Below are 144,179 nucleotides of genomic sequence, written 5' to 3'. Positions count from 1 at the left end.
ATTTTTTGTTCAGATAGATTTTGTATCTCCAAAAAAATTTAATTTCTACACTTCAGAAATATGTTTTTGTTTATATATATATAAAAAGAAATCACTTGCATATCATTGCTTGAAAGTATTTTATTTTCAAAATCCAACCTAGTAATATTTATATGGTTACTAGACCACAAGTCAAAATTTTTTGTTTGTCTATCATAAGTTTTCCTATTATGTCACCAGGGAGTATTTGAACAGCTTGTGACACATTACCTACATCTGGTTATGTGTTATCTTCATTTCTTCAAGTTTATTAATTCATGAGCCTGATCTAGACTCATATAGAGGACTGCTCTGAACCTTTCAAATCTAATTAAATTCTTTTCTGGATTTCTTAATCTAATTTTGTAATTAATGTGTTCATACTTATCAGATTCAACACTACCAAACAGGGTATATATAAGATTTTCTTTCCTTATAGGATTATAATCCATTTTTTTACTGCCATACTTTTTATAATATATGCTTTTTGGGATCTTGAATCTAGGACTGCTCTGTCAAGGGCTTCTTTACTACTTGATATTAGCTTTATTATCAAAGTCTGATGAAAAATCTTTGGGGTGTAAATGTTTTTGAGCATACTGATTTTAGAACTTGGAGCTTTCCATCATTCTTTGCTAATTCCTAATTTTAAGCATCTAGTATCCCACACAGTAATGGTACATGTTTCTTACTGTATAGTTACTACATAATTCATAAAGCTTGCATTTATGAGCTGTATGTTGTGGTGTAAGGCAGGCAAAACAGCAGTTTTTGTCTATTAAAATATTCTACCTTTCAGCCAACCTAATCTTTTAAGCAGAAAAACAGTTTGAGGACTCATTCTATCCTATTTTTTTTTCTTTATGTCCTTTGAAGTTGCAGTCAGTAAATTGGCAGCTGTAAAATTTTGACAATATGATGCCACAAGTGTTAAATTATTTTGAGACCGAACTTTGGCAAAATCTATTGATGGCGAGAAAGAAGATGAATTAAACTCATTTGTACTTTTAATTGTACCTTTATGTTTATTTTTTAAATATTCTATTTTTAATTTAATAGCAATTTCTATATTGTTATTTAATGCTTCTATAATATTTATTTTCTCTCAGTTTTTCTTAGAATATACTTTTTAACTAATAAAGTATGCATTATTTCATTTTTTTTAAAATGGTTCTATATAACTCAGCCTATCTTGCATTTCATATTATATGCAAAGAGAGCAATAGAGATCTGGTAAAATTTTGCAATTTTAGATAAGGTGTTATACAACAGTCGGTATTAAATAAAAATTCAGATTGCATTATTTTTTTGAAAAAAGACTCTTTGGGAAAGTTCTACAAATACTTCTTCAATTTTTGAAAGAAATTATATACTAAAAGTATTTTACAATTTTAAATAATGTTTATATGTTAAATATTGAAAAAAGAAGTTACTTTTATGACAATTTACAGTTGTGTTTCGAAAAGTGTTAAAAAGCTATTTTTTTTTTATGTAATGGTTTAAAATATCAAAAAATATCAATCATTATGTATCAAATATCAATCAATATCAAAAGTATGATCATTCAATAAGTATTTAAAATCGTAAAGCTGCATGACTCAATTATGATTTTTTGGTATGAAAATTCAGATAGAAAAGTATTTATAGTCATTTTACATTTTTCTTCCACATTAATTGAATTGTTCAAAAAATAAATGCAGAAATTGATATCAAATTTTTCTATGATATTCCCTTTTGCATAAAGCATACTTTAGTAAAAGTGGAAAAATTTCATTGAAATAATAATAATAAAAAAAAATTCTCATAAGATTGTATAGCAAATTTCAAGAATTTATTAATTTGTAGCTTTTCTTTCATGTCCATATGTTGGTAGATAAACAGATAATGTTTGACAATTGAAGTACTTTACTTTCAATACAAGAAGGTAAAAATTCTCAATGCAGGGCATCTTTGAAATGTTTTGTTGATCAATAGATTAAAATAGAAAAAAGTGCTGGAAGAGAATAATTTTCTGTAATTTATTTTCTTGAAATTCTAGACACAGAACAAGGATTGAGTATGCTTTGTGGTCAAATACTGGCTTTATTTGAAGGAGAGCTCTTAATGAATATTGAACTATAGATTAAATTGCCATTTTTTAAAATGGAATTATCTCCATTATTTTTTAATTATAGTAGATTGAAGTAGTTGCGGCCCAACCCGGAATCTATCATATGATCTTCCTTTGAATAAATTGTCTAATTTAATTATATGCTTAAACATATTTTTAACTTGTTCAACACATTATGATTCATTTCAAGTTAGTTTTTTTTTAAAAATTAATAACTATTTGTGAAAATGCATATGTTTTTATTTATTATGAGGCTGCAGGGCATCCACATTTATTCATAGTTACATTTCAGTAGATTCTCAATGCACTATAAATACTGTAATACCAAAGTGAACACATTGAAACTGATAGGAATTATACTTGACAAAATGCTAATATTTTCTAATTTTTATTTTTTATTAATTTATTTAGTTGCCAACAAGATTAATAGTATTTGTTAATAATCCTTCCCCTATAGATCAGTGACCTTTAGTAGTTGTCTAATTGGAAGTCTGCCACTGTTTTGAATCACAGGAATTTTTTACAAAATTTTTTATTATAAAATAAGTAATGGCTAAGACTTCAGATTTCAGCTTATCCAAATCTCAAATATCCTTTTTTAAGATGGATATCTGTTCCAAGAATGTCAGGCCATTTACCTCCTGTTTTAAGTCATTCCTCCTTTTTTGAGCCTTTCTTATGATCACTCATAAGATGACTTTCCCCTTTCCCCCTCATTAATCTAATATTAATTTTATCTAATATAAATTGTAAAATAAAAGCAATGAGATCCAATATAATAAATTTAAATATTAATAAACCTTTAAACATATTGATATTCTAAATCCAGTCTTTTAATATACTTTTTGATAAAGAAAGGCAAAATTCAATAATAATAAACCATAATAATAGAAATAATAAAACTAAATAATTAAAAAGATAAATTACATTTTAGGGAAGGAGTGCAAAAGTACAGATTAAATAACATTGATGCTTTTGAAATGACAGTAAAAGGAATAGGGGAGGGGGGAAAAAAAAAAAAAAGGAGGAGGGCAGTGAAATTTTATAAGCACAGAAACATCAAATTTCCTCAATGCTGGTAATGCTAATTCTAAATTTACAAAAAAAAAAAAAAAAAAAAAAAAAACTAAGAAAGAAAGAAAACCTTTTATAATCACCAAAACTGAGGATTGCTGTAAATGATTCTTTTCAAAATTGATCACTTTCAGTGATTAAATAACATAATTGATGGCGGTTCTTTTTATGGTTTTAGCTCAATAGATATGGATAATTTAATAATATCACATTTTTATTTATCATTTTTATATAATTTAGCTGAGAGACTTTCTGAATATCATTGCTTTTGTAATTACTGATTATGTATGTATGTTTTGCCATGTCTTTGTTAGTTATAATTTATTCTTATGTTTTGTTTGGTTCTTTATAATCATTCATTTTTATTCTTTTTGAAAATGAAGTAAAGGAAGGCATCTTTTTGTGAACAAGGCTGCAATGTAGGAAATTTATCATTGGCTTAAGATTGTGTTAAGATATACACTGAACAGACTTTGAAACTCCTTACATCTTGAGACATGAGGGCACCACCTCCAATGTCTATGTGGAAAACTGTCATTGCTTACTATGTTTTTTTAACTGCATTAATGAATCTGTGCTGTTATAGAAATATTATTCAGAAGAAAGAAAAAGTTATTGGGAAAATTCATTGTATATCTGCTGAAAAAAGTTCATAAGTGTTTTTTTCAGTATGTTTTGTTGTTTATCTGATTTTTTTACAAAAATTGAATGCTAATCCAGAGTTATGTTTGCTACATATCATTATTGAAAATATTGTATTATTATTTAAAATATTGTTTTTTTTTAATTAAAATTTTTTTCGTTGTCTGTATAAATGCAAGTTATCATGTAAAACATATTGCATTTCTAAAGTTTCCAATACTTAGGCACGATTGTTTTTCAATACAATTCACATTATCCAAATTAATGTTGCTTTGTGTATTGTACTTTTTGCCTTTGATTCATAATTATATGATTTTGCAGATCATCATCTAATTCCGCTCCAAACAATTATCCATGGCCTTCATCTCCAGTAAATCAAGCCTGGCGGTATCCACAAAATACATATCCACCTGCACCTCCTGGACCTATTACTTGGAATGGAAATACAAATTGTAATGGACCTTGGCCATATATGAATGCACCAGTTTTACTTGGAAATGGACAATCAACCAATAGTTTGAATATCTGTTCGCTTCCAACGTCTGCTGTCAATCTCGGCGTACTTCCACCTATATTTCCTAATCCTTTGACTTCATCTGTAATACCGCCAAGACTTACATATACATCAAATGTTGTAGTTCCACCTTCTTCATTTTCTGTGCCTCCACCTATTCTTCGATTACCTCCTCCAAGTGTGCTTCCCCCTACTGTTTTACCAGGTAAATATAAATAATGAAATTCTTCAATACATCAGAAAGCTCAAGTTTGAATTGAGTTAGAATCAGTCATTCTCTTTGATTCCATTAAAAATAAAAAATTAAACATTATAGCAAATCTTATTAATATGTGTTTTTCTCTTACAAACAAAATACAACATTATGTAATAAAATCTTACTATGTGTAAAATGTTGTAACCTAGGTTACACTTTTTTTTTAAAAAAAATTTAACTATCTCATCCATTATAAGTGCTTATAATTATGTCTTTCTGATTATGAAATTTAGTTAACTAGTTAGTTAATTCATTAGTTTTTTTTTTAAGAGAGATAAAACTCTTGCGTAGGGGCTGTTTATATACAATTTTTACCAAAAGTATTAAAAGTTCCATATTGTTATTTTCTCATACTTTTTAATCAACCAAAGATAATAAAAAAGATAAATGATAACTTTAAAAATGAGATTTGTATTTTTGAAAAGAGTCTCAAATTAATAGCTGTTTTTTTAATGACTTTAAAACAAGAATTATCCTGAACTATAAATATAATAAATATAAAATTACTGATTTATCATTTTTAAATGGCTTGCAAAGCTTATTGGGAACAGTAGATAACCCAGGCTGAAATAGTGGCAGTTAAAGAAATTTTATTCTGAGAGGTACAATGACATCAATTCATTAATATTTTTATTGTAAAATGTTGAAAAAAATATGATTTAAAAAGTTAGTAACAATTTTATGAATAAAAAAACCCATTTAGAAACTACTCGAGATTGTAGAAAACACTTTTTAAATATGATTTTTTCCCTCTAATGAATGAAATAACAAAACATAATTCTATGAATTCTGGCAGATGGAGAAATTAGGTATTTTTTATTTTATTTTGAAAAATAATTTTTCAGTGGGTCTTTTTATTAAATAAAAAAACAAGGTAAATGTTTATCCAAATTTTTTATTTGATATTTACTTCTGCATATCTCTTTTAAAATTTTTTTTAATAAGTGAAAATTTCAATGGCAATTATTTTGTTTGTAATGTTCATTTTTTAAAAATTTATTCTTGACCAATTAATGTGTCTTTATGTGATATAGTCTATATATATCTTTATGTCTATATAGTGATAATAAGAAAATGATTCCCAGATGTTTCCTGAGAAATGGAACAAAAAATTCCATAATTGTTAATACCGCTTGAAAATGTAGGATCATTCAAATTACTACTTCAAAATTGATAAAATTAAATAATGTGATGGTTATTCTGAACTAATTTTTTTGCATACATTTGAATGTCGGTTTAGGATCTGAGATTTTTTTAAAAATAAAGCAAATGATAATGTTAACTACAATCACATTAAGCAGTCTCCATTGTACTTCATAATTTCATATAATGTTCTGATAAATGTTGTAATTTTCTTTTATGATAAATGAGCTGTTGAAAGAAAACTTACAATGGCAACTGGTAATAAACTTAATAAATCTTTAGCTCAAAATCATTGTTGTCTATAAGTATCTTGATGCAGTGTACATATCCATATTCTTTAAGAATTTTTTTAAATGGATATTTTTGTTAAAGTAGTGGAGCTTTATAAAAGTGCTTGTTTATATACAATGAATAAGGTGCTTTATATGATCTTAGTTTGAACTGCATTGAGCCTGTTCTATATTTTTTGTTTGTTTGGTATGTTCTGTATAAATATGAAATTAAAAAAAAAATGTGATTGAACTTAGTTGTATCAACAGCATTTCTTTATTAATATTGCTATATTGAGAGATATATCATTTGAAAGGTTTGTAAAAAAAGAGCCTATGTTGAAGAATTATTTTAAAAACGCCATTAGTAGATTTGAAGAGACTGGAAAATTATGTGTCTTGCCAGAAAGAAATTCAAAATAGATTTCAAACGAGTGTTTAGAAGAATTTCTTTTACTGTATTTGACAGATTATCTATATTACTAATACACTTTGACAAGAGAAATATCTATATTACTAATACACTTTGACAAGAGAAATATCTATATTACTAATACACTTTGACAAGAGAAATATCTATACTTTGATGATTCAAATAGTGTTGCTTGAATTATCTAGATAGTCTACAAGATGATAATTTCTCTGATCAGTTTTTAAATGGTATCCATATGTGAAGCTGAATTTTGGAGACCCACATCAACAAATTAATTTTTTTTGTAAGGAAACAGTTTATAATGTGTGCCTTGGAAATTTTTATGAGAAAATGAAAAGTATTTTACACTAGATGGAACAGAAAATGCTAAAAATTGTTGCATATGGAATAATACACATTTCAGTATTGTCTAATTGTTTTGATGTATGCTTATTTTAGTTTCTTTGTGCATTATTATGCCCTTATATTTTTCTTGTGCTGGATTCTACATTTGTTTTCAGTATGGTTGAATTATTTAATTTGTTATTGATTTTTCTCAACTTTAGGAAGTAAATAGTAAATTGTATAGAAAGAACCTATTGTAAATAAGAATTTATTGAATTCTTAGTCTTTTTCTCACAAAGTTTTGGAGGAGAATGAATTTTGATTGTTTAATAAACACTACTGTAAATGGAATAAGAGATGTGTCTATTTTTTGGGGTGTTCCTCTTGGAGAATCACATTATGCTGCAAAACTCTTTTGATTGAGCTCACTCTTTCTTGGACATTAAAAAAAGTGTAAATATTTTGCATTCTGATTATAATGCTGCATGGTGTGAGCTTACTATTTGCCTCATTTTTTCTTTCTTTCTTTTTTTTTTTTTTTTTTTTTTTTTTTTGAGAGGGAGGATCATTTATGATGATGCAAAAGATATCTATCATGAGTACCTGTTACTGCTTTTATCTACTGGCTTGCAAGTTTGTTCAACACTCCATTTTAGCCAATAAATGAAATATTTTTCTGGTTATTTTGGAGATAAATTACTTTTGAAAAGATTTCTCATTACTTGAATTCCACATTTTTTGAACTTTAATTCCTGTGACTTCTGAATATAAGAAATAAGAGTTCTTTACATATCTATGGACGAAGCTGAGGAAATTTGTTTGAAATGAACTTTGAGCATAACATGCCATGATATTAATTGGCGGAAACCTCTGAAGACGCTTTTATAATTGTTGTTGAACATGCTTTAATGCTCTTTGAACTTTTGATTAATGGGAATGGGATATATATTAATTAATACAAAGGCTTTGCTACAATTTACATTTCTCCTAGCTTATAATGCTATTACTCTGGTCCCTGAGAAGTGTGTAGAAAGAATAATTTTTTATTTCAGATTTTTTTTTATTCAGATTTTTTTTTCACATGATCTTCACATCTTTATATTAAATATGTTTCAATAAAATGCATTAACTACAACATGCTCTACTTCTGTTTGAGTAAGATTATTTTAGTTATAACCATTTTGTACATTTTCTTATTGAATGCATTATATATACATATTTCATGCTGTTACTTTTATTTTTGTTCAGATAATTTTGAACTATTTATATTTTTATTAATTATCAATTTTTTTTTTTACTTTTTTAGAAAATAGTCTACATTCTAAAGCAGCACTAAGTGCAGATTCAAATGCTTCTTCATCTACTAGTCTAAGGAAAGATGTTAATTTGCTTTCCTCTGGGTATTGTTATTATTGTTGATACATATATATTTTAATCATTTATTTTGCTTCTTTTTTATTTAATTTTCTGCATGTAATTTTTATGTATGTAACATCTTTTAATTAATTTATTTTGCCAGTTAGATGATATTAAAAAACTATAAATATTGTTAAAACTATATTATATCTACATTAATACATTGCTAATATTTTTGCTTAAAATATTAGTGAATTTCTTTTAGTTTATTTGGAATAATATATATTTAAAATTTCATTTTTTAAAAAAGAATTTATTCTAACATTGTGCATCTAGGTAATAGGACAAATTTAAGTTAACCACTCAATAATTATTTTAGAAATTCTAGATAAATCACTACTGAGTGAAAATTGCATGATTTTTATTAATTGCTTTCTTTATAATTCGTGCTTCTCCTCTGTGTTTTAAAAAAATAAAAAGTTATTTATTTCTTATGGTTGAAGGAATGAATAAAAATATAAATTGTAAATCTGTATCTTCAAAGGAATAGATTTTTAATTAACTCAGATGTCACTTTTCTTATGCCTTCATACACTTTTTATATCTGGAAATAACCAATACATCGAATCTAAAAATTACTTCACTGGAAATTGGTTATATATTAGTGCACTAATTAATGGCTTTATAAAATTATCTATGAGTGTTGATGTTATATTTCTTCAATCCAGTAATCTAACAAAATAAGCAAATGTCATAAAGCACCTTTTTCCAATCTAATACTTCTTTAACCAATTTGCTACAATTGGATTAATTATAAAGGAATTGAATGAATATTTCAAATAATGGAGTAACTTTTTTGTAAATATAATCCTTCAACTGAGACAATAATGCATAACTAATTTCATTGAAGTTAGGTGCTTATAAAAATGATTATCCTGATTACTACTTGCATCCCAAAAGACTGATTTATTACTCTACTTTGATACAAAGATAATTTCTTTCTCACAATTTATGTGTATCATAGTTTTTAAAAATGACAATGAATGTGCAATAACTCTTTTTAGAGTTTAACAAAAAGTTTTTAAATGGAAATACAACTTTTCTTTCTAAATCATTTGTTGTCAGCTATTAGATGTAATGGCTTTATAATATGATATTATAAAATATGCTCTCTTCTATTCTTTAATTTTTATTACAGGTGCCTAGTTTATCTGATTATTTATTAATAATCTACATTTCACTATTTTGTTATTCTACCAATTATTCATATTTGTTTAAAAAATACATATGTGGTTACATAATCAATATATTTAATTGAGCATTTTTTGTTGTTATTTAAAACTTTTGAGAAAATTTTAAGCTATTGTAGCTTTGTAGTTGAACTGCATATTTTATATTGACCATATTACATCAGATATATTCATATTAAACTTTTCAACTGAAAGCTATTGAGTTTATTTTGAAATATTTTTTATCTGATGCATAATGAGTGTTCATTATGTATCAAATGGATAAATTATTTTTTTTAAAAAAAAAGCCATGTTATTACTTCATGCTATTTGAAATACGCAATTTGTACAAAGCTTCTCTCTCTAAAATTTGCAACAATATATAATATCTCATTTTAAATTTCTTACTAGACTTCTGAATAAGTATTTCCCCAAACAAATATAAATATTTTATATGACACAAAAATAATGCAAGATTTCATTATTCTAAATCATTTTCTGTTTTATTAAACAGAATTAAAGCTTTGCCTTTGGAAGTGTTGAGATGTAGTTTAATAATGCTTGTGTAAATTCATAATTTATATGAAATAATATTTTAAAATTATTTCTAATCATAGTATTTATATGAATAAAATAAGGACACTTGTAATTTTGAATTTCTTCAGTAAAATGTTGAGAGCCGTATTTGTATTAATTAAAATATCTTGTTTTTAGCATTTTTGTATAAAGGAAGTATAATAAATTTGCCATCTTTTGGCAATTAGTTGGCTTAATGGAAATATTAACATGTTTAATTTCGTAAAAAAGTTCATTTTTAAGCATCAAATTGTGATAGTCATGAAAGTCATGTTTTTGAATGGCTATACACTTGTTATGCTTATTGTGTACATGAACTTTCCTAATGATGTTGAGTCTCTGACATCATAATGCCATTAATAAAAATATCTGGGTAATCTATTTTAAATTACAATCTGCCTTAGGCTGTGATGTAATTTCTTTCTCTGATTTCTCATGTATACCACACAGATAGTTAGCAAACTCTTTTCCTTAGCTTTCATTAATAGAAGGAATCACTTTATTATATGTTTGATGAAACAATGAAAACAATTTGAATTTCATGCAGCAAGGAAATCTGTTGTCAAAAATTATTGCAAAAAAATGTCAAAATTCAGGGAAAAAATTATGTGGTGTTTAAATTTTTGTAATTTAAAAGGTAGGTGTTTTTTTAAAAAAATTTTTTAAATGATGGAATGATCAGTTTGATGCAAAAATATTTTTTGAATTATATCAGAAAAACACCAAAATTTCACTAATTTGTTTAGTGAATTTAAACATATTTTAAAAATTTGTTTTAAAAAATCATTTCAAAATAGATCTGTGCTGAATTTGGTAGCTCTGTTTCAAATGGTCTGTCTTGTGGGGTGTCAACTCACATACACACCTATTTTTCTTTATTATTAGAGAAGATAAAGGAATTAAAAAAACAAACAAATGTGATTTCTTTTTTATGAAAGTAAAAATTAAATAGAGATTATATCCAATTTATCCAAAAAATAGAAATATTGCATAATACAATGTTGCAGTAATTAATTTAATGTGTCTAATTTTTTCCTATCATACATTTTGTAGTGCTACTTCCCGATATCATTTAAAAAATCAAACTTATGGAGATCTTGATTTCAAAAGATGTAAGCCAGTATCAGCTACTGGTGAACTCTCTAGTAGTCATATAAAGCACAAAGAAAAAAGTTGCGCTGATTTGAAGCACAAAAATGCAAGATATAGTGATTCAGATATAACATCTTCTGAGGAAGATTCCAAAGAGGATAATATTTCAGAGAATCATAAGTATAATTCCAAAGATTTGAAGAGAAGGAAAATAGATAATATATTATCTAGAAACTTAGACTCCAAACGATTGTTCCAAACATCATCAGATAACAAAAAAGCCTCAAAATATTGTGAAAAACCCAGAGAGAGGTCAAAATCTCATTACTCGCGATCACCTTCTCCAGTTCGAAAGCATCGTTCTGAATCCAGAGCTTGTAGCAAAGAAAGAAGATATTCACGTAAACTTTCCTCTGACAGAAAAAAGAGTGAAAGTTGGGACATATCAAAGAGGCACTCATCTCGTGATAGAAGTTATTCACACAGTAGAAAAGCAAGATCTCCATCTACATGTTATTCAGTATCGGATAGGAAAAGAAGATCTTATTCAAGAGACAGTAGAAGTCATTCACGTAGACTGTCTAAAGAAAGACCAAGGGAATTTTATGAAATATCAAGTTCAAAGCATTGTTCATCAAGTTCTTCTTCAAAAACACCAGTAGCTTATAAAAAAACTGAAGTTGAGATTTCTAAATCTGAATTTCAGAAAACTGTTTCAAAAATAAAAGATGCGATTAAAGATATTGCTGTCCATTCCACTTCTATTTTAGGTGAAAAGAAGGCCATATATGGCGATAAAAAAGAAATAAAAAAAGTTATTTCTGTGGAAGAAACTAGATTCCATTCTTCTCCGAAAGTTGAAAAATGCCAAATTTCTTATGAAGTGTTGAATGCAGAGTCTAATATTTCAGGAAATCATATTCATGATCTCGATAGGAATGTGCTAAATGATGACATTGCTAATGATAAAACAGATGAATTTCATAAAGGAGATTTTGCTCAATTATCTTGTGCTACTTCTGATGTGAAAATTAATGAAAGCTTTACTTTAAAAAATGAATCAGGAATTTCATCCACAGATTCTTCTACAATCAGAAAATTAATAAATAGTGAATATAAAACGAGTACAATTTCTGCTAATGATAATGAATTAAAGCTTCAACAAGGAACTTTTATGGATTCCCCTTCAAAGCATGAGAAAAATTCACCATCTAGAGCTATTTTTGTTCCAGAAGATATGAAAGAAGAAAAAGGTGAAAAACACACGAAAAGCAGTTTCAAATCTCCTGTAAAAAAGCATGTAGCAACAGACAAAAATAGCCACCAAATAAGGCATTCTCATGCCAAATTATCAAATAGTGAAGATAAAACAATCAGGCAGTCAGTTACTAGAAAACCATCTGTTTGTCCCAAATCTCCTGATTTGTCACCATATCATTCAAGTAGCAGGCATAGTTCAGTTTCTCGATCTAGAGAGTGGAACTGCCATAGATCTGAGAGTCGAGAGAGGGAAGATTATAAAACATTTAAGGCAAAATATGCGTCAAGCTCTCCAAGATTCAGAAGAGAAAGTTCTGAGATAAATAATAGGTAAATAACATTTATTGTGGTATGTGTTTTGCATAATTCTTAATTTCTTTTTACATTTAAATTTGAGTTTTGAACAAAATTTGTTTTTTATTTAATTGCTGAAATACTTCCTCTAATTTCTTAATTTTTTTTTCATAATTGAATAACTTTTCCTGTCATTGAAGCTTCATAATATCCACCATTTTTAAATTAGTAAAGATTATTAATGCTCTTATATATGGCATAATTTTTTTCTCTGAAATTAGAAATTGAAAAATTGACGCCTGTGAGAAATTGAAAAAAAATTATTAAAATCAGTTTAAAATATAAATATTATTGATTATGATTTTCTTTTGTCTTCTCCAGTTTATTTTTTTCCCTTGTAATTTTTCTGGTAATTTGTATGTATATTAGTCTGTTGGAAAATTATTTAAATGAATGAAATTAACATAATGGCCTACTCTTGTTTTACTAAAATAAGTATTAAATATATATTGAAAGGATTATTTTCAGAATATAAGTTATTTGGATTTCAGTGAGTATCTTTAATTTATTTTTAATTTATATAATTAGCAATGCATTATGTTATGAGATATAAAATCACATTTTTTACTCATCATTTCCCATTTTGTTCTCTAACATTTCTTTATTTATATTTATTATAATTAAATAAAAATTGCATGAAATAAATGATTAATGTTTTTTGAAGACATGGATCAAGAGATCGATTCCTATCCCACAGGCGTCCACGATCTCGGGAAAGAGAAATAACTCCTGATAATCAGCCGTCTCTCAGTACAGAAGCCAGCAAATGGGTCAGGTCTAATGACTCTCAGCTTTACTATCATAGAATTGAGAAAGTAAGTATTTTATCTAAATGTAATGCAATTGGTTTATTAGAGAAAATTGTATGTGAATTATGTGCATGTAAAATTTTACTATGATTTTTATATGGACACTAATACCTTTGTTGACCAGTTGGTTTACCACAAATATTGGCTATGTTTAATTTTAGTTAAATTTCTTAGATGTAATTTCATGTCTATGATTCTGTCAAATTGCCAAATATTAAGGCTGTGCTATTTTAATTGTTTTATATATATTCTATTTATATATACATGTACCTCTTTAATGGAGACTAGTTTTATAACATAGTATTGTTAGAAAAAAATGTAAATGTATGGTTCATCTTTTAAATATTGTGGTATTATAGCTTCATTTTTCTGTTTATCTTGTAAACTACACAGATTTTCAAATATTTGATGAAACAATGAAAATGGTTTTAATTTTTATGATTTGGTTTATTTAGAAAAAAAGAATTGAGTTTCATTTCCCTATCTTAAGAAAAAGATAACTCCATACTTTTTATCTTCATTTATGGGATATATATATATATATATATATATATATATATATATATATATATATATATATATATATATATATATATGCAAAAAATTATTAAGTGTAATATCACATGATTTCAGGATATTAATTTTCAACCATTGGTGCTTTTTTGCTTTAAAAAATTTATTATGTTAGAATTTTCTAAATTTTTGATAGGTTATGATTTCTTCTTCCCTATTGATTAATAAAGATAAAAGTTTAAGAAATAAAATTGATCAAAATCAAAAGTTTATAAAAGATTAATCCTTTTTATGTTCTTAAGAAGCAGTAGAAAGAAATTCTTTTTAATTTAATAAGTCATCAGTTTAATAAGTTTTTATTTAGTTTATTTAAAAGTGCTTTTTAATTGGATTTGTTATCTTATATAGTTCTTAATTTTTAAATAATTAATTAATCTTACTGATCTAACCATTTATGTACCTTATTCATTTATTTTTATTTTTAAAAGTTTATATTTTGGTAAAAGTATTTGAGGGGAGACAGCTCTGATTCTTTTTAAAAATGGGCTTGAACTTAATTAAAAATTAATGAATAAAAAGAAAAGCAAATTTTACTAGTTTAAATTATATACTGTTTGAAGAAACTTGTATTTAAATCCATCATGCATAATCTTATTGGTATTTATTCTTTGCTAGCTAATTAGTTTGTTTTTAAATTGGAAGTAAGATATATCCCCCTCCCTTAATATTATCAAAAATTAAGCATCATTATATATCATTTAGCTTAAGTTATTAATTTAAGTTATCATTTTTTGTAAGTTAAAACTTATCTGTATATATTTCATATTAAAAATGAAATTCAAAGATTTTTGTTAAAAAAAAAAAGAAATTAAGTCTAATGAAAATAATTAGTGAGTTCTTCATAACTTGACTATCAACAATGGTTAGAAAAACCAGAATAAAATATTTATAGTAATAGTGAAAACAACTTGAATCCTGTGTTAACAATGAAATGTTTCATTATAAAATATACTTAAAAATGATTTCAAAAATGTTACTAAAATTAGAAAAAAAATATATATAGTACTTAAACTGATATTACAGCAAAATTTTTTTAATAATTTTGATAATTCATTTTTTTTAAAAAATTCAAATGCCTTGAAAATGATTTTCCTCCAATATTATCAGATGTTATCAATAAAAAAACATGAAAATTTTGCTAATTTTTTAATTAATTAAAATTTTAAGGGTGTAGTTCTGAAGTGGTCACTTCTATCATCTAAAGTATATTTCTGTCAAATTTCATAGCTTTAGGACCTTTAATCTGTTCCATAGAATGCTAACTCATGGAAACAGACCTGCATTCAATTTTATTTCTTGTAGAAATTATTAAAAAATATATATTTGCTCCTGGAAGAAATTCACATGAGTTAAAATTTTTTAGAGGTATCTTATAACAATCAAAAATAAATTTTACTTTAAAAACTACATATTATCATAAATTTGTTTTATTGAAAACAGCGATGTCTTTAGACTATTTAAAATTGAAAATAGGTGGGTAAAATTTTCTTAAAATGTTGATTGTAATTTTCAAAACTTTCATTAATTCCTGCTGTAACTTTAACATATTTTTATTTCCATCCATTCTGTTTTCTGTATTTTTTCATTTTTCATGTTCAAATATTTTTAGGATTCCAAGGAAGTTGTTGCCACTGATGCCTTAAAAGAACTGCATAATAAGTTCAAGTATGAATTGGTGGAAAGAGCTGCAAGAGTTCGTGCCAGCAAACCTAAATATGATCCACCAATACGAAAAACAAAATTGAGAAACCATAAGCCTAAAGGTATTTAATCAATTCAAATATATGGATTTTGTATTTCAAGCTATTTAGTTTACCATGTATTCATTGTTACTATAAATACCTACTACCACTGGAAATTGCTACTATTTCCATTGGAATTAGTGCTGTATATGTTTTGCCTCCTGGATTTTGAACGTCTTTTTAAAAAAAATCTTACTTATTTAGTTGCTTTTTGACAACACTAATTCTATTGAATGCTCTAAGAAGCTTAATTGATCTTATTCATTATATATATATATATATATATATATATATATATATATATATATATATATATATATATATATATATATATATATATATATATATTAAATGTGAAAATGGGAGAAAGTTTTGAAGTATTTTTATCAGAATGAAATTAATTATTATTTACTATTTAAAATGTCAATTAATGTTTTGTTTCTGCTTTTATGTATAAAAAGAAATTTTTTTATTGGAAAAGAATATTAAGATAAGAAGATTCATTTTTAATGATTATGTAATTGCATTCATTCATTCGAGTGATTAGCGCTATTTGAATAATGCACTCATCAATTATCTAGAATAGCATTACTTAAATAATTTCCTCTTGTAATCCCATTTCTAGCAAAAACAATCATAGCCAATTCTAAAACTGATAATTAAAATGATAATTAAAAATTAAATCAAGATGATCAATTTTCTGAATTATTTTTGCTTGCAAGTATTAAAGAATCAGAAAGCAGAAGAGCATTAGAATTGTTTCCCAGAGTTTTGAGAAACCTTTTTGTAAAAAACTTTAATTAGGTAGATTCCTATAAGAAGATTATCTATTGCGATAGTTCTCATGACAATACTTTGGGAAAATTATGCAGTTCTAAATGTAAAATCTTTGGATGAGATTGTGAATGGGTCATCTAGTCCAAAAAGGGTGGAAATTGTGGGAGATTGAAATTTTTATTTTACTGTAACTTTTCTAATATTGAAGATAGAAAAATAAATCGAATTAGGGCCTTTAAAGAACTTTTGTATTTCAAGTTTTTCAATAGCTGCAATTGCTTTGAAGTTAGGGGCTAAAAAGTTATTTTCTAATCCTAATTTTGACTGTTCCTAACATCAGTAAATTATTTTGCAAGTTTTGAAGGGGGAAAAAAATGAAACAATGAATATTTTCATAGTTTTAAATTATTTAAATGTGCCTGGAGTAAAGATTAAAAACACGAATAAAATTAAATAAATTAAAATAAAGGAGAAGAAAGATTTAATGGCAGCATTATAAAAAACGATTAGTATAAAAATATCCAAAAGCTGCTTGTTTTATAGCTCTTTATATATTTTTTAAAGATGTACCTCGTTATTCCGGAGTTTTAGTTAATTTGATGATTCTTTAGTTTGATGTTTACCGCATTACTAAGAGTATATTGCATTAAAAAAATATTGTAATAATAAAAGATAACCATTATGGTTTTAATTCTAAATATAGACACTTTTATTAATCAACTAATAGTGATTAATTGCACCCCCCCCCCAAAAAAAAAAAGATCGGCAAAAATATTGTGTTAGTCCATCAACTATCTTCATCAACAGGGTTACTACACCACCAAGTGAACTAGGAAAATACAGGGAATTTAATCTTAAAACATGGAAAATGCTGAAAAATGTGAAAATTTTCATGGAAAATTGGAAAGTGATTTTTTTTCCCCATCTAAAAAGTGCTGATTTCTGAAAATTACAAGAATAAAAGATCTTAGCCACAGCACCAGAAATGAAACTTTATAATCGCTGAAATTTACCTCTTTTCTATTCACTCCCCTTTTTTTCTGTGTGTATCAGTCTAATTTCGATTTCAGAGACAATTGTTCTTGATTCAGAGATTCTTGGATTGCAGCTAATTTGAAACTGCTGTAGCTGCGTGAGAAAATAGAATAAATTTCTCTGACGGGAAGAGTGAGAATAACATTCAGTCAGTGGAACATTGTTGTAGTATTTAATTTTAATAATTAATTTCAAACACATGTATTTATTGAATTGTTTCTTTATTATTTGAAAAATAGCGAATTTATTCAAAGTAGATTTTAAAAAAAATAGCCGCTAAAAATCTGTATTTATTACTTATTGGATGGATAAAAATATGAATCCTGATTTGCTAAATGGATTAGAGAAGTTTTGCAAAATCTGTTTCCTGCATACTTCTCATATTGTAAGAAGATAAAAGCTTAAACAATATGGGAAAACAAGCACTTATTAGTCATGCCAAAAGATGAAAACATACAAAATTACATGCCAGTTTAAAAAAAGTCATAATTGATTTTAGACTATGTATTAAAAAAAAATACAAGAGAAGATGATATGCAAAGTCTGAAAAGTAAAGTTTGATGTCCGAAAATAAGCTGATTTTGAATTTTTTAGCTCTAGGACTTTCATTTAAAGTTGAACTCATATGATAATTAAAATTTGTTGTATAACATTCATCCTTTAATACATTCAATGATGGAAATATTTTCACATATATTCACTGATTGAGAAATAGCCAAAAAATGTATTTTAGGTCGTATATTATTTGTTACAGATTAGCTCCATTTTTGCAACAATCTCTTAAGAAATCTTTAAACAATGAAATAATTGTAATATGCTTTGATGAAGCTTTGAACCATATTTCACAAAAATATCAAATGGATGTGATATTGGTGTGAATCAACCAATAGGGTTTCAGAAGGATATTGAAATTCAATATTTTTAAAGCATATATTGCTCAAGAAGTATTTAAGAGGTTATATCAAGTTTTTTACAAATTTATATTTATGAATCAAATCTGAATTTAAAATTTTTATAACACATCCAAAAAGAACTTTCATGTCAAAATGACTATAAAATTTTAAATCGAGGTTCTTTTGAACTACAAATAATTCATAGAGTATGGACTACAGTGATCCATTCAATATGGACATTTTATATGTATAGAATATTTAAAAATTCGTTCAACTGGACATGCTGTTTTCCTGAAAGTTATTTGTTCTTCTGAATTTCCTTTGAAATTTTGTTCTATTCATTAGGTGGGAAATATGAATATTCTCTAAATCCTTTTGACAATATAAAGAAATAGATTGATTTCATTAAAAAAAAATATTGCCTGAATCTGCCACAAATGATGATATGTTAAATACTTGTCACTATAGATTAATTCTGGCTAAAATTAGTTTCTCTTATATTGATAAAATTCCTCAGCCATTTCTTAAAAAATGTTTGATATCTGAACCAATAGTACCTTTCTTATATGAAAATCTTTCCATGCTTATTAAAAAGTTAATGAAAATATTGTCGAAAGAAGCGTAATTGAAGAAGCAAAAACATTAGACCATTTATTTTTGATAGAGTTTGATGATACTAAAACTTTGAGACTTTGAAAATACCAATATTGGAATAGTGATTACATGTTAATTGATTACTTGTGGAGCTATTGAAACTGAAAAAGTGGCCTTTTATTAGCATGTTTTATATCTCTCACAAATACTATTAAAAATATTTGAATGCATGTCCAAAAATTTCACAATTTTAAAAGCTGCATTTTATTTCAATCTGAAGAACAATGCATTATTTTCAGATAAATGAATGGTTGATTTTTCTTCAACTTCTTTATTCCAGAGCACAATTTTCCCTGACACCTTCATAAAACATGTAAATATCAAATTTGAAATTTTGCTGAAAAAACTAAAAAATTAATATAAAGAAGGATTTGATTCATTTAATGAAAAAATTAGTTTACATGATTTCTATTCTAATTTTTTGAAGTCCAAAGAATTTCCTGATTTTTGGGAAGCTGTAAAAATAATTCTTGTGTTTGTCACATAGCAATGTGGCCATAGAAAATGGATTTAGTATCAATATCTTGTTGAAAGTCTGAAAGAAGATTTTTTAATTAGTTTAAGAACTTTGTATGATGTTATAAACTTTTATAGAGATGTTTTAAATGTTTGATTTCAAAAAATTTGCCTCAGTATGTTAAATGAACATGTGCAAGGTATTATGAAGCTTTAGAAGAGCAGGAAACAGTTAAGGGAAAAGAAAAGGAGTTCAAAAAACGCAAAACAACATTACAAATAAAGTTGTTGCAAAAGAAAAAAAAAATTAAATTGATGCCTGAAAAATCTACAGAAATTGTAAAAATTGATGCCCAAGTATATGAATTGGTAAAAATGAATAAAAAGATAATTTTGCATCATAATGTTTTTTGTTAAGTAATTAATCATGAGATTTGATTAGTATTTTGCCTCCCCCTTTATATGTAAATTTTGTCTTGCTAAATTCTATGCAATAAACCAGTGGGAATGGTCTCTAAAAAACTTTCTCACAAACTCTTTAATAATTTTGTCATGCCAAAGAATGTCTTATAAGGGCAATTGGCATACAGTAATTATGAAATATTAGCTTTTGGTGTGAATTTAGCATTTTTACTGATTCTATTGTAAGATTTTTTGACCATTAATCCCTGTCATGTCCAGATAATAAGAGAATTTGTGTTGTAAATGTGTTTTTCCTAACTAATTGAAATAAAAATTTGCTACAAAACTACACTTTTAGTCACAAAATCCCATACCAAATTTTATATATTTAAGTCATTATGTTTTTTAATTATCCTGTTTACATGTTTTTGAAAGTACAGACTTACAGATGGGCAACACTGTTGGATTTGACTTATAATTTAACAGGTTTCTACTCTATAAATGTTAAATCTGTGTACCAAATTTTTATCTATTTAGCTTTTCTAATTTTGTAATTATTGTGTTAACTTCTATTCGAACAGCCAGACTTCCTTTGAACAGATTTTACATGAACTTTGATAGAAATTTGCAAAAGTGGTATCAAGACTGTATACCAAATTTCAACCATCTAGCTCAGACTGTGTTTGAGTAATCTGTGTTTCAGGCAGACAGACAGAGATTTTCCAAAAGTGTGTTTTTTGAACTCGGGGAGATCTAAAATGTGGAAATTCCTCAATACCTCAAGTATGAATATTTTGACAATTACAATATTTTCTCCATACTACGTATATGAGAAAGTAATAAAGAGAATTTTTTTTTCTCTTTAAAAATATAAACATTCTTTTAATGTACTATTAATTTAATATTAAATTGTTACTTACTTTACTTGTTTTTTTTCACTCATTAAAATTATGGAATATTATTATCTTATTATAACTAGCACATGAGTGCTGTTCTCACATTTCCTTTTTTATTGCATATATATACAAGGAAAATACTGGGAATTTTTATCCAGATTGAACTGGCAACTCTGATCAGTGATATGCAGTTAATCCTTATGTTTGCCAATGATGTACAGTTAATACACAAATGCTAAAGAATAATAAAAAAATAAAAATCTGATGATAAATTTCCTTTTACTCCAATTAATAGTTATATTTGAAATATTTAAACACAGAACTGATAATATCTTAATTCCAATATTAATTAAGTAAAGCATTTTTTTTTTTTTTTTTTTGCTCTAATATAAATGAAAAATCAAGGATAAATTTGAACTTCCTATTGTAAAATGTTATTGTTTGTATTTAATTGAAAGAAGAATATTTGCAGATGACAGTTAATTACTTCAATTGTATTTAAAATGCAGTGCTAAACTTAAGTTTTTGCCAACTAATACAAACTTTGGGCACTTGCTAAAAACTTCAAAATTTTTCAATAATATAAATTTTGTGACAAGCCTAGATTTGTTTATTATTTTTATAACATTTGCACTTTTATATTATTTATTTGGCAGTAAATTCTGAATTGTTAGATAGCAACATAAACATTACCTATCATTACTTATATAATATATAATATATCATTTTTACTTTATCATGTACTAAATTTCGAAAAGATATTGTAGTCGTCAAAAGACTGAAATTCCATTTTAGACCTCTCTGAGTCCAAAAAACATATTTTTGATATTATGGCTGTCTGTCTGTAACAAAGATGACAAAAATGGTTTGAGGTAGACAAATGAAATTTCATGTACAGTCTCTTCACCAAATTTATAGATTTTTTATCTAGTGTTGAGGAAAATCTGTTCATCAGTATGTATGCCCAGCTGTTTGAGTACAAATGAACTCAATAATTACAAAACGAGAAGAGCTATGTAAGTAAAATTAAGTGCACAAGTTTAGCATCTGAAATAAAGATTCATATCGAGCTTTGAATAAAATCTGTTATGCGGCTGACCATCTATCTGTCTGTGCTTTCTCATGTATCTAAACGCAATAATTCATAAAGGCAATGATTTAAATTAATGAAATACTTTCTGTTGTCTTGTGACTATAATTATAGTTCCATGTCTTGTTTTGGTGTGAATCAATATGCAAAAAGCTTGCTTCCTTATTTTTAAAAATTGAAAAACGATGAGTGAATAATTATATATTAACTGTGGGTTACACTGACACACATGAAACAATGTGATGACATTAGTAAATATGACATATTCCTATTCAAATAAGTTGTGTAAGATCTCATTTTGTGTTCTAAAAATAGCAAAATATAAAATGGTAATTAATGTAAGTTAAGGTATCTGTCTACCTTCAGAGACAAGTTTTTAAAAAATCACTCTAATGAGCTGTTTCAGTTCATTTTCTGGATCAGTGTCATTGCAGATAGGGAAAAATATTGATCAGGAAATTATGTGTCAATTGAGATTCTGTAAATTGTGTCAGTTTGGGTAAAAAATAGTGAAAATTGCAACAAAAAGCAAAGCACTCTACAAAAATTCTATTGCACATATTCCAGTTATTTTTATACATAACATATTTACAGCTATGGTGAAGGGAATGAACTAGAATCTAAGAAATATGTGTATTTTCAAAAAAGTTATAGATAATCAAGTATTTCTGTGTTGAAAATTTCTCAAAGCTTGTTGTTGAAAATTATATTAAGCAGCTCTAAAACAAAAACTACTCAGTTCAAAGTTATGTCCCTAGTTCATTGACTTTGGAACACTTAAGGTAACATGTATGCAAAATTTCAAGGTAATATATTAAGTTTTTAAGATACCATGTTTTGCATATGAACATTTTTATAAAATCCAAGTTTTTCAAAAAATTTACTTAAAAGTTTCATTTGTCTAGTACTAAAAAATCTTTGCAAACATGAACAATGTTCAAAAACAGATGCAACTGCCTATCTTTTTGGCATAAAAACTACTCACATATTCTAATATGCATGGTTTGTTGATAGAACATATAAAATAAATTATAATTCAGAGAGACATGTATTTGATAAAATGCTGGAAAATATTCAGCTTCTGGTTGGTACTTCCAAAGTGAGCTTCCAATTTTTATCTACAGTGGTTTATAAAAAATCACGTATCTTGGTTTCTATTTACCATACAATTAAAACAAACATAAATTTGGAAACCCAAATAAATGGGTTGTAAAATAAAACAGTATTAAAAAAAAAAAAAGTCAATTTTGTCCGAAAACTGCCAAATACCTTAAAACATGCTAATGAAATAATAGTACTACAAACTGATTTTTTTTGTTGTTGCTGTTGTTACTTCTAGAGAGTTTATGTCAGATGATTACAATAAGATTTTTTTCTATCAACTCTTTTCAGAGCTTCTATGCGAAGAAGACAGTTCCAGCAGCAGTGAGAGATCATCTTCAAGTGAAGAAGAAGATACGTCCTTAGAAGAGTTGGAAAAGAAAAGACGGCATCCTGATAGATTGCACCCAGAATTGTGGTTTAATGATCCTAAAGAGGTGTTTTTTTTTTTTTTTTATTTTTTTATTTTCTCCTTTCTTTAAAGCTTCTTCACAGAATGAATGATATTGCTTTTTTTTTCTTCTTCCATTTAAAATGGCATTGCAAAAACAAACAAGTGATTATTTTTAATGTTTAATATGTTTATAGAATTATTTTTGTTTAGTGTAGCAATACAGATTAAAAGAAAAATTATATATATTTTTTAAAACATTGTATTTGTTATTTTATAATTGATATTCTTGTAGTCTACACTTTAACTTAAAAACCACAACATGTCACTTTAAACTAAAAAAAAGGTTGAAAATAATTATAATATTTTAACTATATTACAGAATTAGTTCATTTAATCATTTAGCCTCTTTTTTTATTCTAATGATCCTATATAACATTGATTGCAATATTTCTTACCTTAATATCTGTATTTGGAGTAAATAAAATTTTCTTTTTGTAATACAGATTTATGTAATAGATAAAATATCATTCATGCAATTCTTTCATCATAAGGATGAATTTTTTTTTTTATTTAGACATTAGAGGCATTGGTTACACTCTCATGCATGTTGGAAGGGAAATAAGGTAGAAATCTGATATACAAAATTGCAACATTTGAAAGATTTTGGGCAAATTTTGCATTATTCCATTTATATAAAAAACTTCTATTCAGATAAAATTTCTGTTTAATTTCTACAAACTAATATTAAACAGAAATATTGACTCCAACGGGTTTCAAGTATTAACTTGCTACATTTAACAAAAGATTTAAAAACGTTATAAGATTTAAAACATCATTTGAAAATGTCTGTAATAACATAAGTGATATTTAATGTCCAGCAAGTAACATTAAAAAAAGGTCATATTAATTATTTTATGAAAGTAAAAGAATAAAAGGAAAAGTATATAAAAAGATTTTTAAATAGATATGTGTACAATTTGAATAATGAAATGAGTTCTTTTGTTTCCTTTTATTTTCTATATAAATGTTGCCATTTGTTCTTTTGAGAAATTGTTCTCAGTTACTATAGTTAGTCTTTTAGAATATATATCTTTATGTATATATCAAAATGAATAATCTTGAAAATATTAGTTATTTTATTAAAGATTGAATCTTCCTTATAATGAAGGTTAAATTAGTCAAAATGGGTATTAACTTTTGATGTTATTTTTTATTCCAGATGAATGATGGTCCATTGTGCCGATGTAGTATGAAAGCTAGTCGTTCTGGTATTCGTCATGGGATTTATGTGGGGGAAGAACTTTTATCTCAATGTGATCCATACAGCAATAATGCTGAAAGGCTGTATCATTATAAAATTGCAATGACACCAGTAACTAATTTTTTGGTGAGTTAATATTATATAAACCAAATTAGATTTTAAAAATATCTGATGAGCATTTAATTATCAAAATAGGTTTGCTAATTTAAAAATGTTTTTGATTGTGTATTATTTTATCATGAATATGGTACATTTTTGTATGGATATTTAAAATTCAATAAATTATTATAGCAAATATTAGTTTGTAAATTTTTAATATTGTTGCACAAAATTGAAATTATTTAATGTGAATTAAATTTGTTTATTTGTTGCTTGAGATTTATTTAAGATTCATATTGGATTTTTAGAATTAGTTGTAATTTCTCATGAAGTAAATACAAAACTCCTGTTCATTATTCATTATTATTTTTTTAAATAATTCATTAAAATTATTTTAATTCTTTTAGACGAAATCTCCAACTATTATTATGCATAATGAAGAGAAATATGTCTTTGAAGGATTTTCCATGTTTTCTCATAAGCCATTACCGAAACTTCCTAACTGCAAAGTAATTCGATTCAACTATGAGTATACCATTCTGTATGTGGAAGAAGAGATGCCAACCAATTTTACTGTAGCTGGTCTTGAACTTTTTAGCAATTTTTTGTTGCAAGAGATTCTGGAATTGGTGGATTTGGAATGGAAAGCCTACAATGATCTAAATGGCTGTCCTCAGTTTCATTTTATGCCACGCTTTGCCAAAATATCTCAAGGTTTCCTCTTTTATTTTCATTATATTCTTACTTGTTTGGTAAAAATAAAATAATTAATTGTTTTAGGATTGATGTTAGCCATTTCATGCATGTGTTATATTACTTTAATTTTCATTAATTATTTTTTATCATATGGAATTTCATGAAATAAATATCTGAATTCAATAAAGATAAATGTTAACTTTTTTTTTAATAACAAAGAAATTTTGAGTTGCACTTTAGAATTAGTTGACATTTCTATTATTTGCCAATATATCTCTTCATGGTGATCCTCTTTTGCTAAACCTATACACCATCTTTCTGAATGTATAATTTTTGGAATGCTCTAAAACTACTAAACTATTACATTCAATCAATTTTTTTTCTATATTTCTTTTTTGGCAAAACTGGGAAATTTAGTTATTTTTCTGTTAGGAAAGGATATTTTCTTATTATTTCTGTGTATGAAAATCACTTTGTTTTATTTATAGTTTTAATGTTAAAAATTGATATTAATTCAAAATAATTAAAAGAAGATAATGCAAGTGAACTCATTTAAAGACTGTGTTCTGTTATAATAAAATTTTTTTAGTTGCAATTATAGTTTTTCCCTCACTTAAAAGTTTAAAAATTTATAAATATTGTATATATAATATATCTATTTTTAATGCATATGTTTGTAAAAATATTGTCTTTATTTAAATTTGCAAATTTTGTAAGATTTTTCTTAACTTTTAGTATTTTATTTTACTTTTATAATATCAATACATATTAGTAAAATTCCTTTGCATTTTTTTTTCTTTAAAAAATATTTTTTTCAAGTGTGTTTCTGAATTATTTATTTTAAACAATTATATTTCAGAAGAAGGAAAAGAATTGCTTTCCTTGGATGTTATTTTGCAGTATCTTTTGAATTCTAACAAAATTCTCATTGATGAGGGAAAATTGTCTGAAATCTTAACATATTCAAATAAAAAATGGCAAGATTTAGCTGATGAAGTAAAAGGCATGATTGTGACATGCCCAGGCATGAAACCTTCCTCCATACGTGTTGATCAACTAGATAGGGAACATATTGATTTACATTCAGAAAGCACATTTCCTGTTATTGTTCATTTTGGTGTCAGACCCCCTCAACTCAGCTATGCTGGAAATCCACAGTAAGTTTATAAAACTGTCCTATTACTTTTTGACGTTTTAACTTTTTTCTTTCAGACTGAAGTATCAATAACCTGTGTAATTGGGTTAATTTTTGTCTAGAGAAAATTTGCCAAATTGTGTTTCATATTCAGACTGCTGACACATTTTAGACTAACTAATTGCAGAACAAATTCTCATATTGTTATTTTTTTGATATTAGATTGTTATAAATAAATATTTAGTATTTTATATTTACTGTTTAATCTTTTAATATGAGTATTATTCCTGAAAAAACAAAAATGTATATCTACGTATTATCTTCGAATGAAAATTTTTTTATTAAAAATATGGACTTACTTATACTTAGAGAAGTTTCATTTAGAATAAAACATTTCTTGACTTGAAATAATATAACAAATCTTATGTAAGGGCTGTGCATATTTAATATTTAAAAATATAAATAAATAATGAATAATTTATGATTTTCAAGTAAATTATTGAGAATGTATTGCACCTTAACTTATAAAAGAATTTATCTGTATTTTATTGCTTCCCTAGTTTGTAATTTTAATCTGAAAAATACATTATAACAGACATATGTATAATCAGATTGTTTCAATAAACAATTTTTCTCAACAATAATTTCGAATGTTTTTCTAAATGACATTGACAATAAATTGTGCTTTCAAGTAACTTTCCTATAAGCAAATGAAAAAGAAGCATTAGAGAACAAAGAAATGGAAATATCAAATTTTAATTTAATTATAATGGAAAACTAGTTTGCTTTATATTAAATTCATTTGTCTTAAGAATGAAATAAATTTTATTGTTGAATATCCATTATAATATATTATTCTGCAAAGGGGTGTTTACAAATATATAGTAAATAGATTTTATTCAAACTTTAATATGTAATAATTATTGTTGAATTATTATCACAAGTAAAATAAATATACTGATACTTAATGCTTGAATATATATATATATATATATATATATATATATATATATATATATATATATATATATAATATACTTTTAGTTCTAAATTTAAGTTAAAAAACCATTTTTTTAAAATCAGTGTTTGGGGATATTTCACTTTTTTCATTAATATTATTGTATCAATTAAATTAAATAGAAATTTTTTGATACTAAGTATTTTTTATTTGATGTTTAGAATTAATCACACAATTTTTTAGGTATCAAAAAGCTTGGCGAGATTATGTGAAGTACCGCCATTTATTAGCCAATAAACCAAAAGTCCGTTATGCAGATAGACATAGATTAATGCAGAAAGAAACCAGATTACAAGAGATGAGGATGGAAAAGTAAATTTCTCTTCATTATGTTTTTATTTAAAATTTTATCACACTGTAACTTCTAGGAAAATGTTTACTTTAGCTAATATTATTATATCTGCAAAATAAAATTATAATTATGATCGATTTTTAATTTTACATATCAAATATATTATTTATTTACATTCTCTAGTATAAGTAAATTAGATTTTTAAAGCATGAAACAGTTTTTTTCTCCATATATACTGGGAAAAAAGTTGCAGTATTGTGTGTATGAATGATAATTCAAGTATTAATGTTTAAGATAATGCCTAAAACTTTTATTTAAATAATAAGAAGTATAAAATGAAATTAATTTTTTTCTGAATAAAATACATTATATTATGTACATGTTATATTATTTGATTTTAGACTATTATTTATTTGGTTTATAGACTATTGAGGAAATGAATGTAGATGGGTAATTAGATGCACTTAATTAATCATTTTGCTATAATGGTTCAGCCCATTGTCATGCCACCTCTGAAATGGATCCCATGTGAAAAGTTGCACATGGACAGTTTATCGTGGTAAAAAAGAAAGATACCTTTCTTTAAAATAATATGCTCACAATTTCTTCCTATAAGATATAAACTTATTCAATGAATATAAAAGAAATGAGAAAGTCAAAATTTGAAATGAAAAGCAAATTAGGATACTTGTTAAAAAAATGGAATTATTTTTTAGACAACTGGCAAATGTGCAAGGATTGGCAATGCCAATCTTTCAAAAAAAAGTTTTTTTTCTAAAGTTTTCACTATTTTTGTTAATTGTCTATTGCTTTATAAGAGTGAATATTGATGAAAAAATGGACAGATGTTTTTATTCCTTTTGTTAAACAATTTGCATGGCAATTATAAGAGATACTGTTATCCATAAACTAATTCTTAAAAGCTGCCATCTGTAACTGAAATTCATCTCTTAAGAATACTCATCTTTTTGAAGTGAAATGCTTTATTAAGTTGTTTATACTTGAAATCAATTTGAGTTATACGACATTATTTACATCATGTATTTATTGTTTTATTTTCAGTGATTTGAAACGAGATGTTACTGTTGTCATCAGTAGTAAAGGATTCTACAAAACTGGCATCAAGAGTGATATAGTTCAGGTAAAATTACATGCAACTCTTCCAAACAAGCAAAATATTTTGTTTTTATAAAAATTCGTTTGAATTTTTGTTAATCTGGGTATTACATTCAGTTTATTTCATTTCCTGTGACAATATTAATTAGTTATACTTAAAATAAATCTGCATGAAAATTTAATTACTTCTCATGCCTCTTATTAAGTCATTAATTATGACAAATATTAAGAGATGGATTCAATATTTTTCTTTGTCATACATTCATAAATGTTAGATAGGCAAATTAAGAGAGAGATTATTTATGTGTATTAAGAGAGAGAGAGAGAAAGAGCCGGATGCCTTGATTCTTTAGTGGCATGATTGATTCTCTTTTTTTCTTCAAAAATAAATTATGTAAATCATAAATTTTGAGCCTGAAAAAAATGATTATCTTTGTTACTACTATTTATTCTTTTTTTAAGCAAAATCTATTGATTATTTTAAGCAGCAGATTAAAGAATTACTTTAATCATTTCAATGTGATTGAATAAGAAATAATTTCAATACTGATTTAATTCACTGAACTAAAATTATGATTGGAAGCTTATTACTTGCATTATATGCTTGGAAGAATTTCTACATTCATTTTTTTAAATATTTATTTATCTTATACACAGAAATTTGATGCATTTATTAAAAATGAAAGTTATTTTAAAGGCAAAATTTTATTGGTTTGTATACAATTGCGATCTCGCCTATTGAAAACTTTAAAAAAGAATTGAGATTTTCTAAAAAACTTACATAATAGATAGTGGGAATATTTGCCCATGAAATTAAAAAATGTATTTATATAATAATAGAATTTAAGTTCATGGAAAATTTGTATATTAAACTAAAAGACTTAATAGCATACATTCTTTAAGAATCTGAATTTCCTAAATTACATATCATTCAAAGGTTTTTGTTTTAAATACGTATCTCTAGAATTTTATTTAGAAATTTATTATAAGTACCTCTAGAGTTTGGTAGTTCATCTATATATTTAAACAAATGAGGAAAAAAGCGTATATGCTATTTTCTAGAACCTCCATTCCATTGTCAAGAATTTTAATTTGTTGCAATGGTTCTTTATAGAATTGATACTTTTTGAAAGAAAAAAAAAGCATTATTCCTGAATTTTCAAAATAATTTAATAATTTGTTGAAATTTCTCTCTCTCTCTCTCTCTCTCTCTCTCTCTCTCTTTCTATATATATATATATTTGTACTTATGCAGTACAAATTTCTCTTTTATTATTCTATGTTTTTTCATTTATTTAAAGTGTTTTCCATATTGGAATTTTATTTTAAAGTTATTGATATTTTTCTTTTCTGTATGAATGTATAATTTCCATTTTCATTTAATGTATGGTTTAGACTACTAATGCATATTACTTTTAGTGGGAGTTGTATAACTTGAAAACTGAAATTCAATGTCTATTTCAGTTTGACCTGTTGAGAACATATTTTTAGAAGTAATAAAGATATATAAGTAATAATAAAAGTAGAAAACTCTTTGTGGTGTTGAAACTCCAACTATTAAAAAAAATATCTTTTTTTGAAGAGACACAAACAATGATTTTGGATCTCTTTTGATTTGAAGTCAGGTTATTGTAATTTTTCTCTGATTACTGATTTCATAAGTGATATCTTGTAAGTATCTATGTAATTTTTTTCATATTCATTATTATTATTATTTTGCATAGCATGCAATGTTGCTGCCAGTATTAGTTTGCCACTTGCGATTCCATTCCTCACTGAATAGACTGGAAGAAAACATTGGATATAAATTTAGAGATCGGTACCTCCTCCAGGTAATTGTTGTAATTGAAAGAAAATGTTCTTATTTAATTTTATATTTATTAATTTTGTAAAAAAATTAAGAGGGTAAATTTTCCTTTTTAAAATTAATTTCTAAAATTAGAATATTTAAATGACTTTTCTACAGCCAAAGTTATAATTAACAATTTATTGCAGTTTCTATTTTAAATACTGATATATTTTACATAAATTCTTACTAGTAAAACTATCTATTGTAATGATTCAATAGGTAGATAGTTTGAATTATTACAATATGTAGTCTTTTCAATACAATAGTTAGAATTTTCATGGTTAACTTTAGAAAAATTTCAGCCTATTTTCACTGATTAAGATATCTAGAATCTGAAACCACCCTGCATTCAAAGCATTATATATATAATATGTTAATAAAACAAATTGGACAAATTCATCATAACAAGCAATGTTGTGCTGGAAGGTTTTCCAATACCTACATTTTCTTTGAATTTAAGAGTTGAAAAGTGATTTTCAACACCTAACTCTGACTAATTTAATAGAAAATTAATCTGCTAAGTATATGGTGAAAAGTGCAACAAACTCATCAACGAATAATAATGCTGTATTCTTTTGGAAACATGAACAACAAAATAGAACTGAAGTGTACACAAAGGTAGCATTTATAGTGATAAAAAATAATCAAGGGGAAAAGTAACAATTCAAAAAGGGAATACCTCTCAAAGAACACTTTCCATGATCTACATGCCACTAAGAAATTTAGTTAACTCACCATTTCTGTGCCTTCTCTTTTATAGTTCTGTGATAGATTATGTAGGAAGGTCTTGTATCTTAAATTCTTCCAGAAATATTGTCCAAATTCCAGAAGTTGTTAGAATCTTCATTTTTATGGCCAAGTTTTGTCAAGGCCAGTTGTCTGACATAGCATCTGTTAGAGATATTTGCGACATTCTCCGTAAGTGTTATATTGCAGATTTGTAACAATATATAACAGCGAAATATACTCACTTATCATTAAATCTATGTAACCACCAAACATAGACTCTTGAAATTTGGTAGATATTTGTTCTTGTATGATAAATGTTCTCTAAGAAATGTTTTTTAAAACTTTTAATCAGAATGGTATTAATTGAAATTATTTTAAATTTTAATAATTTTCTACATTAACTTTGGGGAATGTTATTGTACCAAAATCATTTTTATGCAATTCGATTTAAAAAGTTACACTTTTTATTTCCTTATAGTTTGTTCGATTTATTTTAATAAATTCTTCAAAATTAGTTTTTTTTATCAAGTGTAACAAAACAGCAAGAATATGTCAATAGCCCTTGCACTACAAAGCAAATGTTTTTTAGTTTGTTCTGACTAACGTTTTGACATTTGCAACAGGTTGCTTAGCTTTTTAATTAATTTTTCAGCTGTCTGCGAGCATAATTTGCATCTTTTCTTTTTTTTGTAATGAACTCATATATTTTCTTTTAAAATTTCATTACAAATAGATTCATTGCATAATTACATTAATTCAAAAATTTATTGCATATCCTTTATTCACATGCTTTTTCCTTTATTAAAATTATGATAAGATGATTTTTTTTTTTTTTTTTTTTTTTGCCAAATATATCACTAAACCAATTTTAAGTTTCAATATATTAGGTTGGCAACTAAGTAATTGCAGATTTCACTCATGGATGGCTTCAGTTGAATTTTTAGGTTTGCAGACGTAGTACATATGTAAAACACATTTTGTTATTTGATAGTTGGCAATTCAACTGTCAATCAGTAAAAAAAGTTTTTTGATCGGTTGCGTAGTTTTCGTTTGGCGTTCATTGAAAAATGGAAAATCAAAAGGAACATTTTCGTCATATTTTGCTTTTTTATTTCCGCAAAGGGAAAAACGCATCGCAAGCTCATAAAAAGTTATGTGCTGTTTATGGTGACGAAGCCTTAAAAGAACGGCAGTGTCAAAATGGGTTTGCCAAATTTCATTCTGGTGATTTTTCACTCAAAGATGAAAAACGCTCTGGTCGTCCAGTTGAAGTTGATGACGACCTAATCAAAGCAATAATCGATTCGGATCGTCACAGTACAACACGTGAGATTGCAAAGAAACTTCATGTATCACATACATGCATTCAAAATCACTTAAAACAACTTGGCTATGTTCAAAAACTCGATACATGGGTTCCTCACGAACTGAAAGAAACGCATTTAACGCAACGCATTAACAGCTGCGATTTGCTAAAGAAACGTAATGAAATGATCCATTTTTAAAACGACTGATAACTGGCGATGAAAAATGGGTTGTTTACAACAATATCAAGCGGAAAAGATCGTGGAGCAGGCCAGGTGAACCAACTCAAACAACATCAAAAGCTGATATTCATCAAAAGAAGGTTTTGTTATCAGTTTGGTGGGATTACAAAGAAATTGTCTACTTTGAACTTTTACCACCCAACCGAACAATCAATTCTGATGTCTACATTGAACAACTAACGAAATTAAACAATGCCGTTGAAGAAAAGCAGCCCGAATTGACAAATCGAAAAGGTGTTGTATTTCATCATGACAATGCAAGGCCACACGCATCTTTGGTCACTCGGCAAAAATTATTGGAGCTTGGTTGAGATGTTTTGCCACATCCACCATATAGTCCTGACCTTGCACCATCTGATTACTTTTTGTTTCGATCGCAAAACTCCTTGAATGGTAAAAATTTCAATAATGATGATGATGTCAAATCGTACCTGATTCAGTTTTTTGCTAATAAAAACCAGAAGTTTTATGAACGTGGGATTATGATGCTGCCTGAAAGATGGCAAAAGGTCATTGATCAAAATGGGCAATACATTACAGAATAAAGTTATTTAGTTCCATGAAAAAATTGTCTTTGATTTTCTAAAAAAAATCCGCAATTACTTAGTTGCCAACCCAATATAATAACCATCTTAAGTGTTGCAAATTTGGCTATGGGGTAGTACTATTTTCTAACAAGTAATCATATTTATTACTTTTACTTTTGAAAAATCTGGTTTGAAGATTTAAGTTCAAAAATTAAAAATGTCATTAAATTATTAAGCCTCCCCTTTTCCTTTTTATCATTGCATTGGTGATTTGATTTCCTTGGTAAAATGAGTGTGCTAGCTTCGAGATTTTAAATGAAGCAAGTTTTTGTTATTTTTGTATGTCCAAAATTTTTTTTTTCGTGTTTTATAAGCTGATGTATAAAAATTTTCATAGCTTTGATCCTATCACATTTTACTTTTTTATTATATTTAATTGATTCATTATTTTATTAATGAAAAATTCCTTTAATAATGTTTTGTTTATAAAATATGTATGATTTAAGTATTGCCCTATTGTTTTCATTGGCATGTTTCAATGCAGAAATAGCATCATTTTTGTCTTTGCCTTAAATTTCAAATTTGAGCCAAGATCAAGATAATTAGACTAATACAAAGAAAAGTACTATGAAACAGATAGTTATAACAAAATTTGAAAATCTAAATTCCTTGCTGCGGATTCTTTCTTAAGACACTAGAGCAAACCTACCACCAAAGTAATCAAATGTAAATAAAAAGCAAACTCTGAAGATAGATTTTTATTTTGCAGTTCCTCCAGCAATGCTGAATGTTATTATTCCTATCTACTATTGCATATATAAATGTTAAATGCAACTCCTGACTGATTCGCTATGACATCTTCTAATCTTGATAATCAAGAGTGAAACTTATGAGGATATCTTTTTTTTAAATTTATGAAGCAGAAATTATTATTTTAAATTTTTATCAGCAGAAAAAAAAAATCAGACCCTGTGTATTCACATATTCAAATGTTTGAGCTTGATTTAATTACTCTAATAAATATGTTTTCTAGGTGAAAACTCAATTCTAATATGGCAGAAATTTTTGATTTTGAATTTTTGCACTTTTAATATTAAGTGAATTGTAGGTGTTGACCATATTCCTCTACCTTTGTCTTAAAAATTTGTTTAATTCCATTAGATTACTAGTTTAATCCTAGCTACTGCAGTTACCAATTTAAAAAAAAATGACAATAAATAAAGAAAGTAAGGAGCAGTCTTTAAAAGTGATTTTGGATGGAATGCTTCTTTTGCAGTCATAATATTGCCTATTCTTCTTTCATTTACACCAACAACCTTGTCATTTTCCAAACTAAAGAAAAAACTTCAAATAACATGAAACCTTTTAAAATTTCATACATTCTATAAAATCCTTTTTTATTTGTTGGTTAAACAATAACATAAATATAAAAAAAAAATTACCTCCCCCCCCCCTGGATTACATGTTGCAAGTGAAACTGTATGGAAATGCTAGTTTCAAATAAGAATATAGATCATCAGGGACTTCTTAGATGCTGGATTCTAGATATGTTATCTTGCAACATGCACTAATCATTCAAAATTTTCTACAAGACAGATTGCTGCACCCGAAGTTGTCAAATTTGCTATATAAAAACTTTGGTGCGGATTAAGGGGAAAAAAAATTCTGAATAGAATTTTAATCAAATAGTTAATTGAACATTCAAAAATAAATTTAAGTGTTAAAGCTTTTTTTCAATAGCTCCAGAGCATATTATTATATGTAGATTATATGTCACTTATAAATTTGATAGATTTTAACTTTATTTAGATAATTTTTTGTGTAGTTTCTAATTTTAATCAATTACTAAATTAAATGTTTTTAATTGTAATAAAATTTAAGGCATTTCTTTTCAATGCATTTTTTATCTTAAGATTTTTTTTATTTTCACTTTATCATTGCTATCATTAATAATTAAATTTTAAAAAATAATATAAGAACAAAGGTAGCATTATCATGCAACAATGTTTTGGACTAGAGGTTTGAATGCTTCTTTAAATTTTCTTACATAGGTTTTTGCTAGCTTGTTGGAATGCACTCATTAATTACATTCCCTTAATCCTTTTTCATCTTCGCAGCTCAACTTCTTTCCAAAGAGAAAATGACTGTGAGGGTAAAATTTTCTTAAAATTCATCATGAGTAATATCAAAACATTAATCAATGTAATGTTGTGTTTTTCTTTTCCAAATAAATTTAATAGTTTGCAAAATTTGTATTTTACTGCTGTTTCCCTTTTGAAACTCATTTGAGCAAAATAAAATTTACATAGTAAGGAAATGATTATATATAACTGAAAGGATCAAAATCAGTTTCTAAAAATGTAAATGCCTTGCTTTTCTTATGAATATCCACACATGCATAGCTTAATTTCATTGTCTAAATTTAGTTGTTAATCATAAATTATAATTGCCAGTGTTAAGAGGATTTTTTTTCTGTTTACTTTTTTTTTTTTTACATTGTCTTTTAAGCTGAGACATTCTTTTGATTTCCCTAGCCAAATCAGAACAACTAATCAATTTTTGATTATCTATTACACTTAAAAATCACATATATTAAAAACTATCTTATATTATAAAATGAGAGCAATTCACCATTAGCTGTTTATATATATTAATAGTATTTTTAAATTTACATTTTGTTTCTTCTGTCTTCTTAAAGTATTATTGTTTGTAAAAGTATATTTTTTTTCAGCTTGCTCTTACACATCCATCATACAGAGAAAATTTTGGTACCAATCCAGATCATGCACGGAACTCCTTAACCAACTGTGGACTGCGACAACCTCAGTATGGAGACAGAAGAATTCATTATATGAACACTCGCAAAAGGGGCATGTATTTTTTTTACCCTTAATGATGAAATTAAAATTCTCTTATACTAGTGTCCATGGTTTTCTGAATCATATGCCTTGGAAATAATTAGAAAATTAATTCTCCTTACTTTCTTCATTTGAATATCACATTAATTTTTAAATTCTTGGTAGCTTTAAAGTACTGTTCAATTTAAAAAAAAAAAAAAACTAGCATTACTCTTTTATGCATAAGATACTACTTTTCAACTATAAAAAAGTTATTAAAAAATGCCCATCAATTATTTTTTTTTAGTTTTACAAAATATAAAAACAATTTTTAAATTATTTTAATTAATTGCATTTTAACTTTATGCATGTTAATATAGTTGTACATGCTTCATCTTATACTGCATTATACTCACTGATTTGCTTCTTACAAAGTCTTTCACCTGACATTAACATAACTCACCTGGGTATAATGTTTCAAATTAAATGAATATTCAGTTAGCAATCCATGACAATGCTCTGAAGTTATATCCTTTTTATGGTTTTTTTCTATTGACAGGTCACATCTTTGCATTATAATAATATATTAATTTCACACATTTTATTTATAAAATGTTATGATTCTAAAAACTCAGATGATTCAGCCATACATTTTTAAATGAATTAACCGTAACTTTTTCATGAAATTGCTTTTCAAATTGATCATGCAGTTACATTTCTTTTTTATGAACATATATTAATAATAAATATTTATTGCAAAACTAATACTTGCATTTAGTAAACCTGGCATTAATAATTATAAAAATAATCAGATTAATTTAAATCAACATTGAAAATATTTCTCTTACTTGCCTAAAATATTAGTAATTGTGAATTTTTTTTCAAAAAAAAAAAAAAAAAAAAGTTTTTTTTTTTTTAAATTTAATTTTAATGAAATGTGTTTAAAAATCCAGTTTCATCTAAATTGATCTTTATGGGGAAATTTTCAAATTAATAGGTATCAATACTCTTATCAATATCATGTCAAGATTTGGAAGCCAACAGGAAGCAACATCTAGCATCAACCACAATGAAAGACTTGAGTTTTTGGGTGATGCAGTAGTTGAATTTCTGTCAAGTATACATCTCTTTTATATGTTCCCTGACCTTGAAGAAGGTGGTTTGGCAACTTACAGAGCAGCTATTGTTCAAAATCAGCATTTAGCTGTATTGTCCAAAGTGAGCTATAACTTTTTCAACATCTAAAAAGAAATATAATTTGAAGGAATGTCTAATTACACATCATATATTTTTCTTTCAATAGAAACTTCATTTGGAAAAGTTTATGCTGTATGCTCATGGCTCAGATTTATGTCATGATTTGGAATTAAGACATGCAATGGCAAATTGCTTTGAAGCATTGATGGGTAAAATAAGAATATTTTTATGCATCTGGAATATTTTCCAGATGTTTCAATTTATTTTTCATTGTTTTGCATAAAATGAATTGCTTGAAATAGTAGATTTGTTTAAAAATTGCATACAATTCTAAATTTTGTCTGTGTTATGTTGAATTGTCCATTTGATTTATTTTATTAGAAAAAGAGTATATTTTTTTATTAATATAATGTATATAATCTAATGATATTCTAAACAACAAATTTTGGTGATATGTTTTTCATTTTTACTGTTGAATACAGTATAATTAGACTACATGGGAGAGGTGGGAAATAAATAAGAAAGCGCTAGTGTATTTTAAACTATACTGCAAACTTTTAAAATTTTCCTCAGTAGTTAATAATTTTATATAAATGAGTGTAAGGAAAGTAAGAAAAATAATTTTAAAAATAAATCTAACTGAAATGTTAAATTACAATTAATTATTGAAAAACCTTATTAATTTTTAAAACATTTCCAAAGTAAAGCAATTTTATATAATGTCTTGTTATAGGAAAATGTTTCATTATATAGAAATAATTTTTTTTTATTAAATAACTTATTTTCAAAAGTAGTTGCAAATCAAATTTTAGGGATACTAATTTAAAATTGTGCAATGTAAGATTCAATCGATATTTCGATAAGATTCAATCGTAAGATTTTTATTATTATTTTTAGCAAATTTAATGAAATTTGTATTCTAAAGTAATTAATGAATGTATCTGTATATTTCATGATGAGCTTCAAAATTTTATCGTTCAACATTAATAATAGTCTCTGGCAAATGATTTCCTTTAACCATGATGACAATCTTTTTAAAGAGTTAGCATTTAATTATTCTGATTATTGTTTGTGTAATTCTTATGACATTGCTGAGGTATAAAAGAATTTATATTCTTCAAAAGTTTCCAAATAGTGTCAGAAGATACTAATTCAATCTTTTGTATGGAATAGATGTGGGGAGGTACAGAAGTAATCCAGTTTATTGTAGTAAAAATTATAAAATTCTAAGAATGTATTTTTGTTTTTTTATCGATGAGGTAACTTAAATTTCCTTAGAAAGTGGTGAAATTACAAAAAAAAAAAAAAAAAAATTAGGGAACATTCAGAAGCATACCTTTTTCTGTTTATTTCAGGTGCATTGTTCCTAGATGGTGGAATAGAAGTTGCTGATAAAGTCTTTTCTAAAACTTTGTTTCCTGAGCCAGAACTACAGGAAGTCTGGAAGAATTATCCATTGCATCCCCTTCAGGTAGATATGTTTGTTGTGACAATTCTTTTGAAAATTATTGGTAAAAAAGGCGAGCATTCAGAATATGCCTGTGCTAAATTTAATAACTCCTAGTTCACCAGTTTACTCTGGATAGTGCCAACAAACGTTCTAAGTTTCATTTTTACTCTTATTAGAGAATACAAACTTCTCCATTGTTAATTTATTTATAGAGAAAGGACACCAAGTCATACATTTCTCAACAAAGAAATATATTTTATATTATCTTTGCTATATCTTTAGTAACATACCTTTTTGAAAGGCACATGTTTAATAATTTAAGAAATCTAGCAATCATTAGTCAGATAAATTAAAAGGCATAGTTGATAAGAAAAATTAATGATAATGTTTAAAGTTTGTTTCTCTCTTTAATGGCAGACATCTCTAAAAGGTAAGTATTTAATAATTTTAGTCATTAAGCCACCATTAGATGTAGACTTTCTATATTTATAGTCTACTTAAAATAGTTTGTTTCTACTAGAGATAGTTTTATTTTTTAAATAAAATATATGAATTTAATACCTTGACTTTTGCTCTTTATAAAAATTATGTATTAACTTATAGCAGTATTTATATATTTTATCTAAATAATTCATTTTATTATATTATTTCTTTCATGACTATGCATTTTGATTTTTAGGAACAAGAACCTGATGGAGATCGAAAATGGATTGAATCTGTTCCTTTGCTCCAAGTAAATACATACAAGTCTATGATTGTTATTCAAGGATATTGGTAGAAATACCTTTTATCTTTTGATTTTTAGAATATGCTTCCTCGTTTTTTCTTTGTATAACCTAAGAACTTCTAAAATGTCAGTCAAAATGTTCTTGAATCAAGAATGTATTTTCTTTTACATTCATGAAAAGTTACAAGTTGCATTTTCTCAAAACATTGAAGAATTTAATTAAATCTATTTTCATAATCATTAATACTTCAAATACATAGTTGAAGGTTCAAAATGAAATTTTAGTTATAATAAAATGAAAAACATTTAACATTTAAATTCTTCCATATTGTTTGTTTAAAATTCTTTATATATATATATAAATTAGATGTTAAGTAGAGTAACTTTTTGTAATTTATTATTTTAGTGTTAAATTAATCCTATTTTTCAATTATTTTTAGAAACTACACAAATTTGAAGAACAAATTGGTATAGAATTTACACACATTCGCCTTCTAGCCAGAGCTTTGACACATCGCAGCTTGGGTTACAATAACCTTACCCTGTAAGTAGAATTTAATTTAACATTAATTCATTTTATCGTTTATGAAGCTTCTCTTGTTTGAAGAGTAATTCTTGAAAAAAATCTCTTGTTTCATGAGTAATTCTTTAAAAATTTGTATTATTATAAAGATAATTTTGAACAATTTAATATAAAAGATATTTTAAATTCTTTATCAATTGATATGTTCCCATCGATTCTAGTTTTTATGTTTCTAAATTCTCTTCATACATCATAGTGATTGTATCTGTTATATTTGTAATATCTCTTAATTCTCAATTTAGCATATCATAAAAGTATAATGCTTTTATATATATATATATATATATATATATATATATATATATATATATATATTTGTAAGCTTCATGCAGTGCATACTGTTTTCATATTTGTTGTAAATCGTTGGGAGTTACTGTCCCTTTATGATTTAATTAACAGTAACTTGTTTGTTTACATAATTATATTTTCTGTTAATTTTCTGATTATTAGATTGAGCTTAATCAGATAGATTAAGCTTGCTGGAGAGTGGCCGGTGTTAAAATTTTTAGAGGTTGTGTTTTGAATGAATGCTTCTGCAATTCAATTAGTTAGGCAGCAAATTGTAATTTTGCATTTTTTAAATTTTAACATTTAAATTGTATGATTATTTTAATTAATCTAAGTTAATAATTAAATTTTTTGAATGAATTAATTCGAATATTCACAAATATTTAAATATCATCAAAAGAAAAATAATACTTTGCATTAAGAAAATGTATAAATTACTTTTTTTTTAGCAGATTTACTTCCTTTCTTTTCTCAGAAACTTTTCAGTTTTTTTCTTTCTTTTTTATTTACTTTATTCCTGTTTGTAAATTGACTTATTTGATGAATTTTTTTTCCAGAGGTTCAAATCAGCGTCTTGAATTCTTAGGTGATACAGTACTTCAGTTAGTAGCTTCAGAATATCTGTACAAATTCTTTCCACAGCATCATGAGGGACATCTTTCCGTAAGCATTTACATTATTGAGACTTGTGTAACAGTTTGGAGAAGTGAATAACTATTCAGCATTTCATAAGTATAACACCAAAAGATAAATATAGTTTTTAAAGAAACATTTTTATTTGTTTTAAAAAGGAGGAATTATCTTCATTTTAATTATTTTTTATTGTTTATGCTTTTAATTTACATTTCCTTATTTAAATAAAAAACTGATTACTTCACAATAAAATTCTAAAAAATATTGAAATAATGTATTGTCATAGAGAACACACAAGTATAAAAAATTTCAAAATTTTTTTAAGACGCAAGAAAAAAAATGAAAAATTGATTACAAATTTCCATCTTTATAAACATGGAAAAAGTTAAGATGAATAAAAGATAAAACTTAATGAAATGAAAAAAAAATTAAAATTGTTTTTAAATATATATATATATACTACCATAATACAATGTTGTAAAATTCTACTATATATTCAGTGAAATATTACGCCGATTACTTTTCATTAGAAAGGTACTATTTGAATATTGAATATTTTTATTTCAATTCTTTTGGTAAATATTGTATTAAAAAATAATATTTTGTGATACTGTTTTAATTTGGTATCTTAATCTGGTCTTTTTTTCCCCCACCGATTATATTCTCTAATTGTATTTTTTATAAAATCAAAATACTGTCATTTAGTTTAAAATGCTTTAAATACTGAATGTATTGGAGGGTATAGTTAAAGGATCTATTAAATATTTAATTATTGAACAAAATAAGATATACAATGATTTTTTGGTTTCTAAGGATGGGCACAAGTAATATCTCTAGTAATGCTTTTTATCTAACATCTGATGTCTAGATAGATAAAAAAAAGAATTATTTGGAGCTTGTGTTCCTCTAAATAGTCTAAGCATCTTTCAAAGAGTGATCTCTCCTCCCATATGGAAAGAAAAGATATAGGGCACTTCTTTAATTAAGGATAGATGTTTATGTAATGGTCGTACATATAATTGTTTATTTGTATAAAAGAAAGAAGTATTACTTAATTACTTAGATTTTTAATTTCATTATAAAGATTTAATATATTCTAATCTTTCAAATATTAAGTAAAGATATATATATTACTGACTTTATAACCAATGTTAAAAAGAAAATCACAGTCATATTTTTTTTCTCTCAAACTTTATTTTACCTACATTAGTAATGCTATATATTAAAATTTTCATAATTGAAATATAATCTGAATATATAATTCCGGCATTGAATCAAAACCAAGTTATCTATTTATATTTCAAATATTTTCAGTTGCTCAGAAGTTCTCTTGTGAACAATCGTACTCAAGCTGTTGTGTGTGGAGATTTAGGTATGGTGCAATATGCTATTTATCCTTACTTCAAAGTTGAACTAAAGCCCAAAGATAAAGCTGATTTGCTAGAAGGTACATTATAGTTTTAGTTTTTGTGGTTTTTATTAATTATCAAGCATTCGAAAGAAAGGAAACTTAAAAATTATTCCCCCCCCCATCTCATTAAATATAATTCTTTGTTGCTTTGCCCTATTTATAGCTTTCCTTGGAGCTCTTTATGTTGATAAAGATTTGGGCTATTGCAGAAAGTTTTGTGAAGTTTGTTTCTTTCCTCGATTACAGGTATGCAACTTTATTGAATAAGTTTGCTTTACTTAAAATATTAGAATTAAATATTGAAGGATTTTATTTTGCTTATAACTTGGTATTACCATTTTATATAAAAAAATATTTCATTTTTAGAGAGTATTTGAGGACAACTTTATGTCAAATATTTCAAAATGGCCATAGACTGGAATCAACTAAATTTTGTTCTCGAAAATTGAATACAATAACATTCATCCTAAATAATATGCAATGGTGCAGTAAAAGTTTTTTAATGCTTATTGGAACGATTCTTCAAAGATTAATTTTAACAATATTATTTACCAGGCTTAAACTCAAGTATTGCATAAGAAGCTGTAATTTAAATAGCATTGCAGTTTTATTGATATAAATTTTTTTTTTGTATGAAATTCATATGTACTATCGAAATGGATTATAATTATGGTATACTTGTAGACCATACATTTCCCTGTTATATGTTGCATTATTTGAAAAGAGGCAAAATAGAGAACAAATATAAATATAAGTAATGTAATCGTAATGAGCATTCATATTATAAATATTCCTGTGACAAGATGTTTTGTTCTTAAAAATGACTCTGTCGAGAACTGAATTATATATTAATTGTGAACTTTTGATGGCTTTCTAGATTAAGTCAGTGAGATTGGTCTCCACGAAACTTTTTTGGATATTCACCAATAAAGATGTTACTCCTCCCTTCACTCGTGTCACTCAAATCTTTGCAAGGCCCATAAATACTCTGATTTTTATTTTGAACATGCGAGATGGGTGCTTTATAGTATAGTAAAGAAAGCTGGTACTTATGTATTAATTGCGTGACATTGGTGAACATTGGTTATGAAACCACTCTATAATGTGTATCTTATATTTTTACTGCATCTACAGCCTAGTTATTAGTGATTTCCTACCATTTCTTTTTTTAATCGTATAGTCATTGATATGCAGTTAATACTTAAGTACCAAAATATCAAATATGTATTTAGGATACCTTTTTCCCAGCAAATTTGATAGAAATCTAAAAATGTGTTGTAAAGACTTTATATTAAAATTTATTGAGCTAGCTCAGAGAGTTTTCAAATTATCGTGTTCTGAGCAGCGTACAGACATAATTCCAAAAATGTTTTTTCGAACTTGGGAAAGCTGAAACATGGGAATGCATCTAAATCTTGAATTAAAATTTTTTGAATGTTATAATTCTTTATCCTTGTACATAAAAAAGTAAAAAATATTGAAGCTTTATAAAATAAATTTAATAAGATTGTTATAAGTTATGAACTTATGCATATTCATATGTGCCAGTCTTTTAAAAAGTTATCCATTTTTTTTTCAAGAGAAACAGAGAACTTTTAGGAAAATTACTATATATTTTGTGTATTCCTTTTTAGTCTTTGCATAATATGTTGTAATGAATACGATTAGATTTATGTAATAGCTGATTTGATGATTAGCTGATTCACTGGGAATATTAGAATCTCTTATGCGTTAGTTGATATTCATGACAACAAACTTACAGATGTGGTTGAAACAGCATTGTAGTTCCACCATGTGAAAGAGGCCACATTGGAACATACAGAAATAAAAACACCTTATTCTTGCATAAAATTTAAAATCACCAAAGACCTTGTTTAAGTTTGGCAATGTAGATGGGACAAATATGATTCAGAATCGGCAAGAAGAATCAGGACATATCTGTCTTGTGTAAACACTAAACATATTTTAATAATTGGATTCAACTTTTATATCTATGCAGTTAAGTGGGTGATGATAATTATTACATGTTTAAAGGCACTGCAGTTCAACACTGTACTGGCTGGTTTAAAAACTTATAGGAAACCAGTGTGTATCTTAAATGCCTGGAAAGAAACTATAGAATCTGTGAGGGGCTGTGTAAACTGGTTGAGTCAGAGTTGCGATGGTACCAGGAAAACACGAGGAATTTAAAAATTATCTATAAAACAGGGAAAATGCAGAGAATTTTATAATTTTTCTTAAAAACCAGGAAAGTACAGGGAATTTTAAATTTCTTGGTTTTTTTTTTTCATTTAAAAAAATGCCCATATTTTTAAACATTCCAAGTATAAAAGATCATCTCCATAACTCTAAAAATTAAACACCATCATTCACAGATCTCATCCTTTTGTATTGTGCATAAATCAGTCCACTTTCCAGGACTGAATGTATATATATAATGTATATATATAAATACTGGTGGAGTTACCCAAACTGAACAAAGAAACTTTTAAGCTGAGTGTTTTATATTTGTGCAGATTATATATATATGCATTGTGAATGTATGCCAAAAAACTTAACTATTTCAGATACTGTATCTTGTTTAAACCCATGCTTATTGAAAATCAGTGCAATATTATGCAAAAAGTAAACAGCTAATTTGCTCCTTTATTCCAAAACGCAAATTTTCACAGCCTGTTCAGAATGTGCAAAAATGCAATTTGAAATTTTTCTGAAAAATAAAAAGTGAATACAAAGAATAAATTGAAATAAAAAGAAATAGTTTGATCATGTTTAATTTGTTGCCTAATATTTATGAAGTTTGTGATTCTAGGCAATGCTTTGGTATTTACAATACAAATTTGTTGTAGAAATTTAACATGCTGGCACAATATATATATAAGCATGACAGGAATTAGGATGGTATAGGAGATATTACACATTGCTGTTAACAAGTAAAATAAATCATACAGACATCATTTTAAGTGCCTCACTGACCTTCCAAAATGGTATTCTCTTCTCCAGTTAAAATATTTTAATCTTTTTCATCAAATTGCCTCCATGCAATTAATGCCCGTTCTATTAGCTTTCGCAGGTACTCTTTCAGTCCTTTTACTCTCTACAATTAACTAATTTCCTACCAATCAGAGATTGCAGGGCCAACTCTTAAAATGTGGGAAATTGATCAGAATACTATACACCCCACCTGGAATTGGAATATCATCAAATTTCAAATCCAACATTGAGGATGCATACCTAATCTGGTATATATAATACCAGATTAACAATTATTCATCAGAATATGAAATAAAAGAACACATTAATTTTCAGCATGTAAGCAGACAATAAGGCAAATAAAACAAAATATGAGTAAGATAAACTTCTGTTACCTTCTACTTCTCACATAAAACATTAGAAAACAAGTATTCTTTGAGTTATCCAAATATTGTCATTATATTTGAAAGAATTATCTTGAAATATTATATTGATGTCAAAGATAATATATATTATTACTCAAATTATGTACTAAAACTCATAGCTCATACATTTATAATGTTTTATAAATGGTTATGTTACTGAACATCATAAATGTAACCATTTTCCTTAAATATATAAATCACATGAATATACAGCAAATATATTTGGAAAACCAAAAAATATATACAAACAAAAAGAATTCACTAAAGTTATAATTCACTGATATTATAAATACTTATACATTCTCTAATATCATAGAAGTTCATTAGTGAAATAACATTACAACAGTCCATTAAATAAATCATGTTAAATGTGAGACTGCATCTATATAAGGCATTTTGATTTCTAGCAGTGTTTAATTGCATTTTTATCATCAACACTGAATTCCACTTTCCATCAAGTCCAGTCTGGATGGCCAGAACAAGTTAATTTGGAACTTCACCCAATTCTCCAAACAAATTTTTGGGTCAGAGAGGATTTTAAATTGGTTCTTTGGTCAGTAGATGCTTGGAATATTAGTTCGAGAAAATATATGCAAAATTTTACCACATGTTCATTTGTGGTAAGTGACAGATGATATATTACTTCAGGCCACTTCAACATTTGGTAAATTAGGTTCAGAATATACATATGTCCATGACCAATTGAAGGTCAATTGGGCCATCAAATTTATATTTATAATTTGAAAAGGAAGTTCAATGCAAACAACTGGAGTGATGGAAGCCCTATCACTTATTTTAATTTTTCTTTTCAACTGGCAACTCATGCACACCAGGACTCAGGAAAATTAACCAACAACAGTCACACACCCTAATTACCTAGTGTTATGAAATATACTTTATGACCTATTCTCATACCTACCAAATACACATAAAAAATTTCTTGGAAATCGGTCGAGCCGTTTCGGAGGAGTTCGAACACAAACACCGTGACATGAGATTTTTATATATTAGATAGATTAGCTGGACTTTTTCAGCATTACGCCACAGTGGCGATGATTTCAAGCAAGCATTGATCTCTTCATCGTATGGTGAACCTGGATAGGAACACCCTAATTACCTAGTGTTGTGAAATATACTTTACGACCTATTTTCATACGTACCAAATGCACATAAAAAATTTCATGAAAATCGGTCGAGCCGTTTCGGAGGAATTCGAACACAAACACCGTGACACTAGATTTTTATATATTAGATGATATTTCAAACTAGAGGTTCCAATCTCGTCAAAATTTTCTGTCTTGCTTATGACAGTTTATCAGAAAACTGTCTTTAGCTGCATTCACTTGCACCCTTTTCTGGTTTCTTGACTATAAAATTAGATGAAAAATGATGAAAAGGATAAAATTTTGTCTTCTTGTTGCCTCAGGACAAACGGAATTTACTTTCGCTTCCCAGGAAATGATGGAAGGGATAAAATTCTCTTTTTTATTACCTCATGACAAATGGAATATACTACGTATAACTTTGCCTTCTGGATTTCCAATAGTAATTTTTTGTATTTTTACCAATTTATCCTGCTGGTTTTTTATTATTTCATCAAGGCAGCTGTTGGCACTCACTCTTTACTTGATTTATAATCAAGCAAATATTTGAAATTTTTTTTCTTTTTTTAAATTTAAATTTTATTTCTGAATTTTGTATTGAACTCTTCAGGATTTTATCATGAACCAAGACTGGAACGATCCCAAATCTAAACTTCAGCAATGCTGCCTTACTCTCAGATCTATGGATGGAGGAGAACCGGACATTCCAACATATAAGTATGTGTATTATTTTAAACTGAACTGGTATTTTACATTTAAAATAATTATTCTAAGTCATTTTTAAGTATTTACTTAGAAGTTACAATATATATTATTTGATCATTCAATATATATATATATATAAATTATTTGTTTTTAAGAGTTATTGAATGCAAAGGACCAACTAATACCCGTGTTTATACTGTTGCTGTTTATTTCCAAGGCAATCGTTTAGCTGTAGGATCTGGTCACAGGTAACAATTTTTTTGTTTTAAATAAATAAATTAACCATTAAAATTATTTATTAATGATTAAATGACTTTTAAATACTTTTGCATATCATTAAAATATTTTATAAATGTAACATTTTATTTATAAAAAAGCCATTTGCATGTTTTTGCAATTTCCTGATTTGTAAAATGTTTTTCCTATTCTGGTGCCAAGTAATAATTTTTTTAAGTTGAAAGGAAAGAAGAAATTTTAAGATAAACTTTCTTGTGAGCTTCAAAACAAACTTCAAATTAAAATTAATTTTAGATATTATCTATCTTTTAGAAAACTTGATATTTTTTAATCATTTATTATAGAATTGCAATTATACTCAACAATTATATAATATAAATTTGTTTCAGTGTTTGCTTTAAATTTCATTATAGAAATGTAAACAAGTTTACTTATATAATATTGGAAGAACGAGTTGTTTTCATAGTAATAATAATGTCTTTTGAGGAAAGGTTGAAAGGTCTTGTATAATTTGGTTGAACCCAAAATTTGATTTTTTTTTATTTGTTCTCTAAATCTAATACAACAAATTAAAAAGTTTTTTCTCTTACCTTAGTATTCAGCAAGCTGAAATGGACGCTGCAAGCAATGCCCTGCAAAAATCTAAAGGTACTGGATAATCACTATTTATAATAAAAATGAATATGTGTGTGTGTTGTCACTCTACAGGTTACTCTGGTTGACCTCTACAGCTACCAAACTTAGTATTTGTATATTTGAAGGATGAAAATGTTATAAAATTTTAATTAATAAAAAGCTAAAATAAATAGTACTACTATTTCGCAATTATTCCCGAAAATATTGCTACACATAAATGAATTTTTACGTAAATTTAAAATTCAAATTTTTTTTTCCAGTTTTTAATTAAAAAAAATTATTATAAATATATTTTTTAACAGTAATTTTGCACAAAATAAAAAATATATATTTAATTTGCACAAGCACATTACATATCCATGAAAAAAAATTAGCTTTTGTCACTGTCACACTGACAATAGCTCATATTAAAAGATTAAGCTGACTCGCTGCAAACTAAATTTATAAAAGTGCAATTTTTAGTATGTATTCCCTGAAATAAAATAAATATAGAACATGATATTTTTAATAAATAAATAAATTCAAAATAAAAGCTACTGCAACCTTTTAAAATATCTATATCATTAATTGAATAATTCTGTGATGTTTAAGGCAAGCTTGCTTTGACATATACTGGATATCTACTGAGGGGCCAATAGTTAATTTCTGAACCATTAATAATAAGCATACAAATCTAATAAGGAAAATGATCTAAAAGAAGTAAAAAGTTAATTAATATTCACATAGTTTGAATCAATGAATGTTCTGATGAATCACAGAATTTTAACTTTTTATGCAGATTCTGGGTCCTATGAGTCATATTTAATAAAATATTCTTGAGACTAATTATAAAGAAAAAGGTTCTACTGTTTTGTGACAAAAAAATTATGAAAATCTGAATGTCACTAATTTATAAAAATGCACCATTTTAGATCACTCTGTTAATTGTCTTGAAGAAAATATGCCAATTAGTACTTGGAATTTTCTCTACTGCTAATTGGTGTAAAATATTGAAATCAGATTGGCGAACCGGCCTGGAATCGCCAGGGGAATTAATTTTAAAACTGGAAATTTTTTATATATCGGTAATTCTTATCGAGTTTAACAATTCACTGGTATTTTTTCATTAGTAGAATGAAACACCATTGGCAACCAAGGAAAATCACTAATTTACTGATAATCAATACTAGATAGTGGGCGATTTGCACTTAAATTTCTGAAAAACTGAAATTTCAATTATGTTATATCGTCAGTGCTTATTTGAGAAGTTCCTTCAAACATTTACTCCTCCATTTCGTTTTCTTGCATTATTTATAGTATTGCAATAATAATTTGATGGTATAATTCTTTAATTCATCGTTTTCAGAGCGAGTCAAGATTGAGGCTAGATTTAAGCATTAGCCAAAATAATTTATGTACTGTAAAGTTGGTTAAATTCACCATCATATCTAATTTATTGTGTGTATATAAATATAATATAAAATTTCTCCAAAATTTTTCGTTTCCTTAATTTTTTTTAGGATCTTAGGTTATCGACATATTTAGCTAAAATGAATTTGCTTTTGCTTTCTATGGGAAAATGCATCCTAACTAAGACCTAACTACCATTACTGTTTTCAATTTAAATTTTAATTGCTCTGTTTAATTTAAAAGGAAGCTATATGTATTAACTTTCCTCCCCTTTTTCTTTCTTTGAACATCAAGTCCATTGTACCACATGTCATGAAAGTGAAAGTATAAATTTTGTGTATTAATATTCAAAGCTGTTTTAAACTGGATGTAAAATGTTGGCCCATTATTATAATTCTCAAACAATTTGTTGTAACTAAATAAACATTTTGCCAAAATTAATATTTTTTCTACTTCTCGATATCTTTTTGGTGAATTATGAAATACCTGGATGTTATTGCTAATATTTTTTGAAAACATTTTTTTTCTTATTTTTAAACACCAGGAAAAAAACACACACATTATTTTTAAATGTTATGGATCTTTTATTAAATTTTTCTAATGGACAGACATTACAGATGATGTGGATAGCTAGTATTTTCTTTTAACATTTTTTATTTATTTTGCTTTTGTTTAATATTTCCCAAATGTTCAATAAAATGCTCCATAATTTAAAAATAACATTAAGCCCAAGAAATGAATTTGTTTTATATATTATAGGTATACATTTCTTCTATATTTTTCTGAAAAAAATTAAAAAGAAGGATAGGATAAACAACATTTTTCTTATACATTTTTTAAAAAGTATATGAAACCGATTTGCAAAATTCATTCATGCTATCTTTTTTATACCTCTAAACTTTTTTTCTTTTTATGTAATAAAGGAAAAATATTGATAATAAGAATCAACTTTCCACTTTTTTCTGTATGATACAGGTTAAACATTTTGCCAGTATGCAAATGATTTTTTCGCTGTAGATGGTTGTCTAAAAGTTAATGCAGTTTTCCTATCATTGAATAATCTCACTTATTTTGATACAGTGTTTTCATTTTGTGCTTAAATGAATTGTTTTTTTCTGTTAGTAGAATTACGGTTCAATTCTGGCTCTTGTGCTGGTAAACAGTATGGATTAGGGGAGACCTCACAGGAAGTAAACAAATAATTTTATTCTTAAGCACTCTGCCAATGTGCATGTGTTTTTGTACTGCATCTTTCGTGAGTAAATCTGACAAACAGTTCTGAGATATGACTGGCTGGTTAAATATCCACCTAGATGGACATGCGTCTTTTAATGTTGATTAATATATTTGCAAAAAAAGGGAGTGTTTATATAATTGAAGCTTATCTGGGATCCAATAAGTAAAAGTGGTTTTTCATTTTAATTTTGTTTTCTTAGTATTTTATTTTATTTTACATTGATTTTAGTTAAATGAGTAGAAGAGATTTTCATATACAGCTATAAAGTTATACAATATTATGTTTTTAACTGTATATGAAAATTTCACAATGAAATCATAAAGAAAATAAATCTACTCATTCTGAAAATATTAGATATATCCTAAAAAAGGTAGGGAAATTTATTATAAAACCTGGAAATACCAGAGAAAGCCACACAATAGAAATGATGGCCATCCTGGAAGTTTCTTGTCATAAAATAATAATATTCAAAACATCATAACTCGGTCAGATTTGGTCGCAGAAGATTGAAACATTTTCTTTGTTTAAAAGTTGGAATGTTTAGAATATTTTGCTGAATATGAATCATAGGATTGAAGTACTGTATGAAATTTAGACTTCATATTTTCTTTTCAGAAGTGTATTTATTGACTGAAACCAAATAAAGTGTTATTATTTATGTCATTTAAATCCTTTTGAAATTAAATTTGAGATCTGAACTTTATGATAAATCAGAGTAATTTATTTATGTAGAATAATAATTTGTGATATTATATAAATTATAAAAAATACTTTGTAGTACACACAAGATTTTAATGGTAAACAATTCTCTTATGTGTACTCATATTTAAAAAAAAAAAAAAAAAAAAAAAGATGTTTGGTTTCAGCTAAAAAGTTTTTGTATTACTTGAAGTTTTATCACCTTTATTTTAAATTAAAGTTTGAATTTTAGGGGAGTTAACTGAAAATTAGTGTGCAGAACATTGTAAGACTTCTATAACAGTATGAGTTATATCTCTATTAAAATGTGGAGCTAAAAAATATTTTACTGTGGAAAATATTAAGGCCAAGTTACACAAAATATTTAATGGAAAAATTTAGTGACTATTAAACCCAGAGAACTGGTGTAAAACATTATGGCCAATTTATACAAAATATTTAATTGAAAATTTTTGTGATTGTTAAACCTATTGAACTGGCTAGTTGCCAGAGATGAGCCATCATTAATTATCATTATGAAATTTCTTAATTTATTATATTAAAGATCAAAATAATGATTTATGTTTGTTTACACACATAACTTATTAAGACTTCTCTTTACATCTTTTTAATTAAATTTCATTTTTTTAATCTTATTTATTTATAAAGATGGAATAGAAATTCATTTCACACTTACCTCCTGAGGTGATAAAGTTTTGAAATTTTATTTACCTCTATGATTTTTATGATAATATTTTCTGATCTTAATTATCAATTAATTAATAAAAATGCAATTATATTTCATGTGTGTAGTTCTATTTGATATTAAGAAAATTTGTTTCAAAATTCATATTGATAAAAATGGATGGAACTAAAAAAATAGAAAATACTTAAAATAAATAATTCTACTTTTTATTACTTATATAAATTCTTTTTAATAATATTAATTTATTTCTTCCTTTTGTTTTAGACCTCTTCCCACAACTGAAACATCAAAAAAGAGCCATAGAAAGGAGTTTAAAACAAGGAAACACACGCAAACACAAGCGACATAGGCATTCAGAATCAAGAAATTAAATATTTTCCTAGAGAAATGTTTATTGCTCTTGACGTATGTCATTTTTGAATATTTTACAAAAAATAAATGATATGATTATTTCATCTGAAATTTGTACTATCAATGATGGATATTCTCATTTCTTTAATTATTTTTGTATTTTCTTTCTAGTACATTTTTAATAGTTTTAATGGCAGTATGAAATCATGCTAATTATTTGTTGAAGACCTGTTATTTAAAGTAATGTTTGCCATATTAATGAAGATTTGTAAAAATTATTATATTGATTCTTTGACAAAAAATCATTTCTTTTTATAATTTTTGGATTTGTAAGAAGATTTTAAAAGTTTTTTTTAACTAAAAACATTTATATAATATATGTTTGGATATATCAAAAGTATTTTCTTTTTCTGTAATCAAATATTATTATGGTATTTATTAGTACTAAACAATGAAATATTAGAATACAAAGTTAAGTCTATAATGAGTTTTGCCATTTGAACAATCCCTTTGGAGGGGGGGGGGGAGGAATCCCCTTTTAGTTTTCTAAATTTTTGCTTGATGATTTGCTTTTCAGTTTATCAGAAACTTCTCTAGACTTCATATGCACTTTTTTATAGTTTATATAATGATCAGTGTGTAATATGTCTATGTCACCCATTATCCAATCTTAAAATGAAAGGAGCTAAGTAAGTCGATTATAAAACATGGAACCTTTTATGAAAATACTTTTGATCTACTCTAATATATGATGTAATGTTATGTTCTTAACATAATTTTGTCCATATTTTTGTTTTGAAAAACAAAAGGTACTAATAATATTCATAATTATCACTGAAAATTAAGATTTCATGACAGGTAACCAAGTACATTTGTATTTAACTTACAGCGTGTTATTGATTATTATTATGTTTCATTTGCTTTTCAGAATAAAAACAGTTTTGCGTGATAATTCAATAGCCAATTTAATGCGATATGATTGGAAAATAACTTTCAAGTGCAGCTGATTGTTTTTTTTGTTTTTTTTTCTAAAGTTGCATTTAAGAAATACAAACTTCTGAATTGCTTGATGCAATTAAGGGAATGGACTTAACTATATGACTATGAATTTATAATGGGAATGAATTTAAATTAGAGACATAATTATAAGTGCAACAATTTTTTATTGTGAATTTAAATAAATATCCTATGATTTTAGCTATTAAAATGATCAAATTGTTGATGAGTGAAACATATTACATGCAATTCCCTTTAATTAGCTACTTAAATGTCAAGTATTGTTTTGGTATATTATTAAATTGTTGGTAAATTTTGATTTTATTTATTGTTTTGCATTACTTATGTAAATACTATTTCATAGGAGTAGTACAGATATCAGTATATTATTAATATCTGGTTTGGAATTCTGCCTCAATACAGCTGCTATCTCAAATAAAAATTTGTGCTTTATTTGGAACTAGCTTGTAAACCTAAAATTTATTATTTGACATTCATTAATTTTTCCAAGGGTTTTGACACTTAAGAAGTTTGTGAACTGACTAAACATCTGTGATAATTTTTCTGCCGCAATCAAGACTTGTTGCTGAAAAAGCTGCATAAAGAGTATTTTAAGACTTTTGTACATTTCTGATTGGTGGTGATTGTGCATGTCATGTCAGATTTCATGTGATAAAACAATTTATTGTGCATTGTAAATAATGTATGCAGTGTCCAATTATATATATCCATTGTTATATGTGTAATGTTACTTGATGACAATCTCACTGAATTGTATCAATAGCAGTCATCTATCTGTCATAGCGAGTTTCAATATTTATTTATGCATGTAAATATGAATTTTATTTATAAAAGTTAACTTTTCTTAGATATCCATTTTTAGTATGTAGAATTTGATCAGCTGTGTAACTATTATTAGTAAAATATAATCCATGTGTATTTCAGAAAGAAAAATCTTTCAAAAGTAATTGAATGGTTATCTTCAAAATCTATTTGATTTTTTGGAAATATTTAATGAAAGAATTTTGTAAGTTGTGCACAATGGATTACAAAGACTTATACAAAATGAATGTATGGTCTAATTTGAACAAAATATCAACTTTTCTTATTATCAATGTAAGAAATTAGAAATAAATATTGTTTTATTTCATGGCAAATTATTGAATCTGAAATAAATCATATTAAAATAAGTTTGTGGTTCATTGAATAAATGATATTATGATTTCCCATATATAGGGTGGTTACAATTAAAGTGCAAGTATTTGAAAGACCATAGAAGAAAAAGTATTTGAAGCATGTAGAAAAAACTTTCTATTTGTTATATTTAGAGTATACAGAAATGAGTAACAGAGTTAAAAAAAAAGTGGATTTTTTTTCTTCTTCTATAGGTAGTGTTGTAAGTTATTAAAACTTTTTTTTCTTTTCTTTTTTATGCCAAAATGCCTACCACTTCAGTTTTAAAAACATTTTGTTGATAAAAGTAACGAGTCTTTAAAACAATAGTTATGACTTTGCTGAAGATAGAGCATGCTCTGTTAGTAAAATATCTTTACCAAAAGAAGAGCAGTTATTCTACTGCATTGAAAGAATATCGTCGTCTTAAAGATTTGAGAAAAGGAACCAATGTCTATGAATGGATTGAAGAAAATGATTAGAAAATTGAAATTACATGAGATTTCAGGCTGCTCCCTGGAACTAGAGGAAAAAGCACCGTGAATCAGTAAATGTGGAAGAAATTAAAAAAGCAACTGATTCAGGATTAATGGATCAACAACATGTAAGCGCTGGAAGTGTAGCAAGGACTTTATTAATACTACGACCAAATGCAAAAAGTCTTGCGTTACATTTTACACTATTCGCATAAAATTAAAATTTTGAAGCGCAAACAGGAGATCCACAACAAAGAATTGATTTTTCCATCTTCATTCTTTCCAAAATTGTAGACGATAAATCATGGATTCGAAAGATTTTGAGGACTGAGGAAGCACATTTCGTTTAATCAGGACAAGTCAATATCCAGAACTGTAGGAAATGAAGCCCATCCAACCCGCATACTGTTTCTGAAAAACCCTTGCATATTTGTTACAGTTTTGGTGTGATATGACTGCTGACTTTATTAGTCTTTTTCTTCTTCTTTTTTTGTAAATCTTACACCAACAGGGTTTGTTTACTGCTCTGTAATAGGTACTAATTGCAGTAAAATTCTAGAAAATTATGTGATCCTTTTTTTGAAAGAATCTGCCTAAATTCAACAATATTTACGCAAGATGCAGCCCTACCTCATATTGCTCAGTCTATTAAACAATTGCTTCTTTTAGTGAGGATGATATAATTAGCAGATGTTTCTGAAATGCTTGGTTATCCTGTTCACTCAATTTTAATCCTCGCAACTTCTGGCTGTGGGGGAATATTTAAAAAAATCTTGTTGATTTAAAAAGCAGCATTACTAAACATTTCCTAGAAATCCACCAGAAAACATTAAGTGCTAGTGTGATCACATTGTCTTGCATCTGCAGCATTTGATTGAACTTGGAAGCTCACATATTGAGCAAATGTTGTAATAATTCATTTCATATCTTTTAACAAGGAAAATATGTTATAGTTTCAATTTATAAAGTAATATCGATAAAAAACGACACCTATAAAGAAAAAAAAAATGAGCTTTCTTTATTGTATAATTCTTTTCCCCATGTTGTAAATAAAATAAGTATCAAGTTTCTTCAATATAATCCAATTTTTTTTTTTTTTAATTCTTTTCTTCTGAAGTCTTTCAAACATTTGTATTTTAATTATAGCCATCCTGTTCATCAGTTACCTGACTTTCAGATGTCTGTACTGGATTTTAGATATAGTTTTTACAAACTTCTATTTAAACTGATTTACAACATAGAATTTTGTAAATGGTTATTACTTTACTTTTAAATGAGATCATTGTGAAACTTTATACATTTGTGTGATGACATTTAATTCATACTACTTTATATATTTTCTTAACTTGTCAGGTTATTTTTATTCCATAGGAGTGATGTTACCTGGTAATGAATTTCAGAATCCTTATTTATAATTATAATAAATCCTCTTTAATTTATAATATATAAAATTAAAGAGTAGAAAATAATAAGTAACTAAAACATGTCTTTAAAAACTTTTTATTAAAAAATAATTTATCTATTTAATAGAATTCCAATAGCTATATAAAACAGGGCTGCCACTGAAATCCGAAAAGGGGGGGGGGGAACAACCGTATTTTCCCTGTACATACTAGGTGCAAAATAAGAGGAAATGCACAAACAGCATTCATGTGTTTGTTATAATGGTGATAATACAAGAATTGTTTTTACAGCTTCCCAAAAATCAGGAAATTCTGTGGATTTCAAAATATTAGAATAGAAATCATCTAAACGAATTTTTCATTAGATGAAACAAGCTGTTTTTTGTTTACACTAGTTTTTCAGGAAAAATTCAAATTGGACATTTTCACATTCTGAACTTGGCATTGAAATTTGTGCTTTGGAATAAAGAAATTGAAGCAAATCAATCATTTGTTTTTCACATAATACATTGTTCATCAATAAATGTAGATTTAAACAAGATGCAGCTTTTAAAATAGCTAAATTTGTGAGCATGCATTCAGATTTCAGATTTTTAGGATCATTCAGCTCTATCAAAAATAAGTAATATTTTTGCTTCTTCAATTATACTTTTGTCAATATTTTTCAATAACTGTTTAACAATAAAAAGATTTTCATATAAAAAATGGCACCATTGACCCTAATGTCTGGAGTTTTTAATGAAATGGCTGAATAATATTAGCAATACAAAGAAAATAATTTTAGTCAATCAATTTCTCTTGATGGACATTAATAATATCATTCATAGCAGATTGAGTTTTTTTTTAAATTGAAATTTATGTATTTCTTTTAGAGTACTTTCCCAAATACTGATATTTTCTACCCAGCAGAAAAAACAGAACTAATAACTTCCAGGAAATCAGCACAGCCAGTTGGACTATCTTTAAATATTCTATATATTCTCTTGTAACATCTACTTTCCATTTAATATATTTATGTTCATACTAAAACACTTCATGGATTATAAAGTCCACAAGTACCTAGATCTAAAATTTTAGTCAATTTCGCACAAAATTTTTTCTTTGGCATGTTTTAAAATTTTTTAATTTAAATTAGCCTATCTATATTAATTTGTAAAAGTAACTGCATGCCCAAACTTGATATAATTTCATTAAAATTCTCAAACAGTGATGTGCCTTAAAAATACTGAATTCTAATATCTTGTGGAGATTCTATTTTTTTAATTCACATCAACATCTTACAATCAGTTCCATTTGGCATTTTTGTGAAATGCAGTTCAAAGCTTCATCAAAGAATATTATAATTTTTTTTATTGTTCACTACTCAAGATTTCTTAAAAGATTGTTAAAAAACGGAGTTAACCCTAACAAATAATGTATGACATTTTTGTACGACCTAACATACATGTTTTGGCTATTTCAATATCAGTGAACATATGTGAAAATATTTCCAATATATCATTGAATGCTTTAAAGGACGAATATAACACAAGTTTTAATGCCCATAAAAATTCAGCTTGTTCTTTAAGTAAAAAGTCCGAAGTTGGGTTATTTTCGGCCTTTACATATCATCTTCTCTTGTATTCTTTTTAAATACAAAGTCCAACATCAATTATGATTTTTTGAACTAGCACACAATTTTGTGTGTTTTCCTCTTTTGGTATGACTAATAAGTGCCTGTTTTCCATTATTGTTCAAGCTTACAAAGCGAGTAGTACACAGGAAACGGATTTTGCAGAACTTCTCTAATGCATTCAACTTAATGTATATAGTATTGATTATATTTTGCTATCAATTCAGACATATATTTTTTCAAGCAGTATTCAAATAATGGCAACATCTTATATAAATGCATTTAAATATATATATTATATCTATTTATAGGATGCTGTTATGAAGTAACATCCTTTACTATTCTATATTTCAGATCAATATTAACTAACCAAAACCAGATCCATAAAAATTCCTGCTTGAAAAATTATAAACTTTAATGCCGTTTTATATAAAGAATCTTCCAATTTTCAAATAACTATACACTAATTCAAGACTAATTAGATAGTACATATCTAATGAAAATTTTGTGAAAACAGGTGATCCTTTATATATATAACAATGCATTTTAAATCCATAATGTAGTCAAATATGTAAAAATAACGTCCTTTTGCTTCAAAATAAAGTATGTAAAAATAATTTGTGATAAACTTCTTGATAGTAATTATTCAATAAATGATTATTAATTAAAAATTATCATATAATATTTTTTGTATACCATCTTAAAAACATATTGCTTTGATACACAAATATGTATTATCTACAGATTGAATACATTAATAACTTTAACATAAACAAATGACATAGCTTGAGCCTTTTATATGTTAAATTAACTTATTACATATTTTTAATTTTTTTTTTATTTAAGACAATTTTTGGACTCATTCCCATATTATTTACATAAATACAAACTTTGTGGTTTATGATAAAATCAAATATTCATCATTTTTCATAAATCTTTGTAATCTTCTTATGCATTGCACATGCCATCATTGTATCAAAAAGGCCTTTTTCAGGTCTTAAATTTTATTTTGTATTGATAAAATATATTAAAACGAAAACAATTAAGCAATTATATTAATTCATGAATTGTCCTTTTTGAATAATTATTATGTTAAATTGGCATAACACAAATTCTTTTATTAATAAATCTAAATTTGTTTTCAGGATTCTTTGTAAATGCCAAAACTCTAATAATTTTTTTCTTTTTATTGTTAGTTCCATTGATATTAGTAATATACAGCACTATCTATCAGCAAGAATAAGGATAAAAAAACAGATGAATTCAAAAGAGAAAATATTAAAAACGGGGGGGGGGGGGAACCTATTAATAAAATCAAAGATAAAATAAGTTTCAAAAACAATAAATAAATTTTATTCTTTATTAATTTAAGTTAAAGCATCAAAAACAAATCAATTAATCTCAGTCATAATTTTTTTTATAACTGTTAGAATGCAATACTTTTAAATTAGCAAGTAAAATGAGCTTAGCTTGCAGAGCAAGCTTGGAAGGATTGATCAGTAATCCTTCTGGAGATTTGAAATAGGCAAGAGATTGCTCCAGTTTTTTTTTAAATTTCTGTGTCATTATGGACAAGCTCTAATTAATACACATTAAGACTATTTAACACAGAAGCAAATAAAATAATCTCAAGAATTAAATTTTAAGACTGATTTCTTGAAGCTTATTCATAATTATAAATTAATTTTTATAAAGTTTACACAAAAACTTTTAGAAACAGAACCATATATCAACATATTTTGAATAATTTTAGTTAAAATACAAGAATATAAAAGCACAATAATTTTAAAGATTACAAGGCATATTTATTTTCATTCATTAATAAATAAAAATGTTAAAACAATGTTGGCATGCAGTTCAGTATTTTCTCACAATAAAAATTTGCACATCACAAATGATTAAAAAAACAGAATATATGAAAATAAAATTTAAATGGCTTTATTAAAAAATTATTGAAAACAAAGCCATAGAGCACTTAAAGATATATACAAAAAAAATTCCAATTCAGACCAATTTATTAAGAAATAGGAAAATACACATACACAGAGAACTAGATCTATTTAAGTTTTTGCACTATCACAGAGTTTAATAAGTTTTCTGCTTCTAAAGTAGCTTCATCATCAATTAGCTCTTTGGTAGGGAAGGCAGTCATCAGAGAAAATACAGATGCACTATATTGTGGACGAGCTCTAATTAATAATATTAAGGAAAAAACAGATTACATTCAGTATTAAAAACTCCTTTCACTCTTTCAATGTTACAGTTACTTCAAGACATTAATAATTGCTTCAACATATTTATAGCAATGAGTCAAATCTATACTATAAATAAAAGAAAATGTGTGTGTCTGCATATGTATGTTTGTAACCCACAGATCATACTATTTGACCTACACCTACCAAACTAAGATCATATACTTTGGAGAGTGGAAATATACACCCCAGAGTGATTTTTTAAGATTCCACCATAATTTTTCAAAATATTAGAAATCAAAAATGATTTTAAGATCTTAAAATTTAAAAAATCTTTTTAATGATATCACTTTAATCTTCATACATCGCCCCCCCCCCAAATTTTAGCAATCTCTTAAAATCATTATTTGTCTAATTTTCAACAATAGTTTACATTGTTGCCATGAGATTCAAATCATTTCCTTGTTTCACCAAAAGTTAAATCACCTAATTTCCTTTCATTGTCTAAAAATAATGAAAAATTCTACTTCATATATGTGTAATTTACATGACAAATAAGAAAGTGAAGCAATACTATGAAAATTAGAAGAAAAATGAATTAGATTTCTTATTAATAGCATTACGATATTGGTTTCTATTAGAAAGATCCATGCACATAATGAACAGAGCATATATAAGGCAATTTGATATTTAAAAATAGCCTGTTAACAGAATCATGGACAAGAAATTATGCATAAGACTTAATTGAAATTAAATGCAATAATTTTCATAAGGCAATATCTCTGGCAAACCATCTGGTTACCAAAGTTGGCTGATAGTAAATAATTAACCATTTCTAAAGAATTAATTTGTGAGTTAAACTTTTCTGATAAATTTGAATATTTTGTGTTGTTTATACTTTGTATCACCTGTAATAAGTTACAAATGCCAATCTAAATCATTTAATTACTGGATTAAAAATTATGAAAAGTATTTTGACCGTATAGCATTAAGGTCTAAAAAATTATCTTTTAAATTGAATACATTGGTTTATATTATATATATAAAATAAAAACTCTGAAATTTTAAAAATATTTTAACCACACAGACTGTATTTAGTAAGATTTTTTTTTAATTCTTACTAAATGCAATGATTTATTTTGATATTTGTGCATTAATACCCTTTTTATCCAATCTTATCTCATAAGTTAGAAAAAGAAAAGTGTTCCCAAACAAATGTCAGAAATCCCTATATTTCAAATAACACTTTCTTTTGCACTTTTCATATAAAATAAGGGGGGAACAACAGATATTACCACATGGAAGAAAAATATACAATCCTTTTCAAAGGTTCTCACATTTTCAAGCAACACTTTACCATCCAGAATATGATGGAGGAGAGCAAAATTTTTAACAATCGACAGAATAGACCGTTTAGAGAAGGTAGTTTAAACAGATTCTTTGAAGCAAATATTGAAACAAAACTATACAAATATTTATTAAAATTATGCTTAGACCAATGATTCACAGTATGGCAGATTAATATAATACATAATCCTTTTTAATCTTTCAATACAAATCAGCATCAGTGGTCTCCCAAAAACATTAACGTATACTCTCTAATAAATTTATCTAGCCAGAGAACACCTTAAATGTCACTGGCTTAAATAGTTATGAAATATTAACCTTTGGCATGAATTTAGCCTTTTCTTGAATCTGTGATGTCATCCTTGTCGAGTTATTTAGCAATTACTCCCTGGCACGTGTAGATAGTATCCAAAAATTGAATATGTATTTTAGAGGCATTCTCCCCCAATGTTTGAGACAAAAACTTGAAACAAAAATGAACTTGTAGTCATGAAATCTCATACCAAATTTGATATATTTAAATCATTGCGTTCTTGAGTTATCGCATTTACATGTTTCTGAAAGTACCAGACAGACAGTCAACCTGTATTTAGATTTGGTTCAAAATTTAATTTGTGCCAATATTACAGTTGTTACATCTGGGTACCAAATTTTACCTATTTAGCTCTCTTTATTTTGTTAGATGGATAGATGGACTTATTCTGAACAGATTTTATTTAAAATTTGGTACAAAGAACATATACTAAGTTTCAATCATATAGCTAGCTCAAAGTGTTGTTTTTTAGTTTTTTTTTTTTTTTTTTTGCCACAGACAGACATTTTCCAAAAATGTGTTTTTGGAACTCAGGGAGGCCTAAAACATGGAGATTTACCAAAATCTTGAATCTATAGTTTTTGACAGTTACTACACTTTCTCTGTACTACATATACAAGAAAGTTAAAAAGTTACATCCTAATACTTGGTCTTTTTCTAAATGTACCTCTGCAATAATTTTTTTACATAATTTCATAAAAGATCTATAGCACTAAAAAGATTATACAAATGAAAATAAAATAAGGGATAGAGGAGGTGTTACCATTATTAGCTATAAATCTATTTCAAATAAATACTGAACTATGTAATAAGGTTAAATTAGAAAAAATCATTATATAGTGGCATGCAAAAATTAAGAATGAGGTATTTTCCAATGTAATGTCATGTTAATGCATTCCAAGTTGACATAAAATAAACTATAAGATTCTCAAAAGACAAAAGCACATGGTGAAAGCAAACAACTTCCCAAAAAAGAAATGGGTAATAGATCAAAGTGATTGCACGATCACAAATTCCACAAACACAATAGTCACATATTTACATTCTTCCAATTTATAAATCCAAGAAAAGTTATCCAGCTATTGTCTATAGAACTATCTGTTGGACATGCAGATCATGTAAACTGACACAGCAACTAAATATCATTTAAATTGAAGTGCATAATGCAATTTCACAGAAATTTTGAATGCACACTGCCAGTGTGCTTTATACCTTTATAACATTCACCATTTAGTCAACCTACATAGATCAAACATGCTCTAACATACCTAACCCTAGGTGATTTCCTGATTGATCTATGTATCCACCTGTCTGCTTTTTTCCACTCATATGTTAAAATTTCATCTTTGTCGTTAATTTTAATACAACAGTGTATAAAAATTATTACTAAGAAAAAGGATACAGGACAATAAACCTTCTTACATCGCCTACAGTATGATTGTGATTTGCCTTCATCATCAACCTGAAAGAAAAAGGCACCTTTTTAATGAGAAAGTAAGGGAAACACACACACACAAAAAATACTTATTTCAAGATTTATTACAAAGTACTTATTCGGTTGATATCGAATTCAAAGTTTTTAGACAGCTTAAAATCTGTATTTCTCAATAGCATAAATAGATTTCTTTTCAAACTTAACAGAAATAAAAAATGCTCACTTCTCACCAATTGTATATTAAAAGATTAAATAAGATATAAATAATATTTCAAACTCATTTCATCCGATTATTTGCAACAGTGAAAAATTTTGTCCTAAGTTATAGAATTATACATTTTATGGCACAAACTAAATTTTGGGTTGTTTTGTTTGTTTTCAAATACTACATAACTATACACAGAGTGTCCATCAATTCCCTCCAAAACTGGTTACCCAGTCATCACTAGCACTTCTTGCAAAAATATTACATTTCCTGCAGTGCAAACTAATTATTGAAAAATTGATATATCCAAGAAATTTTAGTTAAAACAAATATTTTTAAATATTATTCAAAATTACTTAATAAACCTTTATTATTGACAAAATATATATGTGAAATATTTTTTTAAATGACATTACATGATTTTGTTTATTAAATAATTTTTTTAGACAGGGTTGCCACTCAAATCTGAGGAAAAAAATTCCTGTGTTTTCTCTGCATGTATATTCAAGATGCAAGAAAATGCGCGGATAGCATTCATATGCTAGCTATAATGCAATATGATTTTAAGGAGTGGAAAAAGCAAGGAAAGGAAGCAATAATTTAACATTATTCAAAATAATAGCATGCATATCAGGTTAAATAAAATACAAAACTTTTTTTGTTATTATATAAATTGTTTAATGATTAACAGTAATAAGAAAATTACAAAGCAAGATTAAATTTTTTTATTTATTCATTTTTGCCAATTCAGGTATATGGGCATCAATTTAAGCAAATTCTTCAGTCATCAGTTCCATGGAACTAATTCTTAAATAAGGTACAATACTTTTGTACAGCCTAATGTACATTTAAAAACTATTTCACTTTCAGTGAACATATGTGAAGATATTTCCACTATATCATTAAATTCATTAAAGAACAAATGTCACACAATAAGTTTTAATACCCATATAATTTTTACTTTAAATTATTGTTCTTTTCTTTAAAAGTTCAAAACCGGCTTTTTTTTTTCGGACATGAAATTTGATGTTTTCGGATTTGAAAAGTCGTCTTTCCCTGTATTCTATTTAGATACTAAGTACAACATCAATGATGACTCTTTTGAACAGCCAGGCATTCTTGTATGTTTTCCTGTTTTGACATGATTAATAAGTGCCTGTTTACCCATTTTACTTTTGCATATTATCTTTTTACAATGCAAGCAGTACGCAGCAAATGGATTTTTCCAATTCGTATTTAATACAGATTTTGAACAGTTCATTGTTCTAAATAATTCTTTAATCTATTTTGAAAAAACTGACAGTTTCTCAAATAATTAGTAAACAAATCAATAAGCTCAAGTACTGTAGACTAAACACCACCTTATTTCTTCTGCAGATTGTATCCTATTCTTTCACGCAGTTACAAAATCTTACACATTTTCATTAGCAGCAATTTGGGAATCTCATGGGGGAAAAAAAACTGTCTCACAAATTGAAACTGGAATGATCTATACAAATTAGTGGGTGGTCCCCCATTACACAATCACGAATGGCATTGTTTCATTTTTAGAAATTACGATCTTTTATTCTTGCAATCTTTAGAGATTGGTATGTTTTAGATAGGGGGGAAAATAACTAAAGTTACTTGTATTTTCCCGTTTTTTTATGAACATTTTCAAATTTTCCTGCATTTTCTCAGTCTTTTTCCATGGATTTTTAAATTTCCTGCATTTCCTGGTGGCGTGACAACCCTGTTAGATAGATACAATTTTTTTCTTCTTTAGTAAATAGCAAGCACTTTTGCTTTTCTTTAATGTCATCAATGCTCAATTCAACATCATAATAAACTCCTGATACATTTTTTGTAATGAGGAGGGACTCCAATATCTTTGTACTGGTGTTGGAATCAGATTTCAATTTTTTTTCTCCTAACCATGCTAAAATTTCTTTCACTGTCAAGCATTGCTGAGCAAGGTTTTGGAAAGGTTCTTCGGTAGTTTTTGGTATATATCTGCTTTTTGTCATTTTCTAAAATTTTCATTATATATTTGCAACATAGTATTCACCTAATTTCCGTAGCAACTGCAGAAATTCCATAGTTGTTGGAAGGTATACAAAGCATTATATACTTTTTTTGCTAATTTTTAAAGATACTGGAATATAATTCTAAAAAGAAAAATGTTTTATATCGCAAATAATCATATTTTATGTTGTTTTAGTTAATAAAGGTAATGCTGAAAAATTATAAACTATAAATTTTTATACAGTCTCTCTAATTCTGCAAAATTAATTAAATGCAACAAATTTCATATAAATTTCCACACACTACCATTTGAAACAAAAATTTATTTTGCAGCAGTCAAAACTGACCAAAATATGAAGTTATGTATTTCATAATTTTATACTAATTAATAACTGCTTCTAGAAACAGAATCTTGATTGGATGGCCTTTATTTGTGGCAATCACTGAAATGGATTAAAATCATCTAAAATGTTGATAATCATAGTGTCATAATTCAGTAACTTTGCTTGCAGAAGAATGGAAATTTTTTGTTTAAAATTTTAGAGGGTTGAATATTTAAATATAATTAACAAAACTAGGAAATAATATAAAAATTTAATTTTATAATTCTTATTTATGTTATTTAAAGTATTTTTCTTACTGGAAGTATGTGTTTTATCTCTAACTGTTAAGAAAGTAATCACAATTAGAGTAGACACTGTATATAATTGGTTTAAAAGGCAATGAAATTTATGATACAACTGTATCTTGTAAAACAAACAAAAAATATTAATCTTGCAATGAATTTTAAAGAGAATTTGCTTGCTAAATGATTCAAATGTTTAACTGCTTTAAATAATAGAAAAAAAAACTTATGAAAAAAAGTAATAAATAAATGGACTAGCAAAACAGCCCTGCTTTTAATAGATCTGCCAATTTCTGATCTTTTCAACGTAAAGATAATAAAATAATGAACAACAGCTAAAAAGTAAATCAACATTTAATATTTTAAATATGTACAATATACTGTTACTCTTTTTATACAAAATTTATGAACTCTTGGTTTTACAATAAAAAAATTGATGTTTAAATACCTATATATTTTGTAATTTATGGCAGTCAATACAAATTGTTAAAAACATCATTCAAGTCCTTTTGAATATTTTTGGGCAATAACAAGCAATAAAAATATGAATTTACCAACAATTAACATACCTAGATCCATCTGCAAGTCTAATTTGAACACTTGTGATGGGTTTGGACTCATCTAAATTCAAATTTTCTTGAGCCCCATCATCATTTTTGTCACCTGGTTGTGCTTCTGTCCGCATAACAGGTGTTGGGCTGCAAAATTGGCGAAATGTAAAATTTACATAGGATTACAAGAATGAAAAGTAACGATAACAGTGGTAGACTAGTTTAAAAGAAATTAGCATTTTTTAAAAATAAACTTTAAAAAATTACACAAATTATTTAAGAAAATATTTATTAAAACTGAGCAAGTAAATTAAAATAACTTACATTTTTTTATTGCCATGAACTTCAAAAAATGGTAGTTAATTGTTTTGTACATAAAATAGATTTGAGCTAAATGAGCAATTAATGTAAGACTTCATCCTTTCCTTTAAAAGTTAGACAATATTGTATAGATTTTTACATGTAAACAACTACAACTGCAAATAAAATGATTCCAGATTTTTTTTTTTTTTTTTTTTTTGCTATTGTAAAATTTTTATTTTATTTTATCTTTATTCAAATTCTGAATTGAAGCGGATACTTGAAATCTTATACAGTCCTTATTTAATTGTTTATGCATTTTAAAACTTATTTTTATTTGAATAATTATTGGCATTAACAAAATTCAGAAATTATACATTGAAGCATAACTACATTTCAAAACTGCTAATTTTAGCTCAGGCACAATTTTTCCAAGTTATATTTTTAAAAATGCTTTATTGACATCTTTCAAGTGTCTAAATTCAAAGCTTCTTAAAAATAAAACTATCTGAAATATAGTAGACTTTGATGCTTACTTTCCTAGTCTGAAACCTGTTCCAGAAAATGCCTTAACACTTGGTTTTTTTGGGACATATTCCTCATGAGAATGATCTTCAATATTGAGATGCACTTCAGTATCTCTTCCTCTTATCAGCTCAATGGGCATTTCTCTACAAATTTTTAAAAATCAGCATCAGAAGAATTAAAATTAATAGCATGCAATTATTTCAATAAAGAAGAAACTCTCTATAGAAGATAAACCAAGCATCCTTAATTATTTTCTGACATGCAAAGCAGCATCAGCATGCTGTTTTAAAACATAAAAGAAAGAACTTGCATCAAATATTTTATCAGCACAAAGGCAACAAAAATAAACATCTATAATCAAAAAGAATTAAATCATTCATAAAGGCATTCAAATGATTTTGTTAAACAATATATCAATAATAAATAAAATTTTTTAAATTCACAAAGAAGTTAAAATAATTATGCTATTCATCCTAATAATGTCAAATTATTGATGCCTATACTAATACAATATTCTCCATTCAAAAGAACAGCAAAAAGTATTGTCACACATCTTATGACATCCCACCCCCCAAATAGATGCTTCATTTTAACTTTTGTTGTCACTATGCTTGAATATATATCTTTTTAAAATAGTAATTGAAAATATTAAATTTCTTACATTAATTCAACATGTAAATCAAAATGTATAAAAGCACTTGAAATCTTGCTGTTTGGGAGTACTCAAATTCATAGAGTTGAAATAGATTTTCCAAGTGGTGGAGGTTTCCAAACATGAGGCACATTACCTCAAAATTCCTTCAAGATCAATTTATTTCAGATTTATATAGTTAGCAACAAATTTCAGAGGAAGGACTTTTGTGAAATCATATGCATATGAATATTCCCTTTAAAAATATATAAAATAATTTTTAGCTGTGTTATACAATGATATTTCAAATAAACATGCATATTCGAAAAAGATATATAATTAAGGAAAGGAAAAAAAAAAAAAATCACTTGTATAGGAAGGATGCATTATATAAAATCAATCAAAACACACACCCTTTTCGAATGCACTCAAGGAATTCTTTACTTCTAGGATCGTTATAATCTCTCAATGGTCCATCATCCACAGTGAATCCTGTTTGCCACAGCCGCAAAACTACCTCAACCTCTCGTGGAGCATTTTCATCAGATGGGCCAGCAACTGTATCACTTGCACCTTCTGTTGTTCCAAGCACATGACCTGCTCCTTTAAAGGCCTTTAATTTGGTGGAGCTGCAACGCTTAGCTGAATGATCCACAACATCTCCTCCAAATCTAAATAAATCATAAAATAACTGCATTGAAAGTTTTTTAAAATATATTTTGCTCATGTGTTAATAAGTTTATTTTAATTAATTTCTAATTTTAAGTTAAATTATAATCATAAAAATTATGGAATATCAAAAACTAATGTTTTCTCAAATTCACAATCTGGAAAAAAAAAAAAAAAAGCGTTTTGTTATCAACAATATAGAAATATGGAAAATTTCAAAACTCTAAAACACCATATTGAGAAAGAAAAACTGATTGAAAAAATTGCATTTTTACAGACATAAAACAAGTCAAATAGAATAAAAGTGTATAAAAAAAGTTTAGAACAAAATATAAAAAAATGAAAAGAAAATCTATTAGTTCGTGAGCTATAAACAATGCATGCCACTCCTCATTAAAATGCAAATTTTGGGTTGCTGATAAGGGTCTATGGTTTAACTAAGGATCTAATTGTTGCTTAAAATATAATGAGATGACAATTACATTTGGGATCTAGTGATCAAATATTGATCAAACGAAAGAAAAAATATCTGTTTGCTACTATGTAAATAGTTTAAGTGAATTTTTAAATAACAATTTTAACTAAAAATATATGCATCAAAGTATGAATGATATAGATGGTTCCTTTGCATGATAATGATTTCAATGTAGCTTTCAAAGGCAACTCTAAATAAGCATTTAAATGGAACCTTTTGTAAAAGATTACAGTGATGAAACATTAGATGACACTATTTCTAAAGAGTTTGAATAAGTTCTAGATAAAAAGAAAACAACTGACTGAGATTTTTCTATACTACCAGAAAAGTGGGAAAAATAGCATGAATACATCACACATAAACTGATAATTGTAATAGACATACATAAACTTTTACATGTCCTGTGAATCAAATTCAGCAAAATATTTTTGTGACACTAATATTTTAAATAAAAGGAGTTGCATTATATTAAACTAAACCAGTTACTAAAGCTGATTTACAAAAATTTGAATATCACTCACTGTTCTAGAAAAAAGAGGCAATTTTATACTACTTCATCAACTCCTACTAATATGCCAATCAATTTCAAGATTGATTAGTGGATTACTAGGATTGGTGGACAAGAGTCTCTCAAAACTGATCAACTTAAGATTATAAAAATGTTGGTAGTTCTATAACTGCAATATTCAAAAGTTAACGAAGCAATCAGATTTAATAGCATAAGATAGAAACATTTATTTATTAATTTAAAAGTTGGAGTGTCAAGAATATTAGCAAAATGATTCCTTAGGACCAAAGGACTATATGACTTCATAATATTTTGAAGTATATTTATAGACCAAAACAAAATAAAATATTGTTATTTATGTTATTTAAATCTTTTTGAAAAAGAAAACTGAATTTTATAATGAATTAGAGAAATTTTTGTTGAATAATTCTTTGAAATATTACATAAATAATAATTATTCTGTAATGAACATAAGATTTCAATGACGAATGACTCAGTTTTCAGTATAAAATATTTTTATTATTATTAAAAGCAGTTTATCATTTCAGTTTTAATTAAAAATTGAAATTTTAAGAGAGCTAATAGAAAATTAGAGAATGATACATACAATAATGAACAGAATTTAAGACTTCAATAGTATGAGTGAATTATACACATACTAAATTTGAAGCTTAAAAATATTTTGCTGATAAAATGATTAAGAAAGCAGTTACATAAAATTTTTCATTGAAAATTTTAGTGAGCATTGATACTGGTGAACTCGCTGGTTGTCAAATGCGGTTAGCAATTTTATAAAATTAAAACATTCTTCGAATATTTAAATGAAGATGTATACATATATACGTTCAAGCTAGAAAAAAACAGGACAACATTACAAAATATCCAGCATTAAAAAAAAACAAACACGTATTCTGCAAGGCAATGGGACATATCAATGCTTCAGTATATAAAGAAGTAAAAAGAAAATTACTGTCTAACAGCTTTAAACATTGCTTCAACAACTTCATTTCCAACTGCTTTTCTTTTTCCTGGTCCTAAAACCTGTTGTCCACTAAATAGAGGGGAAGAAACATAACTTTTAATATGAAGTAGTGACAATTTTTTAAATTATGGAACAGGATGCCTTTATTACTAACAATATTAATCTTTGCAAATAATAATAAAACTAAAAATTTTCAAACAAGGATAATGCTGTAATCATTGTTAAAGAAATGAAGGCACTGTGGTAAAAATTAAACAGAAGAAATAGATAAATTTGAAACTGAGAAACTAAAATTAACCAATAAATCTAAAATTTAATTTTTTTTAAAATGAAAAATATCTTTTTAAACAATGCAAGTATTAAAAAATTTTTAATAATAAATCATTAAATTTACTATCTCAATTAACTAATATTTAATTTCAAGTAAATATGTCAGTTATATTAGTAATTACAGTATAAAAATTTTCAAAAAATAATGTATTTTTACAATTATGATTGAAAAATATAAAAGTGTCAATAGATATATATAAACTTTGCATAACCTTTTTTGCTTTCCCTACCATAGAATAAAGAAAGCATTACAGCATTTATAGAAATACTTGATTTCATAAAATAACTGTATAATCCAATGAAAACAATAAAATGTATATATATTAACTTAAAAAAGAATCCAGAAATTACAATTATTTCAGTAAATTAAATATAGCAGCCCTATATTTAGTCAATTCAAAATTTATGATAACGGAAAATTTCTTTCATTATTTAGAGCACTTAAAACGAAGTCATCAATAAATACAGAAAAAAAATCTATATAGAACAAGAAATAAAAGATTCACTAGGAATTATATAATATACGAAGACAATTTCACAGTTTAAAATATTTCATTCACAAAAAAAAAAAAAAAAAAAAAATCTAGTATTGCATGAAATTTACAGAAATGATTCTAATTTATAGTAATTTCTTTTCAAAGAAGAATTCCAATTAGTTTATTGTATCAAAAACATCTTATAAATATGCATTTTAACAGAAACTTACAGAATAAAAGAATTTCAAATGCAAAAAGGAAAGAAATAAAGGAAAGCATGATTTATCTGCCAAATGCAACAAAGAAAGAAAAATGTGAGAATAATACTAGAAATAGTAGGGATATTTTAATTATTACTCAAAAACTTTATTCATATGCTTATTTACCTTCTTTCAGAGCCTCCAGCGTAAAATGCTTGACCTTCTTCTTCATCCGCATTCTGAGAATTGTTCATGAGGCTAGCGAATGTTGCAATTCGGCTATAAAGGAATAAAAATGTCATTTATCACAAAATATTAAAAAGAATGTACAAAATAACTCTTAAACCTTTTCTTCATATTAAAACTAATTATCTTACTAACCATTATTATTTTTAAAAAACATTATTCATACAAAAAAATTTCCTGAAAAACAGAATTTTATAAACTTTTTTTCAATTGCAATTCATTTTAGCATGGACAAAAAAAAAAAAAAAAAAAAAAAATATCGCAACTCATTTTTAGTAAGAAAAATTTAGAAGAAACTTATAAGTTGGAAAATAAACTAGAGGGAGAGTTCCCCTTCTTCCTGATAATCATTTATTCACAATACATGTGAAATTTTGTAGCATGGGGGAAAAAAATAAATGAATAAAATAAAATGAGTATGTATTCCACAGTTTTGATAGATGATCTGAATTTTGAATTTGCTCAATAATTTTCGACAGTCAATAAGTCCGGATGTTATACCCAAAATCAAAAACAGGCTACAATATTACAGATAAAGTTATATGACAAATTTTATATACAAAACATGCAGTATTTTTTTAATTATTGCACTCATATATGTTGCACAGAAATCTGACTTGTCAGTGCATTGATGGAAAGACCACAAATTAAATTTTAGTTTAGCAATTTGCTGAATATTTGAGTTTTCATATTCAAAAGCTGACATAATGCCTCCCCCCCCACAAAAAAAAATCTTGAACAAGTGTAAAATATAAAAGAATCACACAAAATTTTTTTATGGACAATTATAAATTTTTTTATTTTTACTTGGATTTAGAATCCACAATTTAAGAGGCTTTCATTATTCTTTAATTAAAAAATTAATAAAGAATTAATCAATAGCAATTATATAAATTCTTAATTATTGGTAAGTTTGTATGCATTTTTTCCGACAAATTTCAAAATGCTTTAAACAACACATTTTTCTACATATGTATGATCATTCAGAAAATAATCAAAATTTAGGCTTTTAATAAACAGCATATTTCTTAATTAAAAATTAATCAATGTGCATTCAACAGTACTATTATATATACATTGCTATTTACTGTTAATTTTTGCCATTGTTTATTTCATTCTTTAAAGTTTTCATAGGTATTAAGCATTTATGTCCATAACATATTTTTCAATCATATATGTGACAAAAAAAATTACAAAAATAAATAAATAAAAAATAAAAGAAATTACAAATCCATATTATTTTTTAAAAATAATTACATGCTAGTTTTTAAAAAAATAATTATATGCTAGTTTAAGTATAGAAGAAAGTTTTAAACATAGTAGGTAATGAATTCTTTTCAACTATTCTGAAATTTTAAAATTTATTAAGAATAATTTCTAAAATGATGAACCTTGGATTTGTTGGTGGGAATGTCGGTTTAGGACTTCCTGGACGTGGAAATGCAGAGTGCATGTTCTCTGCTTCTGGCTCTTCATCAGCTTCTTCAAAATAACTTGACATGGCTAACTATTTAAAAGGAAAAAAATATTTTATATCTCATCAAAATAATATTTATCTTTAAAAAATTGTGCATGGGAATTAATCAAAGAAGAATTAATAATACAGAAGGCAATACATACAGGAAAACATACATTAAAAACTAATATTTCAATCAACAACTTATATTGAAAGAGTCTTTCCATGAAGAAAGATATGAGGAATCCACATAATCAATATTAAAATATTTACTATAACTTAAAATTCCCTCTCTCTCGCCTTTAAAAAGAATACATTTAACTTTTTAAAAGCAAATTAAAAATTCATTTTCAATAATTAGCATTAAAATTAAATGTATTATACTGACTGTGACAAAAGACTGAATTTTCTTGATAACATCCATACACAGATTTTGTAATAAACAAATTCTGCTACTCATTTTTAAAAAAAAATGGTCTTTTTGGAAACTATTTTATTCTTAAATAAATTTAAACCTTGGCAACAATGGCAGATAATTCTATGTATAAAAAATAACCTGCTTTAAATTACAGAACATATTCTTTCTCTTTAATAAACAAGATTTTTCCTTATAAAAGTTAATGCAATAACTTTTCTAATCTTAATGCATTTAGTTATAACCTTTACTTATAAAGAAGTGATGAATTGATTTCTTGAAAGCACTTTAAATAAAACAGTAGTAGTAGTATTTTAGGTATAACATATCAATTAACTTTATAATTAAAAAAAATATACAAAATAATTATAAGATGAAATAAAGAGAAGATATTATTCAGAATATTTAGTTCAGAGGCAAAGACATAAAAAAAAAGTAAGATATTATTTATGATTATTTTATTTCACAAATAAAGCCTCAAAAATAGATTTCAGCTTGTGGTATATTAAAAACCACAATTTTCTTTCTTAGGTTTCTTTTCCTTCATTTATTAATTGAATTTTTCTAGCAGGAATAAAAATTCTCAAAATGTGTAAAATTATTGACCATCTCATGTAAAATAAAAGATGACTGAAAATTTATTATTTATAGCTGAAGTATATGCGATTCAATAACTAAAAAGTAATTGAAAATATAACATGTGAAATTTACATAATGTAGCCAATATTCAAATGGTCTGAGTAAAACGTTTGATTTGTGAAAGTATAAGTTAAATACAACTATTGAATCAACATAACAAAAATTAATACTTTTTTTTTCAAGACAGTTTTTTAATTATTAATATACATTTATAAAAATAACTAAAAAACACCAAAATTTTCAATGTACTAGCATATCTCATTAATATAAAATTTTATAGGCATTTTATTAAATATAGAATTAGGATATAGAAATGGTTTTGTTTCCCCCTTTTAAACTTAAGAGAATGTTAAGAAAAATTTTAAAGTAATAAAACCTATAAGCTTTAACTAAAGTAATTATTGAAAAAAATCTTTTACTAAATTTTAGTAAAAACGCAAAGTTTAAAAATTAATCACATAAAGCACTAAATTAGTCATGCAATTTCAAAAAGTAAGCGTTGTTGTTTACTACCATCAGAGGGAAGCGGCCTCGAGTTAAAAATATCAATAACTTCATTTTTTATAACGAATAATGATTATAAAATGAGTGATAAAATATAACAGAAATTCGTAAAATTTGTCTTTTATTTCTGTATGTAATAACAAATTATTTGTTATGTGAGAGTTACTTGCAATAAGTGAGCACTTAAAATTTCTGAGCATTAATAAAATTTCAACTTACATTGCTATCCCATCCATTAGCTTCTAGATACATTCGGGCTCTTGATGCATCAGTTCCAGTGACTTTGCAAAACTCATCAATTAATTGTGATTGCTCAGAATCTGCCATTGTGTCAAACTGCGAAGTTTCAAAACAACTCAAAATCCGATCCGAACAGAACAGTCTAGTTATGGCTGCAGTTAATAAATATAGTACATTCGCTGAATCATTGTCCTGGAACTTGAAGTGGTCTGGTACCAGAAATTTTGTTTCATGATCACCTTGGAAAAAGACTTGGAAGATTTCATCAAGTCATCACATGCAGAAAATGTAAAATAAATTTAAATATCGATAAAACGTACTCATACCAGAAAGAAATCCAATGAATGGATTATTAATTTCTCACCTTTGTGGTTCAAATTTCATCTGCAGTACCCATGCATCAAGTAGGGATGAAGAATATTTTACAAACGGTTATTATGCAAGCAATATCAAAAAGTCGCAAATAGGAGTGATCAATACTTTTCAAAGAGAGGTGTGATTCAAATCCTTGATAAGATTTTACTGGTGATATTTCGATTACAAGTCGTAGATTACGATAGAAAGTAAAAATCAATACGATCTGCCCAATTAAAGCTAAAGAAAAAAGTCTTTTACACAATGACGCACGTTCCAGGAAAAGATTTCCCATTGTTGTTACTGGACTTACTGGTCACAAGCAGAGAGTTTCTCATTTTACAATGATCCCCGTAGGCGTCTACAGTCTGGAGCATTTCATCTTTTCCCTCACATGCGCTTTTTCGGAGTTCTGTGATATCTGTTCATTTTACCGATAATTTGCTTAAAGCTCCCGATCTACGTCTCTAGATGAACGTGGTTCTATAATGGATCAAATGGAGATTCACGACGATATCCGTAAAGGAACGGAAATTCTCTTGAACCCCGAAGGGTAATGACTATTGCTGGAAGTAATGAGATGCTTATCTCATTGCGCATGAATCAGATTTCTTTCGCGCTCAAACTCCACAGTAAAATATTTTTTTTTCTTAAAGAGGTTTCTGCAGATATTCAATGTTGCAAATAAATTCCATATGTGATAAGGGATGACGAATATCTTACGAGTGCTTATTACGTAACCAATATCAAAAAGTCACAAATACCAGTGATCATTACTTTACAAAGAGGAGTGTGATCAAATCCTTGATCCTTCTTACTGGTATTATTTATTAATCCTTCTTACTGGTGATATTTCGATTACAGGTCTTGAATCACGATATTAAGTAACAATCGATAGGATCTGTGAACGGGTTGAAAAGTGAACGAACCGGTTATTCTTGGAATTATCGTATCATTGAATTGCATATCACTGAATTTATCGGAGCGGTGAATTCACTGGAAAGTGTGAGACTTCATTGGAAAGTCACCGCTCCACTTCATGGGAGTGACCTTGACTTACCGATTTCGCAGTTGATGATGCACTATTTCATTAAGATCCTTTTTAATTGCTTGTGCCATGACTGCATATATTCTGTTTACTGATGGCGTCATCTATTAGTAGAATATCGAACTAAAGTAAACATTTTAAAGAAATGACATACCGGGTGCGGCATACATTCATGCAAACTTTAAAAAATCATAATAAAAAACGTAATGCTCAAAAAAAAATTGCAGTTTGCGGGAATATGTTCAGAGAGGATTTTGTTATTTCCATAAAAAAAGTGTATTTAAAAATGACCGATAGACGGCGCTCACACGGTCATACTGAGACGGTTTATGCAAATCAGTATAACTATAAAACACAAGGCTGGAAATGGGTCTCTCATTCGATGCCAGTAGCATGCTACTGCTACCGGATCGAATATTAGTCGTTAAACTGTTCTATAAGAACGGTGAATCCACGACTAAAGCATTGCGACAGTTACGAACGGTGAAAGGAATTAAGGCGAAGAAAAACCCAGTTTCATTAAATGGAATATTGAATTTAGTTCACCGTTTTGAGGAAACGGGAAGATTAGAGGATCGTCCACGAAGTGGTAGACCATCCGTCATCACAGACCGCGTCCCTATTATCCAAAGAGTCATGAGAAATGTGGTAGCCGAGACTTCAACGGGGAGTTCCAGTGTACGTGAAGCAGGTAAAATAACAGGAATTCCGAAAAAGTCGATCCGACGCATTCTGCACGAAATCTTGAAACTGCATCCGTACAAGATAGAGGCATTTCACCAGTTGTTGCCAGTAGATTGCGAGAACAGACAAGCCTTTGCAACATGGGTGCTCTCACAAATGGAAGTGACCAATAATGGTTATTGAACATCATTTGGACAGATGAAGCCCACTTTTCATTGCATGGTGACGTCAATACGCAAAACACGCGTATCTGGGCAGCATCAAACCCTCGTGCGAACACGACCAACCACTACATTCTCCACATGTGACTGTTTGGTGCTGTTTCACTGCGTCCTTCATTCTTGGCCCTTTCTTTTTTGAAGAACGTTGTCTTGTATCCGATTGAAAAACCTGTTCCGTCACTGCAGAACGCTATCTTAGGCTTTTGCGAGACCACGTTATGCCTGCTTTGCAGCAAAGACGTGCGTTATCTTCCGTCATCTTCATGTAGGATTGTGCTCCGCCCCACGTTAATAGTTCCGTTAAGACGTTCCTCCTAGACACATTCACTGAGGATAGAGTGATAAGCAGAGGATATAAGAATGATGGGCCCTCACGATCGCCAGATCTTTCTTCAGCGGACTTTTGGTTGTGGGGATACCTGAAGTCTCTACAGGGGCTCTCCTGCCACTTTGATGGAACTGAGTGATGCCATTCAATTGGTCGTTAGTGGCATTGATGCCGACATGTTACACGCAGCTGTAAGAGGCGTAGTTACGAGCCTCACTTGCTTAATACCTTGTGGTGGCGGTCATGTTGAGCATCTTTTGCTTTAAAATAAAATGTACTATAATGTTATTGTGCTGTGTTTTCTTGATTTGCATAAACCGTCTTGGTATGACCATGTGAGCGCCATCTATCGGTCAATTTTAAATACATTTTTTAAGGAAAATAACGAAATCGAAAGGCTCTCTGAACATATTGCCGCAAACCACAATTTTTTTCGAGCATTCCTTTTTTTATTATGATTTTTTGAAATTTGCCCGAATTTATGCCGCACCCGGTATATTTTTAATTCAAATTTTTCAGAAAATGGTTTACTCCAATAAAAAAATTAAATAAATTTGATTTTTTTTCGAAATTATTTAAGAAGTAAGCTGAAATAGATAAATTAATTCAATCACACATTACTTAAATTAGTAAATTAATTATTAATTACAAGTAATAAATTTTATATTTAATACTAATTAATAATTTTTAATTAATAATATGATTGAAATAACAGATGTTTCTAACAAATATTTAAAAATAACAATAGCAAAATTATTTGTTATTCAAAAAATCGGGGATAATGCATCTCTATATGTGATATCCCTTTAATGGATATAAAGCCATAATTACTGTCATATATTTAATATTTTTCTATGACTGACATGATTTGATATTCACATGATTAAATTGTCTGTACCGGATTAATATGAAAATTCTCTGCCGCCAAAGAATGTCCAGTTTTTTTAAACAGATGTATGACTTGTTTTTAAGTCCTTTTAAAAAAAACATGTTTTAAATAAAATGCCACTGATAAATTTCCCATCATTGATATTTAAATACATCTTGGACAATGCATAGAAACTCATCCTAATGTGAATTTTTTAAAAAAATGTGTAACAGAAAATCTAAATGTTGGCATAAGGTATCTATCAATGATTTTTATACATAATCAGTAATATAGTTGGCAGTGTGATAAAGAAAATAGTTTCGTATTTTAAAATTTCTAAGTTTTTATCATAGTATTTATTTCATTTTCAATGTAACATGGATTTTTCCTTAGCCAGAAAAATTATAATGTTCGCTTTAATGTATTTTAACTAATGTTTTTTTTTAAATAAACTATTTTTTTCTTTAAAATATTTTTAATTGTAATGCAAATAAATAAATGGCCACCTTAACATAAAGTTTATTATGTTTTTTTTTTTGCTAGAAACTGTTTCAGAAGTGTATAAAAGAGAAATGAAATCATTGATTTTGTAGACCCGAAAATATAATGACACATAAATTTGTTATAAAATTGTTTTAAGAAAATGCCGATAATACTTGATGAGTATCGGTACGTAAAAAAATAAATAAATAAAAACCGAATAAGAATGAAATAAAGGAATTCTGAAAATAAAGGAATCGATGAAAAAGGATTGCAACCCACCTTTTGACTGTCAGTCAACTAGTGTCCAGTGTCTAATGTCTATATATTATTTTTACTAGAACTTTGTTTTATTTTTTCAGTGAAAGTTTTAATAAGAGAAACAAACATAGCGTATATTAAAATATCATAAAATTTCATTAATTTCAAAATATTTATTAGCAAAACAAAAGCATCTTCAAATTACCAGTTTTAAATGTTAAAATAAATACAATAGAAATTTTTTTTTAAAATGTGGCAAATTTCTTAGCAATGCTTCATAGAAAATTTTTAAAAAATTATTATTGTGTATAAGTTAGGTACAGCAAAATGCGATGTTTGTGTCTCTCAAAACTATATAGTTTTAGAAGTTAAAGCAACTTAACATTAAAGTTAATATATTATTTTGCTAATACAAATAATAATTATATATAATAACATTAATAATTTCATATTTAAAAAACCCCTTTAATTTCAAAATACTGTTCAACAAAATCATAAAAGTTTTAAAGATCAAAACTTGTAAAGATCTCTTCCTCCCTTTGTGTATTTTACTCTTGAACAAGGTAATTCAATAAAGGTCCGCATAAATCTTATTCTATTTACATAATTTTCTGAAAAATCTGTTGCTTAACGGTTCAAATACACAATTTATAAATAAAAACACATTATAGCGGTATTACTATCTATGGTTTGCTTATTCATTAAGCGGGTAAAAATCAAGCAGAGTCTATAAGATACTCTTATACAATTTCCATAGCACATAAAATTAGTTTAAACAACTTTAATATATAAATAAAATAATTACCAGGTTTGGTTTTTGAAGAGTATTAAGAATTCTTTAATAAATCCGATGAGTTAAGCACTGTATTATTTATATTTGCTATTCCCATACAGGTTACTGAAAACTGAAAACTATTCAAACCAAAATGATAAATCAGTTAATAATTTGATTCAGTCGAACTTAATAACAGAATACCATTTAAGAGATTCCTATCCCTCAAATATTCGATTTTATCAATATCAATAAACGATAAATTGAAAGTTTTGTCAATTACTCACTAAAAAAGATAAAAGGTTTTCTTTTATATTATATATATATATATATATATATCTTATGCACAAAATGAGTAAAAGGTTCCAGATGTCAATCGTAACAAAACGCATTAAAATATCGTGTTATTTAACTGTATTTTTTTCTAGCGAATTAGTTGACGAAAGCACATATCAATCGCTGTCAAGGAATTCAGATTCCCACAGCGAACATCTGCCGAGAACGCATTAAATGTCTGACCGACACTTCTGAAAGAAGGAGAGTAAAGGAGGAAAAGAAAGGACGTCCCCTGCAGTAGGACACAAAAAGTTAAAACAGACTTTCAGCCTCAGATTAGCTGTTCTCCCATCACCTTAATTGAAATCATGAAGGGAAAGGATGAAATATGTGAATGGATTGAAAAGTGAACGGACCAGTTATTCTTAGAATTACAGAATCATTGAAATCATTCGAAACCGCATATAATTGTAATTGGGATTAATCACAGAAAGTGTTTGTAAGTGTGAAGTCATTGCTTGCTCAGTGGTATCGGTGATTTCTTGACTTCAGTAACTTCGCACTTGACAATACCATGAAGAAAACTGCTAATTGCCTGTGACGTGACTTTCCATTAGCATTCATTCTGTAGGCGCCATCTATAGGCAGATTATAGAAACTTAGGTGATGGTGACTTAGTGACTTAGGTATAGGGGAATGTTATCTATCTGCATATCGAGTGGATTTGTATCTTATAAATTCAAATCTTGCTTGTGAAAGAAATAAGTGGCAAATTCTGAAATCACTGTCTATAGAAAAATGATATTCATATGATAAGTGTTGTTATATACTAATGTATTCTCCTTATATGATCTATTCTTAAATTACACTAATTTTAAATTTCATCTGACAACAGAATCAGTAAGAATTTAGTTAAGAAATTGTTTTGATAATATATTCTTATAATAGAATAGTTTAATGCGAAAAATAAAATTTTTAATATTATTTTTAAATCGAAGCTACATCCATTTATTTTATTTTTTATTTATGTGACGCGAGTTCGCGCATTCACGTGCAGTACGCCATATCAGTTTAATATTGGTATCCATTCTGAATCCAATATTTGTTTACTGCAGTTTTACCTTACAATTCCACATAAATTAATGTGTTAGAGAGATTTCATGATGTGTTTTGGGACGTTTTCAAACGATAACAGACGTCATTTGAATAATCTGCATTGTGTTTTATTATGTGAATTCAAGCGGAAAACTTTTTGAGCAAAACTTTACAAGAATAATAATCAGTACTCATGCATCACATATGATGAAATAGACATTTTGCGAAACTAAAATATAACTGATGAAAGCAAACCACTGCCATATATTTTCTCCAAGCTTTAATTGCTTCTGAATCATGCATTTCATCTTTTATTTGAGAATTAATTATAGAAGATACAGAGGGAGTATAAAAGATCACTTTTAATCTCGTTGTTTAGCAAATTATTTAATTATTTTATCAATGAGAGTAAGTGTTTTCCTGATTTTTTTTTATTTTATGAAAATTGCATAAGTTTTCAAAAAGTGACTAACTTTCAAGCTTATGTAAAAATACATACATAAAAATTTTATTTTAGCACAAATTTACTTTTTCCTTTTAGGGGGAAATTACATGATTGGATTACAGCTATCAAAATGAAGTTATAATCATATGATTTCCCGATCCTAATTTGGATCGTTTTAAATACACAATATGGTATACCTTAGAAAAACTCTGTTTTACTGATGATTGCAATATTTTCTTTTTATATATTCTGAATTAGAGAATAAAAAATTCTTTTTTTTTAATGATAGTATGATTTGCAACTTTATTAATTTTCTCTTAGCAAATCTTCTCTCAAGAATCTAGAAAGCTTTTTAGCTTTCTCATTCGGAATCTTTAAATTTATCACATCGTTGCATTTAAGTTCTATGGAGTGTCAAGATCTTCAAAAAATGGCGCTTCTATCTTATTCCTTACTATGCAAAATTACTAAAGCTTTTGAATTAAAAACTTTTATCTGTACTTGATTAAATAACCATACATAAATAATCACCGCTTTATTTGTTTAAGGCTTCATTTGAACATTTTGTATTTTACTATTTGAATAGATGGCTTTATGGATTTGTTTCAAAAATAAATAAATGCATTGTTCGGAATTCTTTTGAAACTGAAGAGGAGTCAAGGGTTTAAAGTTTTCAAGAAAATTATGTTTAGAACGGGAAAGTGGCAAATTTTACATATGAGATAAATATATGAGAAATTTTGTTTAACGTATTATGAATTAAATAATAAATTTAATAGTTCCACTTCTCTTTAAAACAACAAATTCTGAGAGAGAGATTCTGAGCAGGTATCATTTAAATATCTTTATTTATTATCTATAATTCAAACTTTGAAAATACCTTTTTTTCATGTGAAATATAATTTGCCATTAAACATAAATATTATATATAATAATATAACTGAAAACTAAATATAAACATAACTAATAATTGCATTTCAACGATTTTTAGATATTGTCTGTTATTATGGTATAGATTAGCTACTGCAGCCATTGCAGTATAAAAGCAAGAAACAAATAAATAAGAATATCATTTTTTTTTAGATTTTCAGCCATGCCATTGACTAGATTACAGGGGATATTCGCAATACTTTTATGTTCCAGGAGAAGTACCTAAGAAATACAAGATATTTCAGATTTTGAATATAAAACTGTACAGTTCTGAAGATATTGAGTAAGATTATAAAAGTAAGGATAGAACTAATTGCCTTCAGATACTAATTATTCACCCACTATTTTAAAAGTATTAATTTAGCCATGCCACTTAAATTAGATGAACTACAGCTAGTTGAAAAAGAAATATAGAGCTCTATGTTTGGTTAGAAATGCCAGCAAAATGACGAGATTAATTGGCGAAATCGATACAATTATCGAGACTGGGTGTGCTGCGAAAGTTGCATTTTGCGATATCTCTGAAAATGGAGCATGGTGGAGGACAAGTAATTATTGATGACATATATAAGAATGATAAATTTTTAAATGATATAAAAATTGGTGAAATTGGATCAATGGTTGTTATTTCATAGAGGATATACAGTGCATAACTTTTCGATTCCTCTCGAAAATGAAATACATAGTCGAGTTGGGGGATAGACGACCATTTATAACATATTTAGAAGGTACAAGGTTTTATACGAAGCAAAAAGTCACAAAATCAGATCAGTAGTTGCTATGGGGGGAATGGTTCTTTTATTTTCCTTAGTATTTTTAATATACCGACTTATAAAACTGGTTAAATCAGCCAAGGTATTAGGGCTTTATCAGAATTTTATCTTGTTATATCTCGAGGATGAAGGGAGGCAATGGGCAACCAGCCTGTGACCTACGTAGCTGGATAATATTGTAGTGACTTTTTTCTCGTATAAAAAAGGAGAAATAATTTTGAGATTTTCTTGAAAATGATGGTAATGATTGTTGTCAATTATTGGTAGTGATGACAATAGAGTAATGACATACCTAGAGGTCATGAGGTTTCATATTAAACATCATTTCCTTTCATATCAAAAGGATGAGAAATCAGATTAGTGCATGGAATTGAGAAATTGGTTCTTCGATTTTTCTTATTTTTTAAAAAATATTTCTTCTATATATGTATTACTATGGTATGTCAATTTCAATATTCATTAGGATATTGAAAGTAACATAGAAAACTTTTGGATGAGTTATGAATGAAATTTTTTGAAATCTCATAAAACATTTTTATGCATAATAATGATGAAAATTGGCTGAATGCGCATCCATTTTAAAGATTGTTACTATTTTTCAGATCTCGTATCATGGACTTTTAAAGAACCTACCTCCATGAGTGTTAATTATGATAAGTCTTAGAATTATTCTGAGAGCATATAAACTGAAAAGAGCTGTAAAGCGTCTGAAAAGAGCCAAGGAGAATGCCCTGAGAATTCATCACGGCAAGAGACCTCGCTATCCTTGGTATGAAGAATTGTGGACTTGGTTTCTAGAATGTCTGAAGAATAATTTTTGCAAGACATTTTGCCCATGTTGCCTGCATCCTCAGATGCGAAAGGAAGATGGAGTGAATACAGAAAGTTTTTTCAGGTTAGAAATAATGTATATTCACACAAATTTGTAAAACACATAGATATAAGAACATTTGTTATTTGCATTTTTTTTATTTACTATTCTATTAAGAATTATTGAAACCTTATTTTGATAGAAAAAATAGCCCATACTCAAATATTACTTCGAATGCATGGCAAAATCTCAATAAGTGCCACAATCATCTACTGTATCTTATGAAAATTTAGCAGGTTTTGAAGAAAATTTAGTTTTGCTGGCACAATACTGAAGCGTTTTTGATCACTTGATCGTTAAAAAAGAACTAGAGGGTGTGTTCTTCCAAAACTTTCGCATATTCTCTTTAATAAAGATGTTATCTCACAGAACACCTTGCATGGCATTAGCGTACAATAGTTACAAAACAAACCTTTGGCATAAATTTAGCATTTTTGCTGAACCTATCATGTAATTTTTGGCGAGTGTTTTGGCGATTAACTAGATATTTTGATGTAGACACATTTTTCTAAACCGATTGAAGCAAAAATTTGCCTACACTTCTACTTCTTCAAAACTACACTTCTAGTCAGAAAATCCCATACAAAATTTGATCATTGTGTTTAAAATATTGTACCAAATTTGATGATGGTATAAATCCCACACCAAATTTGACCACTACGTTTTTGTGTTACCGTGTTTATATGTTTATATGTTTTAGAAAGTGCAGATTGACAGACGGTCAACCCCTTGTTGACCGGCATTTTGACTTGCTTGCAGCATCTGAGGAATTTGAAAGTAGTATCATTGGATACTGAATTTTTTTTACAGAAAATGGATCTCTTATATAATCATTTTCATAGAATTGTGAAAGGAATTGTAGTTTAGTATTAAATTTTGTGGTTTGAAATTAAATTAACAAGTGTATAAATATTAATCCGGTTATTATTTCTAATTATAATTTTTTTACAGGAGACCTTGTCTAGCAGGATCATTCGAGAATCTTACTTTGAGAAGTTTCTTTGGTTTTCTTTTTGGCCTTCTTTTAACGACAGCCATTTTCTTCTTCTTACTGTATCAATTGAATTGCAGTCCTCGAATCACAACATTCATTTGCTGTGTTCTTGGAGTCATCTTAACCAATGCTCTAGCATTCAAGCCAGAGGTTCGATGCATCGTCCTGCTAGCTCTGCCCTCCTTATTTTCTAGTAAGTAGTTATTTTAGCATTCTAAGGATTTTCTTTTTATTTCCTCATAAATAAAATTTAAAAATGTAAGTATTGACATTGCACATGGAATTAAAAATTGGCATTAAATATAAAACTGTTTAAGTAATATGCATTGCTATCATTGACAATTGAAGTCGAAAGCACGAAGTTTATGAATGTGTTTGATTCATTAATGCATATTATATGCATTAGTATAATTCTCATTTATTTCAAAGAAAATGATATATTACAATCAAATTCATAGTATAGTGGTGTGTTGAGGTTTTTTAAAGAACTGTCCGGTTTGAAATACAATATTTTTAATCTTCACAAACACAGCTACACTACAAAATTTACAAATACTTATTACAACAGACACACATAGAAAATTAGGTTAAAGAACAGTATGGTGGAGGGATTCCACAGTTTCCAGCCGAAAGTAGTCGGTGTTAGCGCAAGGGTTGCGCCTGGAGAAAAAGTCGACCTCAGGGTGCATGTCTGTCATTCCACTGCTTGTCTTCTGTAAAACGCCACAAGGGGCGCTCTCTGCTCAAAGGGAAAAAGAGGTACTACAATAGATATTTCATATTCATTTCAATAAAATTCATCAAATAGAAAAAAAATATCAGTAATCTAGAATCTGAATGATAAAATTTTACAACTGAAATAAAAGTCGCTTATTAACAGACCGTTATTAACACTGTTTTATATCGGTAAATTGTTTAAGAATTGTGTGATGCGAAAATCATTCATTGAAGGAAAAAAAAATCAGTAATATGAAGAGTTGTTATAAGAAAGACAGAAAGACCGAACGTCGCTTCATGTCACTACAATTAATAATCATTTTCACGATAAAGGCAAAGGATAGACAAATAATTCTGTATGTGAAATGTGCGATATAAAAATCGCTACTCACAGAATACAACGGGTGTTTCAATCTAGATAAACGAATACAAGAAAAATTATGAAGTCTATAATATTTCATGTTCATTTTTTATAATTATTTACGGAATTTCGAACTACAGGTGCAATTTTGCCACATAAATCTTTTTCTTTGAACATACGAAACATGTATAATATCATTTATAAATGAAAAGACCTTTTACTGTTTTATATTAAATTAAATTCTCCACGATTGTAAAATAAATGATGTTTCTCCAAGATTTTTAATAATGGCAATAAAGTTAAACAAAAATCGTAACAAAAACAGAAGCAACAACAGCAACAATAAGAAAAAAAAAATCTGACAGTTCGATTGCTAGAAGATGTCATAAAATTGATAGGGTGAAAACTATTTTTAGTAAGAATAAAAAGGGTGGAAATGATAGGAAACTGAAAATTTTATTTCTACACTTCTCCTTTGTGGTTGAAATTAGAAATATAATTTAAATTAGAGGAAATGTTATTTCATCGTAAAGAAAGGCCTTTGTGTTGAAAGGTTTCAACAGTTGTGTTAGACTAAAATTTGGTTTCACAGGCCAACGAATCTTTTGTTTGTTTTGTTCCTGGGATTTCATAAATTAATTTTGACTATATTTGATAAGTTGGTTTCATATATAAAAACACTTTTCCTGAATCAGTTCTCAATGTCAGATTCAACATAATTAATACGAAATATTTAAAATATTAAAGAATGAATCCCTCATACTGATGGATTATTAGAAGAGAGTTTTGTTTGTTTAGTTTTATTAACGTCCCACTTTAAAGCAACACAAAGACTAGTTTGGAACGAAACTCGTGCTTTTGAATCGCAGTCAGATGACGAGGACGACACTTGAGCTAGCACCTCTTATTCCAGCTTCCACACCACACCAGCGTTAGGACGTTTGGCCCCGAGGGATTTAGCGCGCACCAGGCCCACTTACACGGCGGTTCTTTGGTGAAATCTGGTCTCGAACTTGCAACCCTCCCGTTCTGAGGTCTGTACCTTACCACCATGCCACCGCGGCCCAGTTTAGAAGACAGGGAGAGAAAAAGAGAACATTAGCATCCATTCTTGCGTAGGAAATTGTGTAAAGAACGAAAGAATAATGTTAATAATGAATAAAGAAGAATTGTGACCACGGAGAAGATAAAATTGTATGAACACCAATGGGTAATTTTCGTACATTTAAAGAATAGTTAACTCTTTGATAGATTGATTCGGAATCTTATGTGCATCTACATTATAGATGCTTAACTTAAACCGAATTTTATATATCTTGCTCTTTAGGATTTGCAGTTATCGTGTTTGATGGCGCACGGATAGCCAGTTAGACAGATGAGTGAACTCACTGAATTTCATTCAAAATTTGATAAAAATCTGCAATTATAGTTTTCGCATTTCAAATTTCATCCATCTAGATCAAAACAAAGAGAATGACAAAGCGATACAATTTCAAACATGCATTTTTCGGATGCGGGTGAATCTAAACAAGATTCATTAATATTTTGAGTTCCATTTTGTTGATAGAAAGTTTGTTTGTGTTTTTTTAGAAACTGAAACAAAATTTTATTTGTTCAAGATTGAAACATTTGGTGTTTTCCATCTTCGACTATCTTTCACTGAGCGATGTATTTTTTCAAACTGATTTAAATTGTTTTTAAATCAATTTCTTTATGTGATTTTCAATAATTTTTTTAAATTTACGTTTTTATAATATACATGACAGACAACCTTCTAGTGCCCAATATGCCCAAAACTTGATATAATTTTGATGTAAAAACCAAATACCAACTTTCTTCTTTCTCTTTTTTTTTTTTGTTCTTGAAATATTAAGTTTACAGAAAGATAAATATAATTTCAAAAATGTATGTTTGTGTTCTAGAAGGTTTAAAATGTGGTAATTCATCAAAAATCTCGAAATGCTTTTTTTAAAACAATTACAAAACTTTCAAATTTTACTTTTTCGCATACGGAGTTTCCAAATAGAAAGGATAGTAACTGGTAACATTACAATCCTTTGTTAAAAAAAAAAAAAAAAAAAAAAAACTTTTGCAAATCGTAAGTTATGAGTGTTGTGTTGCCGTCATTTAACTGTGTCCAGGTTGAAATATCTCGCGTTTTACCATTTTTCGATGTTTTCACAGGTCGAGGTCGTACAGTTCTGATTGCATACACTTACATACTGGTCATGAGCGGGCCTGCCAAGAACGCTCTGCGCAATGCCAATATTTTGGTTAATACTCTGAACTGTGGACAAGAAATCGTCATCAAGCAAACTAAAGCCATCATGAAATCCATTTTTGCACCTTTGATAGGTACGAAATTCACAAGTTTCCTTATTCGATAATTTATTGATTATCTGTACCGGCATCCTTGCATAGGAGTAACGCATCTTCACCTTGATCTGGCCGTTCCCGGTTCGAATACTGGTTCGGACATGGTTGTTCTTCATCTGTGTTTTATCCGTGAGGTGTGTGAATGTGCACCCCTGTAAAAAGGGGTTGTGCAAGCGAATGTGTGAGTTCCATCTTCATATGAGCTAGAAGTCAGACTTCTACTCTCGGGTACTCAGGGGTCTTTACCCTCAGAAGCTACTGCACTCCCTTTTCTTGGTAACGCGGACACGACATCATCATTGATTATATATTGATGGGTATGTTCTAGAACAATTTTTCGTGAATTAGTTTCTTATCGATTGCTAGAATATTATTAACCCTTTAATATACGAATTTACTTAACTTCCTATTATTATTATTTTAATTCCTATAATAATATAATGGCATTTGAGTTAATGATGCATTTTTAAGTCATTTTTGCATTTTATATTACTTATTACTTTCACTTAATTGCAGATTTAGAATTAAAAATTCAGTAATTCAATGCTCGAGATAGACTCTTCGTTGTATACGCAATTGTAAAAAAACTTTCCATGATACAAATTAATTTTTATGGAAGTATAAAAGAATGCAAAAAAAAATCTATTTTTCAGCCCCAAATAAATGATATAATGGTAAATACTGATGAATCAGGATTTGTAAAGCATCCTCTTTTACGCTTCCTGTTTGGATAATGGATAATGCAAGTTTGTATTCTGTGTATTCATTCAGGAGAAAAGGCAAAAGGCTTGTAGAGTGACTAAAGATGATCCATAAATATGAGTTCAAACATATAACAGTCCAAATATATACAAGGGCCAAATTAATAGCTGTATATAAATTATTTCATGATAAGCAGTCTGTCCAAGCCCACAGAATGATTTTGAGATTATGTTTATCTCAAAATCTTTTGAGCCGCCTGAAGATTGTGCACCCTGCAAATGAATTATCGTTGCTTTTCTTGATTACACAATAATTTATTTGATAGTGAAAATTGTTGCATGGGTGAAATGACTTGAAGATACATGTTGTCTTTTATGTGGTTTATTGGTAACATCAACAACAAAAGGCACGTGATTACGCCATAGTGTAGTAGGCCTAGAGAACTACACATAAAATTTTTCGGGAGAGTGATAGCCGAGATCACATTCCCCCTAGTACAGGAGTCAAGTTCACTTCTGCTGGAAAAGAAAATATACTAATATCAACAGTGAGACCACTTGATATTTACATGATTGGCAGCTAGCTCCTCCCAGGAAGACCACATGGTTAACTGAACTCTTAATGCACTCAAAAGCTTATTTTTTCTTCTCGATTTGATTTTTGTCTTGTAGCAGTTGCATTACTCTATCTTCTCTTATGGATAATAGATGGCGAGGCCTGATTAGGTAAGCACCCACCGTACATTGCGATTGTTGTTATATTGAGATGAGACTCTGTTCTGTAAGAGGTGTGTGCGTTAATGTCTTGTCTTTCGTATTTGCGTTTGTTTTATGTCAAATATGATCATTTAAGAAATGTTTCCGAAAACATACGTCCTCTTGTTTCCATTGAAAAGATCATAATGATTTTCATTCCTCCACAGTCTTTATTTATTATGGAGGTCGATGAAAGGATGAAACAAAGTCTACATAAAATTTTTAGTGAAGATTTTTGGAAGAAAAACATTTCGGTCAAGAAATTCACTAAACGCTGGTGATTGTTTATGGTGATAAAGGAGAGAAAATAATTTGTTTTTTAATAATAAATAATTTGAAATATCGCAGCATGATATTGTTTTAAAATTGAATTATCCATTTTTTTTAATTATTTTTAAAACTTTACTTTTAAGCAGCTCTTTTGAAGACCAGCTGTTCTCCAGCACCAATATATTTAAAATAATTGCCAAAATCAAGGAACAAACTCCCCAACCAAAACTACTGCATCAATTTCGCCAATTTTTATTTTATGTGAAAGTTAATGATTAGATGCACTGTTAACAATCCTCTATCACCAGCGACCTCCCAATTATAAAACAATCTTAAAAACACTCTTCACTGTAACAATTTTGTGGTAAAAAACCTTGCCAGAGTTTCTTAATCACAGTTATTAAATAAAAATTGTAATCTACTGATTCCACTAATTTTTATTTCATATAAAAGCGGATGACATCTGGATGCGTCATTAACATTCTTTTACTACCCCCGGCTCCATTTCAAAGAGATATTCCAAATTAAACCCAACTTCAGCTGACGACTGTCTTTTCCAATTTCGACGCCACTTTTCAAGCAGAGCTAACCAATCAGAATGCTTTATCATTATTATGACATCATAATTAAAAATAAATTTTATTTTGTTTTAATAAGCCGTATGTCATCAAAACTGATCGATATTTCTATAGTGATACTATAAATACGGTTGCCAAAGGCTATTATTAATTTAGTCATGCCAATCCCCTTTGCTGAGATTATAATAACAATAATATAAGTAAATACAAAAAAAGAGTATCGTTTTAAATTATATGTGCACAATAATATATATAAACATTATGATTTATTAGTTATATTTCAAAATGGCTAAATGGTTTACCCTTAATTCCTCGTCAAAATGTTTGTTGAGAAACTAAATTTGGAAAAATTATCTCCTAAATGCAGTGTAAAAGAGAAATGATTTAACCTCTATTGGTCAAAATGATCTATGTTAGCTTCCAATCCTGGATTAGTTTTTTTTATAGAAAATAGGAATAGAAAAATGGTTCAAATTTGCGTTTCGCTTGAATGGGAGGGCATCGAAAAGCACATCGAACAAAGTTTATCGAAAGGCACATAAACATACCAGTTTCAGAATAATCTTGTTTGAGCTTATTTTAAGAAGATAACTCACATTCTTACAATTAACGTTCCTTAGTCGTGAAGCAGTAAGAGATGAGTGAGGATAGAATTTGGGACCTTTGGGTTAGCAGTTCAGTAACTAAACCATTTTACCAAAACAGCTGTTCGGGTAGAAGCACTGTTACTGGCTTATATGCTATTCACCACAGTCGTGTCATTTTGTTGTTATGAATAAAGTTCCGAACGAGCTTTACATTCATTAGAAAGTCTGATTTTATACAATACTTTTACAGGCTGAAAAACAGAAAAATTTCGATAAAAAGATCCAAATGACATTTAATATTAAATATGCTTTTATGAGAACGTTTTCATTTTTTATATTTCTTTTCAGCCATTGTTGACGTAATGCGGGACATTCTGAAAGCCCTTAAAGAATTCGCACGCATGATGAAGGAAGCCTTCATTGCGATTCGAGACCTTTTTTTGGAAATCAGTAAGAGCTTGACTTTACATTATTTTTAACAGTTGCAGTTGTTGAACATAGCAATACGTTTAGCTATAAAAACAGAATCAAACACTTTTTTTGGGGGAGGGGGGCTTTAAATAGATTTAATGAAATGTCATGATATGAATTAGAAATAATTTCATACATATGAATTGATTATTAGAACTAATACTAAATGCAAATTGAAAGGATATATATATGGTTTTAAAAAGATGCAGGAAATAAGCTCGAAATGAAATAAAATAAATTTCAGGAAGATTATATCACATAAAAGTAGTATTATTTAATAACAATAAACTCCTGTATAGAGTTTACACTTATAGTAAAAATTGCTGAATGAATCGAAATTGCTCCAAAGCTTTAAGAGAATAAGGACAAAATTTCAGTTGTAAATAAAGGGGATTTATTTCCCTAGTAAAATTTAGAACATATAGAGCGATCTATTTATTTCAATTACTAAACAGCAGAAAATATTTTTTAATGGTAAATCGAATATGTATTATGATAAGATAGTTTTCAAATTCATAACCACAAACCGATACGGTCATAAAAATAATTCTGAATAAAATCATTCCAAAATTAACATGCTATGCGAGCATAAATTTAATAAATATTGTGAATTTATTTTCATTTAAATATGCTAATAATAAAAATTAAAAAAAGATAATAATGGATGTCGTGCAACTTGAAATTCTAAAAATTATATGATATTTTGGATGATAAATAGATTAATACTATCGCTATAGATTAATACTATCGCGTAGAAAAAATAGTAAAAATAAGTTTAACAGATGCATAATGATTAATATTGTTGTATAAAGTTCCAAATGATTGTATTGAAAAAATTTTATTCTATACGTATTGAAATTTGAAGAAAACGTGTTTTGAGAAAAAGGCAAAAAGAGCACCTGTTAAATTTATTGTCAAAGGATAATTTACTAATTTTCGATTTCTCAAACGTATTTAAATTATAAATTTCTGTAATTAGTGAAATGCTTCCTATTTTATTAGATTAATATTGAAAAATCGATTTTTCTGAAAATAAAGATGTTTACAGTTCTGTAGTGTTATTATAATCAAAAAAATCAAAGGAACAAATTCGATTTTATTTTTTCTTTTTCTTTTTCTAATTGCATTTTTCTTTTAATTTGCTTAAAAGTGAAAAAATATTGGCTAGAATTGCTTGTCAATCTTAAAAATATATGCCTTATTTTGACAGATTAGAATAAAAAAGAAGCCCAGAATTGTCATTATGATTTAAATATATCGCATTCTATAGAAATTTCTAGTAGTAAGAATATTTCACTATTCAACATCAAGGTGATAAATCATGGCAATATGAGAATCTTAATGCTATTGGTAAGGGAAAAAAACACTTCAGCATCGAGTTATTCTCCTTCTCACACGTTAACCACAATTTACTTTATTCTAGTCGCCTTTGGCGACCCGCTTGTTCGAATAGATTATTAACTTTTTAGGTTGTTAAATATTAAAATGGAATATAATTTTTTAATAAATTTCACCTTTTTATTTGATAAGGTCGAAAATCAGGAATTTAGCTGAATCAAAATAAATCATAATGCATGCAAATTAAAAAATGTCTACACTACGAAAAAAAAGTGGACATGAAATTAGCGCTTTTGAATAATTGTCCAAAGACGAAAAATCATTTTTAAGAATCTTAATCCCAATATTTGTAAAAGCACGTAATTGAATATTTTATTGGATGAATTTAAGTTTCACCATAATATTAAAAATTGGTGGACGTATTGTGTAATGTATCAAAAATAAAGAAAATTTTATAGATATATAAAATTGTTATGATTAAAAATTGTAACTGTTTTGAGTTTTAAGATAATGCAAAAATTATTTTTGTGAGGTAATAATTTTGGAAGATGTGGTCATCCATTTCCATAGGTAAGTCACAACAATTACCCATCTGACAATGATGGAGCCTACTTCAGCACTAGAATAAACTTTATTTGACTCTTATTTCCTAATTTTTTTACACTTTCTTTCCTCTCATGGAATAATTTTTGGAAAGCCACATCCAGAGTATTTCTAATAATATTTGGAGTTTTGTTAATTAACGAAACGTTAAATAAAGTGCAGCTATAAAAATGTTCAATGAAGCAGCCTGAAGCATTCGTATAAAGATTTATTTGCATTTGATTGTTGCCATTCGATTATTTGTAATATGATCGATTTTTATACTTCGTAGTTAGTATTATATATATATATATATATATATCCCGGAAGGCATGATTTATGTACAATAAGCGCTGACGGACTAGTGTCCGTTCACCAGCGATACAAGAGCAGAAGTGCATAAAGAGAGAGAGAATATTTTCCCCAGTGTTTAAATATTATGAGACAAGGGGATTTTAGGTATCTTTTAGAAGAATTTGTTCAGGTTAGCAATTTTTTTATCCCTTCACTCGGAGCGTAGGAACGCTGACTTAAGCATATTTACAGAACTCACTCCTCATATGAAATAAAGAGGTATAATTGGATCAGGAAATAAAAGATCATTTTAAGAAGGAAGTTAATATGGGTTGAATTAAGATAAAACTTTGGAAATTAATTATTAGGATTTTATATATATATATATATATATATATATATATATATATATTGAGAAAGAGAGAGGGAGAGAGATTTAATAAAGCAGATATGTTGCCTTTCCATGCAATTTTTTATTACAAATCAGCTGAATTTTAGCATTTATGAATTCAGTGAATCAATTAATTATGTAAATCAAGTGAATCATTTATTTGCAAGAATTTCAAATTGTATTTCAAAGAATTTCAAGCAAAAATCTAAATAACAGCAAATAAAAAATTTTCTCTTTCAGTCAATGCCATCAAAGTGGTATTTCAGTGGCTCCAGAGCATCGTTGAAGTTTGCACCAGCAAGTATGGCAGTCCTTATCAACGTTGCACGAAAGCCTTTGACGATGCCATTGAAGACTGCGAGAAGAAGATGGGGGCCTTCAAGTTTCTCTGTTACATTGTGAGTGCCATCAAGTTCGTATGTGAGATAGCTAGAAGTGAGTGAACGAAATTTCCCGTTTTCTCAACATCATAAGGAATAACCTAACTATGAAGTGGAAATACATGAAAATGTTCAGAGGCTCATTATTTTAAGGAACCTGATCCAGAGGTGCTACATTTACATAGCTGTTGCAGTTGTCTTACCATTTCGAATTCAACCAGCAGGAGTGATTTCCCCAGAACTTTTTCACATACTCTTTAATAAAAGTGTTATCTCTTAGAATATCTTGCATGATATTGGGGTTAAAATTATTAAACTTTGGTGTGAATTCAGCATGTTTACCGAATCTATCGTTTGATACTGCTGAGTTCTTTAGTGATTAATTACTAGCATGCGGTTTATAGCATTCGAAATTCGAATTTGTGTTTTAGACATGTGTTTTCCATCCATTGAAACAAAAATTTGACACAAAACTGAATTTGTTGTTAAAAAATCCCATATCAGATTCGATATATTTAAGTCATTGCATTTTTGAGTTATCGTGTTTACATGTTTCTGAAAGTACAGACCGACAGACAGTAACCTCACTTTTGGATTTGGCTCAAACTTTAGCAGGTATCGTCTATATTATAGATATTAAATCAGTGTACCGAATTTTATCTATCTAGTTCTCTTTGTTTTGTAGTTGCCGCATCAACGTATATTCGTACAGACGAATACACAGACTTCTTATGAGAGGATTTTGTTCAAAATTTGATAGGAATCTACAAATGTGGTGTAAATACCATATACAAAATTTCATCCATCTTACTCAAAGAGCTTGAGTCTTTGTCAGAGACAGACAGACGAACATTTTCTAAAAAAATGTGTTTAACGAATTCAGGGAGATCTAAAACGTGGAGACTCGTTAAAGTCTCGAGTTTGATGATTTTTTTCGATTACAATACTTGCTCTGTACTTCATATACGAGAAAGTTAAAATTGGAGCATACCTAATTGTGTATTATAATCCAATAAAAGCTTAAGTCAAAGGGGCATACTATTTAGTTGCGCTACTGGTCATAAGAAAAAAAATCTTTACAATGGGGCCAATAAACATAGTATCACAGTCAACAGTAAACATCATAGCGCATATTAATTAAACGTTAAGTCCCGTGACGGTATTGCTTTCCTTCTCGTTTAGCCTGCTGTCTCCATGATGGTCTCGATGTTAAGATTCATCTTACACACAAGGTGCTTAACGAGTTTTAATGAAACTATTAAAATATTTTGATAAGGAAAACATAGGCACATTTATTGATTTATTAAGAAATGTATTTTTCTTTAAAAAAATTTTATATTGTATATTTTATATTATGAGTCACCGACGACTGTTTATGAGACACCGACGGGGAAAATTTGACGTCACACTAGTGATTGACGCGTCCCAAACGGAAAGTTCAGTGTTAGTCATTGATCATTAACGTAGTGCTTAACGTTTTAATTTCAATTCCCCTGCTCCAAGATTTCATATAATTAACAGATTGTACAAGATACACTGATTTCAGTTACAAATAATGAGAATGCTTGTTATTTTTTATAATAGAAAGAAATAAAATATTAAAAAAATTAATGTTTTTAAAATTTTATTTTATTTTTAAATTTGAGATCATACGAAAATGATTAATATGTAACTGCCAATTGCCATTTGGCGATACGAAACTTCCTGCCGCATATTTCTAAACGAGTGTTCTTGTTGTGACGGGATGAGGTCGGAAGTTGAGATGTCTTTTGAGGGCTGGACTATGAATTGATTATGGATTATGATTGGAAATGGATATAATTTTGAAAATGGAATGAATAACGGAAACTGAGAGATGTTTGGACTGATCTTTGATTGGACTTTGGATATGACTATACTTTGAATAAGGTTTAATGGCAATGAACTAATGAAATGTACTTGAATTTTGGAATGAAAGAGGACTATTCGATTTAAAGGAATTGATCTTCTTCGTAGTGAGCAACAGCCCCCTCTCTCTACATAGGGCATGATGACTACGGGGTAACGAGTATCTCGGCATAGTTTCCCCCTGATTTCTAGCAAGATGGGATTTTATCCCCCGGGGGTTCATACGCCTGTAAAGATGTTTAAGTTTGTCCTTTATGGTAATAACACAGTAGGCGTCCCTCACATGGTGAGTAAGATTTCTCAGTTAATAGGCTTTAGAGGGAGTGTCCCTATTATCTTTATTTTCTGGCCTTAGTTACAGATTTTTTTCCATTTTTTTATAAGAAGTTTTGACATATTCAGTTCCGTTATTGGTAATAGGAGTACTAACCAATCCCCACTAATAATACTAGCAGGGGAACCGAGTTTCTTCTTATTTATGTGATGATTTCTCCTCTAGGGGACGAGGTTTTCTTCCCTCTATAAAGTAATACTTATCTTTCTTAAACACTATTTTCTGATGAAAAGCAATATGGATCTATTTCTCCTATCAGAACGTCTCATAAGAAGAACAGATAAATATTGCTTTTCATTGGTCTTTATTAAATCCTCTTTTTAGAAAAATTAAATTTTCAAATTTATAATCTGATTCTTTGGATCAGCAACAACTACTTCGTTCTTTAAACAATTGTATTGAGTGTTTTTCTCTCTTATGACATAAAATAATTACACTGAAAGAGTTGCAGAAATAAATATTCTAGCACCATTTAATAACCATTGATATTTCTTTTTGAAACCAAAGATGAACGAAATGCGAGGAAAGCAAACTATTTAGGGGCAACAGTGAATGCATTTATTGTTGTGCAATAACAAGTCTTATTTCATTTGACCTTTACCCATTACGAGTCGACAAAACGCATTCAATGAGAATTGCTCTGGGCTGATTACTTTTTCGTAATTGCCTCTAATCAACCGATATTCCACAAATCCACGAAATCCCGACGCCGGCGGGATTAACTATAGAGCACAGCTATTGAGATGTAACTATGCTGCTGGCGACGATATTTTGCGAAGTGTTAACACAATATAAAGAGTAATATGCTTAAAGAGTATTATGTATACCAAATCCATCAATGGAATAAATAAGCATGTAAAAATTTACAATTACTTTTATAGCACAAGATGCCTTTTTATAAACATCAGTAGATATCGAGTAAAAATAATTAATTATTTATTTTACGAAAGAGAGCATAAGAATGCGCAAAAGAATTTTCAGTTTTATTCAAGAGAAACAATACTCTCCCTTCCATTTTCATGTTTATATATATATCATGGTGTGTGCTCCTAGCACAGCGAAGGAATTCAGGTATTTTCTTGGCCAAATTTTGATTTAAAATTTGATATAAACTTATAATTTTTGTAATAAAATCGCGCATAAAAATTCATACATCTAGTTTGGTTTGTTTTTGAGTTATGACATTCATAAACTCAAGAGTACATAAGATGATAATCAAATCTTCAACAAATTTGGTCCAAAATTTGCTACAAATCTACCATTTGTATAATGAAATCATACGACAGATTTTTCCTGCCTAGTTTGAAATGTTTTGAAAAATTGTATTCACATATACACGCAAGAACAGAAAAAAAAGGCCCGCAAACGATTTCATTCCAGATTTTTGATAGAAATCTTCAATTTTGGTACAAATATTACGCATCTATTTTGTTTCTTTGAGTTATCATGTTTCACACACTGACAGGTGGAGACCCAATAATTGTTTTTGAAATTCGTTTAGATCTATTACATAGAGATTCTATCAAATCTCGAAGAAGGCTTCCATGACCTAGTGGTAAGATAGAGGCTTCGAGGCCGAAGTACTTCAGATATAAAACCCGGCTCCACTAAGGGTCCATTGTGCATGCGAACATGGAGCGTGCTAAAAATACCTTGGGACAAGCACTGTCCGGCGGTGTTCCCCAAAGCTGAGATAGCGGAGTGGTAGCTCAGGTCTCTTCATCATTATATGACCACTGTTCAGAATTAAGAGGATCGTCTCAAAATAGATCTAAAGTTGCTTCGAAATGGAAGTTAATATAACTAAATTAAGAATTCAAATTTCAAGGCCAAACTCTTTAACGCTCTTCTTTGTAGGTTTCGTTAATGAGAGACTAAACGAGACGTGCCATCAATTGAGACTTTTATACTAGTGATTAGTGTTATTGGTTTTTTTTTCAAAGAATAAATAAAAATGTTTCGTTATTTTTCTGCTTGCAATAACAATAACAATGTATAAATTAGAATATTACTCAGTTATTATTGTTAAGAAATATATATATTGCTACTGTTCGTTTCTATATCCCTAGACTAGTACTTCTCAATGATTGTTATTCGCTAAGGGGTGGTACGTAAAAAGTTGAGCAATTATTACTCCTCCTGATTCCGCGAATAATCTGAGCTCATCCTTGTTCCTTGTAAAATATAAATATCTCTTCTTTTTATCTTTCCACTCACTCCATTTATGACAAAATAAACTTTCCCTGAGGCATGAACGAAAGCGAGGTGGGTTTCTGAATCCGAGTATGAACGTTTTTCTGTATGATGAACTGAAACAGCTTTTTCTCCCTCGTTTCATCACTGGTTAAGGGAACTGGAAACATTTACATCGTTAAAAAAACTGATTTTTCGGTTTTATTCCAATAAAATTGGGGGCATTTCACTGATTACAGAAATGTATTATTTGTATAGATTTGAAAAGTTAAAAGTTTATAAATTATGTTTTAAAAATGAATCTAACAGGTGTATTTGTGAGAGAGTTTTTTTGCCTCTTTCTCGAAATATATTTTCTGTAAATCTCAGTACGTATAGAAAAAAAATTTATTCAATACAATCATTTGGAACTTTATACAACAATATTAATCATTATGCATCTATTAAACTTATTTTTACTATTTTTTCTACTCGATTGTATTAATTTATAGGCACTTTTATCATGAAAAATATCATATAATTTTTAGGATTTCAAGTTGCACGACATCCATTTTTTTGAAATTTTTATTATTAGGTATTTAAATGAAAATAAGTTCATTGTTAGAAACAAACATTCATATTACGATAATTTTGGAGTGATTTTACACAAAATTATTTTTTCTGAGTGTACCGATTTGTAGTTATTAACTTGAAAATTATTTCATCACAACACATTCGATTTGCCATAAAAAACAAATACTTTAAGAAACAGTGTTTTATAATTAAAATGAATCCTTCGTTTGATATGTCCTAAAATTCAACTGTTACGTAATTCTATGTCAACCGTTAAAGTTAAATTCAAATGTGTCTTTTGTTGAAAATCATTATTTTCAAATGGTTTTGTTTTTAAAAAAGTGCTTGTTTAAAAAAAAGTTGCCGAGTTACCAAATGTCAACTAGGTTCTCAAGGGATATGTAATATTCCTTTTAATCCTGCACTACGGATGCATAATCTTTTTTTCTTATATTGTATCTCAAAAAAAAAAAAAACCCTCCAACTTTAGATTATGGTTGAACCAGCGTTTTTAGAGACAATAGGCAAACATCACAATTCCTTCATCAACATCTCAAACACTGTACCACAAGTTTTAAAAAAATGAACATTTTTCATATATTTACATGTAGTGAAGGGAGAATAAAAGGTTTTTCCATCGCTAAAGATTAAATTATGGACAAAACAAAAGCACGAGAATAAGTTATAACACCGAAAATTCATTTTAAATTCTATTTGCCTTTTAACTTTTCAAGTTTGTTGTTTAAATTCCGTTCCACTAAAGATTACATTAAGAGTCTATAAAGTAGATAAAAATTTCTGAAATCGGTGTTTCAAACGCATCCTATAAGCCTTCTCTTATTTAGGGGAGGTTTGTCTCTAAATAATGTTTCCAGAATTTCATATTTCTCTACCCGATATAGCAGAAACAGAGGACAGCGACATTTCCTTGCATAAACATTTTATTATATTTTGTAGACATATATTATATAGGTATTTATTTTTATATATTAAATAACTAGAAGCAGATGAAACTTGTTTTACGTTTCATCATCTAATATATAAAAAGACTATGAACTTTTTCTTGTATAAATCTTTGACTCCTTTGTATTACATTTAATGGAAGATTTTGGTACCTTTTGACCCTGACAATAAAAAAAAAGTTGTGTTTAATATATTGAGTAAACTGTCAGACCAAATTAAAATTTCGAATGCCAAGTCCATGGTCGGAAATCTCTCTCTACACTCAATAGATTGATTTAAAAAAAATGTTGTCGCAAATTTCAAGTTATCGTATGAGAGTATTTTTTTTAACCGCTTAACTGTTTTGCCTGAGTGCCATACTGCATCTATTTATCAAATTTTGATAGTTGTAAACAAAAAACCCATTCATAACGATTATAATTCAATATTAAAATTACTTCGAATGTCTAGATAAGTCAAGTATTCAATGGATTTCTATTTGAATCAAAATAAGAAGATATTCCCAAAATAAAAGGTGTCATCTTATTAGATAGTAAATAAATAAATAAATAAATAAAACAGTTAAGTGGTTAAGTCGCACGGTATCAATTCGACAAATAAACAACACCATGTTCATCACAAAATCGTTCGAACTCCAAAACTTTTTTTGTCATATAGAAAAATTGAAAATTAAAAAAAAAATTATACATATATGTAACTTTTGATACCTCCTCTTGCTCTTTCGTGTTCGTTCCCATTTTCTTCTCTGTGCTTCTTCGGGCGATAACTTCTTACGACTATGCCCTTTTTTGGCAAGACAGGAAAATTAGGTATAGAACGGACATCCGCGCCAAACTGTAATTTTTTATTGGCGATAAGTTGCCAAATATGACAACTTTCTTTATCATTTTCTAATAACCCGAAAAGCGAAAATTTGTTGCCTCAAAATCGATAAATCGCCAATTTTCTGCCTGTGTATTTTGAGGCTTCAAAAACCCTAAACCAAAATAATATCATATTCTCACATGATTTTAAAAAAACTGCAAAGTTATTTGTTTATATCAAATAACTTTGCTCTTTAAGGGAATCAGATGTTACCAATAGATGAAAATGTAGCAAAAGTTCTTACAGATAAAATTCAACAAATGCTTGTGTGTGATTTTTATTCTTGGTTGCCTTTTACATTTGTTTATTTTTGATTTCAATATTACACACTTAAAAATGGACAAAAATCACATAACATTTATGATAACACATGGCTTTTCACTTTTATCATTGCCGCTAACAACAAGCGATCTGTATCTAATTGCTTCAGTTTAACCTGCAAAAGATTTAAAGGATAATGTTCGCTAAAATATCGTTAAATAATAAAGAAATAGATAAGGTATACTGATTAAAAGGTATATTAAAATTTTTCCTGACATTTGATTAGCTTTTATTCCTAAAGAAGCGATATTCTCTTCTTCTTAAATAATCGTAACATTGCCCTTTCATTAATTCAAGCCTTTATATCAATAAAGCTTGAATAAAACTGCCAAAATAATTTTGCTTTCATAAGCTTAAGAACAAACAGTGACTGGATTAAAGCAATCACTTATAAAGGTAATATGAAGTGTGTTCCTTAAATAAATTTGTAAATCCGCCTCATTTCTTGCAATTATTTGAAAAAGCATATTACTCTGAAAGTTCGATGAACTTATGCAAATACCGATCAAATAATTAGTTAAACATATGTTTTTAATTTTAATAATTAGTTTAACATATTATATTTTATTAAAAATTAATTAAAATTTGAAAGAAATTTAATGTATTAGAAATAAAACGATTGAACTGCAGACGTGGTAACTTCAAAACATACAGAGCACCCTTTGAGCTCATGATAAGTTGGAAAATAACAAATATGTCATCCTCCTATAGCTGCAAAATGCATTTTAAAATTATAATATTTTTAGCTGGCGATCTTTCTATAAATCGTGACTGATACAATTAAGACAGACGAATCAATCCAAAACATTGTTGTTGTTGCTAATGACACTTGCCATAGACAAGTCCGCTGACGATGTCTGTTATATTAAGCCGAGTTTTAGAGTCTCTTGTTTCAGTAGCATCATCTAGGGCCAAGAGTGCGTCTCAGCTACTCATGCGTCACAGCTCTTTTCACAGGGAGGACCTCATTAGTACATTTCATTTACTCATCCACGATCGTAATTTAGACCTGAATCAGAGAACGATCACCCCTGATCCAATACCCCCAGTGGTATTATCTTGACTTGAAATGTCAAGATCATCAAGCATTAAGAATTTTTTTTTGAATGGCGAAGATACAATATATTAAGAATTGTTTTTCTGTGGAACTAATTTTTTAAAATTTTAATTTAGAAGATGTCGGAAAATAATTGCTAATTATTTAATTAATTAACAATTTATAATATTGATAGATAATAATTGTTTCAAATTATTTTAAAATGCTTATAAAAGTATTACGTGAAATACACAGAAAATTCCTTTTTTAATCTAAACAAACATGCCATTTGTAATCATTGATAATTTGTAATTGAAATTTGTCAAAAAATTAAAAAAAATTCAAAAGTACAAAAGTGCATTTTAAGAACAAGGTATTAAAAAAATTAGATTTAAATTAGATAAGAATGTGCAGAAAATTGAGGAGAAGCATACATGTATTCAATGTTATAAAAAACACCTTTCATTATTTCCGTTATCTATATCTATCTATACTTATAATAAAGCTCAATGTGTGTGTGTGTGTGTGTTGGCGCTCTACAGGCAAGGTCATTTGACATACAGCTATCAAATTTGGTACATGTATACCTTAGAGGTCGGGAATGTGCACCTGGGGTCCCTTTTTTCGAAATTTTAATTATTAATTAAAAACTAACTTTCCCGCCAAAAAAATCTTCCATTTTCCCCACCGCCAAATGAGTAAGAGTTCAGTTTTTCTTTTCTCCCAACAGAAATGAGGCTAGGGTTAACGTTTTTCGGCGGATTATTTCAAACGATTCTGTTTATTTTCTTAATGTTTTATGCATTTAAAATTAAAGATTGTTAATTAATCCATGTTTCAGATTCATTCTGAAGTACTTTTGAATTAAAATAACACAGAATAAAGGAAATTAAAAATGTATAATCTGCATAGCGTTACCCCAACCGGTGTAGAAAAATTCACGCATTTGCGTTACCGTAATTGGCGAAGAAAATTCACGCATGCGCATTCTGTTCCGATTGTTGCCATGACAACCATTATCAACGGACGATGTAAATTATTTTTAGGTTAGTTGCATGCTTTTGTAAGTAAATTGTATTTATGTTAGTTATATATTTTTTGTATATGCTTATAGTTTTAAGTATATCGTTTTTTAAGTCGTTTTTTTTTAACCTGTTTTCAATGATTCAAATTATTTTTAGGTTAGTTGCATGCTTTTGTAATTAAATTGTATTTATGTTAGTTATATATATTTTTTGTATATGTTTATAGTTTTAAGTACATCGTTTTTTAAGTAGTTTTTTTACACCTGTTTTCGACCGATTATTTTAAACGATTCATTTTATTTTCTTGGTGTTTGATGCATTTAAAATTAAACATTGTTAATGAATCGATCTGTTCATGATGAATCTGAGAAAATTTTGTTGACAAATTCTTGAGATAATACATAAATTAAGAAAGATATTCTTTAATGCCCATAAAGTTTAAACGCTCAGTGACTCTATTATCAGTAATCATATTATTAAAAAAAATGCTTTGTTTCAGTAAAAAATATTATTATATTAATTGCAGATTAATCATTTACACTTTAATTTAATGTAAAGCATAAATTCTACGGGAGCTAACAGAAAATGAGAGAGATACAGATTACGTTATGACTGAAGGTCTTTATAATATTATAAATGAATTGAAATTTGAAATTTTGAAATATTTTAATGAAGAAGCTATTAAAGTAGGAATCACATAAAATATTTAACTATTAAAATTTTAACGAGCATTAAGATTGGCGAACCGGCTGGTCGCCAAAGGCGGCTAGTAAATAATACAGAGCTGAGCTTTGAAATTTTATGAAAGAATAAATTAAAATTTCTTTTGTAGATTTTTTTAAAAAATTAAACAATATCACAACTACATAAATACATGACAAATAATTTGAAAAGAAAGTTGTAAAAAACTGAATTTGAATGTATGAAATACTATATCTATATGTATATCTATCTATATATATTATATTTTGTTTCAGTTGTCGATCTTCTTTGCCTTATTTCCAAAGCTATTAAGATCGGGATTATTGAGCCTTTAAAAGAACGTGAGTAATGTTTATTTCTTATTAATATTTTTAAATAATTGTGATTAAAAAGTAAAAGAATATATTAATGCATATATTTTTTTAATTTTTAAAATATATGCATTAAAAGTTTAAAAATATGACTAAGGAGAAATTCTGAATATAATAGGTCGATTTTAAAGGGCTAAAATATTGTTACGGACACTCTTCCATCGGGGTTACTCTTAGATTTGTCGATCGATGAAATAAACACAATCATCAGACCTCAGTAGAAAAAACGACGACTTTTATTACAAATGAAGAGACGATACATAGAGACGACAAATATATGCAGCTGAGACGAACACAGGCAACACACTACAACACACAGTATAACAACCACAGCACACAAAGTAGCCTGGCAGAATTCAGTAGAAGGAGGGAATTCATGTAGCTTTACTCTACAGCTTCTCCAAACATTTGCAATTCACCACTGCCTTCTCGCTTTAGCTGTATCCATCTGCCGACTCACTATTACACGGTTGGTCATTCCCCACACGACACGATGCTGCTTCTACAGTAAACGGCAGGACTCGGCACACAGCTCAGTTCAATAATCGCTTGAGCTCCACACAAAGCTTGTTCTTCGCTGGACTATGCCACCGTTGCTTCGTTATCCTCTCAACGACTTGATACACGACACACTTCACGACTACGACTGACTGCAGATTGAGACTGCCGGCCTTTTATAGTTCCCGGGAGGTGGGCGGAGAAGGTTCTGGACCAATCAGGTGTATTTCGGTTCCTATTGGCTGCATCTCTAAAATTCTCGAAGTTTCCAGTGATATCTATTTTGTCGCTAAAGTCGCCAAGCTCTGAGATCACTGACGCGACACCCGATCAGATCAAGCTGATCGTAAAATGGTCTTTCCAGTGATTGAACTAACCGTGCTGAGAAACAACATTGCAGGTTTGTAACAATGTTTTCAATCCTGGATATTTTATTTTTAGTTTCAAATTTCAATAAAATTTGTATTCGGTTTTATCTTTTAGTTTTGCCGTTTTATCGAAAATTATCAGTTCCAATTAAACATTATCAGATGTCTAATTAACGTTATTTCCTCAAAAAATTAGGAATGAAAAAATATACCTATTATGTTTTTTCCATAAGTATTTTGATTATTTTATGATACACTTCTATCCATTGTCATTTAAAAAGCGAATTTCAAAAAATTAGCTTACTCAGAATTCCATTTATTACCGATGTTGTTAATTCTATTCTAGTTTGAAAAGGAATTTTCATTCAATGGAAGAAGAAACGCAACATTATTCGTCCAAAATCTTACAAACGCCGCTTACAAATGCCAAACTTTTACAGAAATATTGCAAAATGTTTTATAAATATTCATAAAATTTTAGAAATAACTTTATGCAATTTAATCAATTTACGGAGCGAAAGAAAATGTATACGTTCATGCAATTTTATAAAGAATGAGAGTTGTTAAAAATGCACAACATTTTTTATTTTAACTTTTTTTAGGACGACAACATTATGTAAAAATTGTTTTTAGTTGCTTTGTTTTGCTGATGGCAACTTGTAGTTCAATCCTCTAATGGAATAAATTAGGTTGAACGTATTTCTTTTTAATTAGAAAGTAAAAGGAACGGTGATTTTCCTCAGGCAACTTCAATAATAGCAACTTAGTAATAATATAATAAAGACAGTAAATAAATTTACCGTTTGCGACTGAAGAAAAGTACTTGCATTATTTTCGAAAGATAACCTTCAGAATGAAGCAATAAGGGCTCAGCTTGTAGATAATGTATTTTTATGAAATTTATTATTAAACAATAGCCTTATTTAATCAATTGATACACATTATGCAAGCCCCCAAAGTAAGGATGATGTCTTTCTCTATAAACAACAACATTGAAAAATACAGTTGGAACAATAAAAATATATCGAGTTTTGCCTCTTATCTCTTAAGATCAAAATAGTGTTTAAAAGGTAAAAAAAAGGGGAGGGGGGGGAGAAGAAAGAAATTAAAAAAAGAAATAAAAGAATAAATAAAAATGTTAAAGGAAATTTTATCTTTTTTCTAAATTTTACTTTCTAAAGTCTTTATTTCATGATTCATTATCTTTAATTATAATGAAAATGAATGTGTGTATGTCTCTTTGTGCGTCCCTCGGTTTAAAATCAGTGGGCTTGTCTATGACAAATGCCATTAGAAGCAACAACAACATATATATCTGATAAACAAAAAGGTGTAAATGAAATTTCTTATTGATTGATAAAGTTTTGAATGTTTTAAGTAGTGTAAAGAGGGTTTTTGGGAGGGTTGTGAGAGCCAATGAGATCTGAGGTCTGATCATTTAAACTTTGAAAAGACCTGAGCTCCTCCGATTGAACATTAATTGTCCCTGTTCACATGTCTATCTTGCAGATAGATTTGAATGAATTTTACATTTCGTGTCATAAAATATAAAAATAATGTACCAGACTGTCTATCTATAATAATAATGTACTTGGACTTGAAATCTCTCTTATTACTTACTACTCGCCTCAGGCGACCATCTAGTTCGCCAGGAATATTCTCTATATTTGTTTTCAGTTAAATTGTTTATACTCTGTTTTACCCTAACTTGGCAGTAGTGTATATTCTAGGGATGCCGAATCGCAGTCGTTATCAGGGGAACTGGGTTACTTTAAAGTACAAAGTTACTAGAAATGTAAATCACTGGCGAAACTTTATCTCGCAAATTTTTCGCCAAATAGTAAATATTTATTTACTTTATTATATTATCACTTTATCGGAGAATTAATTGTTTCCTTATTTTCATTATTTTTTTAATATTATTGATACATTATTTTAATAAATCAGTAATGTTATTTCATTTCGTTTCATCGTTTCTGAAAAGAAAACCCTAAATCTTTCAATATTCGGTAAAGCGTAGTTCGGCTAATGTTTTTCGAAAAGATATCTGTATAATCGTTCACATCTTTTAAAACTATATCTAATGTTGGGATATCATTTCTACGAAAATATGCATGGATTTTTCGTCAAATATAGGATAATGTAAAATCATCATATTTTACAAGACCTGAATGTTTGGCGGAGATGTAAAAGAAAAGCGCGCCAAATATTTGACCTTGAAGACCGGTTCTAGCCAAAGTGGAATTCATTATGTCAATCTTTTAGTTTTATTCGTTCGCTTTATTTACAAAATACTTAACATATAAGCACTTCTAACTTGAGAATAATTTTAAATACATATTGATAAAAAAGGATTTCTGTAATTTATGATATTATTTGATAAATTTCTGCGCATTTTAACTATTTTAAAGTCGGAATTGATGGGGAACTCTTTCCCAACGCGGAGCGTCACATTTTCTACTTTTTACGATACTGCCAAGTTAGGGTGAAACAGAGTATAGAAATAACTTCATGTACATGGTTCCACCAAACTGTTTAACTTTAAAGCTTTGTTCTTTTAATTATGTTACTTATTCTGTGCATTGTGTATATGAACCTTTCTAATGTAGACAGTCCCGTAACATTATAGGTACAAAGGTAAATATTCCGTTTCATCTCTCTTCTTTATTTCGCGTTTATTGTATCTTCACATAGTTACTTGTTTTCTTTCTCATTGTTATCGGTTTAAGGAAACTATATAATGAGGAAAACATATCCTCGATTCTATATATATTACATTTTTTTCTCGACTCTTCTCTCATATCCTTTAAATAGGGGGAAATATGTCCCTTTTTATTTGCTTGACTCTTCTGTCACCTCTTTTTTCTCGTATACATTATGATGCTATTGAACTTTAGCAACACTAGTTCGCCTGAAATATTTAGTGCGTTGAATAAGATGAGTGAATGAAGAACCAATCCGAATAATTATGGCTGACTATTTGGTTTGTTAGAATAAAAGGAGAAATAAAGAAATTCGACTACATGATTCCAAGCACATGGTAAAAATGGAAACTACTTTAAAAATAAGAAGAAAAAAAATGCTCAAATTTAAGATAAAATATTTACACATAGAAAGATTATGGCAATAAACTAACATGAAATAATATTTTTGATTTGCTGATTCATTTTCCTCGACAGAGTTCAAGAATTTCGCTCGACAAATGTACAACGAGTTCTATGTGAATGTGACGTTTGTCCACTATTACAACTATTCCTTGGAACAGAGCAAATCCTTTCAAGAAATCCGAGGAGATATTCAGGAAGAAATCAAACATCGCATGGACTGGCTTACTGCGTTTATAGATTGGACAAACCTCGGAATGGCTTTCTTCTTCCTTTTGCTTATTTTTAAGTGAGTGTTTGAATGAATGTTTTTCTAAATGCAGGTGGAGTTTTCTCCCCTTGATTTTCTAGTACGTTTTATGTTTGAAAGTATTGTAAAAAAAGCGAATGTGCATCCTAGGCATTTTCATTTCTATCAGCTGCCTTTGTATTTTGACAAGGTATAAAACTTTGATGACAAAAATGCAGATAGAATTTTCTTTTTTTACAATCATTTCTTTATTACGCACATAAAAATAAACTTTTAAGGAATTGACACTAATATTGATATTTTTTGATTTTTTTTATCTATGTATTTTAAATATGAAGATAATGGGTAAGCATCTGGCCATCAATAGATGGCTAATTTATTACTAATTTTTATGAGTGAAATTATTTTTTGTCATTTGTATCTCAGGTCTTTTCATCATCACCTTATAAGCAGATACTTGCTTTTAAACATTTTCTCATTTTTGAGGGAAGTTGTTCTAAATCTAATGTTTTAAAGTATTGTAAATACTTTTAATATTAGACTCATTGCATCTTGGAAATGTTTCTTCCGTGCAGGGGATGCAGGAAGAAACTAAAAAAAGATAAAATGCAGGGGAATTCACAGTGAACGGGACACAAATAAAACATTCCTATGAATTAATTGCTGTAATTAATTTATTTTGATATAAAATTTGCCATGAAACTGCAGTTATCCAAGTTTTTATAGCTGTATTATATGTTCTCCTCTGGTGACACGGCAGATATCTATGCGATGTTTCAATTCCTGTGATACTCTGCTATCTTTCCATTAGCACTCATACCTTTTATTAATGAGGCCAACACATGCCATGTGTTCGTAACCCATTCCATACCGTTATTTGAGTCCCTTTCAATTTTACACTCTCACGACACATTGATTTCTTGGGATTTCATTAAAAGAATTTGTTCGAATTTTCCAAATACTTCGGTTTTGGATGAGGTTTGATCTGGTTTTCTTATGTAAATACCCCATGTCCTAAAATTGCTTCGACCACTGTTCGATGTTGCGAAGATGCAGTGGTTCTACTTTTCCAAATGCCGTGCGAAAATCACTTTGGAAAACAATTAATGATGATATTTTGGTATATTTCGAAGTACAGAATATTTTCTTTTGCATAGATGACGCCATTTTGATAATGACGGCGGCAAACACTTTCACCTAGCGGCCACTAGTGACGATTTCGTTACTGAAAGAATTTTGGTTATTACCAAACAAAATTAATTATAGTTTCAAAATATAGTTATCTAAATGAATCAGTTCCAAAATTATACTATGTTATTCCTTTTGTCCAATTTAATATGAATCACCCTTGACATATTCAAACAGTTGTTAATAACCATGCAATAATCATTCAAACTATTCCAATAATTGCTCTTTACAGCGCCTGCGTGTATCGAATCCGCTACTTGACGGCCGACCATTTCGATAATGTGTACATTACGTTTCACGTGCGGGACATAGACGAGCGCCGAGCAGCCATGGACAAAGAAACCATCCTGCCTCTGACTGTTCGGGAGCGCAGGAGGTACGTGAGCACTTTCTCACTTCGCATGGCAGCTTCCGAGAGAAGAAAACTGATGGTCGCAGGATCCCTGCTGCTCCTATCTGCACTGCACGCCGGCATCGCCATGTTGCTGGACTATTCTCTTTATCAGTTGCTCAAGATGATGAACTTCTACGGGCATCTGGAGGCGAAGACACAACGTGAGTTTGAAATTTAGCAATGATGCGAATTATTTTCCTTTCCATAAAAATGTTTCATTATTTTCTCTCATATAAAGTACAGAGTAGATTTCGTAATCGTCCAAAAAATTCGATCTAGAAATTTTGAAGGATCTCTTGCGTTTTAGACCTCTCTGAGTTCGAACAGATCATTTTTGGAAAATATCCGTCGATTTGAGATAACTCAATGAAGGCATTATACTAGATGGATGAAATTCGGAGTCTTTATCTAAAATTTATAGATTTCTACCAAATTTTGACCAAATTCCATTTAGAGGAAGTTTGTCTGTCCAGCTGTTTGAATATAAATTATAATATGTTTGAATATAACTAATAATATATAACTAATAATATGCTTGAATATAACTACAAAACAAAAAGAGCTAGACAGATAAATTCAGTACACAGATTTAACATCTAAATTGTACAGACCTATCAAATTTTAAGCCATATTCAACGAGAAGTTGACCGTTTATTGGTATGTATTTTCAGTAACATGTAAGTCAGCCATCTGACTCTCCAACCCGCCACGAAGGCACACGGATTTTAACCATAAAACTGAATGACCGGACCGCCGCAACAGCAACACTGGCGGGAACTGTGTCCTAATGTCCATCACCGGCCACGGTACAACCCTCCCCGAAGGAAGTACGTCCCCTCATCGTTGGGAGGAGTCAGATCCCCCACCTATTTGTGTAAGCTCCAGGGTGGCGAGATCCAACCACCATGCCGGAAGCATCTCATCCTCATTTCGAGGTGCCCCTTCCCCGGGTGTTCAGTAACATGTAAACAAAATTGAAAAATGTATGGACAAATATATCAAATTTAATAAGGAATTGTGTGACTGCAAGTGTAGTTTGTGACACATTTAGTTTCAATAGATTGGGGAAAATGCGTCTAAAACAAAAATCCATCTTTATTAGAGAGTATGCGAAATAGTTTTGGGGATACAAGACAGTTTTTTTTTTATTTTCTTGCAAACGAAGTACTATTACACTAAGAGAAAATACTGTAATGATAAAAAAAATTCTATCTTGAGACTGATGAATCTCCATATTTCAGACTTCCCTGGATCGAAAAAACGGCCACATTTCTGGGTTTATGTCTCTCTCTTTGTGAAAACGATAAGTATCGGAAATATTATTTATCGACGAATTTAAATGAAAGAAAACCCGAATTTACAATGAAACGTAGTTTTATTGTATTTTCAAATTTCTTGATTAAATTTAGTTGAGTTTAGCTATTTGCTTTATCTAGAAATCAAATTATATAATAATTGGATCCGAATTAAATTAGTAAATTATCTTTCCATCTCCATAGAAATTCTTTCAAACCAGCAACACAGATGAGGATGTGGCATATAATACTGTGCCATAGTTTCAAATGGTAGGTATTGATGAGTACACGCCGCAATGATGGAAGTATAACTACTGTGTCCTACGTTTTTCTCTATGTTTTTAAAAAATCCAAATGGGACTGCTTCACAGAACTTCCCACAAACTGCTTCACAGAACATGATCGCAGGTTACACAGAAACTTCCCTTATTTACTGAGTGGAGCAATTAGAGATACTTCCAGGTATTAGTAAGTAAAATTGAAAAATTAGTGGGTTACCCAAATTGCTTTGGCTTAACTGCATTTTAATGTTTGGTTGATTTCGAAGTTTAAATATCACTGACAAGTACAGCAGTCCGATGGGCTTTCTTGGAAATTTACTTCCAGAAGAGGATGAACTGCGGTATTTCGATGGCATATTTTGTTCCTTTTAAAATAAAATGCAATGCACTTTTCTCTTTAACATCTTTTTACCAACTTTTGACTCGCTCTTTATATTTACGGACACATTTCTCTGCCCATTCGACGATAGAATAAAGACATACTATTATAAGAAATTTAAATTCCAAAATTCAGCTTCTTTTTTGTGCTATGATTTATAATGATCTATACTACTAATAAAGAGGAATTTGTGTGTATGTGTGTTGGAGCTCTACAGGACAACTACAAAACTTACTACTTATAGCTACCAATTTAACCCACACATAACTTGGAGAATTGGGATGAAGATATTTTTTTCTGAAATTTTAATTAAAATTTTGATTTATTAAAAATTAGGCGAAATTTCAGCGTTTTCCGATGATAACTTCCGAAAATAGTATAGCGCAAAAATAAATATCATGTCGTTTCAAAATTAAAAAAAAATCCTTTTAGCGATATCAATCTAATAACCGTGTAAAGTATTGGGAAATTTTGGCAATTTTTTAAAATTTTTGTTGCCTAATTTCCAACAATAGATTATATTGTTACTCTGATATTCAAACCATTTCATTGTTTCAAAACTTATTTAATCGCGTGATTTTTTTTTTCGTGAGAAGAAAGATTATGCTTAATATCTGTATAGTTTGCAAGTGTTTATTGTGTATTTAATAAAAAGGTGAAATTATAATAATTTTCCATTTACGTTTTTAAGAGCCTTATGATTCATGGGACTTGTATGTAATGGAAATGTCCAATTACACAGTGAATAGAACAATATGAAAAACAATTATTTGTTTTCAAGTTCCAAAGAAAGGAAATGAAGTTAGTAATATTATTAAATATGATCAATAAGATTTTCTTATACTCTCTAATACATGTATTATCTTCCCACCCTGTGAAAAAAATTATGGACTAAGAGTATGGCCCTCAAATGCCTTGCACGCATTGGCGAACAATAGTTGCGAAATATTTATTTTTGGTTTTAATCCAGCATTTTTACTGAATTTTTCGTGTGACCCATGGCAAGTTTCTAGGCGATTAATCAAAGCAATGTTGTTAATAGCATCAAAAAATCGAATTTGCGGTTTCCAACCGACTTGAATCAAAATTTGACGGAAAATAACAATGTAGTCTCAAAATCACATACCGAATTTCACATATTTCAGTCATTGTGGGTACGAGTTTTCTCGTTTACATGTAGGTGAAAGCATAAATCGACAGTAAGTTAACCTCTTGATAGATTTGGTTTCAAATTTGATAGATATCTTAACTTTAGGTATTAAATGTGTGCACCAAATTTTAACTATCGTTTTGTAGATTCTCTCTTCGTTTATTAGTTGTCTTTGTTAACTTATATTCGGAGAAAAGACTTCTTCTGAATGGATATTGCACAAAATTTAATAGAAATCTACAAATTGGGTATGGAGACCATATATTAGATTTCATTAGTCTGGCTTAAAGTGCTTTTGAGTAATTTTTGTTACAGATCACAGCTAAGTAAATTAACAAATCGACTGACAAATAGACATAATGCCAAAAATGTATTTTTCGTTATCGGAGAAGTTTAAAATGTAGAGATTCATCAAAATCCCAAGTTCGATTTTTATGACAATAATTGGTACTTTTCCGTTAGCCGGGCGAAAAATTGCCAAATAATGTAGAATTCCGCCAAATTTCCTACACCAAATTCGCGTTTGGTTCACAATTGGCGACATTTGCACCGGCTAACGGAAAAGTACCCAATAATTTCTTTTTACTTTGCATATGAGGAAGTAATAACTTAAACAGAAACAATAACTGAAAGTATACAAGGTTAAAACTGGTTAACCCTTAATCCTGGAGAATAATCTAATAATCTGTTAGGGCTTAAACTTGAAAAGACATAAGATATTTGCTGTTTCTTGAGATTTAGAAATTCCATTTAAAAAATATGTAATCATTTGTCCGTCAGGTTCTGCTATAAAATTCTAAATTTAGAAACAAATATAATAGCAATATAGTCCAGATGGTTCAGTGATAAATGAAGAATGAAGAGCATGAAATTAGATTTTATTTTTTTGAAGCACACTTTTACAAGTGGTAGGAAATATTTAGTTCACAGTTGGTTCTTTAAATACTTTGATCTATTATTATGGCTTTTTTAAAAAGTTGAAAAAAGAAATAAGATGCAGTTATAATTTCAAAATATCAGTTTTCAAATATGTAAATATGTTTTGGATAAAAGTACATTTTTCATTTTTCTTCGTTTCTTATCTGATGACTACTTTCTCACTGCTGATTTTGTTAGTTTTAATGGAGCAAGAGGTAAATTTAGCATTGTTGTGCCAAAAATGTAGTAAGCAAGGGTTGTTTTGAGTTGGGTTGAGAGAGAATCAAGATGTTTTTAGCGTTAATTTTTTTTCTAATTTTTAAATCATGTTTCTGTTAGCCTTAACACATTTCGTATGATTAAAAAAAACTAACAGACTATATTATTTTACTTAGCCTTACCAAATGCAAAATCAATATTTTGTTTACTTTGGTAGAACTAATTTAATTGACTATAGCTGAAATGGTACTTTTGCATCTGTTTACTTATGCTCGGTTTTGAAATGTCTTCCTCGATTAATCGATTTGTTCATAAAAATCCTAAATATAATAAAAATTTTATTTAAAAATGCTTTTCAATTGTATTATTTTCTACTTTTCAGTCTTTAATTTATATTTTTCATAAACATTATGGAATCTTGAAATTGATTCTCCTCTCATTCAACATGTAGAAACAATGCCATTCATACAGATTCATAATGTATTTAAATTAATAGATTAACCGAAAATTAACTTCTGAAAAGATCAAGATATTGATTTTTTATTGTGAATAAAGGATTTTATAGAATATCAAAACTTTGGTACATCAAGAAATAGAAATAGATGAAAAAGAAAATCGATTTCAACATTCTGTTTTACAAACATGAAATAGGTTAAATAAAAATGTGTAAAATTATCTTTATTTTTATAGTTCCGACCGTAATCCAGATCCAAGTGAAAGGCAAAGGAGTGATGGCGGACATGTATCGTCAGATGGTGACCCAGTTTGATCCTCTCATGAAATCCACACCAGACTTCGACTTTTCTGACTGCCTGCCTAACCCAGTGCCCCTAGACCTGGAGAAATACCAGCTTATAGGCAAGTCTCTGCCGTACTTCGAATTCAGAAAGGCTTAAAACTATATTGACGTATGATCAGATGTATATCATTTAATGGCGAGGAAAGCCTCGTCGCATTGCACTTAAATCAAAACAATGCGGTATAGATTATTTTGGTCAATAATAATTCCTATTGTCAATATGGGCTTAGTTATTGCATAAATACTTAGGCACTGTTGTAAAGAGCTAAATGGGATACTATAGTATTCTGATTAAATTATATTTTTTTTAAATAGCAATAGCTAATAGAAAATACATAAAATGAAAATTATTTGATTTCTTCTATTTGAAGAAAAGATTTTTCAACTGCATTTAAAAAATTCTATATTCATTATTGTATTCCTTTTCAAAATATGAACTGAACTCTATCGCTTTCGAATATCTCCTCACAGCCACCATCCTATTAACATTTTATTGATTTTTTGATTTTTGATTGCTAAAAACACCTACAAAGTGGCAAGAAGATGTAAATTTATATTTCGGAGAAATTCAAGCGTAAAAAAATGCATATATTAATTTTTCGGAGCAATAAACTAGTCCTTGTGTTTGGTTAATAATTATGCATCGAATGACGTTTTGGAGCTCAAATTATTAATTTTATTTTGTATTTTATCTTGGGGGGGGGAGGTTCAACTTACCTGTATTATTGTCTATTTCTAAAAGAATAACTGGCAAAACCTTCTTTGTTTCATTATTGAAAATAAGTCAAATTAAGAAATTAAGATAGTTATTCTTCTTATACCTAGTTCTGTAAACACTATTTTTAGGCCTGTTATTCTGAAAACTAAGTTGAAAAAGAAAGGGCCCTGAAAAGAGCTTAATTTAAACAATAAATAAAAAAAACCATTATTCATAGATAATTATCTTTTTAAGCTTTCAGCTGTTCTACTCTTTGAATGTCTACGCAAAGCAGTTCCATATTCCCAATTCGACTCAAGTTTTAGAGAATTTAATTTAAACAATAAAAAAATCCCCATTATTCTTAAATAATTATCTTTTTAAGATTTCCGTTGTTCGATATCTACACAAAGTAGTTCCATATGGAATTCGGCGCAAGTTTTAGAAGAGTGTAATTTAAACAATAAATAAAACAAACCGTTATTCTTAGATCATTATCTTTTTAAGCTTTCAGTTGTTCGACTCTAAATATCTACGCAAAGTAGTTCCATACGGAATTCGAAGCACTTTGTCAAAGGAAGGAATTAGAAAAAAATATTTAAGGTTCCATTCCAATTCCCCTTTTAAGAATTCAGTGTATAGAAAAAAGGTGTTTCGATTTTTTTATATATATAATTGAACTTTATATTTCCGTGTCACTTGATTGAGAGATTCTTGCTCCACCTTTAAAAGGTCTAAAATAACCAATCTGCAGTTCTTTTCTTGTTGCAAGGAGCTGTACCTTAATTTAATAACTCAATTTCGATTTAGTTCGAATTCTTTCGATGCATTCTAAAAGAGAAGAGAAGGAAGATAAGTTTTTTTCCCTTGAGGAGGTGGAAAGGCATTGGATACCTGTTAAATTGATATTGAGTTAGGAGATAAAAATTGTTCCACGCAAAATGAAGCCAAATCATGGTACAACGGAGCAAATTGTCTTCTTTTCAGTGTTATCATCGCGAAAGTATCTTTGACAATAGATGGTGAATCTCAGATCATTGCAAAAGAATTTTATAGACCCAGTCACTTTAAACATCTTTGATTGTTCATGGAATTTCTGAATTTAACGTAAAGAATAGCTATGTTTTTGTTTCCCAAATATAATTTGATTTCAAACAAGTTTTTTTCTTTTTCTTTGGACAAATCCTGTAAAGAGACATTCTGATCTCGCGAAGTTATTAGTTTCCAGACGTTTTCGATGTCAATGTTGAAATTTCATTTTCGTGAGGTATTTTATTTTTAAGGAGCTCATTTAAAATTTCATTTGCTCAAAACTAGTACGATATTAAAGAAGTTTGAGTGGAGATTTGAAAAAAAAATAGTTTTAGATACATTTCAAACTATACATACATATCGAAATTTCAAAGATATTTATAAATAATTTAATAGGATATCCAATATTTGCTGGTAAACTCAAAATGATTTGCCTTATAAATTAAATTTAGCTGCAATATATCTTGGAAAAACACTTAATTAACACATGCTTTCTTCCTGCGTTAATGTGAAATAGATCTATTTTTGCAAGACCATTTTGAAAAATAGTTCTGAACTTCTAAGCAAAGTCTAGTTGCTTTTGATTTTTAATTAAATGTATCAGTGAAAATAATATAAAGAATAAAAATAAAAATAAATAAAAAATAAACAATTGCTATAAATTTAAATTGTATTATTCAAAATCAGGCAAAAATGAATTATTATATGCTTATCTATACCATTATAAATTATTCCATTTTCCCAACCAGATTTAAACTTAAAAAAAGTTTTAAAAAAATAATCGATCTAGATATAATTAAAAAAAACATGTTATCAGGCTTAAAAAGATTTAAAACGTGGAGATTTATGCAAATCTGTAGCTTTTGGTGATTAGAATATTTCCTTCATGTGCACATTACATACAAAAAAATAAAAAAAAAGCAATATAAGACAAAGGGAGTATAAACTTACGAATTGGATAGTTCGATAACCACTAGTGATTAGTGATTTACAGGTGTAAAAAAAATTTTTTTTTACCTTCCGAGTGAGCGGTTTACGAATCGCCCACGGCGAAACAAATGTTGCTAATTTTTTAGATTAGAATAAAAGTTGGAAAAACAGATTAGAAAAGAATTAAATTCGAGTTGATAATTTGAAACATCATCACATGCTACTGTGTAAGGTTCCATTCATTTATCTTCCTTTTATTTTTAAAATTTATTTTTACTTATGCAGGAGAATAACATCACAGAAGATATATTTAATATCGTCGCAATGCGAATGAAGATAACTGCAGTAACTAAAACAATGAAAAGCATTGTAGCAAAATGCATTTTAAAGTTAATTAAAATTATAAAAAAAATAAGGAAATCAAATTGGTTATAACTGAATAACCTATACTTTAAATTTTAAAATGTTGTAAAAAATAGGTTTTTTTTGTGCAATAATATGTTCCAAATTTATAGAGGAAAACAGTTAAAATTTTGATAAATTTTTAATTCGAAACTTAATTAAAATATGGAAAAATTCTTTTGTCACTGAGCACTTAATATGTAAGAAATAACTCCGTGTCAGATTTAGCAGAACCAGATCTAAATTTTTATTTATGGCATCATGTGATTTACTGAAAGTATCCAGCCTATGTATAATCATGTTAAAAAACTTTTCCTCTCAGACTTCTAGCAATCAATCTTACATAGAAATAACTTTTTTGTTTAGAATAAAAGTAATATGCTATAAAACGTTGCGAGATATATATATTTATATCATAATTATGTAAGCAATTCTTAAATTTGCAAGAGAACCTTTCTTGTCTGTGAATAGTTTCATTGTATAAAATACATATTTTATATCTTGTAATTGTTCTCATTTCAGAAAATGTAATTTTTTTTGTGCGTAGTAGACTGAACTACCTTTAGTGAAGAGATTGTGCATTACTTTGTTAACTTGGTCTCTAATAGAATTGAGGATCCATTTTTCTTTAGTAATTCAATTCCTTTATTTTTGCTATTTATGCTCCATTTGAATAATGTACATTTCCCAAGGAGAAAAAAAATCTGCCTTTTTTTCTTTAATAATTAATAATATTATATTTAATGCCAATATTGGACTAGATATTTATCATACTTTTAATTGCCCACGGTTTTCCAAAAACATTAATTTAGGCACAAAGAAACAAAATGACTTTTATATATATATGAAGGGGTAAAATAAAAGTGACGCAAATTTCTCAATCTTCACAGTTTTTTTTCAAAGGATTTCAAAAATGTTTTGATGCAATATTTTTCAAAATTTATTATTGAAGCATGATAAGTTTGCTGTATAATAATGTGAATTTTTCTCAGGAGCCACAAACCTTAGGTATCAGTTTAAAGAGATATGAAAAGAAAGATCCATATATACGAATATAAATTGTCTTTATTTTATATTTATTCATTAATCATTTACTCAGTACAATATTTTGAACATTTACACTCCAGATGAACATATTTCACTGTATTCTTTTAAAGATATCACTTTTTTCGTTATTAGTTTCTCATTTTCAATATTGTTTATGTGAATATTACATCAATGCCTTCGGCTTTATAAAAGTTTTAAGCTTGTGCAATTTCTTGCAAAAATTATTTTCAATTAGAGGTATTTAATGTATTTCTAGATAGAATTCGTATGGTAATTTGATATTTGGTTTTCTCTTTTGAATCCTTTTCATCCGTTTCTTTCAATTATACGGGGTGTTCATTAATTATTGTCGGGGTTTCCGTACCTCATAACTTTCGAAGAAAAACTATTACGCAAAAACCGATTACGTATTCGTAAATTACAACTCAAATAATTTTATTAATGATATTAAAGTGTAAAGCAAATGCGCTGAGATCGCATTGTTGCCAAGTAAAATTCTTTGAGTTGTAATTTACGAATGCATACTCGCCTTCAGCTGAATGCCTACAAAGTGCAAATTGTGCAAGCTTTACACTTTAATATCATTAATAAAATTCTTTGAGTTGTAATTTACGAATACGTAATCAGTTTTTGCGTAATATTTTTTATTCAAAAGTTATGAGGTGTGGAAACCCTGACAATAATTAATGAATACCCTGTATTTTGTTTTATAGTTATTCTTATTTAAACTTAGAATCTCCAGTGTCTCCTGTCACTACGAGGTCACCAAATTTTTCTCTCATCGAGCACATATATAGGATTACTGGAGACAACAAATTCAATGCCATTCACAATCAGTATAGACCGATTTGACTAACCAAGTGCAACAGGCATGAAAATACATCCCATAAAATGGCATATGGCACTTTTACTACACATTGTGTAAACGTTTGCATGCTAGTATTTGCATGTTTGCATTTCCAATTTGCATTCAAAATCATGGCGATTAATGATGACTACCATTTCAAATTTGAAATGACTTTTCTCTAGCTTGCTTTAACTCTTGATCCTGAAATTTATATAAGTGTTGGGATTCTATTTCCCACTACTGTACTTTTACAAACCCGAGTGTCTACTTGTGGTATAAAAAAGCTATAAATGGAAGCAGCGTAATATTTTTCTTCTGTATGAGTGGAATATAAAATAAAAATATTTAATATTTTCTACGGACATGAGGGATAATATGCATTTAAAACTAATCTTTGTAAATATTAATCATTTTTGCGTAATTTTATTACATAGCGACGAATCGGCATCTCATTTTACAAAAAAGCTTTTTTTTTATTTGTGGACTTGTTCCTAAACTGAATTTCGTTTTTGAGATAACTTAGTGGCTAAAAGATAATTATATCTAATTTTATCCACTTCCCTAGTTTCTGAATAATCGTGTTCATATGTTCATGACAGACTTTGACTTTGTATTGATGGACTTAGTCCAAAATTTGATACTTACTTAACGCTTTAGTATAAACACCACATCCGAATTTCTAGTGCACTAGGATTTTCAAATCATGAGTCATGAGATGTTAATCAAAATATTCAAAAACCTATATTCAAATGTAACTATAGAAGTTTTTTCATTTGGTTTTTTTTTGTGGTCTTAAGAAAGTTTAAAGCATTTGAATTTATCAAGAGAATGGATATTTTGGCAGCCATAATACATTGTCAATATTTTCTTCATTAACAGAATATGAAATGGCATAATTTACCAATTATTAACTTATTTATTAGCATTTCTGATAAATTGTTTCAAAATTTCATCAAATGCACATTATTATAAATTTCAAATACTCCTTAATTTTGGATATAAAAAGACATTAGATACAGTCATGCCTTTATGATGTCTGATTATTTAAATAATACTTCCTAACATACAATTTTAATTATACTATTATTAATTTAGAGCCTTGATGAGATGACAAGAACAATGTTATCATCTTTCTCTCTCTCCAAACTCCCATGTCATACCAAGCAGTGTTTTGTCCTTGAAATGAAATTCAGCATTCAACAGACACGTATACATGGCTCTGCTTTGGTGGAATCAGATTTCGATCCAAATTTCTGCAAAAACTAGTGGGTCAGAACAGCCCTAATTATTAGAAAGAATGTACATGCATGAGATCTATATTTCGGAGACTGATCAATAATTATGTTTTAAACTAAAAGAACTGTCCATTCATTCTAAGTGCTATGACATTTAGTTTGAATGACACTGTTAAGAAAAATAGGACAATACGTGAATACTGAATATCATTCTCCTCTTACCGGGTTAGAATAATGAAATTAGATAATAATTTATGTATTTCTGTCAGATGGAATAATTACCAACTTCTCCTAATTAACTGAAAAGGAAAAATCAAATTAGATCCAAAATAAGAAGTTGTGATTACTGTCGAAATGCTATTTGCTTCAAATCTGAAGAAAGGCACATCGAAATTCCCATCATCTCTCACCGAAGCTTTTTCAATCGCAGTCTGAATTATTAACAAAAACTGGAGCGGAAACGAGTTCCTCCTTCGAGAGCACTTCAAGTTCCAAAAGTTTCCGTGGGAGACAAATGCAAAATAAGTTTTCCATTATCAATTATCCTCTTTCTTTCACTTCTTGGGCGGGCGCTGCACGTGAGCCCCCGAATCCACTGTTGAGCAGCAGAAGCGAGTTAAACGGATTAACCAGTTTAATGGGTTGAATTCCCGCTCTGGCACTTCGAACAGCTTTAATGGTCTTGCAGCAAGAATACGCGGCTGACTGTTAATCGAATCAGGCAATGTTTAAAAAATCAAGATGTCTGCCCTCTTGCTGATAGGTTTGGGGGATGAAGAATTCGATCTTTTTACCTAAGTTTTGGTATCCAGAGGAAGAGGGACTTAATGTGGCCATTCCTTTTGAGACTCATCGATGGAAAGGCTTGGTGACAGAAATAATACTCACACTTTAGATATCCGAATTTTTCAATTTTTCGCATTCAAAATTAGATGTCCGATTTTCAACGAATCAAATAATTTACTATTTATTTATTTTTAAATGGAGAAAGACAAAAAAAAAAATTAAACAGATTGGTTTTGTGTTACATATTAAATCTATAAATACTGAAAGAAGTTGGTTGTCTTCTGTAAACTGTCTTTTGCGATAAGAGGTCCGTTTTTGAATAGATTTGCGCTTTGCCTTATGAAACTTTTATTTTAATTCATTGTGGTGCTCTTCATTTGCTCAAAATTTTCCCATTTTAATTGAAGTTCGAAGATGAAAGAATAAAGAAATTTTCTTACTTATAAATAAACTTATTCAAGGAAAGAGAAAGCACAGTCGAGTAAGCTGGTATGCTATTGAATGTGCCATCTAGATAGCAAGCATCCTTGTCTTATATATATTTTACCATATGTGTCGGCGATGTTTAGTTTTAATGAGGTTTCAATAATAGATAGCTACATAAACTGTTAAAAAGACTTCCATATACTATTTCTTAATAACTTGAAGAAAGGAAAACACCTTATTTGCTTCGCTGAAATCTCCATTTTAAAACTTTTATTTAACTTGGGTAGAATTAATATTTTTTCCACCGATTTTTTTTCATTCACTTCAAAAGGTATTTCAAATATTGTACAGATTTGTGTCCACAATTAAAATTCTTTTTTAAAATTCTAATATATAATTATATATTTAATCTAATTATCATCTAATATATTCATTTAATTAAATTTTGGTAACATAAATCTAACGTCTCTGGTAATGAACTAGGGTATTAATGAAACAGTTCTAAAAAACTACAAATTAAAGACTAAAAAGTCGAAAATAATTAAAACCATTTTTTATTAGATTTATTGCAAGGCACTTTTAAGATTTAATCTAAGCGTTAAAATGGTGAATCATTTCATTCTGCGCATTTAATTAAAGTTTAAATAAAATGTTTACACTTTGCTCAAACAATTAAACTTGAATATAAATTAAGAGTTAAATTATTTTTAAATTAAATAAAACTCCTCATCAATTTTTACTTGCATATATTTGCTGTAATGCGAAACATAACATCGATATAGTTTAAACATTTAAGTTAAATACAAAATTTTTCCAAAATCAAATGTTAAATCTATACATAGTATAAAGTGAAGTCTCCTGAAAACGTCTGTATGTTTAAACCAGAAAACTCGAGAAATACTTAACTGATGTTGGATATATTTGTACCATTTTGTAGAGCATTTATTGGGAAAGGTTTTAATATATTGAAGTCATATCAAAATAAAAAAAAATGTAGTGTTATAATTACGATTTTAATTATTTTCCTACTATGATTCGCGCATGCATAAAACAGCAGTATCACTTATCCGCGCATGTGAGGAAACCTCAAATTACGCATGCGCAAATAGCAGGAATTGTGGTATGCATATGCGAAGTATTTCTTTATTTACGTCTGATTTTAAACAGCGATTCAAAACTCATTGTGCCCCCCCCCCCGCAAAAAAAGAAAAGAAAATCTAATCTTGGCTGGAGCACATTTAATGCCAAAACGCTTCGTTTGTTGCGCGATAATGAAAATGTAGAAGAAACGAATCGTTAGAGTAGCGAATATCAGCAAAAGAACGTCCACACTTAGGGAACGAGTGTCTTTTGTTGATCAAAGTAACCGTATCTCTTTAAATCGCACTGCAGTTGAATGACAGAGACAGAATGAATCTTGCCTGTCTGCTGACAGATAAAGACATTTAAATTTGAGACACAGGGGAAGAAGTGAAAGAACAAACGTTCCTGATATTTGGTTTGAAAAGGAGTACTCTGCCCTGAATTACCATCCATGTGTGGATTACAGAAAGGATGCTTCAGTTTCAATCGGAACAATGTTTATAGTCTGTCCATATTGTTCAGCTTTAAAATAGAAAGATGAATCAAAAGGCATATGCTGTTTACAAGGGATAATTATATTAGAAGAAGTCCCCCCCCCCTCCTGAACATTCACTTCTTACTAACATCCTACTTCCAAAGAATTTACGAAGAATATACTCCTGTATAATAATGCCTTTCCAATGACTTCATTTATGAGTGCACAGGTGCATGAACACTATTTTATGCCAGCATTTAAAATACACGGCTAAGTCTACCATTTAGTTGGTTGTCTCTTTTGTCTTGGCATCAGGAGGAAAAACAGCCAATATAGTTTACAAAGAAATATTATGAAACAAGCTGAATTTTATTTTCATATTTGATTATACAGAGTTGATAAACAAGTAAGGAACAGTGGGTACAGTGACTTATTTGTATATTAAATTTTAAAACACCTTTTCTATTGTATATTTTTAATGAATTGTTTTATCGGTGGAAGTTTACAATTAGGTGACTTTTGATTTTTTTTGACGCCATGATCGGCGCTATTTTTTTCGCATGTTTTTCGTTATGTTATATATTTCTTGGTCCTTAAGTATTATAAACCAGATTAGTTCAATTAGCAGTAGTTGTCATTATTATTTTGTTACTCTCTTCTGTTGTTGGTACAAGCGAATGAATAGATGCGTAAAATGAAAAGAGATATTAACATTTTAATAAGAACAACGAATGCTCGTTGTAAGTAAATCCCATTGCAAAAAGTTAAATATTGCAAAATTCCAGGTATAGAAAAGAGCACATATTAAGTTGTGTAAGGCCTCTTGGCGAATCTCATTCTCATTTTCTTCTAACTGGAAGACAGTGATCGATAGTACACGCGGAATTTCAAATTTCTCCATTAACATTCTTCGCCGGAATGAAATCTGGCGAATGAAGGAGTCTTAGAAATTAGATGCATTTGATATTGATGTTATCCTTACTAAATATCTCAACCAGGAAAGATTTTACTAGATTTGTAAAGCGAATTATTGCTCCATCTTGTAAAGATATTATTGACTGAGAGCTAGCTCTTCTGTTCCCTCGAAGATGGGATTTAACATTTTTTTTTCAGATTCTCAATGAAATATTTATAATGAGAAAACATATTATTAACTTCTCCGTCGTCCGTAACGCGTCTAGCGCGTTCAAGTGAAACTTCTTCCGTAACGCGCTTCTAGCGTTTTTTTGCATTTTAAAAATTTTAAACGTTTAAAACACTTTATAAAGGTTTACTAGTTTGAGTTTTTTTATTTTTGTTTGTTATAATGTGGCGAAAAACAGAAATTTTCCCTGACAGGAGAGGATGGTGAAAGGGTTAAACTGAAATTAGGAGCATTGAACACTGAACTTCTAGAAAAATTGAAATGGTAGTCAAAGGTTGAAACAAATATTTAGAAAATTTATTCAATTTAAAACTGATACATATACATATTTCTTTACATAAAATGAAGTGATATATTTATTTTGACACATTATGAAGGATACTATTCTGATATTCCACCACAGATTAATTTTCGACGTAATTTTTACAATATAAGTATTGAAATAGTTAATAACATGATATATAATATTTAAACAAGAAGGATATCAATTTTAATCGGACGTTCAGATTTAATATTTATATTTTCGAGATCCGGGGAAGACGAGACTCCGAGGCTTGTTATATGTATGTCCCGACAGCATCATAAATTCAAATCGTTTTCACTGATTATGTCGTGGGACGGTTAGGGTGGTCCACGAATTTGACATACTTGGTATGAAAGCTATTCTTTTTTTCTTTCCCTAGGAATATTATATGGAATGTGTCTGACCTTGGCTCTTACAGAGAGCTATGGCCTTCGTCTGCGTCATGTAGTTTGCGGTTGTTACTATCCTGCTCGTGAAAAGCTTCGTGCCGTGTGGCTCTATAACCACATCTTGAGAACGAGGGGAGGTATGAAGACTTTTCTGAGAAGGGCCATCCGGAGAAAAGTGCAGGGGGACGACACCTTGGAAAGAATTTCGTTTCTGGATCGCTTGGCTGGACAAAGTCGTTTGATTGCTAAGATTTTGAAGGCTTTTGGCAGATCCAAGATAAACTGTGTCTGTTGTAACGAACCAGGAAAGGAAGAAGACCAAGAAAATTTCAAAGTTTGCGGAACCCCTGGGTGTAAGGGTGAGTATCTCTGGGTGGATATGAAAGTAAACTCTTTATTTTGTGTGATCCATGTCGTTTATGTCTCTAAAAATAATTTGGAATCTTCGAGGTTTCTGAATTTAAATTAATTTTATTTATTTTTCATTTCCCCTGAAGCCTTTGCTAATGCAAACCAGCTATCTTGAAATAGTGATCATTACTGATTTTGCGTATAGCTTTGTTAATTGAGGGTTCGGGAAAATTGAGGGGAGAGAGCAATTACAGATAAATGACATCATGTCAGTTTCTTCGTGTCTAAACGTATTACTAAAATTTTATGAAATTAAACATTTTTTATTTGGAAATTTGGAATTTTTTAGGAAATTTGTTTTATTTCAGGAAGTAACGTTTGTCCTTGATCAGATGATCAACTTCTATTTAATTTCATTATTGCGAGAAAAATTCTAGATTCTTACTTTCAAAAACCTTGATTATATGAACACTGTTGGTCATAAAGAAGGCAGAGTCTACGGACATATCTTCATGAAACAAAGACCAAAGAAGAGATTTCAGAAAATTGGGAATCACATATATGAACTTCCGTTAAGCAAATAAAATAAAGAAAATGATTAATAAAAAACGCTTTTATTGTATAATGAAGCTCAGTGCTTATGTTATTTTTCAGCAAAGTTGCTACGATTGCTGAAGTAGCGTTAGTCTTACCGCCCGCGATTATAAAGATGCGAACGGAAAATTTGAGGACAACGCATTGACAGTGTTGTAATGCGATTCTCCTCAAATTTCACTTCAACTTCCTGTAAGCTATTCATCATCAATTCATCATATATTTCGTTCTTTACCAGGAGAATTGTCTTGTCCTTCATTGGAACTTCGCTCCCGCCTATTTACTATCGATTCACTCATCGCATTTTACCCGCAAAATTCACAAATTGACCAGTGAATTTTAATTGGTTTTGTGTTTCTAGTGTTATGAAAATGGATGGCAGAACGAAATTCGCATGCAGTGGGATATTCAATTTTTTAAAACATTTTAAACGTTTAATAAGCAATCGACGTAATTCGCAGCGATTTAAATATGGCTTCTATGATTTGTCAGTGAGTCAGTTTAATGGATTTACATTTGTGAAATCTCAAATACAGCTTCCGAATTGAAAATGGAACTGAATACTTCTCTTAGAACATGCAAGTAACCACTGAATTATTGAGAATATACTTTATATTGAAATGAATAACTTATTGATTGCTAATGGATTACTTACCATTTATTACTGCTTGGATGTTACCCACATGAATAACAGAAACCACATTAAACAATTAATAAGTGTAATCGCTCTTGTAACACTAACAGCAGAGACAGCACCCTCTAATAGGGATGACGAATATTTTGCGAGCGGTTATTACGTAACCAATATCAAAAAGTCACAAATACAAGTGATCAATACTTTTCAAAGAGGGGTGTGATTCAAATCCTTGATACGATCTTACTGGTGATATTTCGATTACAGGTTTTGGATCACGATAGAAAGTAACAATCGATACGATATCACTGAAATTTACTGGAGAGGTGACTTCACTGGAAAGTAACAATCGATACGATCTGTACAATGGAAGCTCTCGAACATAACAGAAAAGGAGAAATCTGTGAACGGATTGAAAAGTGAACGGACCGGTTATTGGAATCATCATATCAGTGAATTGCATATCACTGAAATTTATCGGAGCGGTGACTTCACTGGAAAGTGTGAAGTCGCCGCTCCACTTCATGAGAGTAACCGATCTTATTCGTATGTGTTGATGTACTGTTTCATACAAATCGTTCTTAATTGCTTGTGATTTGACTTTGCATATATTCCATTTGCTGCTGACGCCATCTATTGGTAGAATATAGAACTAAAGTAAACAATTTAAAGAAATGACATTTATATTTAATTCAAATTTTTCAGAAAATGGTTTACTCCAATACAGAAATTAAATAAATAGTTTTGAAAAAAATCAAATTTAAGAAGTAAGCTGAAACAGATAAATTAATTCAATGACACGTTACTTAAATTAGTAAATTAAGTATTAATTACAATTAATAAATTTTATATTTAATATTAAATAATAATTTTAAATTAATAATAGGATTGAAATAACAGATATTTGGAACAAATATTTAAAAATAACAATAGCAAAATTATTTGTTATTCAAAAAATCGTGGATTATGCATCTCTACCCTCTAATGCCTGGTGGCGATGACTCAGTTCAGATCAGGCGATGGCATGTGCTGCGTGATTTGATCCATTCTCTTATTCGTATATCTTTAAATTAGTCTACCTTTTATATGTATAATGTCTGTGTGTAACGAAACCTGAAAATAAATAGCTGTTACACAAATTTTTACTTTACTGAATCCCTTAACGATCCCATAAACTGACGTCCAACGTAATATTGTTTCAGAATGCCTTCGCTTGGTCTGTGCTTGGTAATTTCTTTTTCAGCATATTACAATTGTTCTTCTGTGTGATTCAGCATCCCCGGTAAGGCACAGAATTTTTCAAATTCTCATCCGAAGGATATTTCATCAAGTATGAAATCTGTTTATAATTAAGAATAATCCCGATTCAAATAGAAAAACAATTATAAAATTGTCTGCTGAATAAGGTTAAAATAGTGAAGTTCAGCTGTTAATTGAATTATATGCATATGTTAATATTGCGAAAACCTATTATAATTCAGTGCATTTTGTTCCTTTATGTCTATTTTTACTGCTGAAAAAATATTTGTGTAAACGAAAAATTGAAACGTCCAGCAGTTTGTATTCATTTTCCATTTTACACTATTGTGAAAAATTTCTATTTTGAAAGACATTAGTTTGTGTGCAACGTGTCCTTGAAAAAGAGTACTCTTGTGATTCCAAACTCGTAAAACATTTCTGAAACAAATTTCTTTCTCCCACCCGAACAGGAAATGAAAAAAAAAATTGTCAATGGTTTGTTCTCATTATATATATAAGAATTTATTAATCTTTTCAGAAGTGTGTTGTGTGCGTATTTAGTTTTGAATTTATGATATACGCCCTCATATATGTACTTAAACGAAACTTGGAATTTTCAACTACGTATATTGCATTCAGATACTGCTTTATTGTCGTAGTTCATAAGAAAAATTGTGCCAATTTGTAATTGGTGCAATAATTTTGAATAATTCTACATTTTAAACATTTAAATGCAATAAGATTATATTCAAAACCATTGAACTGGGCTTATCCATACACAGCTTAATCCTCTCTTAATTATCATCTTGATTTGTCATTAACTAGAATGCTTTCTTTCTTTTTTGTTGAAAAAATATGAATGAATTAAGTGGATAAATGCTTTCCATTTTAATAGGAATTTACTGCCTTCCTTGTTTTGAAGATATTAATAACATGTGCACGCTTTGTTTGAAGCCTGTTGAGTACGGAGATATGTCTGACATGAGTGAAGAAAAGTATGTAACAAAAATGCTCATATTTAAAGCTTTTTCCTCAGTGTAATTCAGGGGATGTATTATAACTCCAGATTATTGAAGGGCTGATTTATTTTGTTTATTGATTGTATAATTTTAAATGATGAGGTAGATAATTAAGAGACGTTTTTGAAGCTGTTATTTTCTGATGCTAACATATCACGATTCATTCTACGAGACGGAATAAAAAATGCATACAAAAAAAAGCCTATTAAAATATTAAAATGTAATGAATTTCATTTGGGATTTGGCAGTATTATAGCTTCAAATTTCTGATTTTCCCCTTTTTCTCTCAAAAGTGAATCAGAGATTATACTCAATATATATTGCATTAAAATACATTATTTGTTAAATGAATTAAATTCATATTCATATAAAAAGAGTTAAATGCATAAAAAGAATTAAATTCATATGGAATTTTAAATCCATGTCGATTGTGTAACCACTGATGATTTCTCTAGAAATTTCTCGTATACAAAGAAAAAGTATTGAACCTTCAAAATATTCGAATTTGATATTTTGATGAATCTCCAAGTTTTAGACCTTTCTGAGTCCAGCAAATATTTTTTTGTTCATTTTTGCAACCCGAACCCCCCAAGTCAAATCTCCTTCTTCCTTGAAAGATAATAATTTTGTTTACGAAACGAAATTTGTTAATTATGTGATTATTCATTTATTGCTGATACAATATTTCGCATTTTTGTATTCTTAATATTTAGAATATGATATGATATGAGTTTTTCAGAGATTCAAGTGAAGAAGATAAAAAATTGAGCACCGACGATGACGATTACGATTATCAGTACGAAAAAAGAAAACAGACCTCTGGCTCGGAAGGCGAGGATAATGAATGGATGTACGGAGGCAAAAAAATGCTGGCCACCGTTGATGATTTAAATGATGAATATGGAAAAGTTTGAAATATTAATCAGCAGAAAAATACATTATCCAAATTACGTGAATCCAACATTTTCTGCATAATTGTATTGAAATCGCAAATCATTAAGATTAAAATTGTAAATTTTAGTTTTCTACAATTCTTGCTGTAAAATATTTGAAAGTAAATTCAAATTTATTTTTAGAATAATTATTTTCTTTATTTATTAAAAAAATTAATTTATGTTCTTTCCCTGTTGTGTGATTAATAAAAATTTGTAAACGATTTGATAAATTCTCTACAAGTTTTTATTTAACTTAATTTGTTTCCAAGTAAACAAGTTTTTTTGTAACTTATTTGGAATTTACCAATGTTCTTCAATTCCTTACATTCCAGAGTTTTCAAATTTTATACACTTGCGTATCATCAAAACAAGATACCATTTTAATAGTTTCAGATGTTAATAGTTGGTTAATCTAATAATTGAATAGAATTCTGGCTCCTTTAAATTCTTATTAAATATCTGTAAATGCTTTATGAATAAATGAATAATGCTAAATATGTGGGAATGCTTCATTTGACTTGAAAAGCCATCTACTTTTTTCATTAATTAAACATGACTTTCATTAACTATTCCTCTATGCCTTGAGAGATCGAATTTAGGGAAATGACGAGTATTTTATAAAATATCTTTTAAGAATGCTTATTTTTGTTCCACCTAATAAAGAATATGATCAAAAAATAAGTTTCATGATTTACTAATATTTATGATAATGAATTATAAATAAAAAAAAACGAAAATAACTAAAATAAGTATATTTTTTGATACACTAATTAAAATGCGGTTTTAAGAACTGCTTTTGTTAAACACTTTTATTTTAATCGACATGTTAATAATCATAGTTTGGCAATCGATTTTTCACAGACTTCCTGATGTGCTTGATGAATTGCGATGTTGTGAACCTAATGTTCACAATATTGTGAAAATTTCAATAACAATCTATATTTATTTCTTTATATATACAAAACTTAATTATCAACTAATCAAAAAATAAATCGGAATTTTTTACAAATCAATGACATTACTCGATAATGAGTTTACGAAACAATAGATTCAAGTATTAAAAATAGAAAATGAATTGAATTTAAAAAGGACCATGTGTTAAAAGTATGTAAAATTTTTATAAAACTTTTTTAACTTCTTTCAACAAGGAATTGAGTAAAAGAATATATATATATATATATATATATATATATATATATATATATATATATATATATATATATATATATATATATATATATATATATATATATATATATATATATATATATATATATATATATATATATATATATATATATAAATGCCATCTACTTTTTTTTTCGTTAAGTAAATACTAATTTCATTAACTATCTCTCGAAATTGCTGGTATAGATCCTTAACAGATCGAATTTACGAAAATGACAAGCATTTTTTAAAAGATATCTTAGGAATGTTTTAATGTAAGGAGATATCTTAATTTTTATAGCATTATATTGTATTGCAAATACTTTCATTTTTACTTTCTCGCATATGAAATGTAGAGAAACTATTGTAATCGCCAAAATATGAAAATTCGAGATTTTGATGAAATTCCACCTTTCAGACATCCTTGAGTTCTAAGAAAATATTTTCAGCATTATTTCTGTCTTTTCATTTGTCTGTGAACATGATAACTTAAGAACACCTTGAGCTAGACGAGTGAAATTCGGTATGTGGGGACAAAATCTGTAGATTTCTATCAAATTCTAAACGAGATCCATTCACAAGAAGGCTTTCTCTCTATCTGATCAAGCGCAAGTGAACTCGAAAACTACAAAACGCAAGGGGTTACGTAGATAAGATATAGTACATAGATTTAGCCTTTAAAATATAGGTCCTTATCAAATTTTGAATCAAATCTGGGGAACGGTTCGCCACCTTTCAGTCTATACCATCACATGCACAATCTCATAAATACAATGACTTAAATTAATGAAAGTTGGCATTTCATCTTGTAATAACAACTTTTGTTCTGTATCAGATTTTGGTTTCAATTTTCGGCAAAAAGGCATCCAAAACACATATTTACACGAAATGCTCAGTAAAAATGCTAGATTCACCCTAAATCATTTCTATTTCGTAATTATTGTTCGCTAAAGAAGTTCGCTTCATGGCATTCTCTACCTTCGCCGTAATCTAAAATTTCATGCGGGGAAGGGGAAAAGACTTTAGGGTAGAGGATGTAGAGGATGCCAGAAAGTTTCGGAGAGATTATTCTTATTGATTCTTTTCATAATTTGAAAAAAAAATCCCACCTAGAATATTTCAAAATATTTCATATTGTGGAAAGACTATGTATGTTTTTGATATAATACTTCATTAAAAACTGCATTAATATTTTGTTAAAAATAAAATAAATTTTATTTGATTTGAAAATTTTTTTTATATTATTTTTAAAAATATTTTTTATTAATCAACATTTTTCTAATGTCTTGTAAGTAGTTTCTTATTAAGAACTTTTTGATATTATTTAATTATTGTGGATTCGATAAAAAATTTTTTGGATTATTTTGATAGTTTAATCAACACAGCACAGGGTTTTTTTTTATAAAGAGTACTTCATTTAACAGATATGTGAAATCTCAAAATGACTATAGCTAGGAGATTTATGAACAGTATTGAAGAACTATTAGATTTTTTTTCAGCTGGAAGGATAAAAAATAAGAAATGCACAACAGAGTAGGAAAGGAAAGGACTGATATCGTTGCCATTATTGATAATAACACATTATATAAGCAATGGCAGAAAATCGAACTCCAAATTGGTTTGTTTTTGCAACCAATAGTACGCATTATAATGTATATTAAGAGAAAAAAATTCAACATCATTTTATTAGGATTTAAGTTACTTTAGTTTTTCTTTTATCACTTTACACATAAGCTAACTCCAGAGGCACAGAAATTGCTTTTATTACTTATAGTCCAGTGGCAACAGTAAAATATAAACAAACCATCATATGAACTTTAGACAGCTTCATCGAACGTTTTTACGGCTGCATTGAATTCTACGCTTCATTTGGCTAATTGTTTAAACTGCAAGATATGTTCTGGAGATGGTTCACCGTATCACCAAAAGTAGATACCATCAGAGGAAAGCAAACACAAAAGAAATCAGGAAATAGACGCCAAGCAGAAAGTTTAATCGAGCGCAAAATTTCGATTTTAACTGCCAATAGTTATGACTTATCTTTGGAAATGGATGTTCATATCTTCCAAAACAATTATCATACAAAAATAATAATCCTTGTATCATCTTTCAACTCAAAAAATGACCCTTTTAAAAATATCAATTTTATTTCCATATTTTTTTCCTTTGTTTTAGTAATATTTTTAGTTCAGCGTGAAACACTATCTGTAACAATAATTTTAAATGCTAGAATGGAATTCAAACTCAACTATCCAAAAGTTCAATCTAGCTTTTTTTTGCTAATCATTAATTAATTTCGTAGTAGGATATTCACTTGCGCTTCTTTATATATGCATTTTTAACTTGCCATGAACTAATTCAATTTCAGATATATTAAATAAGAAGATAAAATATTTAAAAAAAATATATTTAGTATTAATCAATTGAAAGTCTGAAAGAATCTATAATTTTGGCGAATAAGCTGACCGCCACAGGCTTTTAGGCAACCAGAATGATATAAGTTAAGAAATAAATATCGATTGTTGATATTATCTTGAGTTTTAAGTTTGAGTTTTTATTTTTAGCTTTAGATATTTTAAAAATGGCTCTTCATTACTTATTTTAAATTTATTAAATTTAACGAAGTAAATTTTTCAAGAGAGTTGTTGTTAATGCTTGAACAACATTTCACGAAAATCTGTGAAATTTCTGCAATGGGCAAACAACAGCTCAAGAACATACACTCTAAAAATAAGTTCGATTTCATAAAATTCTTAATATTCTGCAGAACTCTATTATAAAAATGAAATGTTTTTAAAAGGAAATATTTATCGAATTGTTACTTAAACATTCTTCACGCGTTGATAAACTTTGCATTCATAAATATGGCTGAGTATATTGTCACTGAGAAAACAGTTTTCCTTCCTTAAGCAAATGATTATAAATCAAGTTGTGAAAAGATATGTGACGTAAGATATTTAATTTCTGTTTGTTTATTTTATTGAAATCTATAACTTTGTATTTGAGATCAGTTTAAAAATGGATACAAATATTTTAACAGCTTCGAATTTGTTTGTTCCATCTTTGATTTCATTATTCTTTGTTGCAAGATTTTATGCATAGAGGGTCGCAATCAATGCTTTGAATGCTGCTCAGGGAGTTAAACCGGGAAAAGGAAAGCTTGTACTTTCCTTTCCCGAATCTTCAACGGAGCTTCAGAGGGTACAGAATCAAGCATAGGTTGGACGAATATAACCTGAAATGGTAAAAAAGTCCAATTACTTAAAAATGAAAATCATAATTTTTTTTTAAAAGTTATGAAAGAAATCAAGGTAATAAAAATATGTAAAATTCTGTTAATGAATGGAATCTTTGATTAAGATATTATAATGTTTTACTATAGAGATTGACTATTTTTCTTGCATGACTATTGAATAATCACATTTCGCACTACTAATAATCACATTTTGAATGAATAAAATAAAATTAAACTGTTTATAGACATTGCATTTCGATACATAAATTGCGAGGGATCCATAAACACCTCAAGTCTTTTCGGGTTTAGTTAAATCAATAAAGAATCCCTCCAAAATAGACGATCTCATTTACTTATAGGACAGAAAAAGTTACACAGTTAAGGGGTTAAGATTAAATTCGTGTATGAAGACGTTCTGGTGACTATCTTTCTATGGGCACAACAAATGGTGTTACAGAATCTTTTAGTGATAGAGGTCTGCAATCTAGATGAAGCAATATGTGAGGTAACATTGTGAGACGTTAGTGCGGTATTTTTGAGATCAATCGTATTCTTAATCTATTTACATGAATCCTACTCTCTTGATAAGCTGACAAAAAATCCATCAACTCCTTTCTTTAACACAAAGATATTCTTTGATTTTATAAGACTTAGCCAATCGTGTCACACTTCTGTAGTGCTATCTTGTATTGTTATATTGTGATTTTATCTAGCATATTGATATTGAGTCGAGAACTCATGGTGAAGGGGAAGTGTGATAGCTTCTGTTAGTCTAAGTGACTATGGCACTCCTAGGTATCAACTAAAGCAAACCTTATTTTCATCTCCGATATTTAGAGTGTAGGCTGCCGTCTGGTGGAGTTTTAGGGGAAGTCCACGTTTATATTCCTCTTGGATGGGCGAGGAAATGACTAAAATTGCCAATTGTAAGCTCGGTAAGTGAGTAATGTTTCTAAAGCGCCCCTCTATCTACCAGTTTCTGAATAATGCTGCTAATAAAACGAAGCATCACACAAAGAGAGAAATTAAACTAAACTATCACACCCATGCACATAAAAAGACGAGGATGTTATGAAAATTTGTCTTTATCTTAATGTCTAAAGAAGGCAACATTTTTACTGCAACTTGAACAGCTCATGAGTGAGTGAAAAATCTGATGAAATGATGTTATAGTTTTTAATTTATATACGACAGTAGAAAGCTTTATTATAAATTGTGTAAAAATATATTCCAAAAAGCTTATTAAAATTAAGGAAAAAAATGGGTCAGCTATTGAGTTTGCTCTGCCTGAGGTAACATTGTGAGCATAGCTGTTTGCCCTGCCCTACTCTGTATCAATTATTTTCATGCTATAATTATTCTTGAAGTTACTCTTGAAAAATTGGATCAAGTTAAAACAGTCAAAGTTTGATCCGTTTTATTGAATACCTTGAAAAATTGATCAGTTGTGAGCATTAAAAAAACACAGTTGAAATAGAATTAAATCATTGAATAGAAAGTACATTTCATGTCTCTACTTTTCAACATTAACAAATCATTGATGGTGTGATTTTTTTTTTTTTCGAATTTACTCCGGAGAACGCCAAATTTTGACCTAGTTTTTAATTAATTAAATTTCGAAAATATCATTTCCAACTGCACGTTCTCCCCCTCAAAAAGTGTATTTGTGCCGGATTTGGTAGCTCTATAACTTACGATCCATCCAGTAGAACACCAACATTCTCACACGTACATGCTCTCCTTGATGATTAGTTTTTGTTTGTTTAATTATATTAATGTTTCGTGTTTAAAGCAACACTAGGGCTATTTTGGAACAGACCTCATAATTTTGAGGTGCGGTCAGATGACTGGGTCCTCTCCAAGGTTTCGCGCCACACCAGCGGGAGGGATATTGGCCCCGGCGGATTTGATGTGCGCTAAGCCAGCTTACACGACTTGTTCTTCGGTGGAATTGGGTCTCGAACCTGAGGCCCTCCCGTTCCGAAACCGAGACCTCATCACCAGGCCCCTGTATTATTAGGAGACTAATTGTAAGAAATAAGAAAATAATTTTACTCACCTTTTGTCCTGAATAAGTTATTATAACAGGGTTTCGGACAATATGGCTTGCCTTCGTCCTATAAAAAGGAAACTATTATAAAAAAAATGTTTCAATATTTAGAAATATGCATTTAAATGCAATTCGATTCAGAGTGTGCACTATGCAGCAAAACAATAATTTTTATTTTCTGTTTAGAATATCATGAATACTTCAAAAAGAAATAGAAATTTTGTTAAGTATCATTTTGAAGTCTTTCTTTTTCATCAATGAATGTTTATACTATAAATAAAAATATTTCTTTTAAAAAACACGTTTATTAATGTATAAAAAAAAAAAATGTTCCGACTTTGCATTTTAGTCTTCAAGAGACGTAATTGCCAACTTGACTCTAATATGATTAATACCTACTACCCAGCTGTGCCGAATCGTCTATCGAATTAGATAACTCTATCTCTTCAATAGTTAAGAGATAGGAAGGAAGGGGTCATCTAATAACACTGATAGCTTGAATATCAGAAGGGAGTCATTAATTTGCTACTTTAATTTGCCTTAATCTGCTGTTTATTATTATAAATATTACAGAATCTTAAAACCAATCATCTCTCGAATTCATTACTTTACAAAGCTACTCTTATGGAATCATAAATTCAACAGTTTTAATCGGTTAAATGATAACTGAGATCTTATAATATTAATACAGTGTATTATCAGCAAAAACACACAAAGACTTACATATTTTTTTTAACTCCAGTGCATGAAACTTAGTGAAAAAGCTATTATTAAATTCTGTCCTTACAAATATGAAACAATCTAATTTAAACAAAAATGAGTAATACATAGTACTTAGAAAATAAAATAATGGTAAAAATTTCGGTAAAAAAGAAGGTATGCAAAATTTCTAAACGCATTGAATTAATTAAACTTTGTTAATCCAAAAAATTTTACAATAGAAAACATAAACAAAAATCAAGCATAATAAATTATTTTGTAAATCAAAATTTACTTTTCAGAAGCTAGTTTATTTTAAAAGAAGATTCTTTAAAAGGTATAGTAAAAAGTTAAATCAGTTCAGAAATAAAAGATTTACTTGAAAGAAATTTTTTTTTCCCTCTTAAACATTAAAACGATGATTTTGATAGTAATAAATTATTCTACGTATAAATGAAAATGTTAGTGTTATTGAGTTTCAAATAATGGAGTTCCAGTATTAGTACAGAATTCAGAAGTATATAGAAATAAAAGGGATTGATTAATATTTACTTAATGTTTAAAGCCAATTTAATTTTTATATCCATTGTTGTCACATGATTATATCTTGACGTTCGAACCCGACTGCAGGTTGCTGCTGCATTATTTTCTAGTACCTTAATTTTGAATTTACTATTAAACTTAAAAAATTTTTTACTTTATTTTAGAAACATTGGTTTTCGTATAAAAAAATATGAATGTTATGCATGCTGGTTGATGAACAATGAAGCTCGAATTTTAATATTGTTTAAAAATAAAGTAGTTAAAGAAGCCCAAAGTAAGTAAACATCGGAAAAATTCACCATTTAATTATTCTTATATAGTGGTGGTAACCGGTGGAATCGTTTTTTAAAAATTACAGTATGGATTTCATAAAATAGTGATATCATGTCAAAGTCATTTTTACTAGAAAGTTCAACAATTTAACTATTTCCAGTCTAGTATTATAGAAGTAATCTGCTTTAATGATCAATAAATTTCATTTTTCTACTCGTAATCATTAAATATAATAACCACTCGGTAATTACTTAATCATCAACAGATATATAATCTAAATTCAGATGAGTATTGAATGACAAATTTCAATTCCTTAAATTGGATAAAATTAATTATTTTTAAAAATGAAATAATATTATGCTGGGTTTTTTTCAATATTCAATACTTTTATTAAAAAATAATAATTTTTTCTGGATATATTTGATGGAAACTCAGGAACAACTAACTTGGAAAATAAATAATATTGAAGCTAAATTAGTTTCTATGGACATAATTGTTTTAAAACTAGAATAACTAGAATATTTATTAAGATTTCTCTACTGACTATTCCATTTCTGTTAAATATGGCAAAAAATATCTCATATAAGAAGAGTTTTGGAAAACATTTCTCATCCAGAATTCAGAGGGACAAAATCACTATAAAACTCTGTGGAAAGTAATTAAAAAAAATATGCTATTGGTAATCAGTATACTAAAGTTTAACTAATATAATGATATAAATTGTAGAAACAAAGTTAAAAGTTTATGGAGAAAAGATGCTATGTTAAGAAAAAGTGCATTTATTAAAACAGGAAATAAGATGAACTGAATCATTCTGAAAAAAAAAATGCTTATAATTATCACAATTAATTGGATTTAGTTATATTAACGACCCATTTTAAAGCAACATTAGGGCTATTTTGGAACAATTCTTGGAGTTTTGAACTGAGGTCAGATGACAAGGAGGGCACCTAAGCTAGCACCTCATTCTCCAAGCTTGCACACCACACCAGCGAAGGGACGTTTGACCCCGACAGTTTTGATGTGCACCATATCCGCTTACACGACGGTTTTTTGGTAGAATTGGGTCTCGAACTTGAAAACCACGTGGTCAGAGGCCGAGACCTTACCCTCAGGTCACCGTGGCCTCTGCGGGTGATTGCATGAAAACGAGTTAGTGAAATAAATTGCGTGTTTTCTAGTAAAAATAATGAGAAAGAAATGCGCCTTTTAAGCTTAAAAAATAATGCCGAGTGAAAAAAAAAAACCTAGAACATTTGGAAGATGAACTTTGCCGTGAAGAGGTCAGCTAACCAGTGCAATTTTCGATAAATCATTGACTGAAGGATCTACCCTCACCGTCTTTACAAATGCAATTTGCCGGCGTCCTGGCATAGGGGTAGCGCGTCTTCCCCGTGATCTGTTCATCCCGGGTTCGAGTCCCGGTTTGGGCATGGTTGTTCTTCTGTTGTACTATCTGTGTGAATGTGCCCTCTAGTAAAAAGGGGTTGTGCAAGCGAATGAATGATGCGTGAGTGGCAAAGTCGTACTCTTGGCCCTAGTTGGCGCTGCTAGCGCTTAAATCGCTTTCTTCGTTGGCGCTTAAATCGCTGTCCTCGTAACAGCGGGCTTGTCAGTGGCAAGTGCCATAAGAAACAAACAAACAAATGCAATTTTTGCGGGCAAGATACATTCGCCTGTAGATGACCTATCTTCCGAACAGGTTTTCATGGATGAATAGTATTGGAAAATTATCCTCCATTCATGAATTTCAATCTTGCAGATCCAAATTATGAAGACAATTTTTACTTTCTCGTATACGAAGTATAGAGAAAGTACTGTAAGAGTAAAAAAAAAATTCGAACTCGAGATTTTGGCGAATCTCTACATTTTAGTCTTCCGTGAGTTCGAAAAAAACGTATTTGGAATTAAATCTGCAAATCAGCGACAGAATAATTAAAAAACACTTTTAAGCTAGATGGATAAAAATTGGTATATGGTTCTTTGCACTAAATTTATCAAATTTTGAGCAAAATTTAGTCAGTGGAAGTCTGTTTGTTCAACTATTCGAATCTAAGTTAACACGATAATTACAAGACGAAGAGAGCCAGATGGATAAAATTCGGTACACAGAAATAACATTAAATTGTAGACACCTATCAAATTTTGAGTGAAATTGAACATATCAAATTGAACAACATATCAAACACACATATCAACAAAGGGATTGCCCGTTTGTTGATATGTGTGTTTTTTTTCCAGAAGCATGTAAATGCGAGAATTTAAAAATGCAAAGACTTAAATATATAAAATTTTATATTGGATTTTGTGAATACAATTGTATTTCTGCATCAAATGATGGTTTCAATTAGTTGGAAAAACATGTCTATATCTGTGTATTGGTTACCTTGCCAGGGAAAAATCACCAAAAAATTCGCCAAGGATCACTCGACAAATTCATTTAAAATGCTAAATTCACGCCAAAAGTTATAACCATTGTGCACTAACGCCATGTAAAGCGTTCTTTGCTTTACCTAATGTACACAATTTTTACGGGAATGAAGGGTAATGCCTGTATTAGAGAGTAAGCGAGTAAGTTTTCTTGTCTGTTTTTTTTTAGTTTGAAGTTCATTGAAGAGAAGATTTCGGTTATATCTGTTGTCTGCATCGCATTAAGTTTATTTGATGGGATATTAAAAATCCAAATGAAAAGTTTCAAGTGAAATCAAGTGATCTTGAGAAGAAAATTAAAATTGAAAAATCGATCACTTGCTACCGTTTTCTGTTGAATGTACAGAATATGAAAGCAAAGCTGTTTAGACATGGTAAGTTGTCATTCAAATTTCATAAAAAAAATAATTGAAATTATGAAAATTGAATATTTAGCATTTTTTCCTAATTTTGGATTAAATTAAGTTTAAGAAATGCAGCGTATTAGCCAAAATTAGAATAATTTTATAAGGTTTTGATTTATTTTATTATTTTTCAACTCCCGACTTTAATCAAAAGAAGAGATATTATATTTATTGTTTTGATGTTCGAGTCCGACCAAAATAAATATTTTATTAGGTTAATACGATAAACTAGGAATAAAGAAAGTTCCTAGAAGTTATCGAGTATTGAAAGCTATTAT

General features: G+C 28.3%; 3 protein-coding genes across 8 annotated transcripts in view; 2 read left to right on the top strand and 1 right to left on the bottom strand.

The window, feature by feature from the left end:
• LOC129980522 (ribonuclease 3-like) overlaps positions 1-55,467 on the top strand; it is a 60,113-nt gene extending 4,646 nt beyond the window's left edge. The window contains exons 2-27 of one of the 6 annotated variants that reach the window (XM_056090858.1): positions 4,166-4,563; positions 8,090-8,183; positions 10,998-12,626; positions 13,315-13,465; positions 15,642-15,795; positions 23,370-23,515; positions 24,692-24,859; positions 25,240-25,546; positions 26,388-26,685; positions 27,865-27,993; positions 29,036-29,114; positions 30,814-30,921; positions 36,473-36,611; positions 37,576-37,796; positions 37,882-37,984; positions 39,131-39,246; positions 39,905-39,958; positions 40,393-40,496; positions 41,381-41,486; positions 42,771-42,903; positions 43,031-43,113; positions 47,979-48,085; positions 48,229-48,321; positions 48,906-48,958; positions 53,221-53,361; positions 54,815-55,467. In XM_056090858.1, the coding sequence (XP_055946833.1) occupies positions 4,166-4,563; positions 8,090-8,183; positions 10,998-12,626; positions 13,315-13,465; positions 15,642-15,795; positions 23,370-23,515; positions 24,692-24,859; positions 25,240-25,546; positions 26,388-26,685; positions 27,865-27,993; positions 29,036-29,114; positions 30,814-30,921; positions 36,473-36,611; positions 37,576-37,796; positions 37,882-37,984; positions 39,131-39,246; positions 39,905-39,958; positions 40,393-40,496; positions 41,381-41,486; positions 42,771-42,903; positions 43,031-43,113; positions 47,979-48,085; positions 48,229-48,321; positions 48,906-48,958; positions 53,221-53,327 (5,080 nt within the window). In that variant the 3' untranslated portion in view covers positions 53,328-53,361; positions 54,815-55,467. Of the gene's footprint in view, positions 1-4,165; positions 4,564-8,089; positions 8,184-10,997; positions 12,627-13,314; positions 13,466-15,641; positions 15,796-23,369; positions 23,516-24,691; positions 24,860-25,239; positions 25,547-26,387; positions 26,686-27,864; positions 27,994-29,035; positions 29,115-30,813; positions 30,922-36,472; positions 36,612-37,575; positions 37,797-37,881; positions 37,985-39,130; positions 39,247-39,904; positions 39,959-40,392; positions 40,497-41,380; positions 41,487-42,770; positions 42,904-43,030; positions 43,114-47,978; positions 48,086-48,228; positions 48,322-48,905; positions 48,959-51,457; positions 51,526-53,220; positions 53,432-54,814 lie in introns of those variants that run through there. The other 5 variants (XM_056090860.1, XM_056090859.1, XM_056090861.1 and 2 more) reach the window with 5 other exon arrangements.
• Positions 55,468-60,313: 4,846 nt separating this feature from the next.
• On the bottom strand, positions 60,314-76,408 carry LOC129981699 (NSFL1 cofactor p47-like). The gene is made up of 9 exons (XM_056092637.1): positions 76,218-76,408; positions 74,376-74,491; positions 72,925-73,017; positions 71,721-71,801; positions 69,512-69,769; positions 68,476-68,610; positions 67,658-67,786; positions 64,222-64,281; positions 60,314-61,156 (listed from the first exon to the last, which is right to left on the bottom strand). The coding sequence occupies exons 1-9, from the start codon at positions 76,323-76,325 to the stop codon at positions 61,024-61,026; spliced, it is 1,113 nt and encodes a 370-aa protein (XP_055948612.1). The 5' UTR covers positions 76,326-76,408; the 3' UTR covers positions 60,314-61,023.
• Positions 76,409-85,423: 9,015 nt separating this feature from the next.
• Positions 85,424-133,079, top strand: LOC129980588 (DC-STAMP domain-containing protein 2-like). Its single transcript, XM_056090969.1, has 11 exons — positions 85,424-85,668; positions 86,596-86,831; positions 89,901-90,071; positions 93,333-93,434; positions 96,301-96,495; positions 110,734-110,947; positions 112,329-112,651; positions 117,423-117,590; positions 128,319-128,687; positions 132,042-132,183; positions 132,905-133,079. Exons 1-11 carry the CDS (start codon positions 85,424-85,426, stop codon positions 133,077-133,079), a joined length of 2,340 nt encoding a protein of 779 aa, XP_055946944.1.
• Positions 133,080-144,179: the final 11,100 nt, after the last annotated feature.

The sequence above is a fragment of the Argiope bruennichi genome, chromosome 8 (assembly GCF_947563725.1).
Source record: "Argiope bruennichi chromosome 8, qqArgBrue1.1, whole genome shotgun sequence".
Taxonomy (NCBI): domain Eukaryota; kingdom Metazoa; phylum Arthropoda; class Arachnida; order Araneae; family Araneidae; genus Argiope; species Argiope bruennichi.
The sequence above is the reverse complement of the archived record's forward strand: the minus strand, read 5'-3'. Positions and strand labels throughout refer to the sequence as shown.

Coding starts and splice junctions, on each gene's coding strand:
- LOC129981699 (XM_056092637.1), bottom strand. CDS start 76,325: ATGGCAGATTCTGAGCAATCACAATTAATTGATGAGTTTTGCAAAGTC. Junction 64,282..67,657: donor AGACTTGCAGATGGATCTAG/GTATGTTAATTG, acceptor TTTTTCTTTCAG/GTTGATGATGAAGGCAAATC. Junction 61,157..64,221: donor GTAAGAAGGTTTATTGTCCT/GTATCCTTTTTC, acceptor ATTATTAATTAG/AGCTCGTCCACAATATAGTG.
- LOC129980588 (XM_056090969.1), top strand. CDS start 85,424: ATGATAAGTCTTAGAATTATTCTGAGAGCATATAAACTGAAAAGAGCT. Junction 86,832..89,900: donor TCTGCCCTCCTTATTTTCTA/GTAAGTAGTTAT, acceptor ATGTTTTCACAG/GTCGAGGTCGTACAGTTCTG. Junction 128,688..132,041: donor CGGAACCCCTGGGTGTAAGG/GTGAGTATCTCT, acceptor CCATTTTAATAG/GAATTTACTGCCTTCCTTGT.